Source organism: Aquarana catesbeiana, linkage group LG01 (assembly GCF_042186555.1).
Source record: "Aquarana catesbeiana isolate 2022-GZ linkage group LG01, ASM4218655v1, whole genome shotgun sequence".
In the NCBI taxonomy this organism is placed as follows: domain Eukaryota; kingdom Metazoa; phylum Chordata; class Amphibia; order Anura; family Ranidae; genus Aquarana; species Aquarana catesbeiana.
Window position 1 is genome coordinate 761,635,594 of NC_133324.1, and position 144,179 is coordinate 761,779,772.

At 43.9% G+C, this 144,179-nt stretch overlaps 1 long non-coding RNA gene across 2 annotated transcripts; it reads left to right on the forward strand.

Annotated features, from left to right (window-relative positions):
- The first annotated feature begins 14,521 nt into the window (after window positions 1-14,521).
- LOC141113055 (uncharacterized) lies at window positions 14,522-54,709 on the forward strand. 2 transcript variants are annotated; one of them, XR_012236705.1, is made up of 3 exons: window positions 14,522-14,720; window positions 25,436-25,568; window positions 54,247-54,709. It is a non-coding gene; the product is annotated as an uncharacterized lncRNA (long non-coding RNA). The 2 variants fall into 2 exon arrangements; XR_012236704.1 differs by lacking the exon at window positions 14,522-14,720 and adding an exon at window positions 21,639-21,829.
- The last annotated feature ends 89,470 nt before the right edge of the window (window positions 54,710-144,179 follow it).

Genomic DNA, 144,179 nt, shown 5'->3' on the forward strand with positions numbered 1-144,179 from the left:
TAACTTCTCCAGCTCAGTGAGTATATCTCAGGCTGCTATCTCATCCTTGATTGTATCCGAGAGACCATGAGAAAAAGCAGCCATGAGGGCCTCATTGTTCCACGCAACCTCTGCTGCCAGAGTACTGAATTCAATGGCGTGGTCGGCAACAGTTCTCGTACTCTGTTCGATGGACATGGGGCATTTGGCAGCAGAAGTGGAGAGTGCGGGAACATCAAATACACTTTTAAACAAAGCCACAAACTCAGGGTAGCTCAAGACTACAGGTTTTTACGTCTCCCATAGAGGGTTTGCCCAGGCCAAGGCCCTCTCAGAGAGCAAAGATATCACAAAACCTACTTTGCTTCTGTCCGTGGGAAACGCCTGGGGCAGCATCTCAAAGCATATCTCAACCTAGTTGAGAAACCCTATGCATTGGACTGGATCGCCCCCGAATCACTGGGGAAGCAGAGCTGAACCAGACATACCTCTTATAGACATAATACTAGAGGCGGGTGCCTGCACAGAGACTGGGCAGCAGCAGGGTTGGCCTGCAACATAGGTTGTACCGGGGAGCCACAGCGGGAGATAACAGGTGAGCGGTGCAATGCCATGGCAAACTGATCCATGGGGTGATCCAGTTCATCCAATCTGGAAAAAATATTACCAACAAGTGGATTGACTACATCTTCTGAATTCATGGTTTTCACCTACTGTCAGAAACCATGAATCAGACTGAGACGGAAGTACAGTTAAATCACACTTGTTTAATAATAAAAGTAAAAAGAACCAACATAGTCAAACCATAGCCAAAGTTCAGTAACCAGAACGGATAGTCAGCCAAGCCAGAAGTCAGGTATCAATGTAGTGGAACAGCAAGCAGGATCTGGAGCCAGAAGGGATGTCAGTAAAGCAAGTTTTGAACAGGATCACAGGAGTTTCTGTGATGTTGACCAAGGCAAAGGCAGAGATCCACTGGGCTGAACGGCTTAAGTAGGCAGGACTGATGAGCAGGATATCATCAACAGCTGAGTAACTGTGGAGAGATAGGAGCTGGCAATTAGCCGACAGCTGAGTGGCCAGCTCTGAGAAGGAAGGGCTGAGCCCAGCCCTGACAATACGTGGCTCTTCTTCCGCTGCTGTGTTGTAACCGGTGGCTCCCGCACATGCGCTGGAGTGACGTTATCGCAGCTCCGGCCAATCACAGCGCCGGAGCCCGCAATCCCGGAAGTATTATTAAATGATTAGTACATGTCGCCCATCACATCGGTGTATGGGGGCCGCTTCAACAGCATTGTTTACAACCACTTTAAGCCTGGTACAAACTAATAGTTTTTTTTTTTGTTCAACCCGGAAAAAAAGCTGACAGCTCCGGTCGGAGCCGCTTTACTAACGATCCAACGTTAATATAGTGATCTCCCCCACCGAGCTGTTGTGTTCTGACAGGGAACAACCCCCCCCCCGCCATAACACTCTGGTCAGCGCTCTGAGCCATCAGCTGAGTGCTCTGATCAGGAGCCGGTCAGCTGCTGGTTTTCTAGCATGCTCATCCGAAAGAAGCCGGACGTTTGGCTGGCTTCTATAAGACTGGCTGACATACACACGGGCCGAATGTCATCTGTTTTTTATTGGCCTGTGTGTACGGGGCTTAAGGCTTCATGTACATCACAGATCCCAAACTCAAACTTTAGGAGTTTAGGAGCTTTTGGTGTTTTTTTGCCAAAGCTCCTAAACTCAACTCCCTGAAAGCCTATGCGTCCATCTACACATAAGCTTTTAGGATTGTTTTGGAGCTGCTGGTCTTTTTACTTTACATATGGGCAAGATACGATACCAAGTTCATAAACTGGCCATAGGTCTGGCCATGTCATCAATACTGAGCTAAATCATCTATTAGCGGTTGCTAAGAAAACAGCGCAGGTCAAAATCTTTATTTAATCCCCCCCGCCACCAAAGATTCCAATCAGTGTATCCACTATGATTCCTGTTTACTAATTTCCCTTATATAATTACTCCTTTTCCAGTGGTGTTTAGGGACCTCTACACCCCAAAATTGCAACCCTTCTGGGTTTTGATTGTGCTTGTCTCTAAAGTGTATTGACAAGTGTATTGACAGGTAATGTGTCAGGAGTCTGGTTGGAGGCCAAGGTGCTGAGAGGGCTCCCCTTGCGGCTAAGTGCAGCCTGAAGATGGTACAGGGAATGCAGTGCCCAAAGAAGCACAGTTTGCCCATTGCTGTGGTTTGAAGACTTGATCACCATGATATGGTTGGAACAAGCGGGATGCACTGTAGAGCAGGCATACTTGGATAGTGCCAAATGTATTAAACAGCTGGTCAGTCCGGAAGCAGAATCCAGAGCCAGGCCAGGGGTCATACATGGAAAGATCAGTCAGTAGCAGGTTTAGGTAGCAGATTAGGAACAAGCCGGTGTCGTTCACGGTAAGATAGGCAGAAGCAGAGTCGGTGAGCCAGGCTGGGATCAAACAGTGGAGCAAGCAGGAACAAGTCAGAGTACAAGCCAGGGGTCAAAACCGGAAGATCAGGATAAAGGTGAAGGCAAGCCGGGTCAGTAATGGGAAGTCAAAGATCAGAATACACAGAGGCACAGGGAACACTGGGAAGCTGACGGTAATCCAGCAATTCAGAGATCTCAGTAGCAGGTTTATATAGGCCAGTGGGCACCAACAACTGTCATGTTGTGTGCCGCTTGCGCACGCCAATTCACGCCGTTGCACATCTGCACCCAGAAGTTCGCCAGATGAGGCCATGGCGAGTATTGATGACATTGCCAGACCTATGGCCATTTCCATGACAATGCCCCCCCCAAGGGGCAGCCTCCGGATGCCCAAACGAGCCCATCTTTCAGGGTGCCTTTTGCAGAATATCTGTACAAGCCTAGGAGCATGTATATTACTTGCAGGTTCCCAGGAATTCTCCTCTGCAGAATATCCCTTCCATTTAATAAGGAATTCATTTTGCCTACCTCTTTTACAACAGTCCACAATGGCTTTTACTTCAAATTCTATTTCATTTCCTACCAAGACTGGAGGTGGTGGTTATTCTTCCCTACCAGGAAATGGGTTGGGTACAGCTGGTTTAAGCAGAGAGACGTGGAACACTGGGTAATTCTTACACGAGTTTGGTAGTGCCAGTTCGAATGCCACTGGGTTAATCTCCCTCTTAACTTCAAATGGACCAATGAATTTTGGCCCAAGTTTACTGGAAGGACAAGAAAGTTTGAAATTAGTAGAAGAGAGCCAAACCTTATCTCCGACTTTAAAGATAGGATCTCCCCTTCTCCGCTTGTCATATTGCTTCTTGCAGTCTTGTTGAGCCTTTTGCACGGACTCCCAGAGTACTTGGTTGTTTGAATGAAGGTTATTCTATTCTGGACTGAAGCTTTGGGAATGGTGATGGGCAAAAACGAGGGGTGAGACCCATAGTTAGCCCAGAAGGGTGACTGGTTGGTAGCATCATGCACCAAGTTATTGTATGCAAACTCCGCACATGGGAGTAAGGAAATCCAGTCATCATGTGAAAAAGAACAAAAACATTGCAACTACTGTTCTAGAGTTTGATTTGTTCTTTCTGTTTGGCCGTTACTTTGCAGGTGATAGGCATACTTCAATTGCCAATATCCTGCAGAGACTTATCCAAAATCTGGAGGTACATTGTACCCCTCTATCAGAAACGATACTGTCTGGTAGAACATGCAGCCTATTTCCTTTCTGAAAATATTTGCAGTGTCCATGGCGGAAGATGTGCCTAACATGGGCAGAAAGTGTGCCATCCTGGATAGCCGGTCCACAACTACCAAGATGGTCGTGAAACCTTCTGGGGGGGGGGAAGTCCACTATAAAATCTATTAATATCTTCTGCCATGGTTGCTTCGGAACAGGCAGTGGTCTTAACAAGCCCCAAATATTTAGTGTTGGACCCCTTGTTATGTTGGCAGGTTGTGCAGGAGTTAACATAATTCTTACAGTCAAGTTTCAAGGTGGGCCACCACAAGGATCGTTGGATGAGTTTGGATGTTTTCCGTACCCCAAAGTGCCCAGCAAGTTTATGGTCATGAAAGCTTTTAAGGACCTGAAGCCTGGCTTGCTGTGGAACAAAGATCTTGTCCTGATGCCAAAGGAATCCCTCTTGACTTCTCAATGAGGATGCCTTTTGTTCTGAACATTGAACTGAGGCCTGTTTGATTCATGCCTTTAGGTCAGGTTGAATTAGTAGGAAGTTTGGTGTTGACAGAATTGTACTATTCATTGTTTCCTCGGGAGTATCTGGAAACATTCGGGATAAGGCATCGGCCTTCCCATTCTTGGAGCCTGGGTGATAAGTGATGTGGAAGTTGAACCTGAAAAAGAACAAAGCCCTTCGGGCTTGACGAGGTCTTAAGCGTTTGGCAGTTCTAAGGTATTCCAGGTTCTTATGGTTAGTAAAGATCATTATAGGATGGACAGCCCCTTCTAGAAGATATTTCCATTCTTCCAGAGCAGTTTTTATAGCCAATAGTTCCTGGTCCTCGACATTGTAGTTCTTCTCGGGCTGGCTCGTCTTTTGCATCTCTACACTGTTTACTTAGTTTTCATACTAGTAGTAGCATTACCTTATGCCATGAGGAAAGATCCTCATCCTAAAAGGTATCAATTGAATCAACATTCTTCTAGTGTCAAAAAAACTGAATAAACTATTAAATAGATTAAACAACATTATTGATTATATATTTACCACATCACCTCTTCTAAAAGGAAGCTCTGCTTTGATTAGAAAAATGATAAAACAAATATAATATGTAGCAACGCCCCTTCCCCCAGGGAGCTGCTGTTTGTATTGGGCTTTTCTGTTCTCAAGTGGGTGACTTGATTTGATAGTTCTGGCACCCACTGCCAAACCTTGGATTATCAATCAAGTTTATTGGGGAAAGACTGTCTGGCAGTTTAGAAAACACAGTTAATTTGACAACGTCAAACAGTATTTCAGTTTAATTTCAGTTTTCAGAATTTCAGTTTAACTAGGCAGCTCAAAACACAATGCACAAATACACAACCCTGCACATAAAGAAATACGCTAAGAAAGATATCTGTAAATTGAGGCAAACTAATTTGAAAGGTCCATCCCTATATTACTGGCCAATGTATTTTAGAGTCTGCTGATGCTTGGACCATTTTGGAATACTGTCCCTGGTGGCAGAATCTGGTAGGCAAAAGGTTAGCAACCTGAGCAAATAAAGTATGAACTTGGTTGGCCAACAGGCCTCTACTACTCTGGACTCCTGGTTGATCTCTGGTGAGGGATCACACTTTACATCCTGAAGTTCCCTTCCTCAAGCTGGTAGTGAAAATGGCTGCAACTGTCTACCTTCCTGGAGTTTCAGATGCCAGTGCCCTTCTATTTCTCCATAGCAGCCCAAATAGCCTGGAAGGGGTCTCTGGTCCCCTTTAACTGTGGTTGCTGCTGTGCAGTGTGTGCAGAGTATTCATAGGTAGCAAATTCAGTCCTTGTCTTCAGAAGTGCCCATAAAGAGCAATAACTCAGTCTTTTTTCCTCCAAGCAGCAACTCTCCTCCAGGTGCAGCCACCTGGTCCTCAACAGCTGGGGAATGTAATTCCTACCTCCCTTCCCCAGCTGCATGTGTCTCTCCTCTTACTTGATTGACTACCTCCAGCTACCCATGTAAGGCTGTGGCAACATTCATTCCAAGTACTTCCTGTGTCTGGTCTCCAAAGACAGGGCCATGGCCCCATCATGCTTAGGGACACTGTTAATTAGAACACTGCTCTTTCAGGCTGTTAATGCAGCCAGTTCCCTCTGATATTTATGACACTGCAGCTTTCTTAGTTAAAAAGATTGGAACTGTGAGAACTTTGACATGTATATGGCCACTATTAAATTTGACACCCTCCTCTCACCCTAAATGTATCCATAATCTAACCCAGCCTTTTTCAACCAGGGTGCCTTCAGGTTTCTTTAGGGGTGCCTTGGCAAAACGCCTAAAAATCGCTCAAAAATTGTATACATGCTAACAAGTGGATGAAGCCTGCTTTTAGTTACACAATAAGGAGGACGTTGGGTGCACAGCATCCATGTTTGCCCCTCCCCTGCCCTTCTGTGTCAGCATTGGGGTCACATTGACTGAATGAAGGAGAGAAACTGATGGACAAAAAAGAAACATCAGAATACTAGTCAGTACCAGTGTATTTGCTTTGGAAGAATAAATTACCTCTAACACTGGGTGTCCTACATATGTGAATGTTGCTGCATTATGTAAAACTATTAGCTTAGTTATTTTACATTTAAAGCGGAGCTTCCTTTACAGGGAATGGCAGCGGCAGCACCCAAGAGCAATTAAAATATTGGCTGGGGTGCCGACATAGCTGGATCCCTGGACAGGTAAGTGTCCTAATATTAAAAGTCAGCAACTATAGTATTTGTAGCTGCTGACTTTTAATTTTTTTGGTGGGGGCTGGAGCTCTGCTTTAAGAATGGGGTGCCTCAGGGTTGTGCATAATTTTAAAGGGTACCTTGACTGAAAAAAGGTTGAGAAACACTGACCTAACCAGTAGTCTAATCCATAGCATTAATGTAACCAAGTGTTCAATGACCTTATCCAACACCAAATGTATTGACCCAATAACTAATACTCATGTAGAAAGCATGTCTCATAGCATTGCAACCTCTGCACCAAAAGCTGATAATCCAGTGCCAGCAATGTCCACAGAAATGTATTCACTTGATCCAGCATAGTCTTGCCAAACCAGGCTCAACCCAAGAGTCCCCTACAACAATAGGAACAGATTCCAGTGCTGCTACAACTTTACAAATTCACCCCACATTGCCACTGTGCTCAGTGGGGATGCGGGGGTAAGCAAGTCCCTTAACAAGTAAAAAATTTTCATGACATAACAAAGTGAATAGGCCTGTAGTTTGTTTACAGTTTTTTCATTTTTCATATTAGTTAAAAGAAGTAGATAAAAATGTTAATTCTCTGAATTTTAAACTTCTTCTTTGAGCTGTTGATTAGGTCTCCAGTCTACACAATTACAAGCACTATTCCTATAGAATAGTGGTTGTTAAGTACAGTGCATATAAAAAGTCTACACACCCCTAGTAAAATGTCAGGTTTCTGTGATGTAAAAAATGAGACAAAGATAAATTATTTCAGATTTTTTTCCACCTTTATTGTGACCTATAAACTGTACAACAAACTGACATCTTTTAGGTGGAGGGAAGAAAAACTAAAGAACTAAAATAATATGGTTGCATAAGTGTGCACACCCTTAAGCTAACACTTTGTTAAAGCACCTCTTGATTTTATTACAGCACTCAGTCTTTTTGGGTATGAGTCTATCAGCATGGCACATCTTGACTTGGAAATATTTGCCCACTCTTCTTTGAAAAAACACTCCAAATCTGTCAGATTGTGAGGGTTTCTCCTAGGGGCGGATCCAGAGTCTAGTCTCGGGGGGGCACTGCCAGAAAATAATTTTTTTTTGCGGACAATTTATCGGGGAAATGGCTGGTGTTGGCGCTTGAATCGTCCTAGCACCATGGTTGTTATGGTGTCAGGATGATTGAAGCACATTATTTCTATTATTACATTGTTATATAAAATTAAATAGTTCAACTCACCATAATGCAGAAACAGTGGGAGCCCTGAGCGTGTCACTTGCCACCGTCACCTGCCACCAGATGCAGATTGTCACTTTTCACGTCACCTGTCACAAATTGTGGACTGTCACCTGCCACCGTCACCTGCCACCAGATGCGGATTGTCACTTGCCACAAGTTGCGGATTGTCACTTGCCACGACACCTGCCACCAGATGTGGATTGTCACTTGCCACGTCACCTGTCACTCGTTGCCGATTGTCACTTGCTGCTAAGGTGGGGATTGTCTCTTGCTGTCTCCCAGAGTCAAGCAGCAGAGAGATGATGTAATCTCTCTGCTGCCCGCGGCTGCCTGCACAGTGAGGGCGGAACTGCAGGGCAGGCAGTGAGAGATGATGTCGGTTTACCCTACAAAATCTGTTTCCTCTAGTTCTCGGCTGAGATCGGAACTCTGACCTCCCAGCCCTCTGCACCGCTGCTCCTCCTACTCTCCCACAAATGCTAATCATCCTTCTACTGCCCCCCGCCCCTGTGAGCATCCATCTTCCAGGTGATATTGTCGGACTAATAATGATGACATAATAGGGACCGCAGGGTGAACTTCCAGTGTCTGTACCGAAATAGGTTTCCCCAGAAAACCGGGGACGCGCACGGGGGGCGGTAGAAGGATGATTAGCATTCGGGGGAGTGAGTAAGTAGGAGGAGCAGCAGTGCAGAGGGCTGGAGGGGCGGAGTTCCGATCTCAGCCGAGAGCCTGGGGAAACTGATCTCGGCACAACACCAGCCTGCCCACTCTCTCACCCGCAACTAATTTCTCAGGGGGGGCAATTGCCACGTTGCCCCCCTAGATCCACCCCGGGTTTCTCCTGTGTACAGCTCTCTTCAGATGTCCCCACAGATTTCAAATTGGATTCAGGTTTGGGCTCTGGCTGGGCCATTCCAAAACTTCAGTCTTCAGTCTTCTTCTGTTGAAGCCATTCCTTTGTTGATTTGGATGTATGCTTTGGGTCGTTGTCATGCTGAAAGATGAAGTTACTCTACATTTACATTAGGGATGAGCCGAACACCCCCCGGTTCGGTTCGCATCAGGAACATGCGAACAGGCAAAAAATTTGTTCGAACATGCGAACACCCTTAACGTCTATGGGACACGAACATGAATAATCAAAAATGCTTATTTTAAAGGTTTATATGCAAGTTATTGTCATAAAAAGTGTTTGGGGACCTGGGTCCTGCCCCAGGGGACATGTATCAATGCAAAAAGAAGTTTTAAAAACGAATGTTCTTTCAGGAGCAGTGATTTTAATAATGCTTAAAGTGAAACAATAAAAGTGTAATATTCCTTTAAATTTCATACCTGGGGGGTGTCTATAGTATGCCTGTAAAGGGGCACATGTTTCCCATGTTTAGAACAGTCTGACAGCAAAATGACATTTCTAAAGGAAAAAAGTCATGTAAAACTACTATCGCTAGCGCCGGCTATAATGAATTGTCAGTCCGGCAATACACATAAAAGTTCATTGATAAAAAATGGCATGGAATTTCCCCACAGGGGAACCCCAAACCAAAATTTTAAAAAAATAAATGTGTGGGGGTCCCCCTAAATTCCATACCAGACCCTTTATGTCTAGTGTGGATATTAAGGGGAGCCCCACGCCAAAATTTTTCAAAAATGGCGTGGGGGTCCCCCTCAAAATCTATACCAGACCCTTATCCGAGCACGCAACCTGGCAGGCCGCAGGAAAAGAGGAGGGGACGAGAGCGCCCCCCCTCCTGAACCATACCAGGCCACATGCCCTCAACATTGGGAGGGTGCTTTGGGGTAGCCCCCCAAAGCACCTTGTCCCCATGTTGATGGGGAGAAGGGCCTCATCCCCACAACCCTTGCCCGGTGGTTGTGGGGGTCTACGGACGGGGGCTTATCGGAATCTGGAAGCCCCTTTAACAAGGGGACCCCCAAATCCCACCCCCCCCCGTGGGAATTGGTAATGGGGTACAAATGTACCCCTACCATTTCACAAAAAAAGTGTCAAAAAGGTTAAAAAAAAAAGAGACGGTTTTTGACAAGTCCTTTATTAATTCTTTCTTCTGGTCTTCTCCATCTCCATCTTCTTCTCCATCTCCATCTTCTTCTTCTTCTCCATCTCCATCTCCTTCTCCTCCATCTCCTTCTCCATCTTTTCCTTCTCCATCTTCTCCTTCTCCATATTCATCTTCATCTTCATCTTCTCCTTCTTCTCCTCCTCCTTCTTCATCTTCTTCTTCCTCCTCTCTTCTCGTCCCGCATCTTTCTCTGGCTTCTTCTCTGCTCCGTCCGCACGATCCGCCTCAGTGGGAGTCTTCCACCGTGTGACGCTTCGTTTCTTCTGACACTTCTTATATAATGGAGGGCGGGGCCACCCGGTGACCCCACCCTCCTCTGACGCATGGGGACTTCACGGGTACTTCCCTATGGCTTTCCTGTGTTGTCAGAGGGGGGTGGGGTCACCCGTTTACGTAATCCGTTATATAAGAAGTGTCAGAAGAACCGAAGCGTCACAAGGAGTCACAAGGTGGAAGACTCCCACTGAGGCAGATCGTGCGGACGTAGCAGAGAAAAAGCCAGAGGAAGAGGTGAGACGAGAAGAGCGGAGGAAGAAGAAGATGGAGAAGAAGAAGATGGAGGAAGAAGAACACCGAAGGAAGACCAGAAGAAAGGAGATGGAAGAAGAAGCGGAAAGAAGAAGAAATTAATAAAGGACTTGTCAAAAACCGTCTCTTGTGTTGTTTAACCTTTTTGACACTTTTTTTGTGAAATGGTAGGGGTACATTTGTACCCCATTACCAATTCACACGGGGGGGCCGGGATCTGGGGGTCCCCTTGTTAAAGGGGGCTTCCAGATTCCTAAAAGCCCCCTGCCCACAGACCCTCACAACCACCGGGCAAGGGTTGTGGGGATGAGGCCCTTCTCCCAATCAACATGGGGACAAGGTGCTTTGGGGGGGCAACCCCAAAGCACCCTCCCAATGTTGAGGGCATGTAGCCTGGTACGGTTCAGTAGGGGGGAGTGCTCTCTCATCCCCCCTCTTTTCCTGCGGCCTGCCAAGTTGCGTGCTCGGATAAGGGTCTGGTATAGATTTTTGGTGGGACCCCACGCCATTTTATTTTATTTTGGCACGGGGTACCCCTTAATATCCATACTAGACCTGAAGGGCCTGGTATGGAATTTAGGAGGACCCCCACACATTTTTTTTTTTAAATTTGGTTCGGGGTTCCCCTGTGGGGAAATTCCATGCCATTTTTATCAATGAACTTTTATGTGTATTGCCGGACCGATAATTTATTATAGCCGGCGCTAGCGATAGTAGTTTTATATGACTTTTTTCCTTTAGAAATGTCATTTTGCTGTCAGACTGTTCTAAACACGGGAAACATGCGCCCCTTTACAGTCATACTATAGACACCCCCCCATGTACGAAATTTAAAGGAATATTACACTTGTATTCTTTCACTTTAAGCATTATTAAAATCACTGCTCCCGAAAAAACGTCCGTTTTTAAAACTTTTTTTTTTTTGCATTGATACATGTCCCCTGGGGCAGGACCCAGGTCCCCAAACACTTTTTATGACAATACCATGCATATAAGCCTTTAAAATTAGCACTTTTGATTTCTCCCGTAGACTTTTAAATGGTGTTCTGCGGCTTTCGAATTTGCCGGGAACACCCCAAATTGTTCGCTGTTCGGCGAACGGGCAAACAGCCAATGTTCGATTTGAACTCATGTTCGACCTGAACATAAAGCCCATCCCTACTCTTCATGTAAAGCTTTTTGGCAGAATCCTGAAGGTTTTGTGCCAATATTGACTGGTATTTAGAACTGTTCAGAATTCCCTCTACCTTGACTAAGGCCCCTTTTCCAGCTGAAGAAAAACAGCCCCAAAGCATGATGCTGCCACCACCATGCTTCACGGTGGGTATGGTGTTCTTTTGGTGATGTGCAGTGTTATTTTTGTGTCAAACATATCTTTTGGAATTATGGTCAAAAAGTTCAACCTTGGTTTCATCAGACCATAACACATTTTCGCTTTTGGAAGACTTCAGATATGTTTTTGCAAAATTTACCTGGGCTTGGATATTTTTCTTTGTAAGAAAAGGCTTCCGCCTTGCCACTCTACCCCATAGCCCAGACATATGACGAATACGTGAGATTTTTGTCACATGTACCACACAGCCAGTACTTGCCAGATATTCCTGCAGCTCCTTTAATGTTGCTGTACATCTCTTGGCAGCCTCCCTGACCAGTTTTCTTCTAATCAATTTTGGAGGGACGTCCAATTCTTGGTAATGTCACTGTTATGCCATATTTTCTCCACTTGATGATGACTGTCTTCACTGTGTTCCATGGTATATCTAATGCCTTGGAAATTCTTTTGTACCCTCCTCCTGACTGATACCTTTTAACAGTGAGATCCCTCTGATGCTTTGGAAGCTCTCTGCGGACCATGGCTTTTGCTGTAAGATGCGACTAAGAAAATGTCAGGAAAGACCTATTAGAACAGCTGAACTTTATTTGGGGTTAATCAGAGGCACTTTAAATGATGGCAGGTGTGTACTGACTCCTATTTTACATAAGTTTGAATGTGGTTGCTTAATTCTGAAAACAGCTACAACCCTAGTTATAAGAGGGTGTGCACACTTATGCAACCACATTATTTTATTTTTTTATTGAAGTTTGTTTTTCAATTGAGTTGTACAGGTTATAGGTCACATTAAAGGTGGAAAAAATTCTGAAATGATTTACCGTTGTCTCATTTTTTTACATAGAAGAAACCTGACATTTTAACCGGTTCCCAACCGGCTCACGTCTATATACGGGGACAGAATGACTCCCATGCGCGAAACCTCTTACAGATACGGGGTTCCTTAAAGAGCCCTGCCAGAGGGCGCGCGCGCGCCTGCTGCATGGCAGGGGACCCGATGTGTATGGTCGCAAAAGCCATCAGCCACGCCCAATCACGTGCACGAGGATTTTACACAGTTACATAGTTAGTAAGGTTGAAAAAAGACACCGGTCCAACCTGAGTGAGCACCCACAATTCTCCCTATCCCCGCACATTGCATCCCATCAAGATGCCCATCCACTATATTATTTTTTTTATATATATATATTTAAGGTACCCATGTAGCGCCATCAATCTATGCAGCGCTCCACACAAACCCACACCAGTCCCCACCCCCAAGGGGTCTGCAATCCAAGGTCCCCACCGATACACCAGGGCCAGTTTTTTGACAGAAGCCAATAAACCTAACAGCATGTCTTTGGAGTGTGGGAGGAAACCCACGCAGGTACAGGGAGAACATGCAAACTCCAGGCAGGTAGTGTTGTGGTTGGGATTCGAACCAGCGACCGTATTGCTGCGAGGCGAGAGTGCTAACCACTAAACCACTGTGCTGCCCAAATAAACACACAAACCCCTGTGCTGTCAGAGGAGAGGAGACATGTCGTTTGTTCCTACGATATAGGAACAGCGATATGTCTCCTCTCCTACTCAGTCCTATCCCCATACAGTTAGAACACACTGAGAGAACACACATTTAACCCCTTGATCACCCCCCTAGTGTTAACCCCTTCCCTACCAGTGTCAATTACACAGTAATCAGGGCATTTTTATAGCACTGATTATTGTATAAATGTCAATGGTCCCAAAAATGTGTCAAACGTGTCCGTCGCAACGTCGCAATACCGCTAAAAATCGCAGATCACCGCCATTACTAGTAAAAAAAATAAAAATAAAAATGCCATAAAAATGCCATAAATCTTTCCCATAGTTTGTAGACGCTATAACTTTTGCGCAAACCAATCAATATACGATTATTGCAATTTTTTTTACCAAAAATATGTAGAATATATATTGGCCTAAACTGATGAAGTAATTTGTTTTTTTAAAAACATTTTTGGGGATATTTATTATAGCAAAAAGTAAAAAATATAGTTTATTTTTTAAAATTGTCGCTCTTTTTTTGTGTATAGCGCACAAAATAAAAACCTCAGAGGTGATCAAATAGCACCAAAAGAAAGCTCTATTTGTGGGGAAAAAAAGGACGTAAATTTCATTTGGGTACAGGATTGCATGACTGCGCAATTACCAGTTAAAACAGCACAGTGCCAAATTGTAAAAAGTACTCTGGTCAGGAAGGGGGTAAAACCTTCCAGGGCTGAAGTGGTTAACAGGGGTGTGTAGATTTTGTATATCCACTGCATATCCTGGTAGGAAGCACCAATAGTTATGTTTTCCAGACTTCGATGGCATAGCTCTGGATGGAGGAGACCTGATGCAATCCTACACTGTCCCCCACCTTGCTAAATCCCTCTCTCTTTGGAACCTCCTTTCTCACTTTCCCTCCTAGCATTCACAACAAAGCATTCCAAACAGGTATACTTTAGGAAGATGCCCAAAGGCATAAGAAGACCACCATAGCACGGCTGCACAGAGCAATTGTTGATGATTGCCCATTGGATGCTTCACTGTGCATCTCCTGCATTCGCTCATGTGACATCACAAATCATAATAAATTACCAATACATAGGGCAGCACTCATTTGCTCAGTAGCCTTTCACCAGGGATCTTCTTGTTACAGCACCATACAAATAAATAGATAACAGCTCAAACAACCAGATAGAAATAGAATTATTTTATCAGTGGCATAACTATTTATTTGATTAACAATAGAATAAATAAAATGTTAATGTTTTATGAGACTGATATTTCAAGCAGAAGGTTAATATAAAAACAATATGACATGTAATCTGCATCGACGTCTGCTGTCATGTATCACACAGAAAGCTTGTTTGCCAAGTAATCACATGGTACATTATCATTATTTAGGACAATAAAAAGTTCTGACACGTCACAAATGCCAGAGTGGCTGAACCTTGAGCTTTCTTTACTTAGGAAAACTTTTTTTTATAGCTTCCTCTATTCTATCTCATTGCTAAAAGGTGACAGGCACCTTCACAGAAAAGGGAAAAATAGTTGCTAGCACTAGAAAAATATATATTGGCATTCCTTTGAGGTAGCCTGTCTGTAATCATAAATGAAGTGGATGCAAATGGATGTCGTAAACAGACTGCTGAATTATAGAAAAATTGTAAGTATGAGTTCTGCTACAACAGACTTATTCAATAGGATAATGCAAAGAGCAAAGAAGATGTGCAAACTGCAATAACCCATAGCACCCAATCAGATTTTACATAACTAGAGTAGGGTTAGTGTGATTTGCTATGGGTTATGGGTGCACATTGTACTGCTAGAATTAATAAACCTGAAATAGGTCTACTTAACTGCAGCATTGATTGCATATGAGCTGTCTGATGCACAATTTAATTTAATTGATCTAAAGTGCAAGGAATATACCTTAAGGACAAAAGTTAGAAAGCCAGGAAATCCGTACTACAGCTACTGAGTATGGTGAGTACAGCCTGTTAGCTAAAACAAAATAGTTGTATCTAAAAAAGCCAAAAAAACAAATGAAATATTAAGTAACAAGTGTCATGGTCTTAATAGAAAGGCAAGATAACAGACTGGAAAATGCAATGAAAATGCATTAATATTTTTTTACATTTCTTTTAGCATCGCTACCATTATTGTAGTGTTGTTTTTATATTTCTCTCTATTATTGTTCTATATAAATATATTTGGGTTTATAGTTTTCGCCTGGAAAAAAATACATAGAAATTGTATTACTGCCATGCAAAATATAAGAAAAAGCACTTTTTTGCTTATTTAGCAATATGCGATACATGGCTGTTCCATTGGAGCAACTTATATGCTAAGGAGGCAGCATTTGTATTTTTTTTTACACACTGTAATTGGTAGTATTTATGGTATTATATGATATATAGCATTAATCAAAACTTTTTTTTCTTGATTATTTTTTATTCTGCTTTCCATGGCCACAGTAATAACTCCCAGTGTCAATGGCCATAATAATAACCCCCAACTATGGTGTCAGTGGCCACCATAATAACCCTCAGCATTGAGGTGAATGGCAGCAATAATAACCCCCAACTATGGTGTCAGTGGCTGTGATAACAACCCCCCAGCACTTGGTTTCTGTGGCAGCAAAAATAACTCCCAGCATTGGTTGAACTAGATGGACTTGTGTGTCTTTTTCAACAAGACTAACTATGAAACTATAGTGTCAGTGGCTGCCATAATAACCCTCAGCATTGATATGAGTGGCATTTATAATAACCTTCTACTATGGTGTCAGTGGCTGCGATAATAACCAGCACTGGTTTCTTACCTAGTTACATAGTTACATAGTTAGTCAGGTTGAAAAAAGACACAAGTCCATCTAGTTCAACCAATAAAAGGGAAAAAATAAATCCATTCAATCCCACATACAAAAGCCTGTATCTACAGTTGATCCAGAGGAAGGCAAAAAACCCAGCAAAGCATGATCCAATTTGCCCCAGTAGGAGAAAAAATGCCCTCCTGATCCCCTGAGAGTCAATCGGATATTCCCTGGATCAACTTTACCTATAAATGTTAGTACCCTGTTATATTATGTACAAATGTATGTTTCTGTGGCTTTAATAATAACTTCCAGCATTGGTGTCAATGTCCGGAATGATAATCCCTAGCATTGGTGTCAGGAGCCACAATAATAAACTCCAGCATTGGTGTCAGTGGCAGCAATATTAAACCCCAGCATTGATGTCAGTAGCTGCAATATTAACACCCAGCATTGGTGTCAGTGGCCGCAATACTGAACTCCAGCATTGGTGTCAGTGGCCACAATATTATTAAACCCCTGCATTGGTGTTAGTATCTACAATAATAACCCCCAGCCTAGTGTTGGTGTCAGTGGATGTAATTATAAACCCCAGCATTGGTGTCAGTGGATGGAATAATAACCCCCAGCATTGGTGTCAGTGGCAGCAATATTAAACCCTAGCGTTGGTGTCAGTGGCTGAAGTATATTAACCCTCAGCATTGGTGTGAGTGGCCGCAATAATAAACTCCAGCACTGATGTCAGTGGCCACAATATTATTAAATCCCTGCATTGGTGTTAATGGCTACAATTATAATCCCCAGTGTTGGTGTCAGTGGATGGAATAATAAACCCCAGCATTGGTGTCAGTGGATGGAATAATAACCCCCAGCATTGGTGTTGGTGGCTGTAATAATAAACTTCAGCACTGGTGTCAGTGGCTGGAATAATAAACCCAGCATTGGTGTCAGTGGCTGGCATAATAATCCCAGCATTTGTGTCAGTGGCTGGAATAATAAACCCAGCATTGGTGTCAGGGGCTGGGATAACAAACCAAACATTGGTGTCAGTGGCTGGAATAATAACCCTCAGCACTGGTGTCTGGTTGCAATAATAAACTCCAGCATTAGTGTCAGTGGCCGCCATAATAACCCTCAGCATTGGAGTGAGTGACAGCAGTAAAAACCCCCAACTATGGTGTCAGTTGCAGCAATAATAACCCCCAACTATGGTCTCAAACTCTCCCCTTCACATTGATGGTTAGTGGTAGTGCCATTCTACCTGCCCCCGACTAAACACACTGGTGGTCAATAATGCTTAGCATCTCCACATTCCACTTCCTCCTCTGGACTTTCAGTGGCGGGTGCTGGAAGATACATAGGAGGATCCTGGATCTAGCTGCAGAATGCTGGGACTTGCTCTGTACACGGCCGACTGATCCGCGTTGTGCTCCGAATGCAGGGTTCAGGAGTGCGTTGCGCTCAGAATGCAGGGTTCAGGAGAGCATTAGGCTCAGAGTGCAGGGATTGGGGGGGGGGGTGATGTGCATAGCATCCTACCTGTGCACACAGGAGCCTGAGAGGCAGCACAGTTCTGGATAGGGGGAGGGGCGGAAGCTGGCAGAGTGACTTTTCATATTAACAAGCTGGTGATTGGATGCTTAGGACCTAGCAACCAATCACCCGTGGGTTAACTTGAAATGCTAACTTGGGTGCCCAACCTGTGACCCTCCAGATGGGAGTCATGCTTGTAACTGTCAGCAGCCTGCAATGGCTCATGGGACTTGTAGTTCCACAACAGCTGGAAGGCCACAGGTTTAGCATCTATAGTTTATAGTCCCTAGTCCATCTCAGGAGTGAGCAAGAGAGGGTTGCTATGTTCCTACATACAGTGGGATCATGAAGAATGAACATAGCCACCCTCTAACAAGAAGTGGGATCACAGCAACAAAAAATGAATTAGGAGGATTGGAGGAGGATGAGAGCAACAGAAAGTCATTTTTTAAGGTAAAGTGGAGCTCCAGGCTGCATCAGAAAAAATTTAAATCAGCACCTACAAATACTGTAGCTGCTGACTTTTAATATTAGGACACTTACAGTACATGTCTACAAATCCAGCAGTGTCTTTATCCGAGACGATTTTTCAATTGGCTCTCGTGTGCCACCGCCGACATTTCGGGTAAGAGAAGCCAGCAGTGAATGGTCCGGTGGAAGGAGGAGGGGGGCCAAATTTTTGTATGAGTTAGAAACGGCAAAGTCACCCAAAAGTGGGAGCGGGTACCTATCGAAACCAGGTACCCGCTCCCCCCCCCCCAAAAGGTGCCAAATGTGGCAGTGGAGGGGAGGAGGAGGCAAATAAGCAGAGCTTCTCCTTTCGGGTGGAGCTCCGCTTTAAGAATACATACTTCAATAGATATTTTTTTAAACCAGAGTTTAGTGGTTGTGTTTAGTGGTTGTAAAGTAAGAAGTTTTTTTTTTTTTTTTTATCTTAATGCGTTCTATGCATTAAGATTAAAAACCTTCTGTGTGCAGCAGCCCCCCTCAGCCCTCCTAATACTTACCTGAGCCCATATAGATCCAGCGATGTTGCACAAGAGACTGGGCTGGCCAGGACTCTCCCTCCTGATTGGCTAAAACAGCAGTGCTATTTGCTCCTACTGCTGTCAAACAAAGTCAGTGAGCCAATGAGGAGAGAGAGGGGGCCAGGCTGTGGCTCTGTGTCTGAATGGACAAACAGAGCAGCAGCTCGGCTCGGGTGCCCCCATAGCCGTGAGGGCACTCAGTAGGGGGGAGGGGCCAGAAGTGCCGAAGAGGGACCCGAGAAGAGGAGGATTTGTGCTGCTCCGTGCAAAACCACAACACTGAGCAGGTAAGTATAACATATTTCCAAATAAAAAATAAAAAAAAAAACACGAGACTTTAGTACCACTTTAAGCTTCCAGAGGGCTGGAAGAGTGACTCCGTCATACCATTCTCATTTCCTGCTCACATTCATAGCAATCCAGAAACAAGCATCTGACAGTTTCAAGCTTGGGGGAGATCAGGAGGTGTTAAGATGGGACAGAGTTCTTCAAGAGATCAGATATATGTCTAGAGATGTGTGGTAGAGAACACATGGAAAAATAAATTGTAGACTTAGGCCCCTTTCACACGTGCAGATCCATTTTTACTGCTCCGCTTGCTCAGCAGGATGGCTCCATTGATCCCCACTGAGCCGGCAGATGACAAGTCCATCTCTGCAATCTGTGCAGGGACGGACCTGTCAGAGAGTCCACTCTCCCCTATGGGGGGGATCAGATGGTTACGGACCATCTGTCTGTTTTCATCCGATCCGCCAGACGAATGGAAAATAGGACATCCATCAGTCTGGATTTTGCGGAGCGGATCTGATGTCAGCGGACATGTCACCGCTGACATCCTACGCTCCATAGAGCTGTATGGAGCGACCATTCAAATCCGCCTGAAAAAACTGACAGGCAGATCTGAATGGTCCGCATGTTTGAAAGGGGCCTTAGGCCCCATTCACACTAGCGCGTTTTTTGATGCATTTTGCATTTTGCAGAAATGCACGGGAATTTTTTAACATGGGTTCCTATGGAACATGTTCACATCAATGCTTTTTTGTATCTCTGCGTTTTTGGAAAGGGTCGGGGACTTTTTTTCATGCAAAAAGCAGCGTTTTGCATGTAATGGTTTTCAATGGACAAGCATCAAAAACGCAAGTGCACCGTTTTTGCAGCGTTTTTGGTGCGTTTTTGGTGCGTTTTTGCCGGTTTTTTTTATTTTTTTTTTTTGTAATTTTTTTTTAAGACTGTAAAAAAAAATGAAAAAAAAAAAAAAAAAAACGCAAAACGCAAATCGCGGCAAAAACGCCGCAAAAACGCTACAAAAACGCTGCTCAAAAACGTGCCAAGCATGAAAAAAAAACCTCCAAAAACGCTCAAAAGCAACATGCATAGGTGTGAATCGAGCCTCAGGCTGCTTTCACACCGATCAGTTTTTGTTTAGTTAAAAAAAAGCAGAGGAAAAATGCCTGAAAAATGCATCCTTTTAACCACTTGTCTACAGGACACTTTTTCTTCCTTCCCAGGCCAATTTTAAAGGGGTTGTAAAGGTTCGTGTTTTTTCACCTTAATGCATCCTATGCATTAAGGTGAAAAAACACTTGTCAGTGACCGGCCCCGGGCCGTCTCTCTGCTAGGGGGTTCTCGGCTGTTGATTGGACAGATTGATAGCAGCGCAGCCATTGGCTCCTGCTGCTGTCAATCAAATTCAATGACACGGCCGCCGGGGGGCGGGGCCAAGTCCTGCATTCGGCATCTATGGACGCCAAATACTGGACTCGGGAGCATGCCTGCAAGGTAACCCCCCGAAAGAGCGCTTCTCCTAGGGGGTTATTTGATGCTGGGAGGAGCCGAGAGAGCCGCTGAGGGACCCCAGAAGAGAATGTTCGGGGGCCACTCTGTGCAAAACGAGCTGCACAGTGGAGGTGAGTATGATATGTTTGTTATTTTAAAATAAGAAAAAAGAATCCTTAGTGTCTCTTTAAGTTTTCAGTGCTGTTGCACTTTGAATGACAATTCGGTCAACACTGTAGCCAAATTAAATTTTTATCATTTTTTTCACACAAATAGAGCTTTCTTTTGGTGGTATTTAATCACTGCTGGGTTTTTTATTTTTTGCTAAAAAAAACGAAAAAAAGTTTTTCTTCACTGTTTCTGTCAGTAAAGTTTGTAAATAAGTCATTTTTCTCCTTCACTGATGTGCTCTGATGAGGCTGCACTGATGGGCACTGATGAGGCGGACTGAAGGGCACGGATAGGTGGCACTGATGAGGAGGCACTAATATACTCTTCACACAGGTCACTTGCGTTTTTAAAAGTCCTGCTTGCTGCATTTTAGGTGCACCAAAAATGCACTTCCCCATTGAAATTAATGTAAGCTGAATCCATAATGTAGCAAAAAATGCAACACAAGCAAGTTAAAAATGCATAAAAAAACACAACCCACAGCAGCAAAACCATGACAAAAACTCAGCAAAAAAGCATATGCATAACGCTTTTGCTGTGTTTTTCCAACGGAGCAGTGTGAAAGCAGTCTTATGCCACGTACACACGAGCGGACTTCTCGTCCGCCTGAACTCCGAAGGACTTTTCGACGGAGTTCCGACTGAGTTCCGATGGAGTTCCAACGAAACGGACTTGTACCAAAAGTCCGATTGCTTCGAATGTGATGACGTACGACTGGACTAGAATAAGGAATTTCATAGCAAGAAGCCAATAGCTGTCCTTGTGTCCTTTTTTGTCCGTCGGACTAGCATACAGGCGAACGGATTTTTCGATCGAACTCGAGTCCGTTGGAAAGATTTGCAACATGTTCTATTTCGCCCACACACGATCGGAATGTCTGCCGGAATCATTCCTTTTCTGCCGGACAAACGGCTCGTGTGTACGCGGCATTAGAAAGTGTGGTCTCACATAGCCTAGCGCAACCTTATAGCATGGGTAATAGGTAGTGGCTGCACACAAAAAGAACAGATACTTTGGACAGACGACGGCCACTATCCTTGCGTTGGAAACATTTTCTTTAATAACTAAAAATAGACCTTTGCCATGTGTTATCCTTTAAAAGCTTTTAAAACTAGTCATGTGTTAAAATAAAAATAACCTATTTACCAGGAAATTATAAGATTGTGTCTCTTATGTTGTATGACATTGTAATTGTGGCTTCATTAATTTGATATCCTGTATAACCGGATGTGTGTATCCTGGATCACTGTCCCGCCCATAGTGTGATCTTACAATAGACAGAACGTAGATTACCTGCTGGTTTTACAGCATTCCAACAACACGGGTGTTACCAGCTGCCACAATAACCATGATGAACTACATCAAATCTGCTCTGCTACACAGAAGACAATGCTGCCTAAGACTGCCATGTATACCGATTATACCAACTTAGAAAAACCTTATAATACAAAGGTAAAAATCTGGTTTTGTGTTTATCTCCATACAAACAATACAGAATGCAAATATTGTATTCCACTAAACATAGGTACAGATATACACATGCAAAATCTATATTTGTTTAGTTGCTGATCTAGAAGCCACAGAATTGTCCTTCCCGGAATGTTTGTGAATCCTAGTTTATTTGAGCAGTCATATTACAAGCATCATGCTGGTCATAATGTACCTGCTCTAAGCGTCAATGACAGTAATCTAGTGCTGCAGGGGTTAACCTATGACTAAAGGCTGCGATTCTGTAACAGAAACCACTTTGGAAATGTTTTGTGACTAGTTAAACTTGGATTGCAATACATAATAAAATACAGTGCCTTGGAATAGTATTCATACCCCTTGAAACTTTACACATTTTCTCATGTTACAACCAAAAACTTAAATGTATTTTATTGGGATTTTATGTGATAGACCAACACAAAGTGGCACAACATTTTGAAGTTGAAGGAAAATGATAAATGGTTTTTAAAATGTTTTACAAATAAATATGTGAAAAGTGTGACGTGCATTTGTATTCAGCCCCCCTGAGCCAATACTTTGTGGAACCACCTTTTTGGGGATGTCTCTACCAGCTTTGTACATCTGGAGAGTGACATGTTTGCCCATTCTTCGTTGCAAAATAGCTCAACCTCTGTCAGTTTGGATGGAGAGCGTCTGTGAACAGCAATTTTCAAGTCTTGCCACAGATTCTCAATTGTATTTAGGTCTGGACTTTGACTGGACCATTCTAACACATGAATATGCTTTAACCACTTCAGCCCGGAAGGATTTACCCCCTTCCTGACCAGAGCACTTTTTGCGATACGGCACCGCGTTGCTTTAACTGACCATTGCGTGGTCGTGAGACGTTGCTCCCAAACAAAATTGACTTCCATTTTTTCCCACAAATAGAGCTTTCTTATGGTGGTATTTGATCACCTCTGCAGTTATTTTTTCCGCTATAAACAAAAAAAAAAAACGACAATTTTGAAAAAAAAAGCTATTTTTTTACTTTTTGCTATAATAAATATCCCCGAAAAAAATATATAAAAAAACGAATTTCTTTCTCAGTTTAGGCCGATATGTATTCTTCTACATATTTTTGGTAAAAAAAAAAATCGCAATAAGCGTATATTGATTGGTTTGCGTAAAAGTTATAGCATCTACAAAATAGGGAATAGATTTATGGCATTTTTATTATTAATTTTTTTTATTAGTAATGGCGGCAATCTGCGATTTTTATTGTGACTGCGACATTATGGCGGGCACATCGGACACTTTTGACACCATTTTAGTGCTATAAAAATGCACTGATTACTGTGTAAATGACACTGGCAGGGAAGGGGTCAACCACTAGGAGGCAATCAAAGGGTTAAGTGTGTCCTAGGGAGGTGTTCTAACTGTGGGGGGGATACGATTGCTTGCCCCCGGCGGACATCGAGTCTGCGGGACCCACGGGCACAGTCACGGAGCATGCGGCGGGTGCGTGGGCGCACCCACAATGCTGCAATTTCAAGGGGACGTACCTGTACGCCCATTTGCCCAGCCATGTCATCGTGCGCTGGTCGGCTAGTGGTTAAACAAAACCATTCCATTGTAGCTCTGGCTGTATGTTTAGGGTCGTTGTCCTGCTAGAAGGTGAACCTCGACCCCAGTCTCAGTCCTTGCAGGTTTTCTTCTAAGATTGCCCTGTATTTGGCTCCACCCATCTTCCCATCAACTCTGACCAGCATCCCTGTCTCTGCTGAAGAAAGGCATCCCCACAGCATGATGCTTCCACCACCATGTTTCACAGTGGCGATAGTGTGTTCAGGGTGATGTGCAGTGTTAGTTTTCCCCTACACATAGCGTTTTGCTTTTAGGCCAAAAAGTTAAATTTTGGTCTCATCTGAACATAGCACCTTCTTCCACATGTTTTCTGTGTCCCCCACATGGCTTCTCACAAACTGCAAAAGGGAATTCTTATGGCTTTTTTTAAACAATGACTTTCTTCTTGCCACTCTTCCATAAAGGCCAGATTTGTGGAGTGCACGACGAATAGTTGTCCCGTGGACAGATTCTCCTACCTGCACTGTGGATCTCTGCAGCTCCTCCAGAGTTACCATGGGCTTCTTGGCTGCTTGTCTGATTAATGCTCTCTTTGCCCGGCCTAATAGTTTAGGTGGACAGCCATGTCTTTGTAGGTTTGCAGTTGTGGCATACTCTTTCCATTTTCGAATGATGGATTTAACAGTGATCCATGAGATGTTCAAAGCTTGTGATATTTTTTTATAACCTAACCCTGCTTTAAACTTCTCCACAACTTTATCCCTGACCTGTCTGGTGTGTTCCTTGGCCTTCATGATGCTGTTTGTTCACTTAGGTTCTCTAACAAACATCTGAGGGCTTCACAAAACAACTGTATTTATACTGAGACTTAAATTACACACAGGTGGACTCTATTTACTAATTAGATGATTTCTGAAGGCAATTGGTTCAAATAGATTTTAGTTAGGGTTATCGGAGTAAAGAAGACTGAATACAAATGCACGCCACACTTTTCAGATATTTATTTGTAAAAAATCTTGAAAACCATTTATTATTTTCTTTCCACTTCACAATTATGTGCCACTTTGTGTTGGTCTATCACATAAAATCCCAATAAAATACATTTACGTACTTTGGTTGTAACATGACAAAATGTGGAAAATATCAAGGGGTATGAATACTTTTTCAAGGCACTGTGTATACATATATTATTATTATTAATATAGAGGATTTATATAGCGCTAACCGTTTGCGCAGTGCTTTACAACATGGGGTAGAAAGTATAGTTACAATACAATTCAACACAGGAGAAATCAGAGGGCCCTGCTTGTTAAGCCGAGTACACGCGAGCGGAATGTCCGACAGAAAAAGTCAGACGGAAGCTTTTCATCGTATTTTCTGATCGTGTGTGTGCCTCATCGGACTTGACTTTTCTCTTCGAAAATTCTGACGGACCTAGAAATAGAACATGTTCTAAATATTTCCGACGGAACCAATTCCTATTGGGAAAAACGCTGGTCTGTATGCTGTTCCGACGGACCTAAAACGAAGCAAGTACGAGACAGAAGCTATTGGCTACTGGCTATTGAACTTCCTTTTTCTAGTCCCGTCGTACGTGCTGTATGTCACCGCGTTCTGGACGGTCAGACTTTGGTTGGACTTTGGTTTGACCGTGTGTAGGTAAGACCGCTTGAATGGAATTCCATCGGAGTTCCGTCTGAGAAACCTTCGGAGTTTATTCAGACGGCAAAACCGGTCGTGTGTACGCAGCATTAGAGCTTGCAATCTAGGAGATATATATATATATTACCTTCTTCAGAGTAGAACCCAGGGATTTTTTTCCCATGTGTGCATATTGTGCTCACTGTAGTCTAGTGAACAGAATGATGACACTTGATTGGCTGCTATTTTTTACTGCACTTTACCCATTATCATTGTTCTTTTCATTGTCTTATCAAATAAGCCGATAAATGTCTAACAATACACATTAATTAAATGTTCTGTTCGGAATAGTATACTGACTTTCCTCAGTTTCATTAGCACATAACTTCCCTTCCATTTCAGATAAAGACTTGCGACTAATTCATGGAGCTGCCATTCACCAATCTAGAAATAGCATTTATATTACTGGCTTTCATTATCTTCTCACTGTTTTCCTTGGCATCAATCTATAGTGAACCTGACCAAAGTAATGATGGTGAGTGTGCGCAACTATATATTTCACATATGTAATGTTTCAGTAGAGAACCAATGTATGCTACTGGTAAGGTATTAATATGCAGGTCAACTAAAGCACTCTCTTAGGGCTAATTCACACATTGTGCAGTGACAGATGTTTCACAGCATTGTAAAACACGTGTCCCAGCAAGGACACACAGAAAACAATTGTGTCCCATTCACTCTGCAGAAAGCATTTTATTGCAGCGCACTGTGCAGGATCGCATGGTACTGTACAGCAGTGCAAAACATGAGGCTGCTGTATAGATCTATGAATGAAGTGTACGTTTTATACACTTCAAATAAAGTTTGTACAAAGTAAAAAAAATGGAGCCGTGTGATTGCTGAATTGTGCACCACACTGCACCCTAGCACAGTCAGGAGCAGGCAGCTGCTGGAGCTGTAAAGCCCTCTGGCAGCTGTCCATTCCTGAGTGAACTCAGCCTTAATCAACATTGATTATTTTAAACCTTATGCTGCTAACATGAGCACATAGGGATAGATAGGGGGTGTTTCTTTAAAATGATTTCTAAGCAAAATAAAAATGGATGGATTGGTGAGTTTGCTTTGAATCCTAAAATTGAATTAAATAACGTTTTTGGGTTGTGGTGCTCAGATGCAGTGTAGTTCCACTTTAAATATTGAAACTTCTCGGCCAAACAAGGGTTCTTGTATGTCCACCTCCCCACTTTGCCCCACGTGTTCAGATAATTAACACTTAGCCTAGAAGATGTGACCATATCAGGGATATATCCGTGTTTACTGTCTAGCACTATGGTGCTTTTAAAAAAATAAACTAGTGATTTTTAGTGGTATTTTGGGTTCTCTGTTCTGTTCCTTTGACTGCAAGAAAAATCTCAGCCCCTCTGACACACCTGGTTAAATGAAAGTTACTGCAAACACATGTATAGATATAATACCAAAAAAAGTTAAACTTAAACTCGCCCCTACTCAGCGCTAAAGAAATAATTAAAATATTCAACCGGCAGCTTCAATAGAAAACCTCAAAGCAGTATTCTATGCACACTACGGACCCCATAGTCCAGTGGTTCTCAACCCTGTCCTCAAGTACCCCCAACAGGTCATGTTTGCAAGTTTTCCTTTATCTTGCACAGGTGCTTTAACCGCTTCTGCCCCAGAAGATTTTCTGACCAGAGCACTTTTTGCTTTTTGTATAAGGACCCTTAAAAAGGGACACAAGTACCCCCTCCCCCCCACGGTACAGTGGGACTTTAAAGGCGAACAGAAAGAAAATCATATATCATAAAATGTCATTTATTTGGAAAAACGATTAAAAGGTATGTAACAAAAACATGATCACAGTTGATACAGCACATACAGTGCAAAGCAAGGAAAATTTCACACATGAATACATTATTTACAAATTCAAAAATGTACATGGATTTTCTCTATTAGCCTGACATGTTTCGGGAGAATATCCCTTCCTCAGAGGCGTTTTTAAGAGAGGGTATAGATATATTCTGAAAAAAGCAAAAACAGTTTTATCAGAATGTCTTTCAAAGCAGCATCAACATTTATAGTATATGAGCATGTCCAGCATACATACCAGTATTAAATTATTAAATTGTAGAGAAATATTTCAAAATAATTTATTTAGAAAAATAATTCATGGAATTTGCCGCTAGCTGTCCATCAAGTTGATGAACCATGTCTGTGCTCGGAACAGCCCTCACAAAGGTCCCCAAAGGACAACCACCACAGCCGACCGCAAGGAAACCCTGAGGGATAATAAAGTATTTAAATTGATGTGGAGAGAGAGAGAGAGAGAGAGAGAGAGAGAGAGAGAGAGAGAGAGAGATGTATCCAGGTATATATCATGGATGATGGTGTTATAAGTATTATAGAATAGAGCTCACTTTAGAATGTATTATAAAGCCTCTGTTTTTATGCCTAAAAAAGGAATGAATTCCAATAGGATTTAATCTAGCAATATTTGCTATCAGATAAGTTAGAGAATCCCCCATGCATGAAACAAGGGGGGTACTTGTGTCCCTTTTTAAGGGTCCTTATACAATAAACTATAAAGGGATGTTGGCAACACTCTATTAGAGAAATGTTATTTGTCTTTGTGGTTCACCATTTATATTCAGAGCACTTTTTGTGATTCGGCACTGCGTCGCTTTAACTGAAAACAAAATTGATGTTCTTTTTTTTCCCACAAATAGAGCTTTCTTTTGGTGGTATTTGATCACCTCGGCGGTTTTTATTTTATGCGCTATAAACAAAAAAAAGAGCGACAACTTTGAAAAAAAAGAAATATTTTGTACTTTTTGCTATTATAAATATCCCCAAAAATATATAAAAAACAATTTTTTTCCTCAGTTTAGGCAGATATGTATTCTTCTACATATTTTTGGTAAAAAAATTGCAATAAGCGTATATTGATTGGTTTGCGCAAAAGTTACGGCGTCTACAAAACAGGGGATAGTTTTATGGCATTTTTATTATTAATTATTTTTATTATTAGTAATGGCAGCGATCTGCGATTTTTATTGTTACTGCGACATTATAGCGGACAGATCGGACACTTTTGACACTATTTTGGGACCATTGTCATTTATACAGCGATCAGTATAATTACATATATGATCACTGTGTAAATGACATTGACAGGGAAGGGGTTATACACTAGGGGGCGATCAAGGGGTTAAGTGTGTCCTAGGGAGTGACTCTAAGTGTGGGGGTTATGGGCTACCTAGGACATGATAGCGTTCACTGCTTCCGATCACAGGGAGCAGTGATCTCTTTCATGTCACAAGGCAGAACGGGAAAATGACTTATTTACATAAGCATCTCCCCGTTCTGCGGCTCCGGGACACGAACACCTGGATATCGGCGGACATCGAGTCTTCGGGTCCCGCGGGCACGGTCACGCTTTACGCGATGGCGTGTGCACCGGCTATACCCGCCAATTAAAGGGGACATACGGGTACGCCCATTTGCCCTCCGCTCCCTTTGTGCCAACGTATATCGGCGTGCAGCGGTCGGCAAGTGGTTAAACCAGAGTCAATGGCTTGGTATTTTGGACAGCTAATTTATCTAAGAGAAATTCTCAAAACATGGTCTGTTGGGGGTACATGGGGACAGGATTGAGAACCACTGCCATAGTCCATAGTCTACAGTCCATATCAGGAGTGAGCAAGAGAGGGTGGCTATGTTACTATATGCAGTGGGACCATGGAAAATGAATGTAGCCACCTTCTAACAGAAAGTAAGATCACAGCAGCAAAAAAAAAAAATTATATTCTGAGAAGAACAATAGTAGGTACTTTTTTAGGTAAAAAAACATACATGATTTTTTTTTTTTTTTTTTTTAACCAGAGTATAGTGTCACATAAATGATGCACAAGTAACATTAACACAAAGCAACCAACCACTAATCATCTTTTATTGTTATAATGATGAAATATAAAACATGTTTAGCTTCTGTGAATTACAGCATTTTGGATATGCCTGTAGTGCGGAATTAAAGGGAGATATATAAAATTGTTATGCCAGGTTTGGTACAAGTGGTTTGAGCAAGTTAGGCGGCCAACTTAATGTAATTACTGGTGACATCTTACTTGGAAAAACATAACAGATAAGGAAAGTGACAATAAATAGGCATTACAGCAATTATTTCCACCACACAAGTGAGATGGGTTACAAGCGTTAGGCTAAGTGCAATACACTTCAGCTAATGACAGCCTGGCTGCTCGGTGCTCTTACTGGTGTACACTTCAACTAATGACAGCCTGGCTGCTCGCTGCTGTTTTCAGGAGGCCAACCAGGGGACACACTCCTTCTACAAGTGTACACTTCACAAAGACACAAACACTCCTATAGGTAACTAGTACAAACTGATATTAATCAACAACGAAGAACATTAGTAAACCATACTTCAATCCCACACATATCTTTCTGTTAGAAAGACACAGCATATTTATAAAGACAAACATTCAATTTATATTTTAATCTCATTTAATCTTAACATTAACATAAGAGCTCCATATTTTCATTGTAAATAATCATCCAAAATCCATCTTTTAATGCATATTTTGACCATATATCAGAATACAGTTCTTACATGTGTGCTAAGAGAGACCTCAGAGGTATTATAGTGAGCCCCAGAACAAGATTGGGGGGACTTTACATTTAGTGTGTATGCTTTCATGGGAAATTTGTGATTTTGGTAATCTCTTCAGCGGTGATTTTGTACATATATGTGCTGAGGAAGTGGCAGCCATATATATTTAATATTGTTTTCTGGGAAAAAGAAATCACACTGTAAGTCAGTTAAGTCTACAATATACATAGCAGCCATGATCTTGTAAGACAGGGGTAGCCCACTTCACTATGACCAATTGAGTTGCAAATCTACATGGCAGTTTCTCTCCTGTAACAAAGGTGGGGGGCACAAGATTCCAATGTGAAAGTAAGACTGCTAGTATCGTGGAACTGGGAAGTCTGACCATTTTCCGCAACTTTGTAGATATCTACTCACTTGAGGGTAAATTTGCCAACAGAGACAGAAACATCAATACAAACCTGACAGTGGGTTTATCCCTTTCATGCAGTACTGTAAATTAAAAGAGCTCGTCCACACCGTGGAGCCCTTAGTGGTACCCGGGTGCAGGGCTCTTCATTGCCAGAGAGAACCTGCTTTGGTCTCTATACTATGCTTACCTTAATGTATACTAGAGGAAAGGATTTGGCTGGACTTTATATCATTTCCACACCATGGCACCCTTAGTGATGCTAAGGGGGACTTGCCAATGTCACTATAAGTCACTATATTAGGCTATGCCCAGTGCTATACTGAAATGTATAATAGAGGAAAAGTTTTGAATAGATTTTAGGTCACTTCCATATGATGATCCCTTAGTGATTTTAGGAAACAGGCCTCTTCACTGTTAAAGAGAACCTGCTTTAGCACTGTGCCATGCTACACCCTGTGCTATACCTAAATGTATACTAGAAGAAAGGTTCTGGCTGGACTTTAGATCATGTCCACAGCATGGTCCCCTTAGTGTTACCAGGGTGTAGGCATCTTCAATGCCAGATAGAACCTGATTTGGTCTCTATACTATGCTTACCTAAAAGTATTCTAGAGGAAAGGATTTGGCTGGACTTTAGATCATGTCCACACTATGGCATCCTTAGTGATGCCAGGGTACAGGGGACTTGTCAGTGTTATGCCCCGTACACACGGTCGGATTTTCCGATGGACAATGTCCGATCGGAGCGTGTTGTCGGAAATTCCGACCGTGTGTGGGCGCCATCGGACATTTTCCATCGGATTTTCCGACACACAAAGTTGGACAGCAGGAGATAAAATTTTCCGACAACAAAATCTGATCGCGTCAATTCCGACCGTGTGTGGCCTGTTCCGACGCACAAAGTGCCACGCATGCTCAGAAGAAATTCCGAGATGGGACAGCTCGTTCTGGTAAACTTAGCGTTCGCAATGGATACAGCACTTTCGTCACGCTGCAATGTTCAAAATGGTTTAATACAGCGCACTCTCTTCTTCTTTATAATGTGACAAGAATTAAGTAGTTTTGCTGCTCATATTCACACACACTTCTCACAAACTTTTATTTGTGTTTTATTTAGTGGGATTCCCTGAATATATTGTTATTAGTTGTCACATCTGACAGTTTTATATTATTATTTATTATTTTTTTTGGATTTTCAGCCTTTTTTTTTTCTTTAATGTTTGGATTTTTTCCAAGGCTGATCTTTGTTCAATGTTATTTTTATTTTTACTCCAGAATATTTTTGGGTGTGTTTTGTGTGTCAAGTTACCCCAACACCATTGATATCTTTTATTATTTAATCTCAAGGAGATTGTTTGGTGTTGGTGTCCCTTGTTCATTTCACATTGTATATTTGAAATGTACCTGAATCCTCACAAACCAACTGTCATTTTTGAAGTAAAAGACATAGGAGAGTATAATTCAAAACAAAAATCCTTTATTAAGGGATCAGAACCAAACAAAGAGGAAGGCAACACTGGATCAACAGGAGAAATTAGCAAAGCCTGGGACCCCCACGGCAGACATCAATTCTTCAACATCAAAATTGGTGGCCTGAGGAGTCCATATGTAAGGGAGGGCAGTCTGGTCCAGAAGTCCCAGAGATCTGGAAAGCAGCAGATGACATCTATGTTCCCAGGCTGTGGTACCACAAGAGGCTGCATTTTTTGGCCGACCAGACTGGATCCAGGGCAATCACTGTCTGGTCTTCCTTCCACGCTTCATTCCGGGCTGTGGCTGTGCAGTTGGAGATGTGGCAGGAGGAGGAGTAGGACCTGGAGGAGGAGGAGGACTGGGGGGACCTGGAGGAGGACTGGGGGGACCTGTAGGAGAGGGAGGAGGAGGAGGAGGACCTGCAGGAGGAGGAGGAGGACCAACGCGAAGGTGTGTCTGAGGTGTAATTTGGCCCCTCATACCTTTCTCCAGAGCCTCCTATATGAGGGCCTCACACATTACTTTTTGGCCCTTTTCCATCCTCTGCATTTTATATGCAATGAAGGCAGCAATGTTCTCCTCCATGGTGTGGGGTGCTCCCAGGACCTCTGTAGCCCTCCAAAAGAATCCTATAGCAGCCTCCTCTAGGGCACTCCTCCTACTGCCACTTTCTCTTTTCAGGGGGGGGTGGAGGGACCTGCAGATCAGCCAGCCGGCTCGGCCCCGCCACCTCCTGGCTGAGACTTCCCTGTGTATGAAAAAGGGACATGGTTTTAGTTTTTGCTTCATCAATCACAATCCTAAATTAGTACTCCCAACTAACATCTAGTTAACATCATTGATTGGACAAGCAGAAATATTTAGAGGAATGTTATACCTGGCTCAATCTGGGCTCCTCCACATGTTGCTGCCTGGAAGGCCCAGGTTGGGCGTCAGAAGCCTCAGCCGGGGGGGAAGGAAGCGTGGAAGGAAGACTGGAGAGGGATGGCCTGGGTTCAGTCTGGCCTGCCAGAAAATGCAGCCTGTCGTAGTACAACATCCTGGGGACATAGATGTCATCTGCTGCTCCGGATCTCTGTGAATCCAGGACTTTCTTGCGCTCCCTCAGATATGTACTCCTCAGGCCACCAATGAAGATCTTTAAATAGGTGATGTCTGCCGTGGGGATCACCTGCTTCACAATTTCACACAATTGCACCAGTGCTGCCTTCCTCTTTGCTTGGTTCTTGAAATGGGGGTGTTTAATCTCCCACAGACAGGGCAGCTCCCTTAACATATCTATGAATACTGACATGAAGTCATTATCTTTGAGTAGCATATCCATGTTCACTGCAAGACACAACACAAGACAAAGCCTAATGTCAGACAAAACTCTCCTAATCTTGTTACAATATAGGCCTCAATCTAGAAGCAGTATAGGCACAAGTTTGTCTCTTACCTTCATTCTTACGATCGGCGCGTCCAATGCTCCTTCCTCCGCTCACAGATCGTACGTAATACGCACGCGTGTTACGCTTTATACACACTGCGCATGCGTGTAACTCCGCCCGCCCCTGATGTTCTTTCTAGTCTATTCCCCGCCCCTTTTCGTTCGGCGCAGTGGGTGAAGAGCATGATGGCGGATTTAGAGCAGGTGTGTCCTAATTCTAGCAACGAGGAGGAGGAGGAGGAAAGCCCGGATCCAGGCACGTCCCGATCCAGAAGGAGACGTTTTAAGGCCACAAATATGTCCTTTGGGGAGATGTTGGAGATGGTGGACATCATGAAGAAGTCTGACTATGACGGAAAATATGGGCCTTACCCCAACCCCAACATCCGAAAGGCCAAAATCATTGCTAAAGTGATAAAAAGCCTTCACAGGAATTTCGGGGTACGAAGATCTAAAGATCAGCTCAGGAAGCGGTGGTCGGACCTGAAGTTGAGAGAGCCAGAGCAGTACCGAAAGATCAGGAGAGTGCTGCAAAAAAGTAAGTAGTTGTGCTGTGTTCCTATTCTTTCTGTCTCTATTCCGTTCGTTCTGCTCCATATGCTTTTATTAATTGGAACGTTTAAAAAGGCAACTTTAATGTTCATGGGCCCATTATTCGTTCGTATCAAACATTTTTCTTTCGGCCTCTAGAACACCATTGTTTAGGCCATATGCATTTTCACACATTTTTTGGGGCCTACTTGGATGCCAAATATTTGTTTGTGTAGATGGGTTTGTTACTAGAATGAAATGCCAACTAGATTGTGTGTAAGGAGAGGACACTGAGCAGCTGTTTTCACATCTGGACACTGGAGCACTAGTGTGGGACCCCAGAACACCATTTTTATTAGGGGGGCCACACAGGTGCTCCAGTGTATACTATAGGGGGGTCTCCATCTGTGAAGTTTCTACAAAACAGGTAAAGTATTGCAGCTTGACAAAGGGCAATAAAAAAAATACATCTTGGAACTCTGCTAAAATAGACAATTGTACCTCACTTCCAAGCAATGTTTCCTATTTCTAGTTCTGCCATCAAATATCTGTGTGCTAATTATACCATTTTTGTTTTACATAGGGGAGAAAAGACTCGGAGGACACCCCTCATCCCAGGAGAACACAGACCCCCCACCTATGGAAGAAGGGGAAATACCCCCAACCCAAGAAGAAGAGCAGGAGGAAGAAGAAGATGTGGTGTAGATTGGCACCACAACAGGTGAGTGTCTGCGACCACAGGCTCAGGTTACCGATATGGATGGTGGCAGATTTTTGATACCTATTTTTGTTTTCTTTATCTCTTTTTAGGTGATCGTGATGTGAGGGAGAGAGAACGCTTTACTTCTGAAAGTGCCCAGATCCTCTTCGGGGAGATCATGGGGTGTAATCTCGAATTGCACAACATACAGCAACAAATCAGTGATGTTATTAAAAAAAATAATAACATCATTGATGTTTTGGGGCGAATTTAAAAGGCCACCAAATCACCTTTTTGGATTGTGGTCCAATCTTTAAAATTGTTTTGCAATGTTTTGAAAAGCCAAATTTGGAGGATGCACACAGTGTGCCAACATGTGCTATCTGACATCACGGGAGATCAATGGACGCGTTTTGGGGGTGCAACACCTTCCTCAATTATAAAGTAGCGGTGAGGAAGGGCTTGCTCCCCCAAAACACGTCCCTTGATCCCCCCTGATGGCAGATAGCACATGTTGACATTCTGAACTTGGTGTGCATCTTCCAAATTTGGCTTTTCCAGGGGTGATTCCCCCCCATCTGAACGCTATATCAAACACAGTTCCTAAATACTCATGTCTGATATAGTCTTCAGGTTTTACCATATGTGAACTTTGTAAGTTCAATTTTTTTGGCTTTCTTGTTGGTTTTACACAGGCCTGTTTTATCAGAAAAGGACATTTCAATTTTTGATAATGCTACAGCAAAAATTGTTATACAACAAACATGTTGGTTCGTTTTAAAAACCTTTGGTAAATGCACATGTGATTGTGCAGCTATAAAAAAGTTGGTTACTCAAGAATGTGTGGATTATTGTCTCAACGCTACAACACTTTTGGGGTGATGTAATTGCTGTTTTATGCAAACATGGGGGTTATTTCCTAAGGGCAAATACACTTTGCACTACAAGTGCAGTTTCAGTGCAGTTGCAAGTGCACTTGTAGTGAAATGTGTTTTTGCATTTAGGAAGTACCAGCCAACAGTGTTTTTTATAAGGTTACCCAATCACGACATTTTCTGCACTCAACACATTTCTGTCAGGGTCAGCTTAAAACAAACACAAGCAGTAAATGTCCACAAAGAATTTCTTTTGGTTGTTTTTTATTTGAAAAAGGTTTCACAGATTGTCTGGCATATTGATAGCCCCCCTACCCGCAAAGAACTCCAGGTAGCGTAACCGGACATCACGGGCATTCAGGGAGGGCAAGCCAGGACGGCCACTTTCAAGCGCCGTCAGTGTTGATGGATTTGGGATTCTGGCCTCAGGCCCAACTGAGCCAGCATAGTTGGCTGAATGTTTTCTTAAAAAATTATGGAGAACACAGCAGGCAAGTATTATATGGTTCAGTTTATACTCCGCCATATGGATGGGTGTCAGAAATAATCAGAACCGGCTGGCCAGGATTCCAAATGTGTTCTCCACCACTCTTCGGTCTCTGGCCAGCTGGTAATTAAAAACCCTCTGTTCCAGGGTGAGGGTCCTCATCGGGAATGGCCGCATCAGGTGGTCCCCCAGTGCAAACGCTTCATCAGCAACGAACACAAATGGGAGACCTTCAACATTGTCCTCTGGAGGTGGCAAGTCCAAGCTGCCATTCTGGAGACGCCTGTAGAACTCCGTCTGGGCGATGACTCCACCATCGGACATCCGGCCATTCTTCCCCATGTCCACATACAGGAACTCGTAATTAGCCGACACCACCGCCAACATCACTATACTATTAAACCCCTTGTAATTATAATAATACGACCCCGAGTTGGGTGGTGGGACGATGTGGACGTGTTTCCCATCAATTGCCCCTCCGCAGTTAGGAAAGTCCCACCGCTGGGCAAAGTGGGAGGCCACAGTCTGCCATTCCTGTGGCGTTGAAGGAAACTGTTGAGGAAAAAACAATAAACATTACTATTTTTTCACAGAAACATGGCAAGCAGATTAGACACAAACATTATGGGGCAATCTCCAGATAGCATTTATTAACCACTTGCTTACTGGGCACTTAAACCCCCCTCCTGCCCAGACCAATTTTCAGCTTTCAGTGCTCTCACACTTTGAATGACAATTACTCAGTCATGAAATACGGTACCCAAATGAATTTTTTGTCCTTTTTTTCTTACAAATAGAGCTTTCTTTTGGTGGTATTTGATCATCTCTGGGTTTTTTATTTTTTGCGCTATAAATAAAAAAAGACCGAAAATTTAAAAAAAAAACGCATTTTTCTTAGTTTCTGTGATAAAATTTTGCAAATTATTAATTTTTCTTTATAAATTTTGGCCACAATTTATACTGCTACATATCTTTGGTAAAAATAACCCAAATTAGTGGATATTATTTGGTCTTTGTGAAAGTTAGAGAGTCTACAGGTTATGGTGCAAATCATAAGAAATTGATCACACCTGATGTACTGGTGGACTGATCTCATTTCTTGCAATCCGAACAAGTCAGGAAAGTACAAATACCCCCCAAATGACCCCTTTTTTGAAAGTAGACATTCCAAGGTATTTAGTAAGATGCATGGTGAGGTTTTTGATGTTGTCATTTTTTCCCACAATTCTTTGCAAAATGAAGATTTTTTTTTTTTCCCCACAAAATTGTCATTGTAATAGGTTATTTCTCTCACATGGTATGTGTATACCACAAATAACACCCCAAAATACATTATGCTACTCCTCCTGAGTATTATGATACCACATGTGTGGGACTTTTTCACAGCCTGGCCACATACAGAGGCCCAACATGCAGGGAGCGCCATCAGGTGTTCTAGGAGCATAAATTACACATCTAACTTGTTGACTACGTATTACACTTTTGAAGGCCCTGGAGCACCAGGACAATGACATGTGACACTGATGACAGATGGCACTGATACGTGGCACTGATGACACTGACGTGGCACTGATGACAGATGGCACTGATACGTGGCACTGATGACACTGACGTGGCATTGATGACAGATGGCACTAATATGTGTCACTGGTGGCACTGATGACATTTGGCACTAATACGTGGCACTGATGACATTTGGCACTAATACGTGGCACTGACAGATGGCACTAATACGTGGCACTGATGACACTTGACACTGATGACACTAATATGTGGCACTAATGACACTTGACACTGATGACAGATGGCACTAATATGTGGCACTAATGACACGTGGCAGTGATGACAGATGGCACTGATGACAGATGGCACTAATACGTGGCACTGATGACAGATGGCACTAATACGTGGCACTGATGACAGATGGCACTCATGACAGATGGCACTAATACGTGGCAGTGATGACAGATGGCACTAATACGTGGCAGTGATGACACGTGACACTGATGACAGATGCCACTGATACGTGGCACTGGGGAGGGATGGCACTGTGGACAGATGGCACTGGGGAGGGATGACAGTGGGGAGGGATGGCACTGTGGACAGATGGCACTGGGGAGGGATGACAGTAGGGACGGGTGGCACTGGGGAGGGATGGCAGTTGGGACGGATGGCACTGGGGAGGGATGGCTGTGGGGACGGATGGCACTGGGGAGGGATGGCTGTGGGGACGGATGGCACTGGGGAGGGATGGCTGTGGGGACGGATGGCACTGGGGAGGGATGGCTGTGGGGACAGATGGCACTGGCGACAGGCAGTGGGGAGGGATGACAGGAGACACTGACGACTTTTTTTTAGTTTTTTTTTTTTCCCCACTCACCGCTGCAGCGGTTCGCTCTCCCTCCTCACACGCTGTCTCTGTGTGAGGAGGGAGAGCCGGCGATGAGAGATGATCTCATATGTTTACATATGAGATCCTCTCCCATTGGCACCGCCGATCGCACTGTAAACGGCCGCTGTCATTGGCCGTTTACGGCGATCTGTGACTGGCTGTGTCCGAGGGACACGGCCAGCACAGAACTTCCGCGATGCGCGCCCGCGGGAGCGCGCATTGCGGAAGTAAACAGCTGGACATCCAGGGACGTCCACCCAGCAGATAGCGTCCGCGCTGCAGCCGTCTTTCGGCTATAGCGCGGGCGCGAAGTGGTTAAGGGGAATTTAACAACAACAAAGTATAAGGTACACCTATCATATTCCCCCTCCCCCCCTCTCATGGGCCATTTCTAACATTATAGGGGGGGGGACTCTTGGACAGGTAACCCTCTTCACTTCATTGAGAGATGAATGCCTAAATAATGGGTATTACTTGGAACAGCCCCTCCTTAGTTACACTATTGGCAGACCACTGGACAGGTAAGAAGTGTCATAATACAAAGATATAAATACACATTGTACACATTTGAGGACATTTGGACATTCTGCTATGACCTATCAACATAATAATAGGATACAAAAACTTTAAACAGTACCATTGGAAAGTATACAGGCAGACCCTTGCACTACATGCTTTGGGGAATTCATCCATAAATCTGACCAGTAAAGAGATGGTTATAGTGTGTATGGGTTTGGCAAAGTCAGCAGATAGATGATTGAGGATAGAGAATTGTGATCAGCTGACTTAGCAGTTGGGGGGAGGGAGGGTTACCAAAAATTTGGGGACACCACAAAAAAAAGCCTCTGGCACTCTGCCTGAATTTAAATCAAAAATAACATTTCCAAACATTTTAGGGGGTGTTTGGGGTAAAGCACTACTATGGAACAGATAAAATACATTGTTAAGTGACTACATGAGGTGAATATAGGGCAGGAGACACCATGCTGGGGAGGTTATTGAAGGGCAAATATGTATGAAGGACATAAAATAATAATTACATAAAAATCCAGCATGCATGAGAACAAAGGGGACATTCACAGCATATTATAATCATGGTAATTAGGGAATGAGGAAAGAAATACAAGATATTAGCAAACATTCAATACAATAAAATGTGATATTAAAGGATAAAAATCTTACCTTCATATACTCCTTCTGCAGGACCTGTATGATGGCAGAACAGGTCTCTGGGATGATGATACCCAGAGCCTGGGGGGAGATGCCTGTCGAGAACTTCAAGTCCTGCAGACTTCTCCCTGTGGCCAAATACCGCAAGGTAGCAACCAACCTCTGCTCCGGAGTGATGGCTTGCCTCATGCAGGTATCCTGCCTGCTGATATAGGGGGTCAGCAAAGCCAACAAACGGTGAAATACGGGGTCCGTCATCCTGAGAAAGTTCCTGAAATCATCAGGATTATTCTCACGGATCTCACGGAGCAAAGGCATATGACAGAACTGGTCACGCTGAAGCAACCAATTCTTGGTCCATGAACTCCCACCCTGTTCATGGACTGGACTTGTGTCAAGGTCAGGACCCCAACACCAAGCCCCCGCACAGCACGAACTCTACGAGGAGTACGCATACGAAACATGGCTAGAAGACGGTCGGCTGCTCAGAACGAAGTAACAGAACGCACTGAAGAACAGCAAGGCCTGTGAAGAGCGACCTGAAAAACAGCAACGAGCAGGCAAGATCACACAGAAAACTCTGATATGAACTGACTGCACGCACTGAAGAGCAGATACAAACCCACAAGCACAAACTGAACGGCAGAAAACGATCTGAAAGCCACGAGTCTGAAAAAGCGCAAATCGTCTCTCACCAAACTTTTATAAACACGAGATTAGCAAAAGGAGCTCAAAGGGTGCCGCGCTTGGTTCTGAACCGGCCTTTTCTAGTCTCGTCGTACGTGGTGTACGTGACAGCGTGGTTGTCGATTGGAAATTCCGACAACTTTGTGCGACCGTGTGTAGGCAAAACAAGTTTGAGCCAACATCCGTCGGAAAAAATCCTAGGATTTTGTTGTCGGAATGTCCGAACAAAGTCCGACCGTGTGTACGGGGCATTAGAGAGGACCTGCTTAAGTCACTGTACTAGGCTATGCCCAGTGCTATACTGAAATGTATACTATAGGAAATGTTTTGGATGGACCTCAAATAATTTCCACACCATACCCTCCTTAGTGATACCAGAGGGCAGGCCTCTTTACTGCTAAAGAGAATCAGCTTTAGCCACTGTTCCAAGCTTTGTCATGTGCTATGTCTAAATGTATACTACAGGAAAAGTTCTGGCTGGACCTTAGATCTTTGCCACACCATGGCACCCTTAGTGTTGCTAGGATGCAAACTTCTTCAATGTCAGGGAGAACCTGCTTTAATCACTCTGCCATGCTCTGCCCTGTGTTATACCTAAATGCACACTACAAGAAAGGTTTTGGATGGACTTTAGATCATGTCCGCATTATAGCATCCTTAGTGATACCAGGGTTCAGACCATGTCAATGCTAGAAAGAACCTGCTTAAGTCACTGTGCTAGGCTATGGTCACTGCTATACCTAAATTTTCACTAGAGGAAAAGTTTTGAATGGTCTTTGGTCATTTCCACACCATGGTTCCCTAATGCCGCGTACACACGAGCGGACATTACGGCGGACTTTGCCCGGCGGACTGGATTTCGTCGGACAATTCGATGTGTGTGGGCTCCAGCGGACTTTGTTTTCTCAAAAGTTGGACGGACTTAGATTTGAAACTTGTTTAAAATTTATCCGTTGAAATCGAGTCCGGTTGAAAAGTCCGCCGTCTGTATGCTAGTTCGACGGACAAAAAGCCATGCTAGGGCAGCTATTGGCTACTGGCTATGAACTTCCTTGTTTTAGTCCGGTCGTACGTCATCACGTACGAATTCGACGGACTTTGGTGGATTGTGTGTAGGCAAGTCCGTTCATTCAGAAAGTCCGTCGGAAAGTACATTGAAAAGTCCGCCGGGCAAAGTCCGCCGTAATGTCCGCTCGTGTGTACGCGGCATTAGTGATACCAGAGGTCAGCCTTTTGAGTGCAAGAGAGCCTGCTCTAGTCACTGAACCATGCTTTGCCCTGTTCTCTATGTAAAGGTAAGGAAAACCCTAACACCTCCATTATTATATTGGCCTACATCTTTCACATGGAATTTATTGTTTCCTTTTTCCACTATAAATTCTATGTTTAACTCAGAAATAATGGTATACGTGAATAAATTACGATTGCATGTGTACAATCAGCTTACATTTTTTTAAATAAACTCTATTTAATTCAGATTAACCACTGTTTTTAGCTTGTCAGCACCAGTGTAGAGTTGTACAATTTTCTGGCACAAAGTTCCAGAAATGTATTTTCTTTAGAAACAACAGAAGGCATTGTTTATTTTAGTTAAAAAAAAAAACTGCAGCCAGAAAGCAGACAGGAATAATTGGTAAATTAATAAATTATGACATTGTTATTGTATGCTACATATCTGACATGCCAAACTTAGCTGATTTTTTACATTCAGCCTGTAACTCTTCAATAACTTTGTAGCAGAAATAACACTCTCTCTGCAATTAACACCAGGGCGCCATGGAACATTCCACTTTTATTTAGCTTTAATTTATTTTTCTGTTTTGATTTCTCTGAACAGTCTGGATAATTGTAGTTTTCCTGCTGTGTTAGGTTTGTGCATAATTAACATCTCTGAATTTAACAGAATACACTTACTAGTAGGGGAAGAGAAATCAAAATAGATAGATTAAGAGAAAGTATCAGAAAAAAAACTACTTTGTTCAATGCAATTAACAAAAAGTTGCTTATTTAAATATTTGACATTCATATTATACTTTGGGAGCAGTTAAGTGAAATGCCCCCCCTTTCTTCCCAGATAATTAAAATGCTTCCCATGTAGTCTTTCTTTTTTTTTTTAATCAAAACTAAATAAAATTGAGAAACGCTGTTCGGAAAATAGTTGCATGTTTAACACATCCAGCTACATGATTATCCCTGTAGGCATTTGGGAAATATTCTAATGGAAGGGAGTTGGGTTAACTAGTAAAACTGAATAAAGGCTAAAGTGTCGGTATCTCTATGTGATAGAATTTTGCTGTGGAAGGGTCTCTTTACTGATACATTAGGGGTCCATTAGATTTGTTATGTCTCCCCTGCCCTCTAATTAAAGAATATGTAAACCCAACATTTCATATTCCTAATATGTGCCTGCTGTACCATGTACAGGTGGTCCCCGGGTTACAAACATCCGACTTACAAACGACTCCTACTTACAAACGGAGTGAGAAGAAATCTACCCCTAGGTAGGGAAATTCACTCCTGTAAGAGTTATCATGGTTTAAACTAAAGCTTTATCAGCAATCCTTGGTTCCACAACAACCCAAAATATTCAAAATCCAATTGTCATAGGGACAGAAAGTGAGGTGAAGTCTTCTGAACAGGGGCACAGACAGCAAAACAAACATTACATGGGGTGTTGCCCCTTCACTATGCTATCAAAAAAAAAATTAAAAATTGTTTGTTGGGCTGGAACTACACTTAAAAATTCTACTTGTTCCCTACCCTATCTTGTTTGTAACCCGGGGACTGCCTGTACTTGTATGAAAAAAGTCTCCTGTTCTCTTTGTATTGCTTCCTTTGTGTGAAATTCCTGGTGTTCCTGCCAGTCCCTCTGCTTTCCTATTAAAACCTTACCACATTAGGCATGAGAACGCACCGTGGTCAGTTCTCTGGCTGTGCTGCTCTACTCCAATGATCAGACCTGTGCTGACATGCCAACCCCTCCCCCCACCCTTACACAGCCATTCACTGGAAAGACCAGTGAGCTGCTGTTTCTCCTCATCTAGCTCTCTGAGCTCCTTGTGCAGCTGAGAACACAGGATACAGTGCCTTGCAAAAGTATTCACACCCCTTGGCATTTTTCATGTTTTGGTTGCCTCACAACCTGGAATTAACATGGTATGTTTGAGGATTTGCATCATTTAATTTACAGAACATGCCCAAAAGTTTGAAGATGTTTTTTTTTTATTGTGAAGAAAACAACAAATAGGACAAAATAACAGAAAAAGTCAATGTGCATAACTATTTACCCCCCTAAAGTCAATACTTTCTAGAGCTACCTTTTGCGGCTATCACAGCTCTAAGTCGCTTTGGATAAGTCTCTATGAGCTTGAGCTTGCTCCAGCTCCTTCAAGTTAGATGGTTTGCACTTGTTAACAGCAATCTTTAAGTCTGACCACAGATTTTCTATTGGATTGAGGTCTGGGCTTTGACTAGGCCATTCCAACATATTTACATGTTTCCCCTTTAACCACTCAAGTGTTGCTTTAGCAGTGTGTTTGGGGTCATTGTCCTGCTGGAAGGAGAACATCTGCCCTAGTCTCAAATCACTCACGGAGTGGTACAGGTTTTGCTCAAGAATATCCCTGTATTTAGCACCATCCATCTTTCCCTCAACTCTGACCAGTTTCCCAGTCCCAACTGCTGAAAAACATCCCCACAGCATAATGCTGCCACCACCATGTTTCACTGTGGTGATGGTGTTCTTTGGGCGATGTGATGTGTTGGGTTTGCACCAGACATAGCATTTTCTTTGATGGCCAAAAAGTTCAATTTTAGTCTCATCAGACCAGAGCACCTTCCTCCATACATTTTGGGAGTCTTCCACGTGCCTTTTCGCAAACTCAAAACGTGCCATTTTGTTTTTTGCTGAAAGTGATGGCTTTCTTCTGGCCACTCTGCCATAAAGCCCAACTCTATGGAGCGTACGGCTTATTGTCGTCCTATGTACAGATACTCCAGTCTCTGCTGTGGAACTCTGCAGCTCCTCCAGGGTTACCTTAGGTCTCTGTGCTGCCTCTCTGATTAATGCCCTCCTTGCCCGGTCCATGAGTTTTGGTGTGCGGCCCTCTCTTGGCAGGTTTGCTTTTGTGCCATGTTCTTTCCATTTGGTTATGATAGATTTGATGGTGATCCTAGGGATCATCAAAGATTTGGATATTTTTTTATAACCTAACCCTGACTTGTACTTCTTAACAACATTGTCCCTTACTTGTTTGGAGAGTTCCTTCCTCTTTATGGCAGTGTTTGGTTAGTGCTGCCTCTTGCTTAGGTGTTGCAGCCTCTGGGGCCTTTCAAAAAGGTGTGTATATGTAATGACAGATCATGTGACACTTAGATTGCACACAGGTGGACATCATTTCACTAATTATGTGTGCTAGGTAATTGGTTGCACCAGAGCTTTTTATGGGCTTTATAACAAAGGGGGCGAATACATATGCACATGCCAATTATCAGTTTTTTATTTCTGAAAAATAGTTTTTTGTATATATTTTTCTAATTTTACTTCACCAACTTAGACTATTGTGTTCTGATCCATCACATATAATTCAGATTTAAAAAACATTGAACTAAAGTCTGTAATGTAACAAAATAGGTAAAAAGCCAAGGGGGTGAATACTTTTGCAAGACACTGTATGTGATCACTGATAAAAGGGGGGAAAATGTATTTATAAATATATATATATATATATATATATATATATATATATATATATATATATATATTTATGGTCAAAGCCCTTCAACCGGGATGGATGTGAACCATTTAAATGCGCCACAAGACTTACATCGTGAAATGGACCTGAAGTGTTCCCTGGTCTGCTGGTCGGTATACCAAAAAAGGGGGCATACCCAAGATAAGTAATAGATGTTTGTAGAGATAAATGAATTTGAGAAATGCCCTGAAAAGGGGAATGGGAGGGAAAGAATCGCGCACCGGAACCGACAAAGACCACAGATGAGTGGGCTGCTTAAATAACCCCCCGGACTCCTCCCATAAATTCAGACCACTATACTGGCCTTCTTATTTATGGTCGAAGCCCTTCAACCGGGATGGATGTGAACCACATAAATGCACCACAAGACTTACATCATGAAATGGACCTGAAGTGTGCTCTGGTCTGCTGGTCAGTATTCCAGAAAAGGGGGAAAAAACATTCCGGTAGGGTTGAAAGCTCTTTATTGGTTTAGTGTTATTAACTGTTGTTTGTCTTGAAAAGATGGATGTCGACCCCGGGGCCAGATTGCTGGGTTTTGGATACTGCGAGGTGGAGAATGAAATGATCTTGGAAGCGAGCCAGGTGACATCTACACAGTACCTGGCCGGCAGGGCTATTACTGGTAAACTCGCTTAGGTCGTAGAAACCATAGTAGGCCATTTAGATGGCCGCTTGAATGACCAAGCTGAGAAGAAAGCCAAATGGGGAACGAGAGAGGATGGATGACATGTCTCTGAAGATGGTACTCGTGATGGGCAGGCGTTTGGAGTTGGCTATGGGCTGCTGCTTCTGAATGCCACGCGGAAATGGCTTGGATTGCATGGGTTGCGAAGGAGGATGGCTTTATGAGATCCTGTAAAGCCAGGAAGTGTTAGATGCCAGCTAAGTATATTCTGGTGGTGTTGTGTGATAGAGCCAATTGAGTGTGGAAATATGAAATGAAAGCTAGTATGTGCTTAGTGTCTGTTAACGTTGCCGTGGAGCAGGGTGCCAGAAACTTGCAGAAGGCGTTCCAAGCAGTGTGGTAGGCTTTGAGTGTGTTGCGGGAAATGTATTGATTGATAAACTGGGTTGTGCTGTGAAGGTACTGCTTTAATCCAATGTCAGCTGAGGCAAAGGAGGGCTAAGAGATGAAGGTGGGTCGGCTCCTGGTTTCTGCTGGAAAGATGAAATGAAGTTAAAACAGGACTGTTGCGACGTTGCACTTGCCCGGAATGTATGTGCAGTGCACATTGAACTGATGCTGCAGAGATAACTGTACCAGCCTGCGTAGGAAGGACATAACAGGAAGCAACGTGGACCTGCCCTTATTACTGATATCAGCCGTGGCCTGGTTGTCGGTGGCGAAGGCCACCGTTTGTCCGGTCCAGGTATGGCCCCAGACCTGAGTGGCTGCCACGATCAGGTATAGCTGGAAATGAGGAAGACTGGTTAAACCCGGGGATTAGGAGTATCTCTGGAGGCCACAGTCCTGCAAACCAATGATGGCCAAAAATTGCAGCGAAGCATGTGGAGGCTGCAGCATACGTTACTACCTGTGGTGATAAAGGCAATACTGATGGTATGAACATGGATATGCCATTCCAACTAGTAAGGGACTCAATCCGCTACTGCTGCTGTGTCTCATCTAAGGATTTTATCGGGGTCCTGTGTCTGAGAGAGGAAGATCAAGAGGCACGAAATAAAAGATCATGGGGAATGATTCTCATTGCAAAGTTGAGCATCCCTAAGAGGGATTGAAGCTATTTCTTAGTACACCCCTGTGCACTTTTTGTTGCATGGAGCGAGTGTCAAGGTTGACCCCGAGGAAGGTGATAGAGTGTGCTGGGCCTTCCACTGTGTTGTGCTATGGGCACATTGAGATACCGAAACACCACTCTTAACCTATCTAGGTCTACTGGGGGCATGCCAGGCTGTTCGATTAGCAGGAAGTCATCCAGATAATAAATGACCATCTGGCACTGGGCTTGGTGCGACAGGATCCAAGTGAGGGACTGAGAAGGTTTTAAAGAGCCACAGGCTGCTTTTAGAGCCAAAGGTCATTTTGGTAGTGAAGTAATATGATTCTTTCCATTTAATGCCGTGCCAGCCCCAGAGGGATGGTTGGATGGGTAGAAGCTTAAATGCCTCTTATATGTCGGCTTTAGAGAGCTAGGTGCTTGTGCCTATTTTGATAATGGCCTGGATCGCCATGTCGACATGTTCCTCAGAAGGAATGAGGGAAGAATGAGGCGCAGACAGGTCATACACCAAACACATTTTTTGTGAAGCTAAAAAATGGACACGGACTGAAGAGATACCTGCTGGGTGCTGGGGCCCATCTGTCGCTGGTGGTGGGAAGAGGAGGCTGAAAAGCTCGGCTTTCCTGGCTGTAGCGGGGAAGGGCACACCACTGTGCCTTATTTCCGGTGTAACTTGGGGATGGTCCATCCCCTGAGGGACTGCACGCTGCTGCTCTCTGAAACCAGAGAGGGTGACAGAGGGGCAGATGTGAGGTCTTCACTGCCGGCCTGATACATGGCTCTGGCTGACTTGTGCCCTAGTTGCAAAGTCCTGGTTTTTGAGGTTGAAAGCTCAGTCGACCGGAACCTGGGGGAATAACGTCCAACCTGGTCCAGGATGGAACTACCTGAACTTGACTAACCTAGAGGAGAAATGACAGACAGACAACGGTGGTGGCTTAACTAAAATGCCATGAGTGACCAGGTCGTACTACTTTGAGATGCGTTTATAGCGACTGCAAGGAAAACCTTATCGGGAGGCGAACGATGGTGAAATGAATGAATTTGAAACCGTAAATGGAATTTAAAGGAAAATGGCTTTGAGAACAGTTGGTCTGAATCTGAATCTATGTGGACCGATGTGCCTTGTTGAGACTGGATTCGAACTGGACCGTAAGGTGAGCCGTACTGAGGGGTGACCGATTGAAGTGATGGTGACACGAATCAGGGTGCCGTAACTGTGACTTGACAGTTAACCACACTGTGGAATATGGGATGAAATGAGGGCGAAATAAAATGAGCGAAATGAAGCCGACACGATTTGGAGTGCTGCTAAAGCGCTGGATCGGCGAGACTGGACCGAAATGATTGCCATGACAGAGGCACGAATTGGTGTGTGACGATAGCGACTGACAATGAAACTGTCTGAGGAACATGATATAACAATGGCTAACACGAGTCGACGTGAATTAGTGCATCACAGACACGACTGAATTTGAATTGGGGTGCAGGGTATGCGAAATGTAATGAATGAAATGTTTGCCATGACAGTGGCCCAAATTGGTGTGCCGCAATTTTGCAACTGATAACGAACCTGACTGTGGAGCATGGAATGGAATGAGATGGAATGACTAGAATGAGCCAACACGAATCGGTGCGTCGCAGATGCAATTGGTTCGAATCGGAGTGAAGGGTATGCAAAATGTTTCAAATTAAATGATTTGCAATGATAGTGGCACAAATCAGTGTGCCGCGATTGCGACTGACAACGAACTGGACTGTGGAGCGTGGAATGAAATGAGATGAAATGACTAGAACGGGCCGGCACGAATCGGTGCATCTCAGATTGTGACTGAATTCGAATTAGAGTGAATGTAACAAATTAAATTACTTGCCATGACAGAGGCACGAATCCGTGTGCCGCAATTTGCGACTGATAATGAACCAGACTGTGCAGCATGAAATGCATGAGACGGGATGACTATAATAAGTCGGCACAAATCGGTGTGTCACAGATGCGACTGATGGGTATATGAGACAAATGGAATGATTGCTACGACAGAAACACGAATCAGTGTGCCTGTAATTGCGACTGACAACGAACCGAACTGTGGAGTATGGAATGGAATGAGATGGAACGACTAGACTGAGCCAATTACTCCAGACCTAAACCCTATTGAGCATCTGTGGGGCATCCTCAAACAGAAGCTGGAGTAGCGCAAGGTCCCTAATATCCACCAGCTCCGTGATGTTGTCATGGAGGAGTGAAAGAGGACTCCAGTGTCAACCTGTGAAGCTCTGGTGAACTCCATGCCCAAGAGGGTTAAGGCAGTGCTGGAAAATAATGGTGGCCACATAAAATATTGACAAACAAAACACAATGACTCCTGCGCACAGGTGGATCACCATATAAAAGATGCGTCAACACAGGCCTTGCTGCCCTCAGGGATGGGGAATCCTAGTGCAAACCGAAATAAAAGAAAAACAAGGGCGCACCAGCCTTGTGCATTAACTTTTTTAAAAATATTTAATATAAAAAGATAAAATGAAACGGCTCACAAGCAGTAGATGGAGGAGGCACAGCATATAGTGTACCGACAGCTAGCATGCAGCTTAGGATGAGCGATGCCTTCCAATAGTCGCGGAGAGACGCACAAACATCACAATCAGCTATCACAATCAGCTTACGCGTTTCGAAGGGAACGTCCCTTCTTCATCAGAGCTGTGCCCACACAGCACAGCTCTGATGAAGAAGGGACGTTCCCTTCAAAACGCATAAGCTGATTGTGATAGTGATTGTGATAGCTGATTGTGATGTTTGTGCGTCTCTCCGCGACTATTGGAAGGCATCGCTCATCCTAAGCTGCATGCTAGCTGTCGGTACACTATATGCTGTGCCTCCTCCATCTACTGTTTGTGAGTCGTTTCATTTTATCTTTTTATATTAAATATTTTTTAAAAAGTTAATGCACAAGGCTGGTGCGCCCTTGTTTTTCTTTTATTTCGATAAAATATTGACACTTTGAGCCCAATTTGGACATTTTCACTTAGGGATGTACTTACTTTTGTTGCCACTGGTTTAGACATTAATGGCTGAGTGTTGAGTTATTTTAAGGGGACAGCAAATTTACACTGTTATACAAGCTGTACACTCACTACTTTACATTGTAGCAAAGTGTAATTTCTTCAGTTTTGTCACATGAAAAGATATGATAACATTTTCACAAAAATGTGAGGAGTGTACTCACTTTTGTGAGATACTGTATATGGACAGGGACAGGCTGTAAAGAGTCAGAACGACATCAGCAGCAATAAAGCTGGCCATACCCTGTTAAATTTTCTGTCAAATTGGAATAGTGGGTGACCCTGCTGGTTTGTAAAAAGTCAATTACTCACTTGACTTTCTTCAAAGGAGTCAGGGTTACAATTGTTGGCCAAATAGTGACCGCAGCCAATCAGCTGCAGGCACTGTTTTGTATTTTGGCAGCTAGCACCAGTGGCTGTCAGAATGCAATAGCCTAGCAGGGGAGAATTGTCCATCAATGCCATTTGTGTGGATGGAGGAATCTGTGAGATTTTTTATCATTCATCCCACATGCTGAACAAAAGTAATCTATTAATGTATGAACAACGAAGTTTCTAAAAAGGTAAAAAAACTACATGTTAATTAGTAAGGGTTTTACATCTACTTTAACAGACCTTCCAGTGCCTACAAGGCCTACACTAATCTTTTTCTAAGTAGTGCATCCGCAACAATTCTTAAGCTCTTCATTTCACAGTTATAGCGCATTATCAATATGGTTGCTGTTACACACAGTTTTATGTGTCTGTTTTATGTGACTCTTATCCAAATGCCTCTTTATTGACCCTCCTAAGCCAGATGACCTAACTTCAAAGGCCATTGTGGTTACTATAGCAAATTCGCACATTACTTTTGGCAGGTCCCTGGACCTCAAACATGCGGGGTTCGCCATGAACCCATGGTAGTAGAGAACCCAAACCTCATCCCTACATATAAGTCAATAATTTATGCAAGAATTATAATAAGGGAATACAAATTTAAAATGCATGCTGGCATTCCTTGAAAATTATGGAGAGGAAACATTGCTGGAGAAAAGCAAGGCTGAGTATAACTTATATATGGACAATAAACACATCCAAGTATACATAGCCAGCCTGGGGACAAAAGTAATGGCAAGGGTAAATGATAGTATAATGACCTAAATGATTTGATTCTTTCCACAGGCTGGTTGGACACAAACAGTTCTGTTAAAAAACATTTAAAGAATATTGCTATTTTAGGAAGAAATCATTTTGAAAGTCCTATTTATTTCACTACCCAGGGAAAGAGGTATTATAGAGCCTTCAATTGAACAATATGAATGACTTTGTTGCCTGTTGACCTGGTTAGAATGAACTGATTCAACCATGTCATTAAAGATTATTTTTATTACACATCAATCCCTCAATACCTCAAAAGACCCCTCCCTAAAATGATTTATTTAGCAATGGTCTTTCCAGAAATAAAAAAATTTTATGTATCTTGCTGTTGCTGTTTTACAAAGGAAAGTAAAGGTACAATATATTCACCATACCAAATGCATTTCTTTATGTGACATTACAGCAGGTTAAAAATGCCCATGTTTAACAAATGGTATCTCTGTATTTGGGAAATTTTGGAATCTTGAAGAATTGGCATGAACAATCATGAAGCTGTTCACGCAGGAAACAGGCTCATGCAGACAAAGCTGACATGTAGAATAGATATGCATGTTTTTAGGTTGTGGGTTCATATCCATGTGTATGCATCTCTAATTTTGGGAAACTCATTTTCTACATTTGGATTATTTGCCACTTATCCAACCACCGTCTTTTGTCTATGCATATTCCAAGGCTATTTTTAGTTTATTCCTTAAGCAAGATCTCCAAAGAAGTGAGACAATACAAAGGTTGAGACCTTTGATTTTGAATGTTATAATTCCCATTAACCTCAATGCATTCCAACTCTCAGACTCTTGCACTTGTCCTTCAAAACTGATAAAAAACAATTGATTGCAAAATACCTAGCAGCCAGTAGAGGGCACATTTTCTTGGCTAAGTTCTTGGCTAAGTGAATGCTTGCTTGTGCTCAGTTTTTTTAAAGCTGAACCCCATGCAATAAGCTAAATACATAGTTAAAACACATATGTTTGAAATGTGGAACTAAACCTTCAGTAAAAATAATTGCGAACATGCTGCTTCTTATTGCAGTAAGAACATGCTCTCTCTGCTCTGCAATGAAACAGATTCACTTGCCTGTTCTCAGTCTTCTATTCTATTCTATTGAATGTACACTGAGCTGCGCATGTGCAGCTTAGCAAACATTCTTGTACAGTGTCAATGTGTCCCATTAACTCTGCTGGCCAATCGAGAAGTCAAAAACCTAGCATCCAAAGGAAGCCCAGGTAGAAGATGGAGGTGAGTATTCTGCAGACTTTAGTTACCCTAAAAATTGGTTGTAAAGGTAAAAGGTTATTTACCTTAGTGCAGACAAGTGCAGCTCCCCCCCGCAGTCCCCAATAAAAACTAATCTGAGCCCGATCTCGGTCCATTGATGTGCAGCTCTTCTCCCGGGTCTTACAGGCTTGGCTGTCAATCAAAACCTGTGAGCAGAGAGTGGGTGGCGGGCGAGCCAGACTGTGTATTTAAATAGATCCAAACAGCCTCGCTCAGGATCAAGCAGGCATGAGGGGGCAGGGGGGAGGAGCCAGAAGCCCTGGCACGGGACCAGAGAAGAGAAGGATCAGGGCTGCTCTGTGCAAAACCATCTCACTATTTTAATGAAAAAAGGGACGCTTTACTATCACTTTAACTGCTAAATTATTTGATGTAATTCTGTTCAGCCTACTTTTGGTCCAAATGCTGGACATCCACTGCAGTAGGGTGACCAGATGTCCCAGGTTTCCGTGGACAGTCCGCGGACTGAGGACAATGTCCCTGGATAGGGTTGCCACCTGTCTGGTAATGCCCCGGACAGTCTAGGCTGCGCCTCTCTGCCTCCCCCACCCAGTGCTGTTCACCCCCCACCGCCGCTGCCGCCGCCTCGATCATCTCCTTTACAGTCATTGGTTGCTGTCCTAGCAACCAATGAAATGCATTTTCTGCCCTTCACACTACATAGTGGGAGATAAAAAGCCCTAGAGTGGCTCCACCTCCCAGCTCTGCCCCCCAGCTCGGCTCTCACACTTGGTTGCAGTAGTTCCCGGGTCCCAATAATAAGGCAATCTAAATGGATGTGTTAAAGAGGGCAGGGGGCGCTGATAAAAGGGGGGGGCTCTCTGACCTCTGGAGGTCTCTAAGGAAGGGGGTGTGGGGGGCACAGATATAAGGGGACTGTGAGCTAATGGGGGTCTCTAAGAGGGGGTCCTGACTGCTGATCTAATGGTTTGTGACCAACCATTAGATCAGAAGCCCCCCCATTAGAGACCCCCATTAGCTCACAGTTCCCTTATATTAGTGCCCCCCTTCCTTATCAGTAATGCCTGTCAGTGCCACCTATCAGTGCCCATCATTGCCACCTATCAGTGTCCATTAGAGCAGCCTAACAGTGCCCATCAGTGCTGCCTACCAGTGCCCATCGGTACCGCCTATCAGTGTCCATCATTGGGATAGTAATGCTTATCAGTGCCCATCATTGCCACCTGTCAGTGCCCATCATTGCTGTACATCAGTGCCGCCTATTAGTGTCCATCATTGCCGCTTATCAGTGTGCATCATTGCCGCATATCAGTGCAGCCTATCAGTGCCCATCATTGGCACATATCAGTGCCCATCATTGCCACATATCAGTGCCACCTATCAGTGCCCATCAGTGCAGCCTCATCAGCGCACATCAGTGAAGGAGAAAAATTACTTATTTACAAAATTTTATAACAGAAACTAAGGAAAACTTTTTTTTTCAGTCTTTTTTTGTTTGTTTAGAAAAAAATAAAAAAAACACAGTGGTGATTAAATACCACCAAAAGAATGCCCTAGTTGTGTGAAAAAAATTTTAATTGTCATATGTGTACGTGTTCTCACCATGCAATCTTTTACTGTTCTGAATTGTTAATTTATATTGTTATTGTTGAACCAAAATTATTTGGTAAGAATAAAAAACAAAATATGGATTGAAAAGTTTTTTCTCTGTCTTATCTTTGATAGTTATATCCCAAAAATTCTAAGAAGTAGCTTTTTTTATATCATGGACAAAATGTGAGAAATAACTTATATATCATACAATCATTCCATAAACACATACCACATACACTGCATAGAAAATATGCTTATAAAATAGTTTATCATTTGCCAACAAAAAAAGAAAGATGTCCCTGGATTTCATTTAAAAAAATCTGGTCACCTTACACCAAGGGTAAGCAGTAAGATTGGTAGCAGTTATAAGTCATCCTAGTGCTCTTTTATTCAATAAGCATGTTCCCTGTGTTAGCTTTACAGTGCACTGCAGAAGAGCATGATTTGCTTTTGATGATCCTCCCCTAGGTCCCAGACTGGGTCTTGCTGCTCAGAGAGAGAGTTGATTCAAAAACAAATTCAGGTAGTTACATTAATTACATTAAAAACTCACCACTATACATTGCCAGGGTACTCCACACTGGGGCCTGCATTTTATGGTCCCACCACAAAATAGAGCCTGCAGTAATTTACTAAATTATTTCAGTTTAACGAACCAGACAGAATTCCATAACTGGAGGAGAGATCTGTCATTCATTTTTTAGCAGTGAAATGTCAGATGTAATTTTTTTATTTTTAACTTATTTTTACAGAAATATAACTTCTTTGTTTATTTTCTATCTGCCTGGCTTTAAATGTTAAATGTGGCAATAATATTAGGATCAAGAATAAAATATAAAAAAATAAATATATATTAAATATATATATTTTTTATTTCATATTTGTAGAAGAAAACCTGCAAACACCAATAAAGGAGATTAAAGAAAAAAAGAACAAGAAGAAAAAGAATAAGAAAAGAAAAACCTCAAACAGTATTGGTTTGGTGGAAGAAGTATAGAGAAAGGATTTACAGAATCCTGTTAATCAGGAAGGATATGGGAAACAGTCAAGAGGAAGAAGGATGAGTTGAACTGAACACTGACCACAGATGGTACAAGACCCCAGCCAGAAATGATCATAATAAAGGATGACATACTGCATTCGGGTCAAGTGGCTGTGGCACCGTTTAATCCTTCCATCTCATGTCCAGCAAATGAAGAATTGCTTTATCGTTGTCTCACTAACACTGAAACCCTAGACATGGATAATCATTATCACTCACTAGATATTTTCTATTTTCTGTATTGATTCTAAGGTTATATTTATTATTCTGAGCACACTAAAAGAGTCATTTTTTTATTCTTCACAGTACATGGAGTGTTCCTGCATGTCGTCATTTTCTTGCATTTTGTTGCATTTCCCAGGTCAGGTAATGTGTACATATTCACAGCAATCTACGGCATCAAGGTGTTTGAGGAAAATGTCCTGACAGCTGCTTTACTCATGTATTCCATGCATTTTTCTATTCAAGCCAACCGAGTGAGGTCCTTTACAACATGTACAAAACATACCCAAACTGAATGTAAAACACACGTTAATGCATGCTGAAACACATGCACTTTATGTGAAAGCAGCATAAATATTCTTTTGTTAGAACACCTGGATTCCTCTGTTTTATGCAAACATAGTAGAGCAGTGTTTCTCAACTCCAGTCCTCAAGGTGCACCAACAGGTCATGTTTTCAGGATTTCCCTCAGATGAAACGGCTGTGGTAATTACTAAGGCAGTGAAAACTGATCAAATCACCTGTGCAAAATAGTGGAAATCCTGAAAACATGACCTGTTGGTGCGCCTTGAGGACTGGAGTTGAGAAACACTGTAGTAGAGTGTGCAGATTAAGCATAGCTATTACAAAATTGTATTTAAAACACAGCAATTAGTAGCTCACATAAGGATGAAAATAAAAAATAAAATGCCTTTCATCACAGAAAGGGGTCTTGTCCAGAAGGGGCATCAGTGAATAGATTATAGAATAGAGTAGGAAAATTGCCAGTAGAGACACCTGTACTAATCAGATGCAAAGATCTCATGTATGTAGTCCTATGAAGGTTTTGTCCAGGGTCAATCTGTAGTAGTTTCCGAAACCAAGTGGTTAACACTGGCACTGGGAAGTGGTGGTATGGTGTCCTAGGAGACCAGGCAGCCTTGGGGAGGAACCAGGAAGCAGCATGCTGAGATCAGTGGAGCGCACCCGAAACTGGAAGTGGCGAAACCGGAAGTGATGCCTGTGGGCGTGACTATATGTTTCAAGGCAATTCCTGACTCTTTCTCAAGACTTCATGAACCTTCTTCCCCTATCTATTGAGTCCTCTCCTTTTCCAACTACACATCTGCTCCATTTAACTCACAATTCCTCTGTTTTATGTATTCTTGAAAGAACATATATTGCACATTTTATTGTCCTGAAAGTAAAAAATAATAATACAGATAATATACAAAATCCTTTTTCATGTACATACAGTAAACTGCATGCAAGACTGATTAGCCAATCAGGTTTAAATAATAGCTTGTTCTCTTCTTTGGCCAAACTTGTTCAGATTGTCTTTTAAGTAATTATATTCTAGAATGGGCTGCTACAAATTTACCGGGCACATTGTTACAGAGCTGAAACAGCGGGGATAGAAACGAAAAATGACAGGCCCTATAGATTATTCTGAACAGGGTTTAAATTATGAAAATAATAACACAACACATAATCATTTAATAAAATGGCTACTTCACCAGGACTCACAGCGTGGAGAAATTTCTCAAACAGGGAGCAATAAAAATCCAGCAGGGCTTTTAATCTGTCCCCACTGTACCCAAATTGTATGAAAATATTATTATTATACAGGATTTATATAGCACCAACAGTTTGCGCAGCGCTTTACAACATTAGGGCAAACAGTACAGTTACACTAAAATTCAATACAGGAGGAATCAGAGGGCCCTGCTCATTAGTCACATTTTGGCCAGAATTATGTTTAATTTGACAGCAACCTGCTTACATCATGTTGTGTACTAATGCATTTCCTCCTTCTCATCCCCTTTAAGAGGCGGCCAGCGGGTGCGCGGCAAGGGCCGCGAGTCGGGTCGCGGGTCCCGCCGACTCGATCGCCGCGGGGATACCCGCGATCGCCTCACGGGGAGGAAGAACGAGGAGATCAGTGACGTGCCACACACAGTCCCTCCCCCTCACAGTTAGAAACACGCCCCTAGGATACACGTAACCCCTACACTGCCACCTAGTGGTTAACCCCTTCACTGCCAGTGTCAATTACACAGGAATCAGTGCATTTGTATAGCACTGATTGCTGTATAAATGACAATGGTCCCAAAAATGTGTCAAAAATGTCCGATGTGTCCGCCATAATGTCGCAGTCACAATAAAAATCACTGATCGCCGCCATTAAAAAAAAAAAAATTATTAATAAAAATGCCATAAAACTATCCCCTATTTTGTAAACGCTATAACTTTTGCGCAAACTGATCAATAATCGCTTATTGCTTTTTTTTTTACCAAAAATATGTAGAAGAATACATATCAGCCTAAACTGAGAAAAAAAAAGTTTTTCTATATATTTTTGGGGATATTTATTATAGCAAAAAGTAAAAAATGCGTTTTTTTCAAAATTGTCGCTCTTTTTTTGTCTCTAGCGCAAAAAATAAAAAGCACAGGGGTGATCAAATACCATCAAAAGAAAGCTCTATTTGTGGGAAAAAAAGGACGTCAATTTTGTTTGGGAGCAACGTCACACGACCGCACAATTGTCAGTTAAAGCGATGCAGTGCCGAATCGCAAAAAGTGCTCTGGTCAGGAAGGGGGTAAATTCTTCTGGGGCTGAAGTGGTTAATGTATGGTAAACAAACAAAAAATTTTGATAGCATCATTAGTTTCTGAGTTTTAACATCTACAAGTTTAGTTCTACCAATTCCACAGATTTACTTTTGCTGAGTAGTAGAGGGTAGTTTCTGGTGAAGGTCTTTTCATGTGTTTTATTTTTTTTTTTAATTACAGGTAATTACTATTTAGTGCCATCAATTTACACAGTGCTTTACATATTTATATACATTCACATCACTCCCTGCCCTCATGGAACTTACAGTCTAAGGTCCCTAACTAGCATTCATACATACACACACTCAGGACCGGTGCTACCACTAGGCAAACTAGGCAGCTGCCTAGGGCGCCCTGCTGGCTAGGGCACCCGGCCACTGGTGTTCCTACTCTCTACTCTCTGCAGCAAGCAACTAAGTTTCAGCATCAGCAGGCAGCCGACGCTCAGTTTGCACATAGTGTCAGAGGCGCAGCGGCAGCAGGGGGCTGTGTCTGTGTCCCAACTCCTGAATGAATGGAACACAAGCAAACATTAATTGATGGGCACTGGTAGGCTGCATTGATGGGCACTGGTAGGCTGCATTGGATGAGCTCTGGTAGGCTGCATTTGATGGGCGCTGGTAGGCTGCATTTGATGGGCGCTGGTGAGGCTGCATTCGATGGGCGCTGGTCTAGGCTGCATTGATGGGCGCTGATGAGGCTGCATTTGATGGGCACTGGTGAGGCTGCATTGATGGGTGCTGGTGAGGCTGTATTTGATGGACGCTGGTGAGGCTGTATTTGATGGGCGCTGTTGAGGCTGCATTGATGGGCGCTGGCAGGCTGCATTTGATGGCGCTGGTGAGGCAGCATTTGATGGGCGCTGGTGAGGCCATATTTGATGGGCGCTGGTGAGGCTGCATTGATGGGCGCTGGTGAGGCTGCATTTGATAAGCGCAGGTGGGGCTGTATTTGATGAGCACTGGTGAGGCTGCATTGATGGGCGCTGGTAAGGCTGCATTTGATGCTCGCTGGTAGGCTGCTTTTGATGGGCGCTGGTGAGGCTGCATTTGATGGGCACTGGTGAGGCTGCATTGGATGGGCGCTTCATTAAAAAGGTGGGGTTTACATGGGCAGGGGAAAGCGGGTGGAGTCAGGGGTGGAGCCAGGGGGCGGCAAAATGAGGTTTCGCCTAGGGTGTCAAAAATCCTTGCACCAGCTCTGCGCACACTAGGGCTAATTTAGATAGGACCCAATTAAACTACCAGCGTGTCTTTGGAATGTGGGAGGAATATGGAGTATCCAGAGAAAACTCAGGTGGGCACAGGGCAGTGGCAGCTGGTGAAGTTTTAGGATGGGGCACCAGACCCGCCCTTCCTTTTTGACCCCTCCCACTTGGTGAAAATGGGCGTGCTTTCAGCTAAATAGTGGGCGTGGCTCTAAGGTGGTGTGGTTAGCGTCTGAGATGAATGAGGGATGGAGGGAGAGAGGGAGGGACAGCAGGCCCAGATCCTACACCACAATAGAAATATGTGTATTCTAGAAAGTTTAGCAATCAGCACATAACGATACTCCAAACACGTGGTGTTAGCACTTCAATCATCCCAGCACCATGGTTGTTATGGTGTCAGGATGATTGAAGCGCATTATTTCTATTGTAATATAAAATGAAATCATTCAACTCACCATAATGAGCCATCAGGTGTCCCCAGCAGAGTCTGTCCTTATATCAGGTGCCCCCAGCGGAGTCCATCCTTACATCAGGTGCCCCTAGCGGAGTCCGTCCTTACATCAGGTGCCCCCAGCAGAGTCCCTCCTTACATCAGGTGCCCCCTGCGGAGTCCTTCCTTACATCAGGTGCCCCCAGTGGAGTCCCTCCTTACATCTGTGTCCCCATCAGTGGAGTCCCTCCTTACAGGTGCCCCCAGCGGAGTTCGTCCCTACATCAGGTGCCCCCAGCGGAGTCCCTCCTTACATAAGGTGCCCCCAGCGGAGTCCGTCCTTACATCAGGTGCCCCCAGCGGAGTCCCTCCTTACATCAAGTGCCCCCAGCAGAGTCCGTCCTTACATCAGGTGCCCCCAGCGGAGTCCCTCCTTACATCAGGTGCCCCCAGCAGAGTCCGTCCTTACATAAGGTGCCCCCAGCGGAGTCCGTCCTTACATCAGGTGCCCCCAGCAGGGTCCCTCCTTACATCAGGTGCCCCCTGCGGAGTCCTCCTTACATCAGGTGCCCCCAGCAGAGTCCCTCCTTACATCAGGTGCCCCCAGCGGAGTTCGTCCCTACATCAGGTGCCCCCAGCGGAGTCCCTCCTTACATAAGGTGCCCCCAGCGGAGTCCGTCCTTACATCAGGTGCCCCCAGCGGAGTCCCTACTTACATCAAGTGCCCCCAGCAGAGTCCGTCCTTACATCAGGTGCCCCCAGCGGAGTCCCTCCTTACATCGGGTGCCCCCAGCAGAGTCCGTCCTTACATAAGGTGCCCCCAGCGGAGTCCGTCCTTACATCAGGTGCCCCCAGCGGAGTCCCTCCTTACATCAGGTGCCCCCTGCGGAGTCCCTCCTTACATCAGGTGCCCCCAGTGGAGTCCCTCCTTACATCTGTGTCCCCATCAGTGGAGTCCCTCCTTACATCTGTGTCCCCAACGGAGCCCCTCCTTACAGCTGTGTCCCCAGCAGAGCCCCTCTTTACATCTGTGTCCCCAACGGAGCCCCTCCTTACAGCTGTGTCCCCAGCAGAGCCCCTCCTTACATCTGTGTCCCCAGCGGAGCCCCTCCTTACATTTGTTTCCCCAGCGGAGCCCCACCTTACATCTGTGTCCACAGCCGAGCCCCTCCATACATCTGTGCCCCCAGCGGAGTCTCTCCTTACATCTGTGTCCCCAGCGGAGCCCCTCCTTACATCTGTGTCCCCAGCGGAGCCCCTCCTTACATCTGTGTCCCCAGCGGAGCCCATCCTTACATCTGTGTCCCTAGCGGAGTCCCTCCTTACATCTGTGTCCCCAGCGGAGCCCCTCCTTACATCTGTGTCCCTAGCGGAGTCCCTCCTTACATCTGTGTCCCCAGCGGAGCCCCTCCTTACATCTGTGTCCCCAGCGGAGCCCCTCCTTACATCTGTGTCCCCAGCAGAGTCCCTCCTTACATCTGTGTCCCCAGCGGAGCAGCAGGGTCCTCCTCACACCTGTGTCCCCAGCAGAGCAGCAGGGTCCTCCTCACATCTGTGCAGCACAGCCCTCCTTCAAGCTGCATCTGTCTCTCCCCAGCTAGTTTCTGGCTTTCTCCGTGTGTTCAGTGGAGAGGGGAGGGGCCTCCCCTCTCCACTGAACACAAGGGGATTAGTCCTCACGACAGCTATCTTTTTGTAGCCCGCCAGAAGTGACTTTGTTCTCACAATGAGAACAAAGCGATGAATTGCGCCGCAAAGCAGCTCCAAAACCTGGCAATGAAGCGCCACGTCTGCAATTTCGTGATTGCATTGACGTGGCGCTTTCCATAGTGCACTGTGTCCGGCGTCCGAACACAGTGCACTTAAAGATTTTTTTTTTTTTTTTTTGAAAAGGCCATGTTTAACATTTTTTTTTGTGACTGCCTGGGGGGGGGTGGGGGCGCCCCCTATGGACGTGCCGCCACTGGCACAGGGAGAACATGAAAACCCTAGGCAGGTAGTGCCATAGTTAGGATTTGTTTCATGTTTATCAGATGTATCCTCACACATACAAAAAAAACTCTCATGAGTTATATTAAAGTTTACACAGTATCTACAGACAAGTCTTTTCATTTCAAGTGTTGGTAACAATGCCAGTTTTAGACATAAGTTAACCTGTACTTCTGATTTTATGACGTACATCCTTTGACTCCCCATAGACTAATCTTTTGTGTGAATAAATATCACCGAGGATAGGCAAATTCTATGTGAGTCAGAGTTTGATCTTGTGAACATGTAAGGAGCTCACAGACTATTTGTGATCCAAAGAAAATAAAATGTCTAAAGAAAATGTTGTGTACCAAGCATCTGCTCCACACCCTACACAAATGTCTTGCTCCCACCTCCCACAACACTAAACCCCTGTGCAAAAAAAGTCTCCCATCCTTGCTAAACAGCATGGATGAATGAATCTGCAGTGTTGGCTATTGTATTTTAACAACCAGCATCCACAGCTGTCAGGATAACTGAACAGTGCCTGCATCTGATTAGATGCAGGTGCCGATCAACCAAATAATAATTTTCCCAGCATTTTTGACAAAAGTTAGATGAAAAATTGAGCCAGGTGGTACTGGCAGTGCCACCCACAGAATGAATGTGACCGATTCCTGCTAAAATTGGGCAATTTAATAAAAAACGAAAAATTACCTATTCCCCTGTGATGTATAATGCATAAAATTAGGGATGAACTAAACGTATAAAAATAAAACCTCTGCTCCAATTAATTATTTCAAAAGATTTGTGATAAATAATGAACCATATACTGTATGAAGGTGGTTCTTTGAAAAAATACAAATAAGCCATGTTCAATTATAAAAAAAGGTCCAGTGTAACCATAGTCTGTGCCAAATAATGTGATGTGAGAAAATCCACTTCAATTACATGATACTGCACCCACACCACCAAATGCATAGGCTTCTTACCAAAAACATATAAATTAAAGGAGGTCTTCAGCATATATGGTAGTATATATCACAGCTCCCCAGCTCCTAACGGTGCATCCGCACTGTTCCAAGAAAGCACTCAATGGTCCACAGACCACTTTAGCGAAAACAAACACAAGGCACATCGTGAGACAAAGACAGGCATGAAAACATTACGGCTCTTGATTCAGTCGGCAGAGACGAAACTAGGGGGGGGCAGGGGGGGTGCCTGCCCTGGGTGACGCATCTAGGGGGGTGCTGCCAGGGGTGCCACCTGTACTGGGAACCGCTGCTCTAAGAGTGTCTATGCGGCCCGATCAAGTGTAATGGACAGGCAGGTCTCCCTCCTAGTCCTGCCCAGTGCCCAAACAGCCTATGTCTTTTCTGCGTGAGGCATCCCAGAGAAGGGGAGGCTTCAAAGAAGGCCCTGGACTGGGGGGTGCAGAGGAGGCCCTGGACTGGGAGGGGGGTGCAGAGGAGGCCCTGGGCTGGGGGTTGCAGAGGAGGCCCTGAACTGGGGGGTGCAGTGAAGGCCCTGGGCTGGGGGGGGTGCAGAGGAGGCCCCTGGACTGGGAGGAGGGGGGGTTAGAGGAGGCCCTGGACTGGAGAGTGCATTGGAGGCCCTGGGCTGATGAGGGATGTGGAGGAGGCTTTGGGCTGGGGAGTGTGGAGGAGGCCCTGGACTGGGGGGTGCAGAGGAGGCCCTGACCTGGGGGGGGCACAGAGGAGACCCTTGACTAGGAGGATGCAGAGGAGGTCCCTGGCTGGGGGAGGGGGGTAAAGAGGAGACACTAACATGGGGGGGTGCAGAGGAGACCCTGGACTTGGGGGATGCAGAGGAGGTCCTTGGCTGGGGGGGTGCAGAGGAGGTCTTGTACTGGGGGGTGCAGAGGAGGCCCTGGACTGGGGGGGTGTAGAGTGAGGTGCTGGAGTGGGGGAGTGCAGAGGAGGCCCTGGACTAGGAGGGGAGTACAATGGAAGCCCTGGACTGGGGGGTATAGGTGCCCTGGACTTGAAAAGCGCGGGTTAATAAAGGACTTGGATTCAGAGAGCAGGGTGCAGAGTAGGCTCTTAAGTTGGGTTGGGCTGTAAAGGAGGCCTTGGACTGGGAGAGGAGTGCAGAGAAGGCCATTGACTAGGAAATGGTGGTTGGTGTGGATGAGGGGGTACAAGGGAGACACTGGACTAGGTGAGGGGGTTCCTGGAGGTCCCAGATTAGGAGAGGGGGTGTCTGGAGGCCCTGGACTAGGGCAGCAGGCAGGGGCGGACTGACCATTCAGGCACTTGGGCACTGCCCAAGGGCCCCATGCCACTAAGGGGCCCCATCAGGGTTGCCAGCCTCAATAAAACCAGGGACAGTATGTAAAAATCTGTGTTTTTTAAAAAATCCCAAAATTATAGCTGCCCTACCTCTTCAGTACCTTTTCAGTGTGTGTATGTGTATTCTGTGTGTGTATATTGTGTGTCTGTGCGTGTATACTGTATGTGTGTGTGTGTGTGTGTATACTGTGTGGCCCCATAATCTATTGCCTGAGGGCCCCATAATCTCCTATTGCCTGGGGGCCCCATAATCTCCTATTGCCCGGGGGCCCCATAATCTTGTTGTCAGTCCGCCCCTGGCAGCAGGTGTCTGGAGGCCCTGGACTATGAAAGGGGGATTGTGGAGGCCCTCTGAACTAGGAAAGAGTGTACCTGAAGGACCTTCCAGGGAGAAAGAGCCTGGATTTAAAGCCCGGACTGCCGAAGAGCTTGCCTGGGCCCTGGAGGATGAGTTCACAACTCAAATGGGGACATTTATCAATTGTTGCAAGTAATGCCAAACAGGAGCAGACAGACAGGTCGTGTGAGAGATTTATTAAAGGAGAAGTACAGCCAAAGCCTGTTTGGTTGTACTTCTGTTGATCACATCAGTGCAGATTGTTTTGCTCTCCTGTCAGTGGCGTCACTAGGGTCGGTGTCACCTGGTGCAGTAAAACATGGTGTCCTCCCCTCTCCTGTCTAGGCTGCCCAGCGCCCTGTAGGCAGCGCACGGTCACGGGGTGCACCCCAAACTGGCCCTTGTAAATGATAGTATAGGGTGATATAGTGGCAGGGTAGGGTGGTATAATGGCAGGTTATGGTGGTGTAGGGCAGGTTGGGGTGGTATAGGGCAGGTTAAGGTGGTATAGGGCAGGTTGCGGTGGTATAGGACAGATTAGGATGGTATCTGGCAGTTTGGGTGATATAGGGTAATTTGGGGTGGTATATTGGCAGTTTGGGGTGGTATAGGGCAGGCTGGGGTGGTATATGGCAGGTTGAGGTGGTGTATTGGCATTTTGGGGTGGTATAGGGCAGTTTGGGGTGGTATATTGGCAGTTTGGGGTGGTATAGGGCAGTTTTGGTGGTATATTGGCAGTTTGGGGGTGATTTGGGGTGGTTTAGGGTAGTTTGGGGTGGTACAGGGCAGTTTGGGGTGGTATATTGGCAGTTTGGCGGTGGTATAGGGCGGTTTGGGGTGGTATATTGGCAGTTTGGGGGTGTATGAGGGCAGTTTGGGGTGGTATATTGGAAGTTTGGGGTGTATAGGGCAGTTTGGGGTGGCATAGGGGCAGTTTGGGGTGTTATATTGGCAGTTTGGGGGTGGTATAGGGCGGTTTGGGGTGGTATATTGGCAGTTTGGGGTGGTATATTGGAAGTTTGGGGTGGTATATTGGAAGTTTGGGGTGTATAGGGCAGTTTGGGGTGGTATAGTGGCAGTTTGGGGGGCTATAGGGCAGGTTAGGACTTATAGCTTACACAGCAACTTACAACATGCCTGCAGATGAAGACAGACACCCGAGCAGGGCTGCTGTGTCCTCACCTCTTTCTCCTTCTTCGGCTGCGCGATCAGCCAGAGTGAAGGAGTCTGTGGGAGGAGTGGAAGAGACAGCCACACCCCAGCTCCGCCCACCAACTCCGGCTGCCTCAAGAGATATTGGAGGTCTCGAGTGACAGCTTAGACTGACTGCAGAGTGATACAAGCAGCCTCCCCCGCATGGCTGGGTGCCCTGCTCGAACTGCTAGCTTCAAGCAATATAGTGCACTGTGTAGCAGCGCTGGCCCCGGTGTCACCCCTCTGGCGGGTGTCACCCGCTGCGGGCCGCACCCCCTGCACCCCCATAGCAATGCCACTGCGAGACCCATTTTCAGGTGACAGCAGGCTTAAGCCCGCTCTCGGTGATGTCACAGAGTCGGTCCAGGCTGGGGAAAGATTGCACCCATATGGTTGGGATCTGCCCACATGCCTGGACTGGCGCGAACTGCTGAGAGCCTGAGCCAGCCACTCCCGCCCCCTCCACAGCCCAGTGTTTCGGTGAGCACCCGGGGGGGAGGAGCAGAGCCAGAGATTGACAGCGACCAGCTCCCTGCTCAGGGAGCACTGAGAACTGAGTGATCGGCGGTGTTTGATTACTCTGTTCTCAGCCTTAGAGTCGGCAGGGGACAGATGCAGCATCCACCTAGTAAGTATGAATAATAAAATTCTCATACTTCTCTTTTAATTATCCAACATCTCCTCTTTCCTGCTATCTGGCCCACATGGCAATTAGGCCTCATTCACATGGAGCATATGTGTCCATGCCTAGTGTAATGGGCGTGTACTGCATGGGGATACTTGCTGTGCATCCCTGTGCAGGCAGTCCAGTCGAAGTCAATTTGGGCACAGCAGCATGGACATAGTCGAATGTCAAAATTTGACATGCAGAGCAGGAAGGGATGCATGTATCCAAACGCACAGTCTACATTCGGATCTGTGCACTCACTTCTATAAGTCAAGCTCTCTGGTGGATGCAGATGCAGAAAAAAGTGGCTCAGCATACAGAACCTGTCTCAGCGCCTGTCTCATAGTTGCCAACATTGAAAAAAAAATATGTGGGACACTTTTTTGGCTGTAGGCGGAGCCGATCAATAATTAGGAGGCGGGGCATTTGTTTGTAGGTGTGGTCTAGTAAAAAAATGGGCGTGGCTTACGTAGAAAGTGGGCGTGGCTTGTATGAAAAGTGGGTGTGGCTTGCATGAAAGTGGACGTGGCTTAAATTGGCTTGGCTCAAGAGGGTGTGGTTAGAGTCTGAGATGAATGAGGGATGGAGAGGGAGAGGGAAAGGGGGAGAGGGAGAGGGGGAGAGAGGAATGACGGGACAGCAGCCCCAGGTCCTACACAACAATAGAAATATGTGTATTCTAGAAAGTTTAACAATCAGCAGATAAAGATACTCCAAACACCTGGTGTTAACGCTTCAATCATCCCGGCACCATGGTTGTTATGGTGTCAGGATGATTGAAGCGCATTATTTCTATTATTACATTGTAATATAAAATTAAATCATTCAACTCACCATAATGCCGAATCAGTGGGATCCCTGAGCGTGTCACTAGCCACGTCGCCTGCCACCAGCAGAGTCTGTACTTGCATCAGGTGCCCCCGGCAGAGTCTGTCCTTGCATCAGGTGCCCCCGCCAGAGTCTGTCCTTGCATCAGGTGCCCCCGCCAGAGTCTGTCCTTGCATCAGGTGCCCCCGCCAGAGTCTGTCCTTGCATCAGGTGCCCCTGCCAGTGCAGCACCCCCTCAGTTAGTGCAGCCTCCCCCCCCTCAGTGCAGCCCCCCCTCAGTGCAGCCCCCCTCAGTTAGTGCAGCCCCCCCTCAGTGCAGCCCCCCCTCAGTTAGTGCAGCCCCCCCTCAGTTAATGCAGCCCCCCCTCAGTGCAGCCCCCCTTCAGTTAGTGCAGCCCCCCCTCAGTGCAGCCCCCCTCAGTTAGTGCAGCCTCCCCCCCTCAGTGCAGCCCCCCCAGTTAGTGCAGCCTCCCCCCCTCAGTGCAGCCCCCCCTCAGTTAGTGCAGCCCCCCCCTCAGTTAGTGCAGCCCCCCTCAGTGCAGCCTCCGCTCAGTTAGTGCAGCCTCCCCCTCAGTGCAGCCCCCCCTCAGTTAGTGCAGCCCCCCCTCAGTGCAGCCCCCCCCTCAGTTATTGCAGCCCCCCCTCAGTTATTGCAGCCCCCCCCTCAGTTAGTGCAGCCTCCCCCCTCAATGCAGACCGGCCCCCGCTCAGTGGAGGAGTGGCCGGTGTTCTGCCGAGAAAGTTCCCCTCGGCAATGGCGGACCCCCTGTACTGTGCAGGCGCAGCGCTTGCGCAGTACGGGGCTGGGGAACTTTCAGGAAGACACGGCGCGGGCGCCGTGTCTTCTGCTCGCTTCAGTGGAGAGGGGAGGGGCCGTGCAGCCAAAGAAGCCGCTTCATTGGCTGCACGGATCGAGCCCCCTTCCCCTCAACACTAGAGGCAGATAGAGCGGCGGCGCCAGCCGCCATTTTGCTGGAGCCCGCTGCTCCAAAAAAAAACAAAAAAAAAAACAACATTCCCGATTTTCCTTATGGAAAATCCCGATTCGGGACACTCTCCAATCGGGACGAGGGTCCCAAAATCGGGATTGTCCCGGGAAAATCGGGACTGTTGGCAACTATGCTGTCTGAATGAGCCCTTAGGAGAATTTATCAAACATAGATATAGCCAACTCCTGGGCCTCTCCAGGTCTAATGGTGACCTCCAGAGTTAGGGACAGCTAACATCCTTCTATGTAGAGTGGGTTACGAGGCATGGTGGGTGCAATGTAAGGTAGATTAATGGGCGTCAGACACTTCCATAGCTGCCAACTGTCCCGGATTTCCTGGGACATTCCCGGGACTTGGACTTCATTCCCGGATTTGTGGTGTCCCGGGAAATGTCCCGAAAAATCCGGTTCCCGTTTTTGAAACCGCCGCCGCCACTAGAGGTCGGCGGCCGGCGGAGACATTGTCTCCGCCGGCCGCCATTTTGTGGAAGTTCAGGAAGACGGCTGGGGGGGGCTAGACGAAGCTTCTGCGTCGCCGCCCACTCCCTGCCCCCCTCCGCCTCGCCCCGCTCCGCCTCGCCCCGCTCCGCCTCGGCCCGCCTACTCCCCGCCCCGCTGCCAGTCTGATATGGAAAGGGGCGGGGGTTCTAGGTGGGGGGGAGCGCGCTGTGGGACACCTGATGTGAGTGGGGGGGGCACTGGGGACACCTGATGTGAGTGGGGGGGCACTGGGGACACCTGATGTGAGTGGGGGGGGCACTGGGGACACCTGATGTGAGTGGGGGGGCACTGGGGACACCTGATGTGAGGGGGGGCACTGGGGACACCTGATGTGAGGGGGGCACTGGGGACACCTGATGTGAGTGGGGGGGCACTGGGGACACCTGATGTGAGTGGGGGGGGCACTGGGGACTCCTGATGTGAGTGGGGGGGGACTGGGGACACCTGATGTGAGGGGGGGGCACTGGGGACTCCTGATGTGAGGGGGAGCTCCGCCGGGGACACCTGATGTGAGGGGGAGCTCCACCGGGGACTCCTGATGTGAGGGGGGGCTCCGCCGGGGACTCCTGATGTGAGGGGGGGCTCCGCCGGGGACTCCTGATGTGAGGGGGGCTCCGCCGGGGACTCCTGGTGTGAGGGGGGGCTACGCCGGGGACTCCTGGTGTGAGGGGGGGGCTCCGCCGGGGACTCCTGGTGTGAGGGGGGGCTCCGCCGGGGACTCCTGATGTGAGGGGGGGCTCCGCCGGGGACTCCTGATGTGAGGGGGGGCTCCGCCGGGGACTCCTGATGTGAGGGGGGGCTCCGCCGGGGACTCCTGATGTGAGGGGGGGCTCCGCCGGGGACTCCTGATGTGAGGGGGGGCTCCGCCGGGGACTCCTGGTGTGAGGGGGGGCTCCGCCGGGGACTCCTGGTGTGAGGGGGGGCTCCGCCGGGGACTCCTGGTGTGAGGGGGGGCTCCGCTGGGGACATCTGATGCAAGGACGGACTCTGCTCGGACATCTGAAGCAAGGACGGATGGCTGGTGGCAGGCGACATGGCTGGTGACACGCTCAGGGATCCCACTGATTCTGCATTATGGTGAGTTGAATGATTTCATTTTATATTACAATATAATAATAGAAATAATGCGCTTCAATCATCCTGACACCATAACAACCATGGTGCCGGGATGATTGAAGTGCTAACACCAGGTGTTTGGAGTATCTTTATCTGCTGATTGTTAAACTTTCTAGAATACACATATTTCTATTGTGTAGGATCTGGGGCTGCTGTCCCGTCATTTTCCTCTCTCTCCCCCTCTCTTCCCCTCTCTCCCCCTCTCCATCCCTCATTCATTTCAGACTCTAACCACACCCTCTAGAGCCACGCCCATTTAAGCCACGCCCACAATTTCGCGTAAACCACGCCCATTTTTCGCAGCGGCGCGCTAAGCGCGCCGCACTTGTCTATTTTTGCTAGGCCACGCCTGCTGACGAATGCCCCGCCCCCTAATTATTAGACAGCTCCGCCTACAGCCACAAAAGTGTCCCACATTTTTTTTTTACAATGTTGGCAACTATGCACTTCTTGAATGCAAAGAGATTTATTTTCTCTTGAATAAAACTATGGGAGAGAGGGTTAGGGCCAGGACATCCTTTAGTAGTTGCAATGTTAATTCACATACTTCTATAGGTACACAGCCAAGCAGGGAAAGGCACCCAGCTGGACACCACGTCTGCATGTGTAGACACGCTATCTCCTATAGCAACAATCTTGAACAGTTTCTAACAAAGGTTGCAATTAACTCTTTCACTTCCTCCACAATCTCCCTTTTCTATCTTCAATCAACTGAGCTTGCAGTCTATCGCCTAGATACCTAGACCCGCAGAGCCACTGCCACTGGATCTCCTGAGCTCTTCCAATCTTCTCACTGAGTATCTTCCTCAAGCTTCACCCCCGCGTCCCTGCTGGGTCCCTAGCTTCGCACTCACAGATACTCCTCAAGTGTCACCCCACTAACCTGCTCGGTCCCTGGCTTGGCACACAAGAATGCTCTGCAAGTGTCACCTCCACTGGCTGGGTCCCTGGCTTGACACCTGCTTAAGTTTCCCAATTCTTCACCATCCTGGGTTGGTGAGAATGCTGCTCTGGTACTTGCTTCAGCTACTCATGGTGGTCCCTGGTAACAAGGTGGATGGTCCCTTAAAGGCGACAGCTTCCCCTTTACCTCCGACCACGACAGGTTCTCCAGCCGGCAGAACCGTCATTTTGGTTGGACTGCAAGCCACAGTCCCGACCCTGCGCTGCTCTCTTGCTTCTGGATAGGCCCTCAGACAGCCTAGCAGCCAGATGTCCCCGGGATAGGCCTCATGTTCTGGCCTGGCAGTACAACACATATCCACCCAGACAGCCATCCAGGTGGCACAGAACCCCGATCACCTGACCTCACCCAAATAAATAGGTTCTCCCAGCAGGCCAAGGGACCCAAGAATATCCCATTGGCTGAGACACCCCATCTATTCCTGATCTGTCCTTGCAATGCCCTTGTCTTATCTAATGCCACCATCTAGAGAGACATGCAGCAATTCCACAATTGGTTGGAATCAATATATCTCCTATCAATTGGCCAAGGCAACTATACTTTGGTAAATGTACCAGCAAACCTGCCTAAACATCAGGGTGCTACATAGAGCAGACAGAATTTGGAACAGCTGTGCGTGCCAACCAATCAGCTCATAGCTTTCATTTTTAAAGCTGAACAAGCTGAAGATAGAAGCTGATTGGTTGCCATGCACAGTTGTTCCAAATTCTGACTGCACCAGTTTTGATCAATACCCCTTACTGTGTTTTTTATTTCTTACTCCTGACTACTGCATTCTAACTACAGCACATTCTTTGTTAAAGTGGTTGTAAAGGCACAAGATTTTCAAACTTAATGCATTCTATGTATGAAGGTAAAAATCCTTCTGTGTGCAGCAGCCCCCCCAGCCCCACCTAATACTTACCTGAGCCCCCTCTCGATCCAGCAATGTTCACAAGAGCCTTGGCTGTCTGGGGACCCGCACTCCAGTGGCTTTTGGCAGCAGCGGGAGCCACTGGCTCACATTGCTGTCAATCACATCCAGTGAGCCAATCAGAAGACGGAAGGACCGGAGTCGAGCCATGGCTTTGTGTGTGAATGGACACACAGAGCTGTGGCTTGGGAGCACGCTTGCTTTGGTGCCCCCATAGCAACCTACTTGCTGTGGGGGAACCCAGAAAGAAGGAGGGGCCAGGAGTGCCGACGAGGGACCCAAGAAGGAGGATCCAAGCTGCTCTGTGCAAAAACACTACACAGAGCAGGTAAGTATGTTTATTGTTTAGAAAAAACAAACAAAAAATAAGACTTCAATATCACTTTAAGCCCCAGTTCACACAGGGGCGACTTGTCAGGCAACCTAGCCTCCTGACAAGTCGCGTCCCGTTCTCTACTACAGAACCGTTCTAATAGCAGCGACGCAAGTCGCTCCGACTTAGAAAAAGGTTCCTGTAGTATTTTTGGGGCGACTACAGGCGACTTGCATTGACTTCTATACAGAAGTCGTTTTGCAAGTCGCCGCTGAAGTCGTGTGCAGGTCATCCTCGGTGAGTTGACCTGCAAGTCGTGTTGCCCCTGTGTGAACCGGCCCTAAGGGTAGCTGTGTAGTTAGACATCAAAGAAATCCTGGACATATGACTAAGCACTCTGTGTAGTGCGAAACGCATAAGCTTTGTTCCACTCTGCTGTGATCTGTATTTTGGATGACACTTTATTGAATAAAGGCAAATATTTTTGGAGTGCGGCTGTCCAGGATTTCTTTGATGTCTAACTGCTACAGCATTGCCAACACCTGGACTTCTAGACTGAAGGAGATGCCTTTTACTTTGATCTGACCCACCTGGAGCGGTGATAATCTCTCTCTACTAGGGTAGCTGTGTAGTAAGGGATATGCAATAGAACAGTTTTATTTTACTAAAACAAGTATACTGAGGTTTGCACTGTCTGCTACATACTCGCTTGTGGCACTGTCATTAAACCATATGGCCCTTTAAGCCCCTCCCACTGTTGATGTAATCTGACCACACCCACAGTTTTGGCATGGTGCCCCTATATTGCCACATACCATTTTTCTTGGGGGGGGGGGGTTCATCCCCAGGTGCCAGATGTGCTAGCTACGCCACTGCCAGCCAGCAAAATAATGTCACTGCTAGGCTCAACATGACGCATTTCATCACAAGGGGACATTTTCAGGGGACAGGAGTCTAGCAATTAACATCTGCCATAAACATTATAAAGACTGCAATCAACAAAACAACAAGTGCTCCTCCCATCAGTAAAGTAACATCAAATGAAATCAAATAAAGTATGCAAATAACCAGAACTGGTCAGTCCTAAATAATAAATATCCAAGAATGCATGTGTATAAAAAATGAATACAAATCAAAAATTTGTAATTGTGATTGTAGATTGTAAGTCCCTTGAGGGCAGGGACTGATGTGAATGTACAAAATATGTAAAGCACTGCTTAAATTGACAGCGCTTTAGAAGTATCTGAAATAAATACAATCATTTAAAAAAATTACTATTAAATCACCACAAAGTTCTGACCAGCTCCATCTCGTATACTATATACTGCATATTTATACATATTTACACATATATCTCTATCTTGACCACGGAGGGGAAGAGGGAGGAGAGCAGGCAGCCGCATTATGAGAGAGCGAGGACATCGCTGTAACAGCTTACATTTCAATTGCCGTGTGTTCTGTCACATACAGCCCCGCCTTCTGGCCCCCGATACTTTGATAGATAGATCACCCATCCAATCCCAGGACATGTGATGTATATCAAAGTTAGGCGGGGCTGTATGTGACGGCGAGTGGTTGGAACACACGGCATTTGAAATGTAAGCTATTACAGTGATGTCCCACTTTCTGATAATCTGGCCACCTGCTCTCCTCTCTCTTCCCCTGCACTGGTAGCCTGCATTGATGGACACAGGCAGGCTGCATGATGGACACAGGTAGGTTACATTGATGGACACAGGAAGGCTGCATTGATGGACACAGACAGGCTGCATGATGGACACAGGTAGGCTGCATGATGGACACAGGTAGGTTGCATGATGGACACAGGTGAGGCTGCATTGATGGACACAGACAGGTAGCATTGATGGACACAGGTGAGGCTGCATTGATGGACACATGCAGGCTGCATGATGCACACAGGCAGGCTGTATGATGGACACAGGTAGGCTGCATTAATGGACACAGGTGAGGCAGCATTGTTGGGCACAGGTAGGCTGCATTGTTGGACACAGGTAGGTGGCATTGTTGGGCACAGGTGGGCTGCATTGTTGGGCACAGTGAAGCGGCATTGATGGATACAGGTAGGCTGCATTGTTGGGCAAAGATAGGCTGCATTGTTAAGCACAGGTGAGGCTGCATTGTTGGGCACAGGTAGGTGGCATTGTTGGGCACAGGTAGGCTGCATTGTTGGGCACAAGTGAAGCGGCATTGATGGATACGGTTAGGCTGCATTGTTGGGCACAGGTAGGCTGCATTGTTGGGCACAGGTGAGGCTGCACTGATAGACACTGATAAAGTTGTCCTTAATATTTATTTTTATAACTTAATTCTGCATAAAACATTTAAGTGTCATTTCATGAGATAATTTATGAGGGCGTGTTTACGGGTGGAATTAAGGGCGGGGCAGGGTAAGGGTTGGGTGGGGCAGAAACCCTTGAGGCCTGGCTAGTAGCTCAGGACTTGAAATTTTGAGCCCTGATTTAACAGACTCGGTAAGTGCTTCTATAATGTACCTGGTTGGAGGCCAATTGGTGAGAGGGCTTCCCTTGTGGCTAAGCTCCAGGCACCCCTGAAGGTGAGAACAAGAGGTGCTAGGCTCAAAGAAGCACGGGTCGCCTGCTTCAACTGCTTGTGAGGATGTGGAGTGTTGCCGAGCAGGATGTCCAGGTAGTTAGCCAAGGCATCGGAGCAGTGACTGGAGGCAGGTGGAGTCCATGGTAAGTAGAAGTCCTCAGGTAGAGGGGAAGCCAGAAGAGCAGCTGGTTCAAAGCTGGGGTCATGTACCAAATACAGGCATAGACAAGCATGGTCAGGAGGGTAAGCCAGGAACATACACAGGAAAACAAAATAAGCAAGTCCATTAAGCAACGGGGTCAAACAGAGAATCCACAGATACAAGGTTCACAGGAACAAGCGCACTGGAGAGCAGAAGATCAACCAGCAATCACTGGAGAAAGCTAACTTCCTTATAAAGGCTGTTTGGCACCAATTTGGGACAAGGGCCTTCGCCAGTGCACATCCACCATGCCCCAGCGAGCATTACATTCAGTCAGGTTGAAAAAAGACACAAGTCCATCTAGTTCAACCAATAAAAGAGGAAAAAAAATCATCCAGTCCCATATACACAATCCTATAACCACAGTTGATGCAGAGGAAGACAAAAAAACCTCAGCAAAGCATTAACCAATTTGCTACAGCATTCCTGCATGCCATGTGGAATACTGGCAGGAATGCCAGATCTTTGTGAGCCTTTATTAAGGACAGCATCCTAACAGCTCCTTTATTTATAGAGTTTATTCAAAGACCACATAGATGAGTTTATGCTGGAAAAAAAAATATTTTAAGCAACAGACAGCATGGATTTATGTAAGACAGAAGTTGTTAGACAAAACTGATTTCTTTTTATGAGGAGGTAAGTAAAACCTTAGACAAAGGAGTGGCTGTGGACATTTACTTGGATTTTGCAAAAGCGTTTGACACAGTTCCCCACACACGGCTCATGTGTAAGGTAAAGTCTACAGGCTTGGAAAAATCAGTTTGTACATGGATAGAAAACTGGCTAAATTCCGAGAGTAGTGGTTGATGATTCATACTCTGAATGGTCTAAGGTTATCAGTGGTGTACCCCAAGGTGTTGGAACCCTTACTTTTTATTTAAAAATGATATAGGGTCTGAGATTAAAAGTAACCTTTCTGTCTTTGCAGATGACAATAAGCTATGCAGTGGAATAACGTCCTTACAGAATGTCTCCAACTTACAAGCTGACCTCAATGCACTTGTCTAATTGGGCAACTAAGTGGCAAATGAGGTTTAATGTTGATAAATGTAAAGTTGTGCACTTGGGGCCTAAGAATATGCATGCATCATACATACTAGGGGGGGAGTACAACTGGGAGAATCAATGGTGGAGAAGGATCTGGAGGTTCTGGTAAATCATAAGCTTAATAATGCAATGCCAAGCTGCAGTTTCCAAAGCGAGCAAAGTCCTTTTTTGTATTACGAGGGTTATGGACTCCAGAGAGAGAGAGATAATTTTCCCCCTGTACAAATCATTAGTAAGACCTCATCTGCAATATGCAGTTCAGTTTTGGGCACCAGTTCACAAAAAGGATATTGTGGAACTGGAGAAAGTGCAGAGAAGAGCAACCAAACTGATAAGAGGCCTGGAGGAAAAATGTATTCTCATTGAGAAGAGGAGATTAAGGGGGAATATGATCCACATGTACAACTACACAAGTGGTCCATATAGTGGACTTGGTATTGAAATATTCACTTTAAGGACGTCACAGAGGACAAGGGGGCACTCTTTAAGTCTGGAGAAAAGGAGATTTAATCTCCAAATATGAAAAGGCTTCTTCACAGTAAGAGCTGTGAAAATGTGGAATAGACTCCCTCAAAAGCTGATTCTGTCCAACTCAGTAGATTGCTTTAAAAAAGACCCGGATTCTTTCCTATATGTACATAATATAACTGGATACTAATATGTATGGGTAAAGTTGATCCAGGGAATATCTGATTGCCTCTTGGGGGATCAAGAAGAATTTTTTTCTTCTGCTGGTGCAAATTGGATCATGCTTTGCTGGGGTTTTTTGCCTTCATCTGGATCAACTGTTGGTATAAGCTTGTGTATATAGCATTGTAACTTTTTTTTCTTTTCCTTTATTACTTGAATTAGATGGACTTGTATCTTTTTTCAACCTGACAAACTATGTAACTATATATTAATTATTAATAATTGCTCATTTTGTATATATTATTTAATATTAATTTATCTTTTTGGCAAACGTATTTTTTATGCTTGGTTATTTATTATTATATAGTCCATATAATGAGGAATCATTGTAAACAATTTGATTAATGGCCACTAGATGGAGCTGGTCATATCTTTGTGGTGATTTAACAGTCATTTTTTAAATTATCATATGTATTTCTTTAGCGCCATCAATTTACGCAGTGCTTTACACATATATATTGTCCATTCACATCAGTTCCTGCCCTCAAGGGGCTTACAATCTAAGGTTCTCACATTCATACATGCACATGCAAGGGCCAATTTAGACAGTTGTCAATAAGCCTACCAGCATGTCTTTGGAGTGTGGGAGGAAACCTGCACAGTGACAGAGAGAACATGCAAATTCCAGGCAGGTAACACTGCGGTTGGGATTCAAACCAACAACCTCATTATCATCATCAACCTCAAAGTGCTAACCATTTAGCCACTGGGCTGCCCATTTTTGATTTGTATTTATTTTTTTATACACACTTATGCACTCTTTAACATTTCTTATTTCTTATGGGATTGACCAGTTCTGGCTATTTGCGTACTTTATTTGATGTCATTTGTTGTTAATTTACTTATTGGAGGAGCACTTGTTACTTTGTTGATTACAGTCCCTATAATGTTAGGGCATACGTTACCTGCTAGACTCCTATCCCCTGAAGATGTGCCCTTATGACAGAACGTGTTGGATGGAGCCTAGCAGTGACGTCATCCCACCTGCTGCATTGAGCGCGATGATGTTTAATGCCTGTCTCCTAGATATAAAATGGTGTTGCACTATAACCAAATAAATTAAATATAATTGAACTGTGACAAAATTAATATATTGAATACATACAAAATACATTTTAAAAAATTAGAAGGATCTCATAAAGTCCACAAAAAGTCCCAATGAATAAACCCAGTATAAACGTGATGTAGTGCTCCTTAGGTAAATTCAACACCAAGCCAGTGTCATCAGCAACCACCGTCACCCAGAATGTGATAAGGTGTCTGCTTTCCACATTTTCATGACCCTGTAATGCATATATGATCACTCCAGACTCTCCTATTACCTAGAATTATACCACTGAGCAAACTAGCCAAGACTCCAAACATGGGTATTCATGTTAAAAAAGAAGAGAAGCGCCTCTCCATAGTGCAATAAAAACGAATGACATATATATAAAATAGGTAAATACACTCATATAGATTTAAAAAATGCGCATGTAAAAAGATATCGCCATGCCAGCAAGGACCTCTGGTTCTGGGAATGCGGTGACATTGGTACAAGGCCCACTGACGCGTTTCATCATCTACGGGCTATGGACACCATGCCACATTACTGCATCTATATACACGCAAACCAAGAAACCAAGCCTCGTTCTCATTATGAACCCCAGCCTCGATTTGATCTCAGACAGAGCCTCAATTCCACAAAATTCAAGCCGCGATCTGGGATATCGGTACTCACAATGAGACTTATAGTAATGTTAAATTTAGGACCGACCTCTGACAACTCAAACTCTAAAGCCTCGACCAGTAATAATACAGATCAAGGCTAGCAAGGTTAAATCAAGCCTCTTTTCAATTCTAGTGCCCAAAAATAATATTCATCATTAAAAATTAGACAGAATATAAATAAAATAAACATTGATATAGACCAAGTGGAGACTGATAATGTATATAATAAAAAATAAAGAAAAAAAGGAAGAAAAACAAATAAAGAAAAAAAACTTCATGACGGGCACAAAGTGCACCATCTAGTGGTTATTTAAAAAGTCACACGAAATAACTGCTTTATTATAAAAATATATAAACAGACTCCAATTAGCTATTACCACAGCCCAAATAGAGTATTACATACAGACATCAATGAAATTACATTAATCAAAAATATTCAATAATGAACACCCCCACAATATTCATACCTTAAAAATATATATCATAACCCAAAAAAATGTTGATAATAATCAGAAAGGGAGTTCCCTCTACAGGTAAGGTCTCGAATGAAACTGGGATCTCATGCATTGTTGATAGACACATTGACATCCCAGTCTGCATTCAGGCCATGGGGGATGTAAGACTTAATCTCATAGATTCATTCGGTTTCCAATTTGGATATCTCCCCTCTAATATAACTTCCTCTCCAATGAGGGACAAACATCAATTCCAAGGCACACAGTGCCTGCGGTGTCCCTATTATGGGCAATGGCATAGTGTCTAGGGGCAGTTTTTTAATTGTACTATGGGGAGGCTCTTCTCTTCATTTTTTACATGATTACCCTTGTTTGGAGTCTTGGTTTGTTTGCTCACTAGTGGAATTCCAGGTGATAAGAGAGTGTTGGAGAAATAGATTGGTGGCTCTGGAGTGATCATATATGTATTACATGACTTCTCTAGAGAAAGAGGGTCATGGAAATATGGTAAGCAGGCACCTGATCACATTCTGGGTGACGGTGGTTGCTGGTGACACTGGCTTGGTGTTGAATTTACCTGAAGGAGCACTACATCACAGTTATACTGGATTTAATCATTGGGACTTTTTGTGGACTTTATGAGATCCTTCAATTAATTAATTTTGTCACAATTCACTGTTATTTAATGTATTTGGTTATAGAGCAACACCATGAAATGCAAATATTAATAGCCAATGCAGTAGTTGCCTAACAAACAATTTCTACAATTTTTATCTTTGGGAAAAAGCTGCCTAAAATCTAGGTTTTGAGTTTTTTTGGTGCCAACACACTGTACAGCCACACAATATTCCTGTAGAGCACAGGATGTTACCTGCCCAAAAATTGTAATAATTTGCAATGGTAAAACAGCTATGAAAAAAATGGATTTGGGGTGTTGGTGGTGCAGAAACACCATCACCCTACATAAACACTCACACAAAGCACAAGATGTTACCTGGCCAAAAATTGAAATTCTTTGCAACATATAAATATTCATGCAGAGCACAGGATGTTACCTGCCCAAATGAAAATATATTCTTTGTGACGATGAAAGAAGTGGTGGAAAAATTGCCAAATTAAAAGTGCCATTGAGCATCAACAGTAATGGATCTATTGCTATTGTGGAACAGCTGCAGAAAAATCGGGGTGTTAGTGGTGCTAGCCCCACAGATATTTTCATTCAGACACAGGACAGACACAGCTGTTTAAAAACTGGATTTGGGATGTTGGTGGTAGTAAAACACTCTACAGATATATTCATACAGAGCACAAGATGTTACCTGGTCAAATAATTTAATTCTTTGTGACAGTCAAACAGATGTAGCAAAATTGGGTTTTGGATGTTAGTGGTGTTAAAACATCACAGGATAAATATTTGTGCATGGCAGAGGCTGAGACCTGCCCCTAAAAATTTAATTTTGAAACAGTTGTAAAAAAAATAGGTTTGGTGCATTAGTGGTGCAAAAATATCATAAACCTACATAAAAATGTATGCAGATCACAGTGTTATCTGGCCAAAAAATGAAATTCTTTGCAGCACTACTTAAATATTCATGCAGAGAACAGAATGTTACCTGCCTAAATGAGGGCTGTGACTTTTCCCTTATAACATGAATTTAGGAGGATTGTCACCCCGTAATGGTCCCTCATCTGGATGTCACAAATAAAACCTTTTGCAGGTTTTGGAGTACAAACAATCCCATCCACCACAGGTTACCGGAGAAGGAGGAACCTAAGTCCTCAGGGTCTCTGAGGATAACATTGTTCTCAGCTACCTCCCACCAGCCACATATAAAACTACTGGGGTTTGTGATAAACGAAACTTAACCTTAGAAGCCTGCCCTGTGTCCCCCTCCTGAAGGGCACCACAGCAACCATACTCATGCTCCTTATTCTTCTCCTGTACCTGCTAAGACCTCTCGGAGATAGGGTCTGGATATAGTGGGCCCTGAAACACCATGGAAGTCCTTCACTTCTTTCTGCTGCTGTGCCACCAGTGTTCTGTCTATATTGCCACTCAGTGTCTGTTCCAGAGAAAGATCACAGGCATTGTGACACTGATGCCTGAATTGTCACAGCTTACCATTCTGGTTGCCTCCTCAAACAGTGGCAATAGGGTGCAGGCATCCTGCATGAGGCGCCACAAGAACCCCAGGTCCCCTGTGCCTGTCCTTGTGCTGTACTCACACTGGTATTTATCACAGGTGGAAATGTCATATATCAGAAGATGTGTGGGCAGATTGAGTTCCCACTGAATTTCACCAAGCCACACACTGGCTGGTTATGACTACCCCAAATGTTTACAGACTCTTTTGGCATGCCTTTAAAAGATCCTGTAAGTTAGGGTACCTAGCCAGGAAGCACTGTACCACTAGGTTGAGGATGCATGCCAGGCAAAGCATGTGTATGAACTTTCCCTGCTGAAAGGCAGACAGAAGGTTGGTGTCATTGTCACATGTAACCCTTTCTGGTACAAGATGGTGCAGGGTTTACCATCTCTGGGCCTGCCTATTCAAACCTGACAGAATCTGGGCCTCAGTGTGGCTCCTGTCCCCTAGGCATATCAGTTGTAACACTAAAATGTGCCTGAAAAATTGCATGGCATCTTGAACATTTGTGGGACTGGGGATAACAGTGCCTTGCACCCATGGAGCTCTCTCATTCAGTGTAATAGGATGACTGCTCCCTCCACTTCTCTGAAACTTGTTCCTAAATTATATCCTGCCTCACTGATGTTATTCCCTCCTTTGCTTTCCTCGTCTGCTATATCTGGTACCTAAGTATGGTCAGATATCTCATCATCACCCCACCTCCTGATCACTGGAGCCAAATTGGCAGTAAACTGTAGCTGCAGAAACATCTGTACCAATTAGTTCTCCCTGCTGGTTCTCACCTCCCTGAATGCCTGCTCTCCTCCTCAACCTCAGATGCCATTAACTGCTGCACATCCTCATGTGGCAAGTGGCTGATACGGTACTGAAATAACTCATCTGACTCCTCTGTGTCAGTTGGATGGGCAACAGCAGTAGCAGCTGTGGATAAAGAGTCAAAATGATGCACTTTAGCAGCAGCTCAAGATACTCTGTGCCCTGTCAGAAAAGAAAGCCACATATGACCTGCCTCTAGATGCTACAACCTAACCACTGCCTTGGCCCGTGGTAATGAATGCTGCTTGGACCCTAATAGCTGAACAGGAATCACTTCTGCCTCTCCCTTTGGGTCTCCCAGGTGTGATGTTGTTAACAACAGGCATACAGTATTCCCTATATTTATTAGCTGCCATGGCAAGAGTTGTATGTGATGATGTAGTGTTCGGTGCACTGGAAACTGCGGTAAAAGCAAAGCAGGGAGTAAAAACCAGTACATTGCTTAGTGTAAACACCACAGGTACCATGACCCAGAATTTAGGACACTAGAGTTCTGCAGAGGTCACCTTAAAGTATTTGTAAATCCAAGCTCTAAAAGCTCATATAAGCATTTCTGTTACTGATATTTCAAAGGTCTTTTTGAAACTGTTTAAATCTCCAGCTGTCGATAAAATAACGTCTCGTGATCTTGCCATGAAAGTCCTAGTTAAGGCACTTTGTGTTATAATGTGACAATTGTTTTGTTCTTGTCTTCAGCTTATGCTCTTCTGATACAATGTGAAGAAACACACCCACAACAGACTATAGTATACAGGTTGTAATAAAGCTGAGCTCTAGGAACAAAATCTTTCCTTTAGATATTTTTCTCTATAGTCACATAGGATATAAATCCTCTTTGTGTGCACCAATGCCTTTGTAAACCCAGTTATTACCACATAAAAGTGCTGCTAGCTGTGCAGTACATAACCTATGCAGAGAGCAAAGCTGTGGGAGGGACTCAGCAGATCCACTACACTACATACTGGACCCCCAGGTGCATGGTAACCTCCTAATGGAAGAGGGGGGTGGGGCACATGCTCTCTGCTATACCTTTGCCTATGCTATCCTGGCTTCATGCCTGTATAAGGGCTTGATATGAACTTTAAGGGGAACCCCACGCCGTTTTTTTTTTAAATGTGTACTGTCCCCTTAAAAAGTAGCATGGGTCCCCTTTATTCATAACAGACCTTTGTTCAGGCATGCAGCCTGAGTATCCAGAAAAGGAAAGGGCAGTGAGCATGCTCCTCCTACATACTGGACCCCCAGGTGCAAGGTAACCTCCTAATGGAAGAGGGGGGTGGGGCACATGCTCTCTGCTATTCCTTTGCCTATGCTATCCTGGCTTCATGCCTGTATAAAGGCCTTATATGAACTTTAAGGGGAACCCCACGCCATTTTTTTTTAAATGTGTACCAGGGATCCTCAAACTACGGCCCTCCAGCTGTTGCGGATCTACACATCCCATGAGGCATTGTAAAACTCTGAGATTCACAGACATGACTAGGCATGATGGGAATTGTAGTTCCTGAACAACTGGAGGGCCATAGTTTGAAGACCCCTGATGTGTACTGTCCCCTTAAAAAAGTAGCATGGGTCCCCTTTATTCATAACAGACCTTTGTTCAGGCATGCAGCCTGAGTATCCAGAAAAGGAAAGGGCAGTGAGCATGCTCCTCCCCTTCCTGTACCATACCAGGCCACATGCCTTCAACATTGGGAGGGTACTTTGCAGGAAAGGTGCAGCCAAGCCTCCCCCTTGCAAGTTGAAGGGACAAGGTCCTCATCCCAACATCCCATCCCCAAAAGGATGTGGTAGCTTGCAGGGGTGACCTATAAAAATCCAAAAGCCCCCTTTATGTAATAAGGGGGATCCCAAATATCCTCTCACCCGTGCCTAATGAGGAGTGAGTATAGAGTACATTAGTTCCCCTTATTACTCATTCCCATGAAAATGTCAAAAATAAACACCCACATGGCAGAAAAAACCCTTTAATAGAAATTCCATAAAAGAAATGAAACATTTTTCCACAATGTAAATACATTGTCAGTCAAGACTTGCCTTCCCTACAATGTTGCCCCACTGCAACAATGACCTTCCACCCAGCGATCTCAACCTGCTGCACTACTGCCACAAAATGAGAGATCCCTGGCTGGTTTGTGTATGTAAACAAATCAACTGGGGATGCTGGGTGTCATAATTGGTCAATGATGCCACCCTCAATTTCTGGTTGATTTATTTACAAACAGAAACCATCCAGGAATCTGTATATTGGCGGTGGCACAGGTACTGCTACTGCCTCTAAATGACAAATTCACACAATCTAGCTGGACAATTCCATTTTGTTTGTCAGTTTGCTAAACTGTGAACAGGCTGGGTAGAGGTCAAACAGGTGCACCTGTTGCTGCATGTCTGTATCTGCATCCATGCAGCCGCTGCATCTGTTTCTAAAAGTTGCCTTCATGCAGCTTGGGGTGGATGCTGACAACAAAAAAACTGGCTCATGTACAAAAGACAGGTGCTACGATCTGTCAAATTGAGCCCCAAAACAAATGCAAATGACATGGACAAAAATGATGACATTGAACATTGAATGAAGAAATTGGTTTGGCATAAAACACTTAAGAGTCTCTTTTTAAAATAAAAAAACTCTAGCTGCTGTTTTTTCTTACCAAGTTTAGTTCCACTTGAAGGCCAGTTGCAGCACAGCAAACTTTATCCCCCACAAACAAAATATATATAATGTTTTTAAGTAGTTATATAGACATACTGTATGTAGGCAGGTTGTCTACTGTGTTCATTTTAGCTAGGCTTGTGTGGCTGCCCAGACTATGGGGGAAGGGGTTAATTCTGCTTTGCATTCCCTGCTTACGTTCGTGGGCTTTTTTGGGGTCCGGCCCCCCATCCTGTGATATATAAAAGGCAGAGGTTCAGACCCCTAGAGAGCACAGAGTAGCGGGCTAAGAATAGGAACCTTACAGGGATTGCTGAGACTTGTAGTTCATCTACGGAGCACCAGCCTCTCAGGATACATCCAAGCCATGGACTTCTCCAGTTGAGTGGTGCCAGTTATGGACTTCACCCGTAAGGACTTTACCTGTCCAGGTACGCTGGGGCAGCCACTGCATGTGGGGTACAAGTGAAGTCCTCGCACTCATTAAGGAGTCTACAACAGCACACTATGTTGGTATTTGTAGCATTGCAACAACAAAAGGTTACACTGCAGCCAGCTGTTAAAGTGGTACCTGGTTAGGTGACAGGTCCTCTGGTAACGAGGGGGTCCAGAATCACGGCTCCTTCCCAAGCAGTTCATCTCCATCAGTCACCGGGAGCGGATTAGGGTTACGGAGATCTATGGCCTGATCACTGGGTATTGAGAAGCAAGAGTTAAATTGAGCACATATGAGGTCCACGCTATGTGTTCTAGGGGACCCTATTCTGTTACAGGGAGTGAGGTAACAGAGGTACGTTGACTGGTGGAGTGGGCATATGCTCTGCATGTTCCTCCTAATGCAACACATAAACCTGTTCAAGTGTGTAGGACAAGGGACAGTATCCTTGGAAGAACTCTGCATATAACACTACACACATGTGGCTCATCTCTGAGTTGGGAGACCACCTTAATGTTTGATTTTCACAAGACCGTGGCCCTCACCTGCTCCATTGGTGAGCATGCCTTTGGGCAAGGTGTAACCCCTGTGCTAGAATGAGTGACCCCAGTAATCGCCTGACGTAGCCCAGAAGAACCCACCACAGGGTAAGCTTCCTATGTGACTCACACTTTGCGTCCAACGAGTTAATGGGAAACATATAGAGGAGGTGTCATCCATCTACTGCAACATGCACCCTACCCACATGTATAGGAAAAATTAAAATGTTTTGACTTTTTTATTGTTTGGTTCCTCGTAGAGCACTATATCTTTTGCACAGATCATATTTAAAACTTGTTAAAAATGTACCCCTGCTTTATGCAACCCAAAAATCATTGTTTTATTTTTTTTCTTGTTTTCCAAGGCACATGTCCAGCACCTTTACACAATGTGGTTTTGGAAATTAGTTTGGCAACTCTTAAATTGTTATCAGTTATTCATTGGGGTTGATTTGCTAAAGGCTAATAAGCTTTTCAGTGTGTAAGGGAAGTTGTGCTTTGCAAGGAAATTTGCTTGGTGAATGTGGTGAAGTTTTACTTTGCAAAGAATACCTAATCATGTCCGAGGAAAATGAAAAAAGTGCTCTGCGCTCTGCGCCCTGAGCCCACCCTTTTTTTAAGCCAATTAAAGCCTCAGGCTCTAATCATGTGCTTCAAAAAAAATTCTGAAATCCATGCATGCAGATTAGGGGTCGGGAGCATGGATTAGGGGGCGGTGCCCCTGTGCCCCTAATGGAATGGCAGCCACTGCATCCCTCCCTAAAAAAACAAATGCCCAGTATGGTGAGGAAGGTGGTTCCAGCACAAGAAGCAAGCATATTGGCACCTGCAACAAATATCAGCTGTTCCCACTATTATTGCAAACTTCCAAAAAGACAATTATTCTGAAAGTATAGTTTTACATTGTCAAGTGTAGCACCTTCTAGTGGTACTAGGATGTGTACAGTTAGATTTTTTGTAGTGTAGGAAAATTGAAATAAAGAACTGCAGTCTGCTCACATAATTTGTAATAAAAACATCTTTGTCATTCTGAAGCTTCCCTCCAACCACTTTGCATATTATTTTACATATACTGTGATTCTGTACTTGCCAAATATGCTTCAGAAATCTCCATTCTCTAAGTCTGGCTGCAAGCAATTTAACTTTGGGCAGCTGAAGCTGCTGCCTGTTCACTTCCTGGATTTATACAGACACACAGAGGCACACCTCCAGCTCTGCAGCCCTGATTGGCCCTCTTATGACTCATCCCCCCTCCCTTCCTGGCAAACTCTCACCAGAGTGAGAGAGAGCTGTGCATGATGTCCTAAGCCTAGGCTTTTTACCAGACAAGAAACGGGAAGTGTGCTGTATAAGGTATTTACTGGCAGAAAAAAAAAATGTTTTACTATCAAAAGTTAAAATAACAAAGGCAGAAGATTTAATAGATGGAAAGTTGAAAAAATGTCCGAAGTTCCGCTTTAAGGAGACTTGGCAGGCAGCCAAGCCTGTGTGTTTGATTCTGGGTTGCCAGGAAGCCAGGAAGAGCTGGGTGACTCACAGGCAGCATCACGGAGACCTCCTATTTCCTTCCAGAACATGCTAGAATTTTCTGGAAAGGAAAGAGGAGAAGTGGAGCTGCCTGTAGTGTTCTGAGGGCCCTATCCAATCCCCAGCTAGAATTGGCAGGGGGCAGGTCCCCTCAAATACTCAGGGTCAGCCTAGCTGGGGATGAGTGATGATCGGGTGGAAGATGGAGATGGAGTGTTAGGCTGTCTGGGCCTTTGAGGAAGCTCCCCAGTCTGGGGGGTGACCTTGGGCCTGGGCTCTGGTGCAGACGGGACCCTCTTACAACCCACAGAGGTGTTCTGACCAGGAGGCACAGGAGGAGCCAAAAGGGGCAGCAGGAGAACACTGCCGGGCAAGACTCTAGGTGTTCCACAGAGGCATCCAAGAGGGCTGGTGAGTGTTTTTAAACAGCCAGGAGTACTGGGGAGGTCCCCTGAGAGGGCTGGGAGAGTGCAGTCTGCGATGGGTGCAGAGCCAGTGGAGTGGACTGTGGTGGCACAGGCAGAGGAAAGAGGCAACTGCATCCAGGAGGGCTGGTAGGGCCTGAAGATGTGGTGCTGGGATCAGTAGCCACCTGAACAGCTAGCACTAGGACTACCAACATTTTCGCTACAACAAAGGGGCCCGCGGTCCCTGCCTGCAAAGGGCATCTGCTAGAACCTGGCGGTGTCAGGCCTAATATATAGTGCTAGCTGGTCCTGGAGAGTGAGATCAGTAATCAACGATGCGCTGGAGCTGGAAGTGAGGAGGTGTATATACAGTGCAAGGAGTGTATATAGTTGACATCCAGATTCTTTATTTCTTTAATCAAGTGCGCATCCCATACTTACCCTTACCCCATCCAAGTTTAATACCCCTAAATAAAAACAAAAACCAAAGTACAAGGACTGCTTTTTGACTCCTGAGTGTGTGCCTGACTGTACAGGGTGAGAGATGGGCCACAACTAACAGCAGCCCCTACGGTGGTACCGCTACACATATAGTGAGATATTGAGAAACAACTTGAGTCTGACAGGCTGAGCAGGATGATGAAAGTTTAACTAGAAAGCATAGCTATTAACCTCATAGATCACTTTGTCTGCAGACTGGACCAGTAGCCCAAACTGGCCAAATGATCTACAGAAGTTTTCTCATGACCACCCTCCAGTGTCCTTTCCAAGACAGCATTTAGTGCAGCAGGTGGCATCCTGACCAAAACTGCAGTTTTTTCTTGCATTAAGAAATTGACGTATATTAAATTAAGTCCTGTTTTGTGCTGTGCCTTTTGGTGTTCATTCAAACATGCACCATCATCATCACCACAACCGTCTTTGCCAGTCATTACTAACCAACACCCTCTAGACAGAATCATTTTCACCATATGAAGATTTACCCTGTATTCTAGTTCTGTTCAGAACTCAAATTTTTGGATTTTCCTTCACTATCAATCACAGGACAACTAGTCCAGTGCTACCAGTCTGTCATAAAGTACAACAATGTGCTAAATGCACTAATTATATATATATATATATATATATATATATATATATATATATATATATAATCTCACAAAAGTGAGTACACCCCTTACATTTTTGTAAATATTTTATTATATCTTTTCATGTGACAACACTGAAGAAATGACACTTTCCTACAATGTAAAGTAGTGAGTGTACAGCTTACATAACAGTTTATATTTGCTGTCCCTTCAAAATAACTCATCACACAGTCATTAATGTCTAAACCGCTGGCAACAAAAGTGAGTACAGGTCTAAGTGAAAATTTCCAAATTGGGCCCAATTAGCCATTTTCTCTTCCGGATGTCATGTGACTCGTTAGTGTTACAAGGTCTCAGGTGTGAATGGGAAGCAGGTGTGTTAAATTTGGTGTTATCGCTCTCACTCTCTCATACTGGTCACTGGAAGTTCAACCTGGCACCTCATGGCAAAGAACTATCTGAGGATCTGAAAAAACTATTTGTTGCTCTACATAAAGATGGCCTAAGCTATAAGAAGTTTGCCAAGACCCTGAAACTGAGCTGCAGCATGGTGACCAAGACCATACAGTGGTTTAACAGGACAGGTTCCACTCAGAACAGGCCTCCCCATGGTCGACCAAAGAAGTTGAGTGCATGTGTTTAGCATCCTATCCAGAGGTTGTCTTTGATAAATAGACATATGAGTGCTTCCAGCATCGCTGCAGAGGTTGAAGGGGTGGGGGGGGGTCAGCGTCAGAGCTCAGACTATACGCCGCACACTGTATCAATTTGGTCTTCATAGCTGTTGTCCCAGAAGGAAGCCTCTTCTAAAGATGATGCAGAAGAAAGCCCACAGTTTGCTGAAGACAAGCAGACTAAGGAAATAGATTACTGGAACCATGTCCTGTGGTCTGATGAGACCAAGATAAACTTATTTGGTTCAGGTGGTGTCAAACATGTGTGGCTGCAACAAGGTGGGGAGTGCAAAGACAAGTGTGTCTTGCCAAGTTGCCAACAGTCAAGCATGGTGGAGGGAGTGTCATGGTCTGGGGCTGCATGAGTGCTGCCGGAACTGGGGAGCTACAGTTCATTGAAGGAACCATGAATGCCAACATGTTCTGTGACATACTGAAGCAGAGCATGATCCCCTCCTTTGACTGGGCCACAGGGCAGTATTGCAACATGATAACAACCCCAAACACGCCTCCAAGATGACCACTGTCTTGCTAAAGAAGCTGAGGGTAAAGGTGATGGACTGGCCAAGCATGTCTCCAGACCTAAACCCTATTGAGCATCTGTGGGGCATCCTCAAATGGAAGGCGGAGGAGCGCAAGGTCTCTAACATCCACCAGCTCCGTGAAGTTGTCATGGAGGAGTGGAAGAGGACTCCAGTGGCAACCTGTGAAGCTCTAGTGAACTTCATGCCCAAGAGGTTTAAGGCAGTGCTGGGAAATAATGGTGGCCACACAAAATATTTACACTTTGGGCCCAATTTGGACATTTCCACTTAGGGGTGTACTCACTTTTGTTGCCGGCGGTTTAGACATTAATGGCTGCGTGTTGAGTTATTTTGAGGGGACAGCAAATTTACACTGTTATACAAGCTGTACACTCACTACTTAACATTAAAGCAAGGTGTCATTTCTTTAGTGTTGTCACATAAAAAGATATAATAAAATATTTACAAAAATGTGAGGGGTGTACACACTTTTGTGAGATACTGTATATATTGTATATTCTGTATCTATATAGTGGCATCTCTATTGGTTTGTTATTATTATTAATAAGACTATAAACAGGATAACTAATTTAAGTGTCATGAACCATAAAGGTTCACATACAATCAAGTGTTAGTATCGCATACAAAGGTATCATAACGTAAAAAGAAAAGTAAGGCATTGCCTAACAGAGAAGGCTTAATTAAGAGCCCACACAGGGGCACATGGGACAAGTTACATGGGACAAGTTACTGCAACAGATGTATGTGGCAACAATATATACTGAAATGCCAATATTTAACAGTGTAGAGTTGCTGTATATAAAAAGAGGCAAGATGTCAACCCTACATACATAGGCACAGTTGGTTTTAGGGTAGGTATTTAAGTTAAGTGCAAAACTTCAGGACCTCAGTAGAGAGGACAGAAAGAGAAGAAGAACTAATAGCACAATATGACATCTCAGGGACATTTCCATGTACCAGAGGACTAGAAAAAAAAAAGAGGGGGGGGGCATCTAGGAGAGGAGTAGGAAGTCCCGGGGAGGGGACTTAATGTGCAACAGTGGCATTCCAGACTAATACATAAAGGTAGGACATCATGGAAGAAAAAGGGATTCATCAAAATTGGAAGGAAAGTAGTGTGAAACCCAAGATCCATTTGCATTTATAAACTCTGTCTAGGTATACCACCTCTATTTTAGCGTGGATCATGACCCTGGTAACCCTGTTTTTGGTTTCTACAGTGCAACGGTGAGGGGACTTCCAGGGCTTAGCAATCGTCTGTTTAGCTGCGGTTGTAACCTGCAGGAGAAGCTTGAATTGTCAGTACTGAGAAAGGCTATTGTTGGATCAGCTGTCAGCTGAGCATCAAAAAGCATAGACAATATGGGAAAGATTTCAGCCCAAAAAGTTTGAACTATTGGGCAGTCCCACCAGATATGGTAATGAGTACCTGGTGTAACGCAGCCACGAAAACAGGAGGGGGAGTACCCCGGAAGGTATTTTGCAATCCTGGCAGGGACCAGGTACGCTCTCAAGAGGACCTTATAGTTAGTTTCCATGGCGACCCCATTTTGAGATGAGGACTTAGTGGCTGACCAATTTGCGGGCAGGTCATCATGTTCCAAACAAAGTCTGAGATCTCTCTACAGTTTGGCGATATATGAGGGAATGGTATCAGGCAGAGGTCTTAGTAGTTGAGCGTAAAAAGTAGAGATAAGTCCTTGTGCATGGGGGACATCCTTACAAGTATGTTCAAAGCTGGTTGAGGGGGACTTCCGGCCGGATGTGATCGAGGCAGCACACCTTCCTCCACAGCTCCGTTACTCCTGCTTAATCTCCGTGATATTGGAGTATATGCACCAGCTCATATAGCTTCATATCTGACAGGGGAGAGAACGCTGATCTCAGCAATGCCTTCATCAGCCTCTAAGAAGACCGCTAAGGCACTGTCGGATCAGAGAAAGACCCGCTCCATTAAGGATACGGTGCCTAGCCCCGCCCCCGCCATCTTGTCTTCCCCGCTGAAGGAACAGCGCACCAAAACGACAGCTGGTAAGATACACACAGGTTAAGGACACAGGGGGGACTGCTGTGGTTACTGAACAGACTCCTGCTGTAGACACTGAGGCAATCACCAGGCCAATCTTAGAGGCAATAAGTGCTAGTAAAGCAGAACTCATGGGGCGCATAGATCACCTCTCATCTGAGTGCAACTTGATTAGACACGATTTGGATAAGATTCGGGGCCGTCTGAGTGCAGTGGAGACACGTGTTTCTGACATAGAAGACACCTCTCGTGATCATGGAGCCCAACTAGCTGAACTTAGAGACAAAGTTAGGTCCCTACAACACAAGGCTACAGATGCAGAAGACCGCCACAGAAGGAATAACATCGAAGTGGTGGGACTCCCTGAGGGGGCTGAGGGAGACAGGCCTGCACAATTTGCCGAGCACTTCTTTAAACAGCTGCTATCCATGCAAGATATGCCTCCTACTTATGTAGTCGAGCAAGCTCATAGGGTTCCTGCTGGCAGCAGACCCCCAGGTGCCTTCCCTCGACCGTTCCTGGTTCGCTTTTTGAACTTCCGTGACCAAGACATGATCCTGACTCAGGCCAGAAAATTACAAGAGCTAAAACACGACAACGCACGGGTAATGCTGTTTCCAGATTTCTCGGCTGCGACACAACAGAAACGCCGATCGTTTACTGAGGTCCGAAGACGCCTGAGAGAAAAGGAAGTTAAATGCAGTATGCTGTACCCTAGAAGCTTAGAGTCCAGCATAAAGGATCGGTAAAAAAATTTTGAGCACCCAGAAGAGGCCTGTGAATGGATGGACAAAGAACTTTAATCTCCTGGGGAAGATATGCCAACCTGCAACTGAAACGGGTATGTTTTATTGCATATTTTGTTTTTGTTTTGTTTTTTCTTTTTTCTTTCATCTTGCTCATGCCCATCAAGATATGGGATCTCAATGTGTCGACCACTCAGCCATGCGGATATTAGGGGGTCGGTTGTTTTCAACCCCTAATGCCGCGTACACATGACCGGACTTTACGGCATACTTTGCCCAGCGGACTTTTCGACGGACTTTAGGAATGAACGGACTTGCCTACACAGGTTCAACCAAAGTCCGATGGATTCGTACGTGATGACGTACGACCGGACTAAAACAAGGAAGTTCATAGCCAGTAGCCAATAGCTGCCCTAGCTTCGGTTTTTGTCCGTCGGACTAGCATACAGACGAGTGGACTTTTCGACCGGACTCAAGTCCATCGGATATATTTGAAACATGTTTCAAATCTAAGTCCGTCAAACTTTTGAGAAAAAAAAAGTCCGCTGGAGGCCACACACGATCGAATTGTCCGACGGACTCCGGTACACCGGACCAAGTATGCTGGAAAGTCCGCTCGTGTGTACGCGGCATAAGAAGTAGTAACCTTAGGGTTCTGGACTTCTTGCACCTCTTACTGCCTTTTCAGGGAGATGGTCGGATAATGAAGTTATCCAAGGACATGGCTAACACCCATCCTTCAGTATCTACAATATAAATACCACATATCATTGATACCCTCCAAGTGTTTTCAGACTTGGTTCTGTGGATTCTAAATTTTATGAAGAGATGCCATCTTCCCCCTGTACTGCAGACCATGGTTATGGTGTTCTGTTTTATATTTTTTTAATTTATTCTGTGTTTTTGTGATTTTTACATACGCTTTTTCTTCTCTGTTTACACCTCCCATGAGGTTTTCATATACGCAGCTTTTTCTACTATCATAAGTGACTCCACTAGTTTTCGTCGGAGCATGTGGAGGTATTATGGACCAGTAAAGGAACTGCTGAACTTTCGATTGCTGCGGCTGGAATTCACCGTAATTTTTTTTTGTTGTTTTTTTCAGGGATTAAGCTATATGCCGGACTGGGTTTGTTTGTTTGTGGAATAAAAGCAAGGGCGGGATGCTCTAGTGCCTCAGCTCGACATAGGGGTTCATGTCTTAACTTTGTTTTCCTTGCAGATATGATGGATACTATATCTGGGGGTAACCCCCCTTTCCAGATGATTCCCCGGTTTATGTTTGACAGTAGCAGATGTAATGATGGATGATATTAGGATTCTGTCTTGGAATGTTCGAGGCCTCAATCACAAACTTAAGAGGGCCTCAATATTCCAATATCTTAAACAGATCCGACCACATATCATACTCCTACAGGAGACACACCTCGATGGTAGTAGAATCCACGTTTGCTAGAGGAGTCTCTATCCTAATTTGTAGAACTCTACCCCGCACGATTCATCAAGTGTTTACTGACCCAGGTGGTAGATATGTGTCAATAGTCATAGATATATGTCATAAAACTATCATGATCGTAAATATTTATGTACCTTCTCCCTTTCAGGTTAAGATATTATATGACCTCTTGACTAAAATGGCACCATATGCTCACCTCCCTGTGGTGGTATTGGGGGATTTCAATGCTGTCCTTGATGCGGTGTTGGACACCTCCAACCCGGCTAGGGGGGGTTCCACTGATCTGAATGGATGGAGGTCTGTGGCGGATCTTACGGAGTTGTGGCGCTGCAAGCACCCAACTGATAGATGGCCAACAAATGTATGTGGCAACGGCCCACAGGTCTTCAGCCAGGATAGATCTCACCTTCGGGAATAATCTTCTGCTACCATATGTGAAGGATATAACATATTTGGCCTGTGGTCTGACTGATCACAACCCCCTTGCAGTTACTCTGACTTTTGCCTCGGGAGCAAAAAGAAGAAGTTGGTGACTCTAGCCCAGATGGTTACAAAATGAGCAAGTTTCTACCCAGATGACTGAGGACATACAGTTGTATTGGTCCTCTAATATTGATACAGCGGACCCTCACATCGTATGGGATGCCTTTAAGGCAGTGGCAAGGGGGGATTATATCTCTGCCATTAAAACAGCATGCAAACAGGACAGGGAAGAGACTGAGCTTTTACAACAGCAGGAAAGGGAAAATGCCAGGGCCCATGCGGAGTCCTCTACGAGGGCCTCGTATGACGCCTTGCTGGAGGCGAGACGTTCCATATCCATGCATTTCACGAGTCAAGCCCGTGCAGACATGGCAAAAAGGGCTCAGACAGTCTTTGCGGAGGGAGATAAGAACGGAAAACTTTTGGCCATGTTGGTTGCTGATTACCATCCGCTTACCAGCATTCCAGTCATCAAAGATCAGGGGGGAATTCTGATTAGTGAAGCAGGGCATATTATGCAGGAATTTGTCAGGTTTTACTCTTCTCTCTACTCCCTAATCCCTTCATATGACCCAGCAGACTTGGACTCCCTTTTAGGTGATCTATCAATACCAAAACTTTCAGAAACTGACAGGAATAATTTAGAGGCTAAAATTACGACCAAGGAAATTGAGCAGGCAATATTTACATTTCCCCAGAACAAGGCCCCTGGACCGGATGGGTTTCCAGCGGATTTCTATAAGGCTAATGTTGAGGTCCTGGCCCCTAGAATTAATTTACTCCTGGAATACTGCCATGAACACGACACCTTGCCTGACTCTATGCTGGAGGCCTATATGGTTCTTCTATTAAAACCAGGGAAAGACCTACAGGAGTGTGCATCATACCGGCCAATAGCTCTGTTGAATACAGACTTAAAAATTTTAACAAATATATTGGCCCTTAGATTGGCTGCAGTACTCCCCTCTATTATCAACATTGATCAAACAGGCTGTATGCCGGGGAAGTCGACCGATACCAACTTAAGAAGACTATTCACAGACTTACAAATTCAGTCAAGGGCTCCCAGCGCTATAATAGTAGTCTCTATTGATTTTGAAAAGGTCTTTTACTCTGTAGACTGGCTGTTTATGTTTAAGGTCTTGGAGAATATGGGAATTGGCCCACGCTTCAGAAAATGGGTAGCCATGCTATATAGACATCCGAAAGCGGCAGTCCGATTGGGATCATCCACTTCGGATTTTTTTGAAGTGGGAAGGGGAACTCGGCAGGGCTGCCCGTTATCCCCTTTCCTGCTTGCCATTGCCCTGGAACCTCTGGCGGTAGCACTGAGGTCATCTAGAGCAATAAGATCCATACGGGTAGGCACAATAGATGAGTCCCTGGCACTATCCGCAGATGACATGTTATTGTTCCTTGATGACCCGGGGGACTCCTTAAGAGCGGCTCTAGAAATCATTGACCACTTTGCAACCTTCTCAGGATTAAAAGTGAATTGGGGTAAGTCATCCATTCTGCCAATAGACCCAGGGGCCAGAGCAGGAGCAGATCCTAATCTGCCATTGCAGTGGGTCACGTCCATCAAATATCTGGGAGTACAGATCACAGCGAATGTTCAGGATTAGATGCCCCTTAATTTGCTACCTCTGATAACATTGTTAAAACAAAAGGTCCAAACATGGACAAAACTCCCGCTGTCCCTAATAAGTCGCATCAGTTTGTTAAAAATGAAATTTCCCTGTTATCCTATACTTCCTGAGACAAGCACCTGTCTGGATTCCGAAATCATATTTTCGGAAGTTGGACAGTATCATCTCATCTTTTATCTGGGCTCCCAAGTCTCCAAGAATAGGTCTTAAGTTACTGCAGGAACCTGGGGATCAAGGGGGCCTGGCATTGCCTGATTGGCAAAAATATTATATAGCGGGGAAAATGGTTTTCGCTCATAGGTGGTTGATAGCTGAGGATGGTGATGCGGCTACAGTATTGGAGGCGGCCCACTTAGGGTCATATGACAGTCTCCGATTTGCCTTGTTTAGGGGCTCCAGGTCAGAGCTGCCTCTGATGCTAACAATGAAAGCCACTATTAAGGCTGGGAAACAGCAGTGAAATTGGCATGCCCTAGTTATGGGGGGGTGTCGCCTTCAACTCCCATGTGGATGAACCCGGCTTTACCTCAATTCTTCAACTTACCAGATCCCATGATTTCGGCAGTTAAAGGAATCAAGACATTAACCACATACCGACCGGGCCATAGCCGAAAGACGGCCACAGCGCGGTCGGCTTATCCTGGGAGCACGTCCATGGACGTCCTCCCAGAATACTGCTCTCGCGCGCCCCCTGGGGCGCGCACCCGAGAACTTCCGTGACCGCCGGGTCCAGAGGACCCGGCGCATCACGGATCACGGTGAACGGCCGCTAATCGCGGCCGTTTACCATGTGATCGCTCCGTCAAATGACGGAGCGATCACATGTAAACAAACCGGCGTTATGTCATGACGCCGGTTCCTCCCTCCCCTCTGTGTACCGATCGGTACAGAAGGGGAGGAGCGGGGGAGGGATCGGATGGTAGTAGCGTTGTGGGCTGCATCTGTAGTGCCCACAACGCTGCTCTGTGACAAATACAGTCACATCCAGCCATCCATCCCTCCATGCTCAGCCATCCCTCCATACTATAATACCCCACAATACTCTGCACTACTCTACAATACCCCGCACTACTCTGCAACACCCCACAATACCCCGCAATACCCCACAATACCCCGCAATACTCTGCAACACCCCACAATACCCCGCAATACCCCACAATACCCCGCACTACTCTGCAACACCCCACAATACCCCGCAATACCCCACAATACCCCGCACTACTCTGCAACACCCCATAATACCCCGCAATACCCCACAATACCCCGCACTACTCTGCAACACCCCACAATACCCCACAATACCCCGCACTACTCTGCAACACTCCACAATACCCCACAATACCCCGCAATACCCCACAATAAACAGCAATACCCCACAATACTCCGCAACACCCCACAATACCCCGCAATACCCCACAATACCCAGCACTACTCTGCAACACCCCACAATACCCCGCACTACTCTGCAACACTCCACAATACCCCGCAATACCCCACAATAAACAGCAATACCCCACAATACTCCGCAACACCCCACAATACCCCGCAATACCCCACAATACTCCGCAACACCCCACAATACTCTTCAATACCCTGCAATACCCCGCAATACTCTGCACTACTCCACAACACCCCGCAATACTCTGCAATACTCTGCACTACTCCACTACACCCCGCAATACTCTGCAATACTCTGTACTACTCTGCAACACCCCGCAATACTCTGCAACACCCCGCAATACTCTGCAACACCCCGCAATACTCTGCAACACCCTGCAATACCCAGCCATACTCGGCGATACCCTGCCATGCGCAGCCATACCCTGCCATGCGCAGCCATGCTCGGCCATATTCAGCTGTACTCGGCCTCTGTATGTGGCCAGGCTGTGGAAGTCTCACACATGGGGTATCGCCGTACTCAGGGGGAGTAGGTGAATCTATTTCGGGGTGTCATTTTTGGTATGTACATGTTATGTGTTCGAAATATTGTATAACTGGACAACTTTGTGTTAAAAAAAAATGTGTTTTAACCACTTCCTGCCCGCCGGCCATCATACGACGTCCTTGACTTTGTGTGGGGATATCTGAATGATGGGTGCAGCTACAGGCATCATTCAGATATCATCTTTTTCAGCCGGCGATTCCCTACACCATAGGAATGATCATAGCGGCTATTCCACTGCTTGATTGTTCTTATGGGAGGCGAGAGGGGACCTCCCCCCCTTCCCGCCGCCCTCCGGTGCTTCTACCGCCTCACCACTACGATCGAAGCCAGGATCGTTTTTTTTTTTTTTTTTTTTTTTTATTTCAGGCTTCCCAGCCTAGAGGTGAGATGTGGGGTCTTATTGACCCCATATCTCACTGTAAAGAGGACCTGTCATGCCATATTCCTATTACAAGGGATGTTTACATTCCTTGTAATAGGAATAAAAGTGATCAAAATTTTTTTTTTTTTGGAAAAAAGTGTCAAACTAAAATAAATAAAGTAAAATGAACAATAAAAAAAAAAAAAAAAATTTTAAAGTGCCCCTGTCCGTGTGCTCGCATGCAGAAGGGAATGCACACGTAAGTCCCGCCCACATATGAAAACGGTGTTCAAACCACACATGTGAGGTATCGGTGCGAACGTTAGAGTGAGAGAAATCATTTTGGCCCTAGACCTCCTCTGTAACTCAAAACATGTAACCAGTAAAAAATGTTAAAGCGTCGCCTATGGGGATTTTTAAGTAGCGAAGTTTGGCGCTATTCCACGAGCGTTTGCAATTTTGAAGAATGACATGTTAGGTATCTATTTACTCGGCGTAACTTCATCTTTCACATTATGCAAAAACATTGGGCCAACTTTACTGTTTTTGTTTTTTTTTAAAGCACAAAACTGTTTTTTCCCCCAAAAAAAGCGTTCAAAAAATTGCTGCGCAAATACCTTGCAAGATAAAAAGTTGCAACAACCACCATTGTATTCTCTAGGGTCTTTGCTAAAAAAAACATATATAATGTTTTGGGGTTCTATGTAATTTTCTAGCAAATAAATGATGATTTTTACATTTAGGAGAGAAATGTCAGAATTGGCCTGGGTGCTCCAGAACGCCTGGAGGTGCTCCGTGCATGTTGGGCCTCTGTATGTGGCCACGCTGTGTAAAAGTCTCATACATGTGGTATTGCCATACTCGGGAGTAATAGCAGAATGTGTTTTGGGGTGTAATTTGTGGTATGCATATGCGGTGTGTGAGAAATAACCTGCTAATATGACATTTTTGTGGAAAAAAAAAAAAGAAAAAAAAAATCTTGATTTTGCAAAGAATCGTGGGAAAAATTGACAACTTCAAAAAACTCACCCTGCCTCTTACTAAATACCTTGGAATGTCTTCTTTCCAAAAAGGGGTCATTTGGGGGGTATTTGTACTTTTCTGGCATGTTAGGGTCTCAAGAATATAGATAGTCCATCAGTAATTTAGGTATGATCAATTTTCAGATATTGGCACCATAGCTTTTGGACTCTATAACTTTCACAAAGACCAAATAATTTACACCGATTTGTACTTATTTTTTACCAAAGATATGTAGCAGTATAAATTGTGGCCAAAATTTACGAAGAAAAATTACTAAATTTGCTAAATTTTATAACGGAAACAAAGAAAATTTCATTTTTTTACCGAATTTTCAGTCTTTTTTCTTTTATAGCGCAAAAAATAAAGAACCTAGCGGTGATTAAATACCACCAAAAGAAAGCTCTATTTGTGTGAAAAAAAGGACAAAAATTTCATATGGGTACAGTGTTGCATGACTGAGTAATTGTCATTCAAAATGTGAGAGCACCGAAAGCTGAAAATTGGTCTGGTTAGGAAGGGGGTTTAAGTGCCCAGTAGGCAAGTGGTTAAAAGATATAACAACATATGGTGAGCTATTAAGCTTTTCTCAATTACAATCGAGACATGATCTTCCCAATTCATATCTATTTAGGTTTCTGCAGGTTCGACACGCCAGGTGCAGTTCTGAGAAACGTTGTTGACAGATGAGAGTTTAGTCAAGCCTCTCTCAAGCACTTACAAAGAATTACAAAGAATTGTTTAAGGTAACCCCACTGGCGATCACCAGATGCAGGGAGAGATGGGAGGTGGAGGTCCCGGATGTACAGGGGAGGATTGGGGCGATCTATGGACCCAGCCATTTAAACATCTAGTGTCTGCAAGGGACAGGTTGATCCAGTTCAAGTTTTTGCATAGAAGTTATTATACCCCAGCTAGATGCTAGCAATGCTCTCACTCACCTGCGGATGCTGACCACATTTTCTGGAGCTGCCCCCATATTCAAAGATTTTGGATTGATATTACGAGGCACCGAGTATCTCCTCCTGGAAGGGCTTTGTGAACTCCATGTTACCTTACTACAAAGCTACATATGAGGCCAGAGGTTGCATGAAAAAATTTGATAGGGTGTGGCAATCGTGGTTTAACTCTAGCAACACGGTAGGATAGTGGAAGATGTGTAATAAATTAGGGTTTTTCTAATTGGACAAATTAAGTATTCTGGAGGTTTTGTATATTATAATATATATTGCTAGAGTCACTTTACGCTGCTGTCATTGTTATATTAACATTTATACAAGTATACCCTCCAGGTTTTCTTTTTTTTTTTCTTTTTCATGCGGAACTTAAACTCCTATTATCTTGTCGAGCTGTGGTTCGTGGGTGGAGGGTGGGGGGAGTTGGGGGGGGGGGATGGGGAGTATTTTAGACAGTAGGTCTTTGTTAGATAGGCATGAGGTCATGTTGACCTACCATGGACAGTGTCCTATACGACACGTCCAAATGTTTTATGTTACAATTTAAAAACCAATAAACAGAATTTATAAAAAAAAAAAAAAACTGGTTGAGGGGGAGAGGGATGAATCAGATTATAGAAGAAGAGTGAGGAAATGTTTAATCTGAAGGCATCTGAAGAGCTAAGTACAGGGGAAATCGAAAGTTTCTTACAGAGCTGGAAAAGACTTAAAGGAAGTGGAGGTCATCAGGTTGTGGGCGGGAGAGGTCCAGGCTAGGTAGAAGGCAGGGTTGTGCAAAAGGGATAACAGCAGATTGTGAGGTGATTGGAGACCGTATCTGGACTTCAATCCATCATATAGGGTCACGATGAAATGTCGCGTTACAGGGTTAGAGAGGTTCCGGTGGTCAGAGGGGCAAAGCAGAATTGGCAACTAAGCTATTGGCAACAAAGCTATCCAAAATTGGATTTCAACAGTTGCATGGTATTTAGGCAGTTGGGCTAAATGTGCTGCCTGGTAGTATTTAGTGAAATTTGGTAGGTCGAGACCACCTTAAAGTCCTATTTTATTTCTCAATGCCCACCAACACCAGATTTTGGTGTGAACTTAAGCCAAGGACATGAGGCTATTTGCCTTGCCCTTGCACTCTGACTGCATTGGCCAAAGTAGCCCAACACTAATGGTGAGAAAAAACTCAAACAATGAAATTAAATAAATTATAAGGCAAAATACAGTTGTTACAAGTATGTAGACTTATTAATTGTCTACGATTTGGCTAGTCGAATGTGCGTTTTTCAGTGAATGACCAATAAATCAGCAGGTCTACCAGAAAAATAAATATTCTTATTTGTAAAAATGTCTTGTCTAGCCTTCCTCTTTGAAGCAGAACATTATGAACCTGCAAAACACATAGGTGTTATCAGGAGCCTGCTCATGAAAAATCAATATAAATGACTTTAGAGTTGCATTTCTGAGTTATTTACAAAGATGTTCCAGAGAGAGGTGTTTCTTTCTGAGACTATATTCTCTATAATCTAGGATATGATTCACTTTACACACAGTCATCCTTTATCGAATGTGTGAGATTGCATTTGTCAGCTAGTCATTTTTTGCTGGGATGACAGCACTTTGCCCAGCAGACTACAGACCCATTGTTCTAAATATAACATTCTAACAAGTAGAAGGAAAGACATCTTCTTAGGAAGCAATTGCTTGTTTAGAAGTTCAAAAAACTATAGATTATTTGTTTATGAAATAATCTATAGTCTGCAAAAACCTAAAATGTGTCATTTTTTTAATTATCATGCTGAGGTCAGCTGGCAGCTTTTTAAGGGGCATGTGTAAGTATCACAAATGAAGTAAAGCACCATAGAAAAAAAACAGCACAACCACATGAAATTCTACCTGCAGGCTCAGAGGCGGCTCTCTAATTAGGCAAAAAAGGCGGTCCCAGGGGCCTCGCGGCCGCCTAATTTGCCTGATTTGTGCGTGGGAGAATGGGAGGGAATGTCCCCCGGTTAATGTCCCCAAGTTGGCAGGGTGAGCGCGCCGGACTGGTAAAGGATCGCCGAGGAGGTGGAGCTGCCGGATGCTGCTGAACCCACCAGGAGGTAGGGGCGGACTTGGCTGGGGGGCAGGGGAGGCCTCGTAAAAATGCGCCTACTCCATACCGCAGCAGACAGCCATGACACCCGCTGGCAGCCACTACACTGTCTGGTTATATTTGCAGCAGAGCGGTGCGACCGTGCGAGTATGCTTAGTGATATGACATGAGTCCAACTGAACGGATGCATTGACTGTCTTCCCTGTCAGGCAGAGTGATTTCTGCCCGACAGGAGCTTCCTAGTCCTGCCCGGCGTGATGTCATTCACAGACCGGGAGGCTGGAGAGTGCTGCTGCAATGACCTGCAAGAAGCCAGTTAAGCGCCGTGCAAAAGTGCAAGTAAGTTTTCAGAGGCTAAAAGCTAACCTAAGGCAGTGTTGTCACAGTGGCTTTGCCGTGTTAACTGCCTGAAGTGAGTAACTCTTTGGGGGGGCAGGGGTTAATTTACAATGGTATTTTTAATATGTAGCATGAAGGAGGTTAATGTACTGCCACTTGTCACTGACCTGTTTGTGCTGCATTAGTGACACCAGTGTCAGTGTTAATTAACCCCTATTTGGTGCAGCATGAAAGGGTTCATAAACACTGATACTGGTGTCACTAATTCAGCACAAAGGGGTTAAACTGCCACTGGTCACTAATTCATCAGTGACCAGTGGTGTATTTGATACTGCCCACCTCCCATACGCTCCTCATCCCTTTCATGTACATACCACCCACCTACATACACTCCGCACCCCTCTCATGTACACACCACCCACCTCCATACACTCCGCACCCCTCTCATGTACATACCACCAACCTCCATACACTCCGCACCCCTCTCATGTACATACCACCCACTTCCATACACTCTGACACCTTTTGGTTTCTTTAGTGAGATATCAGGGTCTAAACGGACCCCTGAAGTCTCACTATTGAGACAGAGAAAGGGACAGAGGAAACACATTCCCCATTTCCTTTCTCTGTAACCTCAGCTGCACTGCAGATGAATGAACAGGAGACAGAGGCTCCTGTTAATTCATAAACTACAGCATAGTAAACACAGTTTACTGTGCTTCAGTTATGAATGAACACAGTAAGGGATCAGTACCGATCACTCACTGTGTTCTTTTATTAAAGATAGGGGCTGGTAAATGACATTTACCAGCCCCTTTTTCCCACCTCGATCCTGAATATCCCCCACAGCAGTCAGCGAGAGAGCAGAGGAAGGAAGTTGGCAGCGCTGTGGAGGGGCACACCGTTATTTTTTATCGCTTGAATTATTTTTCCCATTATGCATTATGGGCATGAGTGGGGCCTCATGTCCAAGTTTTACCTAAGGCCTCACAAAACCTAGAGCCGCTTCTGTGCAGGCTGATTTACATGCTCTCCAACAGTTTGCATTCACAAATTGGAACAAATTTAAAATGTAATTTGACATCTGATTTGTTGCCTATGAAGTGCTTATCATTTTTAATAGCTTTGTCTGTTATCCCCTCTCGTCTGTAATAAATGTAACTTGACATCTGAATTGTTGCTTATTAAATGCTTATCCATTTTAATAGCTTTGTCTGTTTCTGTCCCCCTGTTTGTACTAAATCTTAGTAATAAACTTGCTACTTTCTGCACTCTCTGAATTAAGAGCAGACAAGCTCACAAAACAAAAGGTTTTTTTTTCTATGTGGTCTGTAGAAAATATGACAACACAGTGGGGTTGATTTACTAAAACTGGAGAGTGCAAAATATGGTGCAGTTCTGAATAGAAACCAATCAGCATCCAGTTTGTTTGTCAAAACGTAACTGAACAAGCTGAAGTTAAAAGCTGATTGGCTACCATTAGGGATGAGCCGAACACCCCCCGGTTCGGACCAGAACATGCGAACAGGCAGAAAATTTGGACTAACATGCGAACACTGTTAAAGTCTATGGGACATGAACATGAAAAATTAAAAGTGCTTGTTTTAAAAGCTTATATGCAGGTTATTGCCATTAAAAGACTATGGGGACCCGAGTCCTGCCCCAGGGGACATATATCAATGCAAAAAAAAGTTTTAAAAACGGACGTTTTTTTCAGGAGCATTGATTTTAATAATGCTTAAAGTGAAACAATAAAAATGAAATATTCCTTTCAATATCGTGCCTGGGGGGTGTTCTTTCACATATTTAGAACAATACCACAGGAAAATGACATTTCTAAAGGAAAAAAATCTCATACAAAACTGCTTGCGGCTGTAATGAATTGTTGGATCCCAGCAATATAGATAAATATCATTGAAAAAACCGGCATGAGTTGTCATCCACCCCCAGTCCATTACCAGGCCCTTTGGGTCTGGTATAAATATTAAGGGGAACCCCGCACCAAAATTAAAGAAAAAATGCGTAGGGGTCCCCCCAAAATCCATACTATGCACTTCAGGTCTGGTATGGATATTAAGGGGAACCCTGCACCAATTTTTTTTAATGGTGTAGGGGCCCCCCAAAATCCATATCAAGCCCCCAAAACACTTTGTCCCCATGTTGATGGGGACAAGGGCCTTGTCCCCACAACCATAGCCCAGTGGTTGTGGGGGTCTGCGGGCGGGGGGCTTATTGGAATCTGGAAGCTCCCTTTAACAAGGGGACCCCCAGATGCCGCACCCCTATGTGAATGGGTATCGGGGGGTACATTGTACCCTGATACAAAAAGTGTCAAAAATAGTCAAAATAACAGTAGACAGTTTGGGACAAATCCTTTATTAAAATATATTTTAAAAAAGGCCTGCGATGTAAATCCATCGTTCATCACACAACCGACAAACTGAAAAAAAAAAAATGCAACAACTCTGCCTCCATGGGAGACTCCCACCGACTGAAGCCTCTTTGTGATGACAGCTGTTATATAGCTGAGTGCGGGGCCACCTGGTGACGTAAACGGGTGACTTCGTCCCTCCTGACACCACGTGACGTCGGAGGAAGGCAGGGCCACACGGTGACATAAACGAATGACCCCGCCTTCCTCTGATGTCACATGGGCGCGGTCACCCATTTACGTCATCGGGTGGCCCTGCCCTCAGCTATATAACAGCTGTCATCATGAAGAAGCTTCAGTCGGCGAGAGCCTCCCATGGAGGCGGAGTTGTTGTGGGGTTTTTTCGGTTCGTCAGGCGGCGTGATGTACGATGGATTTACATCGCAGGACATTTTTATTTTTTTATTTTTTAATAAAGGATTTGTCCCAAACTGTCTACTGTCATTTTTACTATTTTTGACACTTTTTTTGGTGGATGTGTAGGGGTACAATGTACCCCATACCCATTCACATGGGGAGGGCCGGGATCTGGGGGTCCCTTTGTTAAAGGGGGCTTCCAGATTCCGATAAGCCCCCTGCCCGCAGACCCCCACAACCACCAGGCAAGGGTTGTGGGGATGAGGCCCTTGACCCCATCAACATGGGGACAAGGTGCTTTGGGCGGGACCCCAAAGCACCCTCCCCATGTTGAGGGCATGTGGCCTGGTACGGTTCAGGAGGGGGGTGCTCTCTTGCCCCCCCTTTTCCTACGGCCTGCCAGGTTGCGTGCTCAGATAAGGGTCTGGTATGGACTTTGGGGGGACCCCTATGCCATTGTTTTTAAAAATTTTGGTGCAGGGTTCCCTTTAAAATCCATACCAGACCTGAAGGACCTGGTATGGATTTTGGGGGGACCCCTACACCATTTTTTAACAAAAAAATTGGTGCAAGGTTCCCCTTAATATCCATACCAGACCTGAAGGACCTGGTATGAATTTTGGGGGGACCCACACACATTTTTTTATTTTGGTGCGGGGTTCCCCTTAATATTCATACCAGACCCTGGTAATGGACTGGGGGGACCCATGTTGTTTTTTTCAATGATTTTTATCTATATTGCCAGGATTTGACAATTCATTACAGCCATAAGCAGTTTTGAATGAGATTTTTTTCCCTTAGAGATGTAATTTTGCTGTGGTATTGTTATAAACATAGGAAAAATGCGCTACTTTGCAGGCATACTAAGGACACCCCCCAGGCACGATATTTAAAGGAATTTTTCATTTTTATTGTTTCACTTTAAGCATTATTAAAATCACTGCTCCTGAAAAAACTGCCATTTTTAAAACTTTTTTTGCATTGAGACATGTCACCTGGGGCAGGACCCAGGTCCCCATACACTTTTTATGGCAATAACTTGCATATAAGCCTTTAAATAAGCACTTTTGGTTTTTCATGTTAGCGTCCCATAGACTTTAACAGTATTCCACGGCTTTCAAATTTGCCACGAACACCGCATAATGTTCGCTGTTCGGTGAACAGGCGAACATCGGGCTCATCCCTGGCTACCATACACAGCTTTGCCAGATTTTGCACTCTCCAGCGTTAGTAAATCAACCCCACCGTACTTTATTCCACACTTTTCAGTGGGACCCATTCACATTCATGCTGCATTAGGGACCCATTCACATTCACGCTGCTTTGGGGACCCATTCACACTGATGCATTGCGGTAGCACCACACACTATTCCATGTATGGGTGTGCTGTGTTGCAAACAATGCTACAGGAGTATTTTTGGTCTGTTGTGGTGTGTTAGGCAGCCTATTCAAATAAATAGGCCTCCTTAATGCAATTCACATTAAAGCTGAACTCTAGGATAAGCAAATTAATAAATACAAGGGTCTTGTGTATTCTTTCTTGAATCTTGGCCTACTTTGTGTATTTCTTCTAGATCTATGCAGTGATCCAGTGTGAATCTTTGCCTCTGTGCCAGAGCTTCCTTTAATAAAGACCAGTCATTGCTGTTGCTTCTCCCTGCTAAGTTTTTTGTATTTACTTGTGCATCACGTATTAACCTGTTAACTCATTTTCCCAGTGGCCATTTAAGTGTGTTTAATGCCCGGGAGGCAGTGCAGCAGTCACATGATTAGCAGCCCATCCCACAGGCTCCCAGGTAAATACCTCGAACAACAGCCATCAGTGACAGATCTGTCAGTGTGCTGGAAGCACAACCTCATGCCGCCATGATGTGTGAAAGCTTGGGATTAAAGTCCACCCTTCTTGCTGCAGCATTTATGTATTACGTAGTCAAGAAGGGATTAATTGGATATAGGATTTGTTTAGACTGTCATACAAGAGCCTAAAGATGGATATCATAAAGTGAAAGTCCATGCAGAAACTAAAATCCCTGCATCTATAGACACCGCGGATCTAACACTAACCTCTCTATCCCTGTAAAGAAAAAATGAGTATACATACCTTTTTGGCAGCTCTGACCTGCACCGACCGCATCTCCAGCGGCAGAAGCTCTGCAGAGGAAACGGCCGACAACAGCTGTGAAATGAATGGGAAGTGATGTCACCCATAGAGTTACACTGGGGCTTCCATTGTCATCCATCTACAGTAAGCCGCGGTTGACAGCTCAGCGTGGGATCCGGTCGGAGCGGGTCAGATCGACTTCCAAAAAGGTATGTATACTCATTTTTTCTTTACAAGGATAGAGAGGATAGTGTTAGGTCTGTGGTGTCTATAGATTCAGAGATTTAACCACTTGAGCCCCGGACCATTATGCTGCCTAAGGACCAGAGGTCTTTTTCCAATTTGGCACTGCGTCGCTTTAACTTTTAATTGCGCGATCATGCAATGCTGTACCCAAACGAAATTTGCGTCCTTTTCTTCCCACAAATAGAACTTTCTTTTGATGGTATTTGATCACCTCTGCAGTTTTTATTTTTTGCGCTACAAACGGAAAAAGACCGAAAATTTTGAAAAAAAATGATATTTTCTACTTTTTGTTATAAAAAAAATCCAATAAACTCAATTTTAGTCATACATTTAGGCCAAAATGTATTCGGCCACATGTCTTTGGTAAAAAAAATGTCAATAAGCGTATATTTATTGGTTTGCGCAAAAGTTATAGCGTCTACAAACTAGGGTACATTTTCTGGAATTTACACAGCTTTTAGTTTATGACTGCCTATGTCATTTCTTGAGGTGCTAAAATGGCAGGGCAGTACAAAACCCCCACAAATGACCCCATTTTGGAAAGTAGACACCCCAAGGAAATTGCTGATAGGCATGTTGAACCCATTGAATATTTATTTTTTTTGTCCCAAGTGATTGAATAATGACAAAAAAAAAAAAAAAATATTTACAAAAAGTTGTCACTAAATGATATATTGCTCACACAGGCCATGGGCCTATGTGGAATTGCACCCCAAAATACATTCAGCTGCTTCTCCTGAGTACGGGGATACCACATGTGTGGGACTTTTTGGGAGCCTAGCCGCGTACGGGGCCCCGAAAACCAATCACCGCCTTCAGGATTTCTAAGGGTGTAAATTTTTGATTTCACTCTTCACTGCCTATCACAGTTTCGGAGGCCATAAAATGCCCAGGTGGCACAAACCCCCCCCAAATGACCCCATTTTGGAAAGTAGACACCCCAAGCTATTTGCTGAGAGGCATATTGAGTCCATGGAATATTTTATATTTTGACACAAGTTGCGGGAATGTGACACTTTTTTTTTTTTTTTTTTTTTTTTTGCACAAAGTTGTCACTAAATGATATATTGCTCACACAGGCCATGGGCATATGTGGAATTGCACCCCAAAATACATTTAGCTGCTTCTCCTGAGTATGGGGATACCACATGTGTGGGACTTTTTGGGAGCCTAGCCGCGTACGGGGCCCCGAAAACCAATCACCGCCTTCAGGATTTCTAAGGGCGTGAATTTTTGATTTTACTCTTAACTGCCTATCACCGTTTCGGAGGCCATGGAATGCCCAGGTGGCACAAAACCCCCCCAAATGACCCCATTTTGGAAAGTAGACACCCCAAGCTATTTGCTGAGAGGCATGGTGAGTATTTTGCAGCTCTCATTTGTTTTTGAAAATGAAGAAAGACAAGAAAAAACATTTTTTTTTTTTCTTTTTTCAAATTTCAAAACTTTGTGACAAAAAGTGAGGTCTGCAAAATACTCACTATACCTCTCAGCAAATAGCTTTGGGTGTCTACTTTCCAAAATGGGGTCATTTGGGGGGGGGTTTGTGCCACCTGGGCATTCCATGGCCTCCGAAACTGTGATAGGCAGTGAAGAGTGAAATCAAAAATTCACGCCCTTAGAAAGCCTGAAGGCGGTGCTTGGTTTTCGGGGTCCCGTACGCGGCTAGGCTCCCAAAAAGTCTCACACATGTGGTATCCCCGTACTCAGGAGAAGCAGCAGAATGTATTTTGGGGTGTAATTTCACATATTCCCATGGCATGTTTGAGCAATATATCATTTAGTGACTACTTTGTGCAAAACAAAAAAAAAAAAATTTGTCTCTTTCCCGCAACTTGTGTCGCAATATAAAATATTCCATGGACTCGACATGCCTCTCAGCAAATAGCTTGGGGTGTCTACTTTCCAAAATGGGGTCATTTGGGGGGTTTTGAACTGTCCTGGCATTTTATGCACAACATTTAGAAGCGTATGTCACACATCACCCACTCTTCTAACCACTTGAAGACAAAGCCCTTTCTGACACTTATTGTTTACATGAAAAAGTTATTTTTTTTTGCAAGAAAATAACTTTGAACCCCCAAACATTATATATTTTTTTAAAGCAAATGCCCTACAGATTAAAATGGTGGGTGTTTCATTTTTTTTAACAGTATTTGCGCAGCGATTTTTCAAACGCATTTTTTGGGGAAAAAACACACTTTTTTAAATTTTAATGCACTAAAACACACTATATTGCCCAAATGTTTCATGAAATAAAAAAGATGATCTTAGGCCGAGTACATGGATACCAAACATGACATGCTTTACAATTGCGCACAAACGTGCAGTGGCAACAAAATAAATACATTTTTAAAAGCCTTTAAAAGCCTTTACAGGTTACCACTTTAGATTTACAGAGGAGGTCTACTGCTAAAATTACTGCCCTCGATATGACCTTCGCGGTGATACCTCACATGCATGGTGCAATTGCTGTTTACGTTTGATGACAGACCGCCGCTTGCGTTCGCCTTAGCGCAAGAGCAGGGGGCGACAGGGGTGCTTTTTTTTTTTTTTTTTTTTTCTTTATTATTTTTTTGCTTTTTTATCTTATTTTTAAACTGTTCCTTTCATTTTTTTTTTTTTTTTTTATCATTTTTATTGTTATCTCGGGGAATGTAAATATCCCCTATGATAGCAATAGGTAGTGACAGGTACTCTTTTTTGAAAAAATTGGGGTCCATTAGACCCTAGATCTCTCCTCTGCCCTCAAAGCATCTGACCACACCAAGATCGGTGTGATAAAATGCTTCCCCAATTTCCGAATGGCGCTATTTACATCCGGCGAAATCTAAGTCATAAAATGCTCGTAGCTTCCGGTTTCTTAGGCCATAGAGATGTTTGGAGCCACTCTGGTCTCTGATCAGCTCTATGGTCAGCTGGCTGAATCACCGGCTGCATTCTCAGGTTCCCTGTTGAGACAGGAGAGCCAGAGAAAAACACGGAAGACGGTGGGGGGGGGGGCATTCCCTCCCACGGCTTGTAAAGGCAGTCTAGAGGCTAATTAGCCGCTAGGATTGCTTTTACATGAAAGCCGACCGCTGGCTGAAAAGAATGGTACCAAGATGATACCTAAACCTGCAAGCATCATTCTGGTATAACCACTCAAAGTCGTGAATGGCGTACCTGAAGACAAAAAAATGGTTAACAATAAAGCACAGTAAACGGTAAAGTATAAATAATTACATACCTGAAAAACAAACTTGATAAAACATGATAACAATAAAACATTGCAGAATAGAATACAGTAAAAAAGAGCAGAACAATAGAGAGAGAGAGAACAATAAAACGACAACAATTTTTTTTTTATTTTATATATATTTTTTTTTTTACACTTTTTTTGTAACTAACTTTTATAACGGTAACCGGTTCCAGGTTCGGGTCTCTCAAAATGCGATGGCATCTTGGGAGACCCTGTGAAAGTGTGCCTAGTCTGTGGAATGCTGTACCCTATGCTAATACTCAACTAGTGAATGGTAGCGTTCAAAACATTCACCAATGCAAAGACCAGGATTGTCAGGACAGGAGGGACAATGATAGCGGGTGTCACGCCTATATCCGCGCTTGCTGCAGAAACAACATCTTTTTTGGGGGGGTTCGTTGGGTAGGGGTACTCGGGAGGACATAAAGAAAATGCCTCTCATGCAGCCGACTGCATTTGGTTGGGGATGTGAATGGGGGAAGTACGGGCGCTGCAGAAGTGGTGGGTTCCCAATTAGGATTGGCGAATGCAGCAGGAAGGGCACTATGGGCACGACGGGCCTGTGTTTGTCTTCTTGGTGGCAGCGGGACACTACTTGTGCTTGCCACCTCACCAGCTTGAACTGCACTTATGGGACTCGCCACGTCACCAAGTGTTACTGCAGTGCTGGTTTGACTACGACCGGGGTGTACTAGGCCGCTGGTGCTTGCCAGTTCACCAAAACGCTACAAAAAAAACTGTTAGCGATCGCAGGGATCAGGCCTGACTCTGCGAACGCTGCAGTTATGCGTTTAGTGTTTTGTAAGTGTCAGTGATCGATCGATACTGCACTTGGGTGGGCTGGGCTGGGCTGGGCAGAGGGGCAAAACGCAGGTGCTAGCAGGTATCTGGGCTGATCCCGCTAACACTGCGTTTTTGGGAACCCTAAACTGCTGGGGACGCTAGTATAGATCTGATCGGATCAGATATTGATCCGATCAGATACTATACCACTAAGGGAGGTGTATGGTGTGTGCGTGGGTGTTAGCGGTACTGGCGCTAACCTGACGCTGCCTGGGGCTGGTGCTTGCTAGTTCACCAAAACGCTACCAAAAAAACTGTTAGCGATCGCAGGGATCAGGCCTGACTCTGCGAACGCTGCAGTTATGCATTTAGTGTTTTGTAAGTGACAGTGATCGATCGATACTGCACTTGGGTGGGCTGGGCTGGGCCGGGCGGAGGGGCAAAACGCAGGTGCTAGCAGGTATCTGGGCTGATCCCGCTAACACTGCGTTTTTGGGAACCCTAAACTGCTGGGGACGCTAGTATAGATCTGATCGGATCAGATATTGATCCGTTCAGATACTGTACCACTAAGGGAGGTGTACGGTGCGTGCGTGGGTGTTAGCACTACTGGCGCTAACCTGACGCTGCCTGGGGCTGGTGCTTGCCAGTTCACCAAAATGCTACCAAAAAAACTGTTAGCGATCGCAGGGATCAGGCCTGACTCTGCGAACGCTGTAGTTATGCGTTTAGTGCCTTGTAAGTGACAGTGATCGATCGATACTGCACTTGGGTGGGCTGGGCGGAGGGGCAAAACGCAGGTGCTAGCAGGTATCTGGGCTGATCCCGCTAACACTGCGTTTTTGGGAACCCTAAACTGCTGGGGACGCTAGTATAGATCTGATCGGATCAGATATTGATCCGTTCAGATACTATACCACTAAGGGAGGCGTATGCTGCGTGCGTGGGTGTTAGCGGTACTGGCGCTAATCTGACGCTGCCTGGGGCGACGCATATCACCGCCGGGCGATCAGGGGGCTAAACCTTTATTAGGTAATAAACGGCGGGTTCCCTGACACTATAAAAAATAAACGAACTAACCAGCGTCACCCGTAACACTTATACGGTGATCAGTGGTGAAAGGGTTAACTAGGGGGCAATCAAGGGGTTAAAACATTTATTCGGTAGTATATGGGGGTCCCTGTCGCTATAAAACGCTGACGGCGAACCTAAATATTTACCTCACTAACTAGCGTCACCAGCGACACTAATACAGCGATCAGAAAAATGATCGCTTAGCAACACTGGTGACAGGGGGTGATCAAGGGGTTAAAACTTTATTAGGGGGGGTTAGGGGGGTATCCTAGACCTAAAGGGGGGTAATACTCACTGTTCCAACACTGTAACTGTCACAAACTGACACCAATACAGTAATCAGAAAAAAAAAACAAAAAAAACAAAAAACTGCTGGTGTCAGTTTGTGACAGGGAGGGGGGGGGGGGTGATTGGGGGGGATCGGGGGGCGATCGGGGGGGGGATCGGGGTGTTTTGTATGCCTGGCATGTTCTACTGTGTTGTGTAGTGTTGGTGCACTCACATTGATGTCTTCTCTCCTCGGCGCTGCAACGGAATACCGAGCCGAGGAGAGATGACATCATTTCCTTTGCTGCTGTTTAGCATACAGCAGCAAAGGAAGTGATCTGATTGGCCGGCGGCGATCGTGAGGGGGGGGCCACGAACGGATGGCCTCCCCCTCATCTCCGATCGCCGGGGGACCAAACGGGACCGCCTCGGGCGGCGGGGGGGGGTCCGATTGGACCCCCCACCCGCGGGAGGCAAATCACGTACATGTACGTGATTTTGCCTGCCCGTGCCGCCTTGCCGACGTACATCGGCGTGAGGCGGTCCTTAAGTGGTTAAGTGTTTGCATGGACTTCTACTTTAAGGGCATATTTTAAAAGCTGTTAATTTGACATTCACCAAACATTCATAGGTGGAGGTGAATCTTTCTGATGCATGTGTTTTAAATTACAGTAATTAAATCACCGCCAGACAAAAAATTCCTGCAAGTAGCTTCTTTGAGGCGCTTTAGGAGCGGTGTATACACCGCTCCTAAAGCGCCCTTGCTCATTGAAATCAATGGGCAGTGCCTGCAAAGCGCCTCCGCAGTTGCGCCTTTGAACCCTTTAGTGGGGGTTAAATGCACCTCTAAAGCGACGGTAAAGCGCTACTAAAAGTAGCAGCGCATTACCGCCGATGCCCCCGCACTGTCAGTGTGAAAGGGCTCTTAGTACATCTCATTAAACATCACATCTGTAAATGAACTACTGAGGTGCAGGAAGGGACAGGGGCTGTGTATCCTATTGTAATCTATCATACCATAAAACATCTCCTAGCAGGGGCAGCCCAGAGCACATCTAAAGGTGTGCAGTGGATGCCATTCCTACACACAGCACACTGACTCAGCTCAGTTCTCTCTCCGTGCAGCCCGAGATAGAGATGGGAGGGGGAGGCATTCCAACTGGAGTTGGTAGAGACAGTGCGGGATCCCAGTGTGAGGAATTTATTCCCGCACATCAGCAGCCACTGACTAGAACCCTCGTGTCAGCAAGAGGAGCGCCCCTCCCCTGAGCACTGCCAGGCTGGATGGGCCGCCCTACGCTCACACTAGAGTTCTGGATGGGCACTCACAAGGAGAGAAGGAGGGAGGGGAGAAGTCTGGCTCTTCGGAGCCCCCACCTCTGCAGGCGCCTGGGTGCAAAGCACCCTTCGCACCCTGGGTAGGATCGGCCCTGGGGGGGGGCGTAAAAGGAGGGAAACATGGCAGAGGAAAAGGGTGGGAGGGAAAGAGGGGAGGGGTGGTAGGGGAGGGGGAGAAAGCTTGCTGGGAGATCCATCCGATACATGCTCGTCTTGACCTGCAATCAAAATCAGATGGGCTAGGCTAAATTAAGTTAGGTTCAGTTAGTAGGTTGAGTTCAAAGGCATTGGGGAACGGGGAGACAGGTGGTTAGGTCTGAGTGTCTATATAAATGTAATTTATACTGTTTTGCACACAATAAAAGATCACCCTAATTTTATTTTATTTGGAAACATTAGGGTTTGAAGTTTTTTTTAAAACTCTTAGTTAATATTTTACAGCTACTGGTATCACTTTATATTTTGCTGTCTGAGTCCCGTTGGGCAGATTTTTCTTCACTTCCTGTCCTTCGGATCTGACAAAAATTGAGTGAGAGGCAGTTTTTACAAAGTGAAGGGAACTCCCCTGCTGTACAGATTTCACTGGAAAGGGTGTGCCCATTGGAATATTAACGCTTACCTCTTGCTTACCTCTTGCTCTCATGAAAATGCTAAAATTTAGGACAAACAGAGAGTGTGATTCTACCAATCAGGGACCCAGACAGCCATAAAAATTTTATATGGGATCTAATCCTTCCAATCTCTATGCAAAACTAAAAAAAAAGTTTTGGCTATGCATACACTTTAATTTTTTGCGGTTGATTTACTAAAGATAAATAGACTGTTCACTTTGCAAGGGAAGTTTCCCCAGAGACTACTGAATGAAGCTCCTCTTACTTCCACTAATCATTTGCAAAGCAAAAAGGATGTTTTTTATTTTTCTTGCACATAATTGGGTATTCGTTGCAAAGTAAAACGTCACTGTTTTCACTAAATTCTAGGGATAATTCCCCTGCAAAGTGGAACTTTCCTTGCAAAGTGAACAGTCTATTAGCCTTTAATAAATTAGCCCCTTTGATTTTAACAACTGGATTTGGGGATCCTCTGCCATTCCTCCTTGCAGATCCTCTCCAGTTGTGTCAGGTTGAATGTGATCACATGGTACAGACAGGGCTAATCACAGCCCAGCTCTACCATGTGATTAGTTTTGACCAATCACAGGTAATCACAACAAAATAAACTGATCGATTCAGTTTCATTCAGTAAAATGCTTGCTTTTAGCAATGTAATACACTGCTATTGGCATTCATAATGTGTAATAAAACAAACAAAATCCTGATCACTTCCCCAGAGTAGTACAATGTTACCATGGAAACAGTATATTGCTCTGGTCACAGTGTGTTAAAAAAATGGAATATAAAATAAATAAAAAAAACAGGTGCATCTCAGAAAATAAGAATATCATCAAAAAGTTAATTTACTTCAGTAATTCAATTCAAAAAGTTAAAGTCATATATTATATAGATTAATTACACACAGAGTGATATATTTCAAACATTTCTTTCTTTTAATTTTGATGGTTATCGCTTACAGCTAGTGAAAGGCCAAAATTCAGTATCTCAGAAAATTTTAATATTGTGAAAAAAAGTTTAATATTGTAGACTCGTGGTGTCACACTCTAATCAGCTAATTAACTTAAAGTCTTTAAATAGTCTCTCAGTTTGGTTCAATAGATTACACAATCATGGGGAAGACTGCTGTCCAGAAGTTGTCCAGAAGACAGTCATTGACACCCTCCAAAAGGAGTGCAAGTCACAAAAGGTCATTGCTAAAGAAGCTGGCTGTTCACAGAGTGCTGTATCCAAGCATATTAATGGATAGTTGAGTGGAAGGAAAAAGTGGTAGAAAAAGGTGCACAAGCAACAGGGATAACTGCAGCCGAGAGGATTGTGAAGCAAAGGCCATTTAAGAATTTGGGGGAGATTCACAAGGAGTGGACTACATCAGACTGGTGTCAGTCTATCAAGAGCCACCACACACAGAGGTATCCAGGACAAGGGCTACAACTGTCGCATTCCTTGTGGCATGCCACTCCTGAACCAGAGACAATGTCAGAAGCATCTTATTTGGGCTAAGGAGAAAAAGGACTGGACTGTTGCTTAGTGGTCCAAAGTCCTCTTTTCGGATGAAAGTAAATTTTGCATTTCATTTGGAAATCAAGGTCCCAGAGTCTGGAGGAAGAGTGGAGAGGCACAGAATCCAAGTTACATGAGGTCAGTGTGAAGTTTCCACAGTCAGTGATGATTTGGGCAGCCATGTCATCTGCTGGTGTTGGTGCACTGTGTTTTATCAAGTCTAAAGTCAGCACAGCCCTCTACAAGGAAATTCTAGAGCACTTTATGCTTCCCTCTGCTGACCAGCTTTATGGAGATGCTGATTTCATTTGCCAGCAGGACTTGGCACCTGCTCATACTGCCAAAAGTACCAATACCTCGTTTATTGATAATGGTATCACTGTGCTTGATTGGCCAGCAAACTTGCCTTACCTAAACCCCATAAAGAATCTGTGGGGTATTGTCAAGAGGAAGATGAGAGACACCAGACCCAACAATGCATTGAGCTGAAGGCCGCTATCAAAGCAACCTGGGCTACCATAACACCTCAGCATTGCCACAGGCTAATCGCCTCCATGCCACGCCACATTGATGCAGTAATTCATGCAAAAGGAGCCCCGACCAAGTATTGTGTGCATACTATACATGTGATACGTCATATTCCCATCGCACAAGTTCCTGGATAAGCTCTCAAAGTTTGGGTGCTGCAGCAACAACCAGCTGGATACTGGTTCAAGTCACAAAGTAGATATTTGCCAGCAGTGCACACCATGGATCGACACAAAGAAGCGTCCAAATGGATTATTTATTGCATGATCACAATACAAGAAGAGTGCAATGTTTCAGAGCCACGCAGGACCCCTTCGTCAGGCATACTATACCTGGACATACTTTTCAGTAAACCAACATTTCTGTAATAAAAATCCTTTTTTTTTTATTGGTCTTATGTAATATTCAAATTTTCTGAGATACTTGGGGTTTTTACTGGCTGTAAGCCATAATCATCAAAATTAAAAGAAAAAAATTCTTTAAATATATCACTCTGTGTGTAATGAATCTAAATAATATATGAGTTTCACTTTTTGAATTGCATTACTAAAATAAAAAAAACTTTTTGATAATATTCTAACTTTTTGAGATTGGGGCTGCTCTGTTCAAAACCATTACACAGAACAGCTAAGTATAACATTTTTGTTATTTTAATTTAAAAAAGTGTACCTTTACAATCACTTTGACTACATTTTTTCTGAAGCAAGGTTTACTATATCCAAACATAACATGTACGTATGTATACAGCACATGCCCTACCACTTAATGGAAGAGGAAATTAAACATTTTCAGTGTAATCGCATGGAGATTATACTAATGTATTTTACATTAGACAACTGAAAAGTGGGACATGTAATTTTTATCCGCTTCTGTGTCATTTGTTCCTGCTTGTTCCTCTTTGAGTCATAATATGCTTCCAAAGATGTGTTTCTTACATTTATTATATTATATACCCCTTCATAACATCATGTTTGCCAAATCTCCCTGGTGCTTATCATTTTACCTATGGCACCCACAAAACTTTGTACATTTATGTCCAACACATTCTAAATGCATATACATTTATAAGAGAGCATTTTATGTTTTTCAATAATACAAATAAGTCGTTTTTTGTTTTTTTTTAATGATCTGGTGTTGTTTATAAATTACTACTATTATTAATGTAGTAGTTCCTAATAGGCCTATTAAAAGTATCTTTAAGAGTGCATGCACAAAACATGGAGATTGCACTGAAGATAATTCAGCAGAGAACATGAAGACAGCAGCAATACACATGGCAAGTGCTATGGCAGATACCTGCCCTGGTTCTTCAAACAGCCTGTTGCGCAGTTAATGAACAGAAGAGCAAGAGTAGAGGCCTTTGTGATCCAATGTTTGCCTAGTTACTTCACTTTGCTTGAATGAAGGGCACTCAGCAGGAGAAGCTGCTGACATTCTGGTTGAAGAGGGTGTATATGAAAAGGAAATGCTGAGAACAGGAACGCAAAAGGAAGTGCCAGAGTGAATACATGGGTTATGAAGTGAATAGGTGACAGGAAGTGTTATGCAGCTTCTCCACTAGTTCAATGTTGACATGATTGTGATCATTAAGGTCACTCAGCACGAAGTACACTAAACACCAACTAAAAGTATTCATCCAAGACTTGAGTTGGAAACAGAAGGTGGCATGTATTGTTCTCCCATGTAAGTCTACAAACTTGGTCGGAAATGTTTAAATTAATGAAAAGCTCTATATATGAACAACAAGTACTCTCTAAATTTAATGACTTGTGCAAATAAACAAGGTACCAAACGAGTATGACCTTTTCTTTATGTGATTATTTCAAGGAAATTACAAAATGTAATGTTCTAAGCAAAGTAAGGATATCTTCCTGCTGTACAAAACATACCCTTTTCAAATATTCTAACTAAAACATCCAGCATTTCATGAAAGTTGGATTGTATACTTATTTAAATTTTCTATGTTTGTTTGTATACTTTTTCTGTGTTTTTTTGGCTTTTTTAAAATAATGTAGATTAAGAATCCATACATAAGAGAGTCAAAGAGAGCAACCACTGATCACTGTAGCATTTTTTAATTAGGGTGCACAGGCAGCCTGGGGTGCATTCGGGTCTTTTCAGGGGCACCTTGGCAATATGCCTAAAAATAACCCAAAATTGTAAAAAAAAAAAAACAGAAGGTTGATCAAGCCTGTCTTTTAGTTACATAAAGCCAAAAGTTTTCATTGTGCACCATTACAACCTTCCATCTGCCAGTGTCCTAACAACCAATGTTGTCATTGGTTGATAAGGAGAACGTTTGGCCCCTGCACAGCATCCTTGTTTGTCCCTCCCCTGCCCTACTCCATCAGCCCTGGGGTCACAATAGCTGGATGAGGAAGAGAAACTGAGGGAGAAGGATACTATTCAGTACCAGCGTGCAAAGGTATATTTGCTTTGGAAGAATAAATCACCTCTAATGCTGGAATCCTATGTGAGTTGATGTTGCTGCAATATGTAAAACTATTAGAATAGTTTTTTTACATTTTAGAATGGGGTGCCTCAAGACTGTGGATTATTTTAAAGGGTGCCTTCACTGAAAAAAGGTTGAGAAATACTGCTCCAAACAAACATCAGTCAACAGCTTTAGAAAGGTGGTGATCCTCCAGCCGATTCCTGTCAATGGTTCTGCCCAATGAGGAGTGATATTACCTAAGAGCAGATTTGAAAGTCGTGTGCCATTTGCAATGTATACCTGGCAGTGGTCTAGTATGAGCCATAAACTGACAAGGAGATCTTACAGGAGGCTAAAAGGTCTACATATCCTCAAAGAGACTGCCAAGCAATGCTAGCTTTTTTATTGGTATATATAGCTGGTGTATATACAGTGTATATCTTTCTATTTCCTTAAATAAAATAAAGTCATTCATCATTGCAACATATTATGCTACTGCTGCAGTTGATGCTCGAATTGTTCATGTCAAGGTGTAAGGCCAGCCTCAACGGAAGCTCATGAGTATATAGGATTACTACTATGTATAGGAAAATAAGAATGACGATTGTCCAGTTTCAGTTTTGACAAGCTTCTCTGAAGATATTCATACATGGGAGGGAATTGCATGATGCAAAAAATTTAAATGTGAGTGATTCCTTTTGTTCTCTGATTATTAAGCAAATAGGCCAGCACCACTTGATCTTCTACACAAAAGAGCAAATTAGATTATATTATTATTACATTTTCAAATGGCAGACATGACTAATAGTAGCCATTTAATGATGAAACACAAACCTCACAACAAGTACAAAGACATACCACAGTGTGGTATTGCTTTCAGCACTATGTAGTGGTCAAGCAAATATTAGCATCAATAAGACTAGGTGGGAAAGGTAATTTATTTAAAAAGTTTTTCTCTAACATGCATCTATCAGCATTGCTATTATGCCTATCATTCCTTCAAAAACACAAGACAAGGGACCAAAGTTCTTGAGAATAACAAGAAAGACATGTTAGCTCCTTGTGTCTCTTTCAACAGCCAGCAGACCATTTTACCTTCTAAAGCAAACCTGTCATTGGCATTATCTTTGTAAAGGAATCTAATAGGGGGACAGAAGGGACCATCGTCACGTGTCTTTTCGTTTAGTGTTCTATATCTAATGATGTGCTCAAGAAATTCAAATAGTATATCTGATTTGAAGGAATGTATTATTTTTAAATTATTTTAGATAAACAAGAAATACTTTCATGAAATACTTTTATTAGTTTGTGTTAATGTGCGAAGCTGTTTGTGTCTATGTATAATATGGGTAAAGTCATTTTACATTGCTCATGCTGACTTTGATTCCTGCTTTGTAGTGCTTCACAGTGCTTCTGTTACAAGTTTCCTGTTCACAATGCATAACTAGTCATCCAATTTATTGACAGAGCACATTCCCTGTATGGCTGATATCTTGTATAAATAGCTATAAAACTGAAAGCATATGGTATTCCAGTAACTACATATATTGTTTTTCTATTGCAGTGTTTACATTAAATGAATGTTTTCTTTGAATTTCACATCTTGCTATGCTTGCTCTTTCCTTTGTTTTATTTTTTTTTGCTATTGTGTTAAATATAGTTTAAAAAGATATTAGACAGATAGGAATTACATTGTTTTCAATGTGTCCTCAACTCATAGACGTAAGTGGGCCAAATTTCAGCTGATTCCTGCAATCAATGGGTGGCCCTACAATTACCTCTCTGCAAAAGTGAATTTAAGATTTACTGAGCTGCAGGAAAATTATGGGCCAAAGAGTGACTGTACCTTATAAAATGCAGACACTGTTTGGCTGCACCATTGTATTCAGACAGCTGTGTGTGCCACAGTCTGTATATAATAGCCAGCAGTGGAGTTTCTTCTATTCACACTCTTATGCTAAGTACACGCTGTAAGTTTTTTTTTTTTAGTTCAGTCCAGTGGGGTGAATTAAGCAATGTACAGATTGCCATATTAGCACACCCGGTGTTAGTGCAGTGACCTCCCCCACTGAGCTATTGTGCTCTGACAGGGGGACTGTGCAACACCACCACCCCCCCCCCGCACTAGAACACAGTGATCAGCGCTAGCAGCCATTGGCCAAAAGTGGAACTTCCGCATAATTGCTTCCTCCCCCTCTCCGGCGTCACATTTGGCACCTTTGAGGGTGGAGGGGGAAATGGGGACCTGTTTTTAACAGGTTCCCTTACCCACTTCCGGGAGACTGGGCCACGGCCCGATCTCCTGAAAGTTCGGCCACCTCCTCCTTCCTCCGCCGCCGGGCCAATCAGAAAGCGCAGTGTGCTCTGCGCATGCACAATAGGGAACTGGCCGTGAAGCCGAAAGGCTCAACTGCTAGGTTCCCTTACCTGGAATGGCAGCTGCTGCACCCGACAGTCGGTCCGAAGATCAGCTGGGGTGCTGACATCGTGGGCTCCTTGGACAGGTAAGTGTCCATATAGTTAAAGTCAGCAGCTACAGTATTTCTAGCTGCTGACTTGATTTTTTTCCCCAAGGCAGAACTCTGCTTTAAACACCACCTATTTTAACATTTTTGAGCATTTTCCCAATTTTCAATACATGCAGATGATGTATTATTACAATGTATAGCATGTTGCCTGGACTGGTATATTTTACTATTGCAGTGTTTTTTCTTAGTATTTTTCAGTGTGACTTTCATTTTTATTTTTTTTCATTAGTGGGATATGTAAATTAGCAACTAGAGGCTGGGTAGGTTAGCTACTACAATGATGCTGCCTAACTGTCTAAAATTTGTATTTTTCTAGAAAATGTACTTAGACTGAATTAAAGAAAATGAAAGCATTAAGAAAGTCCTAAAACAATTATGGCTGTTTCGCGTTAATATTTATTTAGCAACTATACATAGATACAAGGTTTGTAATTCATTAACACACATTGATAAGCTGGTCTATTGTACATTAACATCTAAAAATATATATATATTAAAACAATACATACATTTCCTTCAAATTCTGAGCTTCTTATTAACTATAGTAAAATCTAGTGATTCAAAGACATAGCTTGTATAAAATGTTATAAAATGTTAAATACTAAATATTATACAAGCAAAAAACTCTTATCCTACAGGAGCTTCTGTAAAGTCTGTAATCTTGTATGTCCTTGGAGAGAATACTTTGTGACACAAAACCAAATTCTTTTATGATGAAAGTGTTTGTAAATGAGATGTTTATTTTTAGAAAGATTGCTGCATAGATAGATGAACTCTTCTTTAAGGAAAAGTTCATCCTAATTAAATGATTATTTTATCTTCCATTAGCTGGATATTAACCCATCCTGTCTTCTTATTTATAGATGATAACCTGAACAATAGCTTCATGGTTGAAATGGAGCATAAGTGCATATATAAATTGTTGCTTGCTGTTGAGCATCTGGCAGGCCTTTCCTAATAGTCATATTTAGGCAAGAAAGTACATTTCATAGACCAGCAAATTGTTGGAAATTAAAGTGCACCTTTAATCAGTAATGATCTGTAATCTGTAATGATGTGATAAAAGAGGTTAGGAATGATAAACACAGCCTTTTTTAGTTATGAAGGTTTTAAGATGCTTGGAAAAAGATATTAAACCCACCTCATATCAATTTAGCACTACCTCCTATAACAATTAGAAACTACATGCTTCAGGGGTCTATTTATAAAAAAAAACATGCTTTCCCAACATCTCATCATTCACACAAATAATACCCTTAATGTTTGTAATATGTGCGTAATATTGCTGTATAACATTATTATTATACAATCATTATATAGCGCCAAAAGTTTGCACAGCGCTTTACATTTTAAAGGGAGACAGTACAGGTACATTACAGTAAAATTCAAGAGGGTTAAGAGGGCCCTGCTCATAAGAGCTTACCATCTAATAGGGTGAGGCAAGTGGTACAAAAGGTAATAAAAAGGAATGGGGATGAGCTGATAGAAAAGTTAAAAGTTCAGTTGCTGGAGTAGTTGGAGGCAGGATAGGCTTCCCTGAAGAGATGAGTTTTCAGGGATCGCCTAAAGGTGGCAAGAGTAAGAGATAGCCGGACAGATTGAGGTAAAGGTTTCCAGAGGTTGGGAGAGGCTCAGGAGGAGTCCTTGAGTCAAGCATAGAAGAAGGAAACAAGACATCTAGAGAGCAGGAGGTTTTGGGGGGAGTGGAGGGGACAGTTTGGTTGATATTTGAAGACATGATTGGTGCTGTAGCTTAGGAGATTTGTGAATGGCTTTGTATGTTGTTGTTAGTATTCTGACTTTTATTAGCTGGGCAATAAAAAGCTAGTGGGATTGGCAGAAAGGGGTGGCAGACATTGAACTGTAGTGAAGGTAGAGTCTGGTAGCTGCATTCATGATAGACTGAAGAGGGGATAGCCTGTGTGGAGGTATACCTATGAGAAGGGAGTTGAAATAGTCAATAGGCAAGAGATATCAAGGGAGTAAATTAAAAGTTTGATGGTTTCATTAGTTAAATGTCCAGATGTCATTTGAAGGGGAACACCAAGCCACCCCTTATATTTAAAGGACTACATTGTACCATTTTGTAACACCACATGCAGCTTTAAGGCATCCTCCAAGAATGTTTAAAGAATTTGTGTATTTTCAATGTTGCCCTTTAAGCCACAAGAAAAGACCCTTTTGCGTTGATACATATCCCCACATCAGTGATCATCTCTCTATTCCCTTTTTTAACAATAACTTGCCTATTAAAGAGGAGGACAGTGAGCATATGTTCCTCCTTCCTGTACCAGACCAGGCCACGTGCCTTTCAACACTGAGGGGTACCTTGCACAAGAGTGAAACAGCCCTCCCTTGCAAGGCATGCTGTCCCAATGTTCAGGGACAAGGGCCCCTTGCTCATCTTAACACAAATATTTAAAAAACATTAAAAGAAATAGCATTTATATCATTTGTAAATCATTTTGCAATGCTTTGTACCAGAATTAAAGTGGTTCTAAAGCCTATACAAAATGTTTGGGTAGCAGGCCGAGCCACATTGTCTGTGACTATGGACGCAGGCAACACAGCTTAGGATCGAGCCCACATGTGTGCCACCATAGGAAGCGGCTTCCTCTGGTGGCACACCAAGAAGAGGAGGAGCCAGGAGTGCCAAGAAGAGGAGGATCGGGGCCGCTCTGTGAAATTTCATTTCAGGTAAGTATAAATCTAACAATTATTTTATATAGTGCAGCGCAACACTCCCATATAAAAAAGAAACAAAGATCCTAATAGCATAGAGTCCATTCAAATGTGAACAAACAGTCCAGCACCAAGTGATTATTGTGAACTAAAAAAATCAAACTTCTTGTGACAAGTGATCTTCCACCGCCAGATGAAATGCCTGCTCACCTCCCACAGACTGATTAAACACCCGTCAATATCATCTGACTCATATTACTTAACCCAGACAGACACCTCTTCATTTCATTTCCAGAATTGGGGAATCAGCTCTTCTCCCGACTCTTCCTCCTCTCACACGTTCCACCAAATACTAAAGGGGACAAAAATAAAACACCATAGTGCTCTCCATATAAAACAGATTTATTGTCCCCCATGATTAAAAACACCTACAGGAACTAAAATAACGACTGTATAATAACTTGTCAGCCAGCTCACCACTACAAACCCGACTGGCGTGATGTCACAGGCTCAAGTCCACCCTCCTAGACCTGTTGCGCCCTCCTATTGAGCTTCCTCAGTAGGTCAGAGTATAAACCTGCTTGTTATTTATAAAAAAAAACCTCAAAAAGGCTAGTATAACTTAAAATCGGATAATTTTTAAAATAAAATGTATTGGGTTGGTTTAAAGAGGAGTTCCACCCTAGGGCCAGTCAAAAAAATAAATAAATAAAAGTCAGCAGCTACAAAAACTGCAGCTGCTGACTTTTAATTGGACACTGACCTGTCCCAGGGTCCAGCGATGCGGGGGATCGAAGCCCCGCTCGTCTCCCCCTCCGTTCAGCGGCGCCGGCATTGCAACTGTGGGCGCCGGGCTGTGGCTTCACAGCCTGGCACCCACTGCGCATGCGCGAGCGGTGCCGCGCGCCGTGATTGGCCGCTAAGTCACCTGGGACCTGTAATGGGTCCCAGATGATTGGCAGGAGGGAGGGAGCAGAGCTGAGCCCTTCCTGTGCTGAGGGGGAAGTGATGTCACCAGCCCAGGCACTGAAAGAGGCAGACTACGAGGGACCACCTAGCAACAGGCATTTAGAGGTAAGTAAGTTTTTAAAAGGAGTCCGGTGCGGTTTTGTTCACCGGTTCAGGTGCAATTCAGGTGCAAATTTTTACATTACGGACTGAGAAACACACAGGACTCTTTAAAAATGGAACACGGCTGCCCTGGACATGTGAGAACTGACTTGATTGAAAGCCGCTCAATTCACATGGTATTCGAATCGGATGTGGTTCAAAATGCATGCAATACGCATATATGTGAACCGAGCCTGAGACAACTAAACTATACATTTTTGGTTAGCGACATAAACTAGGAGAAAAGGAAGAGGAAGGGGCTTTTGGCTAAATAGGGTTAACTATGGGTTAAATAAAAATAAATGTCCTTAAAACCTAAAGTGTATTTTTTTCACTATATGCTGAAGGTTAGGATAGGATCATTGCATTTTCCTCCAACTGAGGATGCAGAGACTTCAAATTCATAATTATTTAAAAGTAGTTTTAAAAAATAGTATGACTATTTTAGAATACAGTAGTACACAATTGATCAGCCTAGAAATATTGTTTTCAGCATTTACATCATATTATGTTAGTATACTAAAAAAAAGAAAAGGAAAGGTATTACATAAATAACATATGATTTATTATAAATGAAAAAAAATAGGCAAAAGGGGATCTTTTGTCACTAAGAAAAGTTAATTTATTTAGCGATATCTATTCAGGCATATGGGACATTGCATATCACCTTCAAAAGAATGAACATAATTACATTTTACTAATCCCAAGATAATGCTGCTGATCAACACCACATTTGTGTATGTTGGCTGGACATCTCTGGTCATGTAAAGGCCTAATACAAGCAAGCTGCAGCAAGGTAAAAATCACTGAAGTACATTTTACAAATAAATCATAGGCAAAGAATAAACTACTGCCTAACTTGCACACCATCACTGCACTTTGCAAAACTTTAGCAAAAACGATCCCTAATGACGTCAGAACGTACTGACGAAACTGGTCGGATTTACCGAACGTGACATGCCACTTCCGCTTGCTATGCAGCTTCGTTTGATTGCCCGCACAAACCCATATATGGTTCATGCGGGGTTTTTAGCCTGTTTTTTAGCCCGTTTAGAAAATGTTTGGCTTATTTCACGATGAGAGCCTTCCATTCATTTTCTTCCCATTTATGGCACTAATGGTCTTAAATGACCAATCTCCATCTGAGGGTTCATCACAATCCCCCCAGTGTCCATGCAGTCACAGCGTTCCTGATTTCCAGCACCTGGACCAAGCCGTGATCATGTGAAGCTTTCTGGCATGTCTTTGAAGTGCATTTGACTCCTGTAATGGGAGTCACCACAATCTGGTAAGTAGGCAGTGTGGCCGGTGATGGTGGTGGATTACTGTTCCCTTGATGTTTGCCGAATACTAGGAGGATTTGTCCAGAAGTTTTGAGAATTTATACTAATTTTTGAACACTATTTGTTTTTGAAATTTTGATTTTTTGCTTTCACTCTTTGACACTTCAACACTTTGATACTTTCTGATGCTTTTTGATTGGACTCTAGCCGAAGGCTATTTATGGTTGTCACCATTGACACAGTATTTCCCACATCTTTGTGATTATTATTTGTACTTGCATTTACTTGCATTTTTGTGATTGTTATTTATTTATTTGCACTTGCACTCTAAAGGGAGCGCGATTTGTAATTCATTTGTTAAATATCCTCTTAAAACTTTATTGAAAACTTCCAGTAGCTTTGGTTGAGATTTTGGTAGTTCATACCTTTTAATGTGTTTTATTTGACACTTTTAAATGGTTCTAGTTCACATTTCTGCAATGCATTATTGTGCTTTGTTCATTTTTTGATGCATCAAACATGAGTTATAGCACATATTGGCAAACTGAAATATGAAAATGAATGATTGATAACATATAAAATGCATGAAAACATACCTAAAAATCCAACCTTAGAATTATCTAAAGCTTTTCTATGGCCAATTGCTACAAAGGTCCCATCCTGGAATCTCAGCATCTACACAATGTCACATATGGAGGCTACTAAAATACAAACTTCAGTACTCAACTAACATTCTGACTAATGAGTGCAGAGAAATAAGTTTGCTTTAACCACTTCAGCCCCAGAAGATTTTACCCCCTTCCTGACCAGAGCACTTTTTGGGATTCGGCACTGCGTCTGACGTCCTTTTTTTCCCACAAATATAAAACTTTCTTTTGGTGGGATTTGATCACCTCTGCGCTTTTTATTTTTTGTGCTATAAACAAAAAAAGAGCGACAATTTTGAAAAAAAACGCAATATTTTTTACTTTTTGCTATAATAAATATTCCCCAAAAATATATAAAAAAAACTATTTTATTCCTCAGTTTAGACCAATATGTATTCTTCTGCATATTTTTGGTAAAAAAAAAATCGCAATAAGCGTATATTGATTGGTTTGCGCAAAAGTTATAGCATCTACAAAATAGGGAATAGTTTTATGGCATTTTTGTTACTAATTTTTTTTCACTAGTAATGGCGGCGATCTGCGATTTTTATCGGGACTGCGACGTTATGGCGGACACGTCGGACAATTTTGATACATTTTTAGGACCATTTGCATTTTTACAGCAATCAGTGCTATAAAAATGCATTGATTACTGTAAAAATGTCACTGGCAGGGAAGGGGTTAACACTAGGGGGCGATCCAGGGGTTAATGTGTTACCTAGTGTGTGTTCTAACTGAAGGGGGAAGTGGACTGTGTAGGGGAAGAGATAGATCGCTGTTCATACTCTGTATGAACAGACAGTCTGTCACTTCTCCCCTCAGAGAACTGGAAACTGTGTGTTTACACACACAGATCCCGGTTCTCCGCGTGCCCCGAGTGATCGCGGTAGCCCGGCGGTGATCGCGACTGCCGGGCACTCGCATCGGCTCCGTGGGCAAGCAGGGGGTGCGCCCCTAGTGGCCACAGGGCAAAGCGACGTTACATAACGTCGTTTCACCCAGCCGTGCCATTTTGCTGCAGTACAACTGCCGCGGCTGGTCAGCAAGTGGTTAAAATAATACAGTAAAACATTTTTTCTATTGCAGCTTACTAATTCTTAGATGTCGAGGTTGCATTCGTTTTCTTTTTTAGGCTTTTGTTTTTTGTTTTCACCTACTAATCCTGCCAGTAAGTCTGTTGTTTTTCAAAAGGAACAAGCTGTCCTGTGGATGTAGCAGTTAGAGGTTTGAGACAAACCATTTAACACTGTCAGTGGTGCTTAAAATTATCCACTTTTTTTAAATTTATGTAAAACCTTTATCCCAAAAGGAAACTACTTATAAAGCAGTAGCTGAAGTTTGGCTTCAGTTTGTTAGTTTATTTAAATCTGCTTGTACATCTGAAGCAGCCCATAGATGAATGAACCTTTGGTTGAACAAAAAAAAAAAAAGATTCATTCCCTCATCCACACATTCGATGTGGTGGGGAAATCCCCACTGAGTTTCTGTATTCCATCAGAATACACTGATCAATGCGGATCGAGCAGAAAAAATCCGACAAGGTGGTTATAGAGAAGTCAATCGCGCCGTTCCTCGGAAGTTCGGACCCCCTCCTCCTTCCCCCGCTGCCGGCCCAAATAGAAAGCGCAAGGCTTCACCGCCGGTTTCCCTTACCAGAAATGGTGGCGGCAGCACCCGACAGCCGATCCGAAAATCGGCTGGAGTGCTGACATCGCGGGCTCCCTGGACAGGTAAGTGTCCTAATATTAAAAGTCAGCAGCTACATTATTTGTAGCTGCTGACTTTTCATTTTTGGAGGGGTGGTGGAACAACTCTTTAATGCATTCCCTGCATTAAACGATAAGCTTACCTTTCATAACATGTTACATGTTGCATATTCAGGGTCTAACATATAACATGTTATGAAAGTACCGGCCTCGACTCTCCCGCTTTGACAGCTAGCGGAGGATCTTTTTCTCCTGCTAGCTGTCACAATTTAAAAAAATTAAGGACTACAAGCCCCGCATGGCCGCGTCACAGTGTTCTGTGAATGAAAAACAATAAGTCCTGATATCCGTAGCAGCTGTTGGCTTGTAGTTCTAGATGAACTACCATGGTGCTGTGAGTGCTGTGGTAGTTCATTGATCCTGCCTGTTAGAGTGTATCAGTTCTTCATACATGGCACGAGCAAGCACATACACTGACAGATCTGCAGGAGACCTGCATGGCATCAGTGATCTGCTGATCGCTGGTGCAATGCTTTATAGGCTCCTGCAACAAATAATAAAAAAATGCACTTTTTTTTGCCGGCAAAAAACATATGCATGTATTATTTTTTGTCAAAGATGAACTTATCTTTTAAGGTAAAAAAAAAAGTTCCAGTACCTGTTTTGCCCCTTGAATGATAAGGTCACCTTTGGGAACATGTTACATGTTTCACCCGATTTTAGAGTGGAACATGTAATATGTTCCTGGTGCCGCAGCCACCACCCGCTGCCCCCATCCCTGTGGCAGCAGTACAGGGAGAAGTTCCCCGTACTAGCTATCACTATTTGAATACAGCACGCTCCTGCAGGGTTCTGCCCACATAGGCACATAATTTATACACACAGTTCTGTGTGTCTGAATGAACTGAAGTCCCGACATCCTTATCGGCTATTGGCTTGTAGTTCTCAATTAAGTACCATGGCGCTGTGGAGTGCTGTGGTAGTTAATTGAGTCTTCCTGTCAGGGAGTATCTGCTTTTTCGTATGGGATGTATGGGTAAGCTGATAACACTGACAGTGTGCAGGAGACCTGCATGGAAACATCAGTAACTGTAAGCGCAAAGGGCAGTGTGGCCATCAGAAGGTTTGGGTGAACCAGAGTGGAGCGCACGGAAATGATGTCACCTGAAGCCATAGGGATACTGTGCAGATCAGACAGGAAGACAGGCTATGTGCTCAGAGCTTCAGCTCCTTCTATAGGCCTCTACAGGAGACCTGCAGGGCATCAGCCATGCTTTACAGTCTCCAACTAAAAAAATTAATAAATGTACATTTTTTTAACTGCAAATAATTTTTCTTTTAAAAAAGTGAACTTATCCTTTAACCCCCCTTACACTTACCTGAGCCCTCCCTCAACCCATGCTATGCTCCTCTGTAGTGACTCTTCCCACTCTCACAGGCTTTGTTGAGTTTGAAATAAGTAAGCAGGGGGACTGGCAGGGTCACCAGGTATTTCATACCAAGGAAGCAATACAAAGACAACAAGATACTTATTAGTACAAGTACATAATACAACAGACACATATCAGAAATATGAAATGTTGTGGTAACATACACTTTAATGGGGGTAGAATGTAGAGTGTGCATTTTTGACATGCATTTGTTGAAAACAATTTTCAGAAAAAAATAAGCATATTTCTCCTAAAGTAATATGTGTCACATCAGCATGATGACCTATTACCATACCCCCTTCTAGCACAAATCCTCCCCTCATACCCCTCCCACCACAAATCTTCTTCCCCTTTCAGCACAAATCCTCCCCCCCAATCCCCCTTCATCCCCAAGTTCACCCTCCCAATGCAAATCCCCCCACCACCACTAGCACATACCCCCCTCATAACAAAAATCTTTTCCCCCTTCTAGTACAATCCTCTTCTCCCCCGCCCCAAATCCCTCCCTCCCCTGACAGCCACCAGTTTTCTGCTCAATGAAGACCAAGAACTGAGCGAACAAAGACCACTGATCACTCAGTTCTTGGTGTAGTGGCGGCCAGGGACAGATCATGGGATCATTGCTGCATCCACCTAGTTGAGTATCAAAATTTGTTTTATTTTTTTAATCCCAAACTTCTCTTTTAATGTCATTCAAGGTTTCTGAAACACACCAAATCATGATTCACTGTATGATCTTCCAATAATTTTATGAGCTAAGGCTCACAGTATTTAGTTGCCTAATACCAGAATTAAGGTAAGTTGTGGAAATATTGAATAATTAATAACCATAAATTTATTTATTGGCTCTATTGGTGAAGATAGAATTTCCTAGGATGACCATAGATGGAGCAGACCCTGTTAGTGACTACCAGGTCTGTGAAAAACTCCCAACTCATGACAGAGCATACATTGTAAAAACAAAAAAAAAAAAGGCGTTAATGTTTATTTGCATAGTCATGGTCACTTTTCTGGAAAAAGTAAATTTTGTATAAACAGTTTTAAGCTGCCCATTCATAAAGCCAGGCAAATCCAAACCAGCCAATCAACTATCCCTCTGACAATGATCTGCCAGGGATGTCACATAGTATTATGGAAACTGGCTGCTTTGGGGGCTGATGAACATTGTTTAAATTGCTGTAAAATTTGAAATGTTTGTCCCTAAACTTCTGTCATTAATTATTTGACAATTACCAATTAATTGCTTGTGTTAATGTGCACACAAGCACTCACACACATTGCGGAAACATTTTTCAAAACTTACTGTGATCTATGACAAGACATACATCAACAGAATGTTTAAGTGACCATGACATTTCCATAGGAGTGCACAAAGTATATGCTTTAGGGTTTGCTTTAGCACTTGTTTTCCAAAGTTGCCAAATGGATACCAGCTTCTTGTTGCCAAATGGATACCAGCTTCTTGTTGCTTTCTTTGACTCTCCATTTAGTGATGTCTCTTCTCTCATTTTCACTTCACATTCTTTAGTCTTTCCCAACCTTTCCATCTGCCATTATCTTTGTGCTTGACTTCTCCATAACCTTACAGCCTACATAAGTCAATGACCTCTCTGTCTCTGCTATCAATCTACTGATGTTCAAACCCATCAGGGTATTACTTTCTATACACAACGTCAGCATCATCATTGTCTAACATCCTGGAATGATCGCACTAGAAAAAACAGTAGTATTTACTGAGTAATATCAACATGGAATAGTATATAAAGTATATGTATCATTTTATAGGCGACGTTTACAAATAATAAATAGCTGCTTATTTTCTTTGCGCTTTGTTCTATCCATGACTGTCAACCTGTGCTTCATTAAGGCTGTCAAACAGCAAGATAATTGCTTGAGTACGCTTATATTCTAATTAACCCTGTTAATCTCAGGGTATCAGTGAAACAGTTACAGAAAAATAAACAGAAACAAACATTAATGATTTAATAGGGCAAGGTTTAATTACAGTATTGAACTTTAAATTTGATTTTGTGGATGATTCAGATGTATTCAGTAACATTTTTGCATAGACATTCCAATAGCGTAACAGATTTTGCAGTTGACCTTGTTTACTTGTTACTTCTTACCGAACTTTTTTTTTTGCTACATATTATGCAGTGTAAAGATGTGATAAAGACATGTTCAGTTGGTGCTGGTATAGACTACATTGCTGGATCTAGCAGTTGTCACTCTAGAAAGCGGCTCAAGTGAGGACCACAGATGGTGGACTTAGGTAAATTTAAAACCAGCTAAAAAGTATTTAAAAAAGGATGGACTTTAGAGGTTCTGTTCAGCTGAAATCTTGCTCATATTTACAGTTATTTTTTTTCGATGGAACTATGAGTGAAGGGGTTTACTAATTACGGTAAATCAACTGGTGTGTAATGACTACTTTATGCATCCTTACCAAGATCTGACTGCTGAGACCTCCTGCATTTGTTTATATCCAATGCCGCAAGTCTCATTGTCCTGGATGCATCTGCACACTACAGCCCCATAGATTTTGATGGGACCATCTTCTTTTGTCTCTGGACTCAGGACACAGCATCTTAGAGGCTTAGAAGTCTATGGGGCTGTAATGAGCAAGTGCAGCAAGTAGAGTGAGACTTGCAGCACTGAATGTAAACACAATGGGACTCAGCCATAGGATCATGGTAAGTAAAAGTAAATAATAATAATTTTGTAGTTATCAGATTGCATCTTTAATGCCTCCTATATCTACCTAAATTCTGTTTGTAGTTAATTAATTGGCAATACCCCCACCCAAACTCAGTATAAATTTAGGCCTTATCTAGGGGATTAAGGCAGGGGTTTGCACAGGCTGGAATTGCATTGGCAACTATCATCTTGGATAAAGTATTCATATTGGATTAAGTATTACACTTCTGCTCAGCACTTCAGCAAATGCACAAAACGAAAATACACAACAGACTTCTGCAGAACACTAAACAGACTACAGGTGACCTGATTCTCCATCAAACATTTCATCTCTCATTCAGGCTTCCTCTCAATTTCACCATTCTGTATCATGCACTCCCTACTTTTCCTTCTCACAGTTGCATCTCTCCTTAAATTCTTACTCCTTCACCTATCCTCTCCACCCCACAGCTTATATATATCACCCACACTCCTGTCTTCACCTGATTACTGCACGTATCAGCTCCTGCTAATTCTGAACCCATATACCAATAAAACCTGCAGGACATTGGGACGTGTCCCCCCATATAAGTCATACTCCCATATCACCTCTCTCACCCTTCTGCTTCCCCTAACTTCTCTAGATATATACCCCAAATCCTGGACCGCCATCATTTACCTTCGGCCAACATACCCAGCAGCCCCCATCCTCTGATAGCAGCCGCAATCCACACAATCTCATTTCAATTCCTCTTCAGCCTAGAACCAGCCTCCCCTTCTCCTGTGCCCTTTGGAATGCCCACTCTGTTTGTAATAAACTCACCACCGTCCATGACCTAGAATCTGACCTTCTTTCTCCTGCTTCTCTCTCCTATGGTGGCCTCCTGTGGACTCACTCTCCCAGGCCTAGTAGAAGGAAAGGAGGTGGTGTTGGAATCCTCCTATCCCCCAAAGCACTTTTCAGGTTTTTCATCCACCCCCCTCTCTGTCCCTCTCCTCATTTGAAGCTCATTGTATTCGTCTATTTTCTCCAATTTCATTGAGAATTGCTGTGATCAATCAGCCCCCTGGACCAGTATCAAACTTCCTTGACAACTTCTCTGCCTGGCTACCCTAATTTCTCTCTTCCGAAATTCCAACAATCATTCTTGGTGACTTCAACATCCCTGTTAATCTTAACACTCCCGCTACTTCTAAGCTGCTGAGCCTAACCTCCTCTTTTGACCTCCTCTTCTGGTTCTTCCTCCGGTGTTCTCGTCCAGCATCTCCTCCGCAGCGTCTTCTATCTTCTTCTACTCGGGCCGCTCCACACCCATGGCATGGGGGGAGGCTCCCACTCTTCTCTTCATCTTCTTCTCTTCTTCTCCTCTTCATCTTCTTCTCCGGGCCGCTCCGCACCCATGCTGGCATGGTGGGAGGCTCCCGCTGTGTGACGCGTCTCCTCTTCTGACAGTTCTTAAATAACGAGGGTGGGGCCACCCGGTGACCCCACCCCCCTCTGACGCACGGGACATGATGGGACTTCCCTGTGGCATTCCCCGTGACATCACAGGGAAGTCCCGTCAAGTCACCGTGCGTCAGAGGGGGCGGGGTCACTGGGTGGCCCCCCCCATTATTTAAGAACCGTCAGAAGAGGAGACGCGTCACACAGCGGGAGACTCACTCCATGCCAGCATGGGTGCGGAGCAGCCCGGAGAAGAAGATGAAGAAGAAAAGAAGATGAAGAGAAGAGCGGGAGCCTCCCCCCATGCCATGGGTGCGGAGCGGCCCGAGGAGAAGAAGATAGAAGACGCCGCGGAGGAGATGCTGGATGAGAACACCGGAGGAAGAACCAGAAGAACCAGAAGAAGAAGAAGAAGAAGAAGAAGATGATGAAGGAAGATTTAAATAAATTTAAATAAAGGAATTGTCAAAAACTGTCTCTTGTCATTTTTAACATTTTTGACAGTTTTTTAGTGAAATGGTAGGAAGTACCCCCTTACCATTTCAACCGGGGGGGCCGGGATCTGGGGCTCTCCTTGTTAAAGGGGGCTTCCAGATTCCGATAAGCCCCCCGCCCGCAGACCCCCACAACCACCAGCCAGGGTTGTGGGGATGAGGCCCTTGTCCTCATCAACATGGGGACAAGGTGTTTTGGGTAGGCTACCCCAAAGCACCCTCCCAATGCTGAAGGCATGTGGCCTGGTACGGTTCAGGAGGGGGGCCGCTCTCTCGCCCCCCCCTCTTTTCCTGCGGCCTGCCAGGTTGCGTGCTCGGATAAGGGTCTGGTATGGATTTTTGGGGAACCCACGCCGTTTTTTTTTTATTTTGGCGCGGGGTTCCCCTTAAAATCCATACCAGACCTGAAGGGCCTGGTATGGAATTTAGGGGGACCCCCACGTCATTTTTTTTTTTAATTTTGGTTCGGGGTTCCCCATGGGAAACATGCGCCCCTTTACAGGCATACTATAGACACCCCCCAGCTACAAAATTTAAAGGAATATTACACTTTTATTGTTTGACTTTAAGCATTATTAAAATCACTGCTCCTGAAAAAAAGGCCGTTTTTAAAACTTTTTTTTGCATTGATCCATGTCCCCTGGGGCAGGACCCAGGTCCCCAAACACTTTTTATGACAATAACTTGCATATAAGCCTTTAAAATTAGCACTTTTGATTATTCATGTTCGTGTCCCATAGACTTTAACGGTGTTCGTGTGTCTTCGAACGAACTTTTTTCCTGTTCGCATGTTCTGGTGCGAACTGAACAGGGGGGTGTTTGGCTCATCCCTATTGAGGAGGAATAGGATAGTCAGCATAGGCAGTCTTCAAGGAATCCCAGATCCATAGCAAATTCAATCAGTTACATCAGCATCAGGTGCTTGATAGCTGCTGATCCAAGACTGATTCATTTTTATGAATGTGAGCCTATCAACGGAATCTGTGGACAGGTGCACTCTTTGATCTGTTACAAACCCTCCAGCAGCACTGAATGTGCATTCAGAAAGCACGCTGGACGAAGGACAGGCCAGTAGATAAATTTCCTATTGAGCAAGTTCCAGCCAGTGGTCCATCCTCAAGACCCAGTAATCCAGTGGATTCTCTGTTGGAAAGGTCTCCAAGTCTGCTCTTGCCCCTAGATATTCCTGCACCATATAATGCAGACGCTGGCGATGGTTGCTTGAACCAATCAGACCTTGGTGCTAAGGACTGAGAAATTGTTTAAAGGTATCGGTCAGCTGGCCACCTTCTTCACCGCTCTTCATCTGACTGAACGAAGCCTCAGCAACACATTGTCCAGCACCAGGAAATGGTGACCTCCCAGGGTCTGTAAATGGGTTACACAAACCGTTCTTCAAGGCCTCCTGAAGATGCTTCATCCTCTGCTACCTCTGCGAAGACAGGATGAGTTCTGCAACTTTACCCTTGTAACGTGGATCAAGAAGTGTTACCAGCCAGTAATGAGCCCTCTCCTTGATACCACGAATCCTAGGGTCCTTTTGCAGGCTTTTCAGAATCAGGGAGGCCATGCAGCATAAGTTAGCAGAGGCATTCGATTCTGAGGCCTCTGGGTCACTAAGGATCACATTATCCGTAACTACTGCCTCCCAGCCACGTACAACTCCTTGAGTTTCTGGGGACTGAAAACCATCCCTTGAAGACTGCTGCTGAGTGTTATCCTCTACATCCGTGCTGACACAATCCTCCTCCTCTTCTTCCAGTGTGTTTGGTGGGCCTGCAGGAATGCTATCTGGATAAAGGGGGCCTTGAGAGGAAAGGAAGTCCTCCTCTTTCTCCCGCTGTTCTGCCTCAAGTGCCCTGTCCATGATTCCATGAAGCGTGTGCTCCAGCAGAAAGACTAGAGGGACAGTGTCACTGATGCATGCATTGTTGCTGCTCACCATCCTTGTGGCCTCCTCAAATGGTGACAGGACAGTGCATGGATCTTTGATCAGTAGCCACTGGCATAGCCAAAAAGAAGCCAAGCTCCCCTGACACTGTCCTGGTGCCATACCCACACAGGTAATCATCGATGGCCCTTTGCTGTGTGTACAGCCGCTGCAGCATTGCCAGCGTTGAGTTCCACCTGGTGGGCATGTCACAAATGAGATGGTTGGTGGGCAGGTTGCATTCCCTTTGAATGTCAGCCAGCCGAGCACTGGCATTGTATGCCCGGCGGAAATGACCACAGACTTTTCTGGCCTGCCTCAGGAGATCTTGTAAGCCTAGGTACCTAGTCAAGAATTGCTGCACCACCAAATTCAGGACGTGTGCCAAACATGGAACATGGGTCAAGTGTCCCTGTCGGAGGGCGGAGAGAAGGTTGGTGCCATTGATGCATACAACCATTCCTGGCTGAAGCTGGCTTGGCGTCAACCACCTCTGAGCCTGCCCCTGCAGAGCTGACAGAATCTCTGTCTTAGTGTGGCTCCTGTCCCCTAGGCAGACCAACTCAAGCACCACATGGCAATTTTTAGTCTGACTGCTTGCGTAGCCCCTTGAACGTTTACGGAGCACTGCTGGTTCAGAGGACAAATCTGCAGAAGAGGTCATAGAGGAAGAAGAAGAGAAGAGGATAGGAGAGAGCTGTGGCAGAATCACCACTAGCATTTTGGAGGCATGGTGGCGGAACAAGCTCCAACAACACTGAACCCTGTCCTGCATCCTTCTCAGCTGCCAGCAGAGTTAGCCAGTGTGTCCCTGCCCATGCCTGCTGGACCATGAGTCAGCGGTAATGTGAACCTTACTGCTGACCGCTCTGTCCAACGAGGCCAAAACATTGCCTTCCACATGCCAGTAGAGAGCGGGAATGGCCTTCCATGAAAAGAAATGGTGGTTTGGAACCTGCCACTGAGGTACAGCACTATATTAGGTATATTAGGGTTGCAGATCCCACATGAGGAGCAAGGAGAAGTCCACCTTTTTCTATGATGTGGGTCTTTCAAGTGCTGTTGCCAATGGGGTGCATGGCAGGTCATCATATGTCTGGTCAAGCATGTGGTGCCCAAGCGACTGCTGTTCTGGCCACGCTTCAGACATAGGTTGCAAACAGCAAAGGTGCGATCTGCTGCGCATGTGTCGAAAAAGGCCCACACCAAGGAACTTTCAAAGGTCAGCGGAGAGTCAGCAGAGCCCTGCACCTGCGGAGCTCTATGGTGTGATGCAATAGGGTGGCTGCCCTTAAGCTGCCCCCTAGAGGAAATCCTGCCTCGTTGGATTTGTGCCTCCTCCTCTCTTCTCTCAGGCACCCAAGTACAGTCAGTGACCTAATCATCCCCTCCCTCCTCATCACTGGAGCAAACTTGGCAGTATGCTGCAGCTGGACGAATATGACTGCCAGTTTCTTGTCCTTCTGTGGCACCCCCTCTCTCTAGGCTCACGTTACTCCCTTTCTTAACCTGTGAACCAACATCAGAGCCTTTAAATCGCTACATATACTCCATCAGCATATAACCGACACTGTGGTCGAATAATTCTGGGGACTCCTCCGTGCATGATGGTGGGGCTACAGAAGGAGTGACTGTGGACAAGGTGTCGGTGGAATAGGCTGCTTTGTCAGCTTCGTTATCCACTCCACCAACTCTTCTGCATGTTGTGGCTCAATAACACTGCCAGCAGCAGAATAAAAAGGACAAGCTTGCCCCACGGCCACCTGCAGAGGATGCACTATGTCCACGACCACCATTGTTGACTGTAGACACAGAAGCTGCTTGCCCTCTTTTAGTGGCCTGTGAGCATCTGCCTCTCCTTGGTGGCCTTCCAGACATGATGTATTTGGTGTTGCAAAACAAAACACTACACTGTATTATATACTGTGTACACCGCCTGAAGTGTATTAGAAACAGTACATCACCGAATGCACTGTAGATATAGGCTACACTGAATGCAGAGTATATATATATATATATATATATATATATATATATATATATATATATATATATATATATATATATATATATATATATATATATATATATATATATATATATATATATATATATATATATATATATAAATATATAAATATATATACAGTGGGGACGGAAAGTATTCAGACCCCCTTACATTTTTCACTTTTTGTTATATTGCAGCCATTTGCTAAAATCATTTAAGTTCATTTTTTTTTCCTCATTAATGTACACACAGCACCCCATATTGACAGAAAAACACAGAATTTTTGACATTTTTGCAGATGAAATAAGATGAAAAAAAAAAAACTGAAATATCACATGGTCCTAAGTATTCAGACCCTTTGCTGTGACACTCATATTTAACTCAGGTGCTGTCCATTTCTTCTGATCATGCTTGAGATGGTTCTACACCTTCATTTGAGTCCAGCTGTGTTTGATTATACTGATTGTACTTGATTAGGAAAGTCACACACCTGTCTATATAAGACCTTACAGCTCACAGTGCATGTCAGAGCAAATGAGAATCATGAGGTCAAAGGAACTGCCTGAAGAGCTCAGAGACAGAATTGTGGCAAGGCACAGATCTAGACAAGGTTACAAAAAAATTCTGCTGCACTTAAGGTTCCTAAGTGCACAGTGGCCTAAAATGGAAGACGTTTGGGAAGACCAAAACCCTTCCTAGAGCTGGCCGTCCAGCCAAACTGAGCTATTGGGGGAGAAGAGCCTTAGTGAGAGAGGTAAAGAAGAACCCACAGATCACTGTGGCTGAGCTCCAGAGATGCAATCGGGAGATGGGAGAAAGTTGTAGAAAGTCAACCATCACTGCAGCCCTCTACCAGTCGGGGCTTTATGGCAGAGTGGCCCGACGGACGCCTCTCCTCAGTGCAAGACACATGAAAGCCCGCATGGAGTTTGCTAAAAAACACCTGAAGGACTCCAAGATGGTGAGAAATAAGATTCTCTGGTCTGATGAGACCAAGATAGAACTTTTTGGCCTTAATTCTAAGCGGTATGTGTGGAGAAAACCAGGCACTGATCATCACCTGTCCAATACAGTCCCAACAGTGAAACATGGTGGGAAAGATTAATGCGGCCAAGTACAGGGATATCCTGGACGAAAACCTTCTCCAGAGTGCTCAGGACCTCAGACTGGGCTGAAGGTTTACCTTCCAACAAGACAATGACCCTAAGCACACAGCTAAAATAACGGAGTGGCTTCACAACAACTCTGTGACTGTTCTTGAATGGCCCAGCCAGAGCCCTAACTTAAACCCAATTGAGCCTCTCTGGAGATACCTAAAAATGGCTGTCCACCAACGTTTACCATCCAATCTGACAGAACTGGAGAGGATCTGCAAGGAGGAATGGCATAGGATCCCCAAATCCAGGTGTGAAAAACTTGTTGCATCTTTCCCAAAAAGACTCATGGCTGTATTAGATCAAAAGGGTGCTTCTACTAAATACTGAGCAAAGGGTCTGAATACTTAGGACCATGTGATATTTCAGTTTTTGTTTTTTAATAAATCTGCAAAAATGTCAACAATTCTGTGTTTTTCTGTCAATATGGGGTGCTTTGTGTACATTAAAGAGGAAAAAAAATGAACTTAAATGATTTTAGCAAATGGCTGCAATATAACAAAGAGTGAAAAATTTAAGGGGGTCTGAAAACTTTCTGACCCCACTATATATATATATATATATATATATATATATATATTATATATATATTTTAATACACCGTACTGAAGCGTATTAGAAACAGTACACCACCGAATGCACTGTAGATATAGGCTACACTGAATGCAGAGTATATATATATATATATATATATATATATATATACACACTAGACTGTATATATATTAATATACTACCTGAAGTGTATTAGAAACAGTAAACCACGAACGCACTGTAGATATAGGCTACATTGAATGCAGAGTCCAGTATATATATATGTGTATATTCTGCATCCAGTGTAGCCTATATCTACAGTGCATTCAGTGGTGTACTGTTTCTAATACACTTCAGGCTGTGTATAGCCTAGTATATATATATATATATATATATATATATATATATATATATATATATACACACACACACACATATACATATATATATATATATATATATATATATATATATATATATATATATATATATATATATATATATATATATATATATATATATATATATACACACTAGGCTATACACAGCCTGAAGTGTATTAGAAACAGTACACCACTGAATGCACTGTAGATATAGGCTAAACTGGATGCAGAATATATATATATATACACATATATATATACTGGACTCTGCATTCAATGTAGCCTATATCTACAGTGCGTTCGTGGTTTACTGTTTCTAATACACTTCAGGCAGTATATTAATATATATACAGTCTAATATATATATATATATATATATATATATATATATATATATATATATATATATATATATATATATATATATTAGACTGACTGTAAATATATATATCTAATACACTGCAACTAACTGAATAACCTGCCTGCTTAATCTAACTCAAGCTATCGCTCTGTCCACACCAACAACACTACACACGGCCGCTATGAATGCAGCCTTATATAGTGTGGGGCGTGGACTCAGACCCCCTGAGCCATGATTGACCAACGGCACCCTGCCTATGGCCAATTACAGCTCTCTCAAAAGAGCGCGCTGTGATTGGCCAAAGCATGCAGGTCAGGTGCATGCTTTGGTCAATCATCATACAGCGCTGCACTGCGATCTCGCATTGCATTATGGGGCGTTCTGCGGCGCTCAAATGTCCCGCGAACACCCCATATGTTCCGTTCGACTTATGTTCGACTCAAACCACTGGCTCATCCCTAATGTACAATATCAAGACTCAATATCTGCAGCTCCCTCTGGTGGTGCACTTCATTAGTTTTACCAACCTATTGATAGCAATAACAAAGAGCCCCATACTAACTAAAGATTGCCATAAACATTGGACTTGACCAAGAAAAACATTGATAAAGAGCTGAGTACTGACAATTCCAATTCCCCCTTCTCTCTTAACCAGCTCAAATGTTTTGTTCTTCAAGAATGGTCATTTGGAGCTGTCAGGGTCATTCAATCATAGCCTGATCCAAAAATAGCGGAATTAGGTGACTAGTATCTAATGTCTTTGAGCATCTTTATACATGTATATATTATATAACAAACAATTCTCTTCTAAATGATGTTTGCATAGCCATGCACAATTGTATTGCTCAATCATGCATGTCTATGCAGTTTGCACACACCCCTAACACAATCCTTCTTGGGGATAATAGAGATTGCTTAGAAAAATGTAACCCAACTGAACCACATTTGCCTTAAAGAAAGGCTGGCTAGTAGGTATCTGTTCATGCAATACATGATTTAATGTCATATGTATACACTGAGCAAAATTATAAACGCAACACTTTTGTGTTTGCCCCTATTTATCAAAGATCTACGACTTTTTCTATGTACACAAAAGGCCTATTTCTCTCAAATATATTTTACAAATCTGTCTAAATCTGTGCTAGTGAGCACATCTCCATTGCCAAGATAATCCATCCACCTCACAGGTGTGGCATATCAAGATGCTGATTAGACAGCATCTTGCAGAGGTGTGCACAGGTGTGCTATAGGCTGGCCACAATAAAAGGCCACTTTACAGTAAAATGTGCAGTTTTATCACACAGCACAATACCACAGATGTCGCAAGTTTTGATGGAGCGTGCAATTGGTATAATGACTGCAGGAATGTCCACCAGAGCTGTTGCCCTTGAATTGAATGTTCATTTCTCTACCATAAGCAGTTTCCAAAGGCGTTTCAGAGAATTTGGCAGTACATCCAACCGGCCTCACAACCGCAAAAAACGTGTAACCACACCAGCCCAGGACCTCCATATCCAGCATCTTCACCTCCAAGATCGTCTGAGACCAGCCACCCTGACAGCTGCTGCAACAATCGGTTTGCATAACCAAAGAATTTATGCGCAAACTGTCAGAAACCATCTCAGGGAAGCTAAGCTGCATGCTTGTCATCCTCATCGGGGTCTCGATCTGACTGCAGTTCGTCGTCGTAACCGAATTGAGTGGGCAAATACACACATTCAATGGCGCCTGGCACTTCGGAGAGGTGTTCTCTTCACGGATGAATCGCGTTTTTCACTGTACAGGACAGATAGCAGACAGCATGTAAGGCATTGTGTGGGTGATGTTGTGGATCGTGTGGCCCATCATGGCGGTGGGGTTATGGTATGGGCAGGCATACGCTATGGACAATGAACAGAGGTGCATTTTATTTATGACATTTTGAATGCACAGAGATACCGTGATGAGATCCTGAGACCCATTGTTGTGCCATTCATCCATGACCATCACCTCATGTTGCAGCATGATAACGTATGGCCCAATGTTGCAAGGATCTGTACACAATTCCTGGAAGCTGAAAACATTCCAATTCTTGCATGGCCAGCATACTCACCGGACACGTCACCCATTGAGCCTCTTTGAGATGCTCTGGATCGGTGTATATGACAGTGTGTTCCAGTTCCTGCCAATATCCAGCAACTTTGCACAGTCATTGAAGAGGAATGGACCAACATTCCACAGGCCACAATCAATACCCTGATCAACTCTATGCAAAGGAGATGTGCTGCACTGCGTGAGGTAAATGGCGGTCACACCAGATACTGACTGTTTTTCGGATCCCCCCCAATACAGTAAAACTACACATTTTAGAGTGGCCTTTTATTGTGGCCAGCCTAAGGCACATCTGCGCAATAACCATGCTGTCTAATCAGCATCTTGATATGCCACACCTGTGAGGTGGATGGATTATCTCGGCAAAGGAGAAGTGCTCACTAACACAGATTTAGACAGATTTGTGAACAATATTTGAGAGAAATAGGCCTTTTGTGTACATAGAAAAAGTCATAGATGTTTGAGTTCAGCTCATTATAAATAGGGGCAAACACAAAAGTGTTGCGTTTATAATTTTGCTCAGTGTATATATACATTTATCATCAGAAATTATCGAAAGTGAAATGCAGATTTACTAGCAGTCATAGGCAGAGTCATTTTTATGGGGTAGATTTAAAATGAAGGCTAAGTTCAAAAACTTTAAGAGACTGGTATGGATTTATAACCCTTGTATTTACATAAGCAGAAAGAACATATTTTACTGATACGTATGTAAGTAGTCATCTGTATCTTTCTTAAGTACTGTGAGTGTTGACATTTGACCTTAAAAGAAACAATAAAGCAGGCAAATAACTGCATATTAAATGCACTAAAGTACTTTATTAAGAAAAAACGCAAGTCATTTCTCTTGACAGCTCCACTTTAAAATTGATATAACCAGGACATAATGATAATTGATGCTATATATACTTATGGGATATTTACACATTCTGCTGAAATAAAAGCCATCTTCTAAAAGCTGGACTTGTAATACAATAAGGACATGACTAAGACAGGAGCACACTCAGTATCAGTTACATGGAGACTTTCTTATCAAAAGGACATGCTGCACTACATTGGCAGAGGAATGCTGATCTGTTCTTCATCAAACATATCTTTTTAAACGATTTGTATAAATCATCAACTTGACCTAAAATTCCCTAAGGAGGAACTTGGAAGGAAAAGGAAAGATGGATTTATAAGAGAGACATTGATAAACCTTGTAAATATCATGCAAGACACGTACAGATGAAAGAACAAATACTTATTGGAACCTGTCAACCCTTAAAGTACAT